This window comes from Acartia tonsa, chromosome 9, assembly GCF_053477335.1.
Source record: "Acartia tonsa isolate MP-2025a chromosome 9, ASM5347733v1, whole genome shotgun sequence".
Classification (NCBI taxonomy): Eukaryota; Metazoa; Arthropoda; class Copepoda; order Calanoida; family Acartiidae; genus Acartia; species Acartia tonsa.
The window spans coordinates 45,616,489-45,748,764 of record NC_137268.1 but is presented as its reverse complement, the minus strand read 5'-3'; the positions used below and the strand labels follow the sequence as shown (position 1 = coordinate 45,748,764).

Genomic DNA, 132,276 nt, shown 5'->3' with positions numbered 1-132,276 from the left:
TCATTTGACAGAATCCTGATCCCTTGTCCCTGTTATAAGTGAACAGAGCTGGATCTTTAAATCGTTTTGATGGTGATCTGAATTGGGGAGATTCAGAGGTGAACCAGAGGTGCGCTGATGGTGCACCACAGCCACTGCTATAAAACATGGTTCTTTGAAAAGATTTTCGGCAAGGTGTTGCTAGATCGCTGGCGACACTCAATAACACATCCATACGTGCCGGTACAATTTATAACTTAAACCGGGTCAGTACGGTGTTTTATATAAAAAATATATATAATTTATCTTAAAAATAACTATAAAAATGTTTTCATGAAAGTTTTGCAATAAAATATTAAACTAATTAAAAAAAAACATTTATTTTTAAATATGATTTGCCCCGATTTGGCGCGGCACTGCCACTAGTTGAGTACCATTGCCGCGCCGATACCGCGCAACTGACCGCACATCTGACTGAATCGCCCATGCCATTTTGATTTAAAGATTGGTATTATTAATCTGATGGTGCGCTGAAATGGATCGCCCCGGTTCAGCGCACCTATAAACGATTTAAAGATCAAGCTCAGGTAAAACCTAGTAAATGTTCCTTTGTTAAAACGACTTGTTTCTAAATATAGGTAAGAGTCACATGATCTTTTCTTTGAAAAATTATTCCTGGTTTTATGAGTTGATTAAAATTAACTAAGTCTTAAACTTAGCATTTTCATTTTACCAGGTACTATGGATCACTAATGGACACACAGAAGACTTTAATAACATTCTTGATGCGGGTGTTGATGGTGACAGTGGGAGTTGTAGTGACTTGGTATATGATTTTGCACCACATTCCAACTTTTTTTCAAGAACAGGTAGAAACAACAATACGTAACTTTGTAATTTAGTACATATACAAATATTGTCAAAAAAAAAGCAAAGCGACACCAGGCTTATTAACAGTAAAATAAAGAAGGAAATTGTAATACAATGTGTATATAAAATCTTTTATTGAATTTAGTGATTTTCAGACAATAATAGTATTATGGACCCATAATATATTCATTAGATTCTGTAAAAATCTGTATTTGATTTTAATTTCTTATTTTTTTAGGAGGCTTACTGGTACCAAAAGCAGCCACAGATTGCATGTTCAGTCCTATCAACTCTTTTACCATCTATTACTTTCCTAACAACTCTTTTCTGTATCTTATGTGTCAAGGTAATACAAAATTTATCTTTAAAATTGTTTCTCGTATTCATTCAAATCCGGTGGTGGATAAGAACCGGTTATCATCCATACAAAAAAACTATGTCTAGAATCGTATTATATCCAGCTTTCTACAAATATAAAAAGATTAAAACCAGTATTTTAGCCTGTGCCTTGGCATCTCAAGGCTGAAAAAACTGATTTTAATCTTATAATTGTTCCTTCTATATCTGCAGAAAGCTGTTCATAATACGATGCAAGAAATAACTATTATCAGATCTTACAACTCTTAACACAAGTTGGGACTTGTAGACAATTATTGTATATTATTCTTTTAATCAAATGTTAACTTACTTCACCTATTTAGATACTATACATTTAATCTTTAGGTACTTTTACTGACTATATTCTCTATTGTATTTTTGTTAAAAAAATGCTAAAAATCTTTAATAGAAATTTAATTTTAGGGTTATATGATGACAAATCCAATGGAGTATTTAAGTCTGGATCATGACTGGCTATCCAAAATTGCCTTATTTTTAATTGTAACCTCAATAACAACTGAAGTTACCACTTTGTTTCTAGTTTATGGAACTCTTTGTACTAAAGTGAGGTAAGTCTGAAAAACGAGATATTAAACATTACTTTTCAGCAAAATCTTCAAGAGAAATTAAAGTAAAAATAATTTTAAGAAAATTTTGATCCTTGTCACCTGATGTCAAGAAAATTAAACATAAAAATTTATCCACTTTTTTTTGAATATATGAACAAGACCATTTGATTTCTTGACATGGTTGTGTCAAAATCTACACTGAACTAAAAGTCCCATCACAATAGTTTCAAACTCATTTACCATGAAGGAGTGAGCAGTGCTACAAAAAATTTTTGATTCCAATCTATAAAACATATTCTCTTTTAGATTGGAAGCGATTAAGTCAGAGGGAGTTTTTGAAATATCTGATACTATGACAAACACTCCACCAATAGTTACAATCCATCTTCTCTTACTTTTGATTCCTGAAATATTTTTCAAGATCTTTGCTTTAGCCAAATCAAGAAAGCAAGCAAGGTACCTAACATCATATAATTCTATTAATAAGGTAACAGGGTTTGTGTGTGTCTTTCTGTGTGTACTGAAGGATCTTGCTAACAACTGGACAGAATTGCTATTCCTTTATAGGGTAGCTCCTCATAGGACCTGGGAAGGTTTATTACTATTTTGGGGGAGGGGTACCACCACCCTCCCAGAAGGAAATTGCCCAAGAGGCCCATAGGGGCATAACTGTTAGTATATACTTTTGTAGTAATTAAGATGCAAAAACAGTCTTATTTAGACAAAACATGTAGTTTTTTCTTTTAGTAGGTATACATTTCTATTACTAAAGGATATCTAGAAATTATTCAGAAATTGTCTTTAAAATCTTATCTTAATTTAAATTATTGTTAAAATAATTTCAAAGCTGGTTATTGTAAGAATTATATTTCTAGGATAGAACCAATGCCTTTGACCAATGTTCTTGTTGTAAACCAAAACAATGCATCTGAAATAAATAAACCAAGGATTGATGTTCAACCACCTAGTCCTCACACAGAAACTTTTTCTGATTCCCAAAAAGAAAATTGTGAAATTGAAACAAATAATGTGAAAGAAATGTCTCACCCTCTAAATTTGTCAGAAATAAGAGAACATGAGCTAAAATCAAAAACAAATCATCTTACTAAAATTGAGCCAAATGCTGAATCAAGTATTCCATCCAATTCCAAAAATACTTTACTGGATAAGAATAAACAACCTTCTAATACTGTAGATAAATTGAAGTTAGACAATATATCAAATGGTATAAGTAGTTCAACCACTGCCAAAGATACAAAAAATTCTACTCCTCTCCAAATCTCCTCCCAAAAGCTGGTTGCCAGAAAAACAAATCTTGTTGTTAGATTTTCATTTTTAATAGGTAAGTTAATTTAAAATCAACTTAATAAGAACAAGATAAAAATTATCTGAGCAATACAAAATTATTAATTTATTAAATGTTTATCTTGTTAGGTGTTCTGGCTTTGATATTATTAGCATCAAATGCACAGGTAAAGCCTTATAATTTATTTGTTATGTAGGTACTCAAAATTGATTTTTTTAACCAGTGCAGTGTTATAATTATAGCACTTCAAGTCATTTTTTTACCCTATCTTAAACTCAAATAATCTATAATACAAAATGGCTTGATGTCTGTCCGTCCGTCCGTCCGTCCGTCTGTCTGTCCGTCTGTCCGTCCGTCTGTCCTTCTGTCTGTCTGAAGCTTAAGTCTTGGTAACCACTGAACCGATTGGATTCTACTCTTCAGGGTATATACCTATTGGTCCTGTAGTGGTTTTAAGCTTTTTTCTTAGGGGTGGGATACCCCAAACCCCCCCAAAAATGAAAATTTCCCCCCCCAAAAAAAAATTTTTTATTTTTTTTTCTAATTATAATGTTTTTTTAAAGTTTTTATATAATTTTATATATGTTTAAAATTTTTTTTCTTCTTTTTAAATTTCTTTTCTTCTTTTCAACTTTGTTTTTTTAAAGTTTTTATATAATTTTATATATGTTTTAAATTTTTTTTCTTCTTTTTAAATTTCTTTTCTTCTTTTCAACTTTGTTTTTTTTCAAATTTAAAAAGATTGTGAAACATTCCTTCTCCTGTAAGGGCGAAGCCCAAAAAAGGCTAATGGCAAAGAAATTTTTAAAAACATTAAAAAAGAGAAAAAATTTGAAGAGTTTGTAAAATATAAATTGATATAAATAAATATAACAGTTATAAAATGTTATAAAGAGTTATAAAAAGTTTTAAAAATACAGAAAATATCTAAAAAAATGTAAAAAAAATTTAAAAATTTTCCCCTGAACCTTTAGGGAAAAAGCCCCTAGAGGCAAGGGGCGAAGCCGCTAGTGGTCAATATTTTGAAGGGGTAGATTTAATCAACATAATTTTTACAAGAGTTAAGGATGGTATTAACTTTCCCATTTAAAGGGACTGTGAATGTAAATTTTTCTCATCTTAATATCAAATCTTTTGTTTGCTGAAAAAATGGCTTTTTCCGACGATTTTTATAAGGTAAAGGGAAAGGAAGAAATTTTCAGTATTATATAAAATGTGCATCAAATTGCTTTTTTCTCCCATTATAGCTAAAATTAAACTTTTTCACATAGTTCTTGATTTTTCCTAACAGTTAAGCAGACTTTTAACATAATCCTTGCTTTAAACCAATGTATAGTTACTTAGAAATTGATAAAATAATCAATATTTTTTATTGAAAACCAAATACAACAACAAAGCTAGAAACAGGTTTTTTCATTAGTATCCAATTAACTTTAGATGGCCCATCTCTCACCCACCTTTAATTACAAATTTGTAAATAATAAAGATGCAATATTTCTTCTAAACAGTCTGATAAAAGTGTAAACTAATTCTCCAAAGTGGGTTATTTATTGTCCAACACAATAAAAAAGGATATTATTATTTTAAATAACCTATGAGATTCAACTCTTTGTAGACAGTGAGGTATTTTTTTGTCAATAATACGAATTTAAAATATTACTACGTTATAAAAAAACTAATTGGCAATTTTATATCATAAAATAAATCCTTAACAGTAAGTAAATTGTTTCAACTATATAAATAAAGGTACTAAGAAAAAGAGGGAATGTCTGATTGAGCCAATAGGAGAATCGCATCGGTACATACATTTAATTTCATTGGTTGAAATTTTGTACACATCTTGTTACGAATGCATGTTTTTTTTCATTTCATACATAGATAAAAGTCAGCTGTAAGCAGTATATTTTCTTAGTAGTAAGCTTTGCGGAATCAGAATTAATTGCCCAAAAATTTTGTTTTAATTTGAAAACTTAGTAACCAGGTGGATTCTTAAAAAAAAAGTTAGGCTGGCTACTCGCTGGTGAGGCAAAATTATTTTTGTGAAAAATCCTCCAAAATCAAAAAAAAAATTTACAAAAATTAAATAAAATCTTAAAAGGGTTATTACATATTATTTTGTTTAATTTTTGTAAATTTTTAATGTGCTTTTGGATGATTTTTCACAAATATAATTTTGCCTCACTATCGAGTAGCAAGTCTATAATTTCTTAAGAATCCACATCAGCTTGAGTCGAAAGTAAACAATACTTTTGTCTGCCAGAAATGTTCCTTCTTAGATTTAACGAAAAAAGGGTTCAGAATATGCTTCTATTCTTCTATTTCTATTACTATACATGACAAGTTAAATATCCCTACAAACATTATAAGAAACAAAAATGTTCAGATTTTCCCTGTTTTTTCCTTTTTCCCTCCCAAAATACCATAAAATCAAGGCATTATTCCTGGATATTTTTGGTAATAGGACGTTTTTGGTTGATCAGTGTAGTGTAATGTGCTAAGAAAATGTTAAGATTTGATAATCAGATGAGAAATTTTTACGTTCACACTCCCTTTAAACTGTGTTGCTTCATATTTTTGGAAATGAAACTAAAGTTCCCAGGTGAAATGAGTATTACCAACCTAATGCATAAAATAAAATTTTAAGTTAAAAGAAGTTCTGAACAAGATATTGCAGATTCTCGGAAAAGTAGCTGTTTTAATGATGCCACATGCATGGATACTCAGGAAAAGATACTGAAATCTTAATTATATTGAAATAGATTAAAAACATTGTATTTCTGATTTGTTTTTTTTCAAAGCTTAGAATAATTTTTTTCTTTCAATTGGTATTAGGTGTCTTGCATGAAGCTGCATGCACAGGATGTAGGTGGGTCTTACCAAATTCTATTTTAAAGAGGTTGTTAACCCCACCCCCCCTCTCCTTACCTCAATGCACTTCTTATGTACACTTATGCGTTGATGTGATTATCTCTCTGTAGAAACATAAATATTTGATAAAAATTACTCTGTTAAATCTTGCTTTTCCTCTTGAAATAAAAATTTTGTTTTGCTAGAATATTTAAAATACCCTGGGTATAGTGTTCTTTTGCTACACCTTGCCATGCTTTGTAAACATTGATGGTCTGAAATATTGCAATAAGGTTTAAAAGGTCTGACAAAAAGATGTTTTTTTTAGTTTCGAATTACTAATTTTAGTAACTTTAATTTATTAGATCTCAAGAGATAACCAACTATGTTGAGAGAAAAATCAAGGCTTTCTGTCAAAAATATATTAAATTGTAAATGTTTTGTGCTTTGTAAATAATTATGAAATATTAATTTTTAATTGTATGTTAATTATAAGATTAAAACCAGTTTTGTTAGCCCCGAGGGGCCAAAATCCCTGGCTAACAATTTTTTTTTGTAGAGGTGATTCACTATAATAAATTTTTTATCTCTACTTTCTATCTCATTTTCTGTGTGTGAATGATAGAAGGCTAAAACTTTTAAAAACTTTTTAAAGATGGGTATGATACATAACTGAGGGATGGATTTTTTTTTTGAATATCTTCATTCTGGCGGGCACAGAATGCCAGCAACCCTGGCAGGGTCATCCAGGTAAAAAGCAACAATATCTTTTGGACTTAAACAAAACAAGGTTAATAAAATCTACTGAACCCAGAGATTGTTAAAAGCAAATATAGATCAAATTTTTAAAGCAGTATTTAGAAGTTATCTTTGTACTTTGAGAACTTAGTTATTTTGGTCTGTTTTATGTCTGCCATTGAAAATAATAAACGATATCTTATTAAAGAAAAATTATTTTAGTATGGATGAGAGCCAGTTCTAATCAGGGAAAAGGGAATGATATTCTGACAAACAACTCTAAGACTCCCACTCTTCTTCAGTTACATGACAAAAATAAAATATACCACCGGATACTTAATAAGTTTTCGTGATTTTTTGTAGAATTGTTGGTTAGAATAGCTACCCCTGAGTTGTAATCCACCGTACATTTTATAAAATGAATCTGTTATGAGGAAATTTATTCAAAACATTTATTTAAAATTATAAAATAAATGTATTAAATATTTTTGTAGAAACTTGTAAAAAAAATGAAATGGAAATGTTTGGTCCTTCCTATTGGTACTTTTATAGTGGTGTCAACAGGTTCCATTACATTCAATTAACTTGCAATTGACAGGATATTTTTCTGTCTCTGTGTTTGTAAGATCTTGCTAACCGCTGAACCGATTAGGGTTCTCCTTCACATAAAGCTTCTCATAGGTCCACGTAAGGCTTGTAATTACTATGGGCTTGTAATTACTTTTTAGCGAATATATCCAGTGGATTTTCTAAAGTAGTGCAAATCTCAATAATTAAAAAATTTATTTCCTTCAAACAGAAACCTTGGTTACCTTTTTCATTTTAACTAAAAAATTTTATCATGTCTTTTACTTATATACAAAATTTGTTTTGTAAATTTGTTACTGTGAATCTTATTAAGATTATTTTCCTTGTTTTAGAATTACCATTTGTACCTCTAGTGTACACAGTCATAGTGGATGTAATTACTCTTAGTCTTTCCCTGACAAGCACAATTTTTGTATACAGGTACAAATTTACTAAATCTAAACATCATAACAATAACATGTTTAAAAATAGTTTGTATTAGTCCAGAGCAGTAATTAAGAAAATTACTGTTCCTGTTGTAAATGAACAGGTAAAACTCAGAAAATGTTCCTTTGTTAAAACGACTTGTTTCTAAATATAGGTAAGAGTCAAATGATCTTTTCTTTGAAAAATTATTAATGGTTTTTTGAGTTGATTAAAATTAACTAAGTCTTAAACTTATCATTTTCATTTTAACAGGTACTATGGATCACTAATGGACACACAGAAGACTTTAATAACATTCTTGATGCGGGTGTTGATGGTGACAATGGGAGTTGTAGTGACTTGGTATATGATTTTGCACCACATTCCAACTTTTTTTCAAGAACAGGTAGAAACAACAATATGTAACTTTGTAATTTAGTACATATACAAATATTGTCAAATAGAAGCAAAGCGACACCAGGCTTATTAACAGTAAAATTAAGAAGGAAATTGTAATACAATGTGTATATAAAATCTTTTATTGAATTTAGTGATTTTCAGACAATAATAGTATTATGGACCCATAATATATTCATTAGATTCTGTAAAAATCTGTATTTGATTTTAATTTCTTATTTTTTTAGGAGGCTTACTGGTACCAAAAGCAGCCACAGATTGCATGTTCAGTCCTATCAACTCTTTTACCATCTATTACTTTTCTAACAACTCTTTTCTGTATCTTATGTGTCAAGGTAATCTATAATTTATCTTTAAAATTGTTTCTTGTATTCATTCGAATCCAGTGGATAGGAACCGGTTCTCATCCATACGAAAAAACTATGTCTAGCATCATATTATATCCAGTTTTCTACGAATATAGAAATGTACAATTATAAGATTAAAACCAGTTTTTTTAGCCAGTGCCTCCGGCACCTCGGAGCTAAAAAAACTAGTTTTAATCTTATAATTGTACATCCTATATCCGCGGAAAGCCGTTTATAATACAATACGAGAAATAACTATTCTCGTATTCATTCAAATCCGGTGGTGGATAAGAACCAGTTATCATCCATACGAAAAAACTATGTATAGCATCGTATTATATCCAGCTTTCTACAAATATAAAAATGTATAATTATAAGATTAAAACCAGTATTTTGGCCTGTGCCTTAGGCACCTCAAGGCTGAAAAAACTGATTTTAATCTTATAATTGTTCCTTCTATATCCACGGAAAGCTGTTTATAATACGATGCAAGAAATAACTATTATCAGATCTTACAACTCTTAACACAAGTTGGGACTTGTAGACAATGATTGTATATCATTCTTTTAATCAAATGTTATCTTACTCCACCTATTTAGATACTATACATTTAATCTTTAGATACTTTTACTGACTATTGTATTTTTGTTATAAAAATGTTAAAAATCTTTAATAGAAATTTAATTTTAGGGTTATATGATGACAAATCCAATGGAGTATTTAAGTCTGGATCATGACAGGCTATCCAAAATTGCCTTATTTTTAATTGTAACCTCAATAACAACTGAAGTTACCACTTTGTTTCTAGTTTATGGAACTCTTTGTACTAAAGTGAGGTAAGTCTGAAAAACAAGATATTAAACATTACTTTTCAGCAAAATCTTCAAGAGAAATTAAAGTAAAAATAATTTTAAGAAAATTTTAATCCTTGTAACCTGATGTCAAGAAAATTAAACATAAAAATTTATCCACTTTATTTTGAATATATGAACAAGACCATTTTATTTCTTGACATGGTTGTGTCAAAATCTACACTGAACTAAAAGTCCCATCAAAATAGTTTCAAACTCATTTACCATGAAGGAGTGAGCAGTGCTACAAAAAATTTTTGATTCCAATCTATAAAACATATTCTCTTTTAGATTGGAAGCGATTAAGTCAGAAGGAGTTTTTGAAATATCTGATACAATGACAAACACTCCACCAATAACTACAATTCATCTTCTCTTACTTTTGATTCCTGAAATATTTTTCAAGATCTTTGCTTTAGCCAAATCCAGAAAGCAAGCAAGGTAACATCTTATAATCCTATTAATAAGCTAACAGGGTTTGTGTGTGTCTTTCTGTGTGTACTGAAGGATCTTGCTAACAACTGGACCGAATTGCTAACAACTGGACAGAATTGCTATTCCTTTATAGGCTAGCTTCTCATAGGACCTGGGAAGGTTTTTTACTATTTTGGGGAAGGGGTACCACCACCCTCCCAGAAGAAATTGCCCAAGAGGGCCATAGGGGCATAACTGTTAGTATATACTTTTGTAGTAATTAAGATGCAAAAACAGTCTTATTTAGACAGAACATGTAGTTTTTTCTTTTAGTAGGTATTCATTTCTATTACTAAAGGATATCTAGAAATTATTCAGAAATTCAGAAACTCTTATTTTAATTTAAATTGTTGTTTAAATAATTTCAAAGCTGGTTATTGTAAGAATTATATTTCTAGGATAGAACCAATGCCTTTGACCAATGTTCTTGTTGTAAACCAAAACAAAGCATCTGAAATAAATAAACCAAGGATTGATGTTCAACCACCTAGTCCACACACAGAAACTTTTTCTGATTCCAAAAAAGAACATTGGGAAATTGAAACAAATAATGTGAAAGAAATGTCTCACCCTCTAAATTTGTCAGAAATAAGAGAATATGAGATAAAATCAAAAACAAATCATCTTACTAAAATTGAGCCAAATGCTGAATCAAGTATTCCATCCAATTCCAACAATACTTTACTGGTTAAAAATAAACAACCTTCTAATACTGTAGATAAATTGAAGTTAGACAATATATCAAATGATATAAGTAGTTCAACTACTGCCAAAGATACAAAAAAATTTTCTCCTCTCCAAATCTCCTCCCAAAAGCTGGTTGCCAGAAAAACAAATCTTGTTGTCGGATGTTCATTTTTAATAGGTAAGTTAATTTAAAATCAACTTAATAAGAACAAAATAAAATTTGTCTGAGCAATACAAAATTATAAAATGTTTATCTTGTTAGGTGTTCTGGCTTTGATATTATTAGCATCAGATGCACAGGTAAAGCCTTATAATTTATTTGTTATGTAGGTGTCAATTTTGATTTTTTAACCATGTTAAGGCATTAGAATTTTAGCACTTAAAGTCATTTTTTTATTCTATCTTAAACTCAAATAATGGTCAATATTTTGAAGGGGTAGATTAAATCAACATAATTTTTACAAGAGTTTAGGATTGTATTAACTTTCCCATTTAAACTGTGCTTTCATATTTTTGAAAATGAAACTAAAGTTTCCAGGTGAAATGAGTATTACCAACCTAATGCATAAAATCAAATTTTAAGTTAAAAGATGTTCTGATCAAGATATATCAGATTCTTGCAAAAGTAGCTGTTTTAATGATACCACATGCATGGATACTCAGGAAAAGATACTGAAATCTTAATGTTATTGAAATAGATCAAAAACATTGTATTTCTGATTTGGGTTTTTTTCAAAGCTTAGAATATTTTTTTTCTTTCAATTGGTATTAGGTGTCTTGCATGAAGCTGCATGCACAGGATGTAGGTGGGTCTTACCAAATTCTATTTAAAAGAGGTTGTTTACCCCCCCCCCTCCCCCCTCCTCCCCTCAATGCACTTCTTATGTACACTTATGCTTTGATGTGATTATCTCTCCATAGAAACATAAATATTTGATAAAAATTACTCTGTTAAATCTCGCTTTTCCTCTTAAAATAAAAACTTTCTTTTGCTAGAATATTTAAAATACCCTGGGTATAGTGTTATTTTGCTACACCTTGCCATGCTTTGTAAACATTGATGGTCTGAAATATTGTAATAAGGTTTAAAAGGTCTGAAAAAAGATGATTTTTTGTGTTTTGAATTACTAATTTTAGTAACTTTAATTTATTAGATCTCAAGAGATAACCAACTATGTTGAGAGAAAAATCAAGGCTTTCTGTCAAAAATATATTAAATTGTAAATGTTTTGTGCTTTGTAAATAATTATGAAATATTAATTTTTAATTGTATGTTATTTATAAGATTAAAACCAGTTTTGTTAGCCCCGAGGGGCCAATATCCCGGGCTAACAAATTTTTTTTGTAGAGGTGATTCACTATAATAAATTTTTTATCTCTACTTTCTATCTCATTTTCTGTGTGTGAATGATAGAAGGCTAAAACTTTTTAAAACTTTTTAAAGATGGGTATGATACATAACTCAGAGATGGATTTTTTTTTGAATAACTTCATTCTGGCGGGCACAGAATGGCAGCAACCCTGGCAGGGTCATCCAGGTAAAAAACAACGATATTTTCTGGATTAAACAAAGCAAGGGGCACGACTGTTAAGGGTTAATAAAATCTACTGAACCCAGAGATTGTTAAAAGCAAATATAGATCAAATTTTTAAAGCAGTATTTAAAAGTTATCTTTGTACTTTGAGAACTTAGTTATTTTGGTCTGTTTTATGTCTGCCATTGAAAATAATAAACGATATCTTATTAAAGAAAAATTATTTTAGTATGGATGAGAGCCAGTTCTAATCAGGGAAAAGGAAATGATATTCTGACAAACAACTCTAAGACTCCCACCCTTCTTCAGTTACTTGACAAAAATAAAATATATCACCAGATACTTAATAAGTTTTAGTGATTTTTTGTAGAATTGTTGGTTAGAATAGCTACCCCTGGGTTGTAATCCACCGAATATTAATTGGTTTCGAATTAATGCAAGAAATAATTATTTTGTAAGCACAGATTGTAATGATTTCGTCTGAAACTTTTTGATCACAACTGTTCAATTGCTTTTACATTTAAAATAAAATCAATATTATGTATTAAGTTTAGTTATGTGTTACATTTTATTTACAGTAATTATGGTTTTTGATAAAATTTTATAAAATGATTCTGTTATGAGGAAATTTATTCAAAACATTTATTTAAAATTATAAAAATAAATGTATTAAATATTTTTGTAGAAACTTGTAAAAAAAATGAAACGGATATGTTTGGTCCTTCCTATTGGTACTTTTATAGTGGTGTCAACAGGTTTCATTACATTCAATTAACTTGCAATTGACAGGATATTTTTCTGTCTCTGTGTTTGTAAGATCTTGCTAACTGCTGGACCGATTAGGGTTCTCCTTCACATAAAGCTTCTCATAGGTCCACGTAAGGCTTGTAATTACTATGGGCTTGTAATTACTTTTTAGCGAATATACCCAGTGGATTTTCTAAAGTAGTGCAAATCTCAATAATTAAAAAAATTATTTCCTTCAAACAGAAACCTTGGTTACCTTTTTCATTTTAACTAAAAAATTTTATCATGTCTTTTACTTACATACAAAATTTGTTTTGTGAATTTGTTACTGTGAATATTATTAAGATTATTTTCCTTGTTTTAGAATTACCATTTGTACCTCTGGTGTACACAGTCATAGTGGATGTATTTACTCTTAGTCTTTCCCTGACAAGCACAATTTTTGTATACAGGTACAAATTTACTAAATCTAAACATCATAACAATAACATGTTTAAAAATAGTTTGTATTAGTCCAGAGCAGTAATTAAGAAAATTACTGTTCCTGTTGTAAATGAACAGGTAAAACTCAGAAAATGTTCCTTTGTTAAAACGACTTGTTTCTAAATATAGGTAAGAGTCACATGATCTTTTCTTTGAAAAATTATTCCTGGTTTTTTGAGTTGATTTAAATTAACTAAGTCTTCAAACTTATCATTTTCATTTTACCAGGTACTATGGATCACTAATGGACACACAAAAGACTTTAATAACATTCTTGATGCGGATGTTGATGGTGACAATGGGAGTCATAGTGACCTGGTATATGATTTTGCACCACATTCCAACTTTTTTTCAAGAACAGGTAGAAACAACAATATGTAACTTTGTAATTTAGTACATATACAAATATTGTCAAATAGAAGCAAAGCGACACCAGGCTTATTAACAGTAAAATAAAGAAGGAAATTGTAATACAATGTGTATATAAAATCTTTTATTGAATTTAGTGATTTCAGACAATAATAGTATTATGGACCCATAATATATTCATTAGATTCTGTAAAAATCTGTATTTGATTTTAATTTCTTATTTTTTTAGGAGGCTTACTGGTACCAAAAGCAGCCACAGATTGCATGTTCAGTCCTATCAACTCTTTTACCATCTATTACTTTTCTAACAACTCTTTTCTGTATCTTATGTGTCAAGGTAAACTATAATTTATCTTTAAAATTGTTTCTCGTATTCATTCGAATCCGGTGGATAGGAACCGGTTCTCATCCATACAAAAAAACTATGTCTAGCATCGTATTATATCCAGTTTTCTACGAATATAGAAATGTACAATTATAAGATTAAAACCAGTTTTTTAGCGGTGCCTCCGGCACCTCGGGGCTAAAAAAACTAGTTTTAATCTTATAATTGTACATCCTATATCCGCGGAAAGCCGTTTATAATACGATACAAGAAATAACTATTCTCGTATTCATTCAAATCCGGTGGTGGAAAAGAACCAGTTATTATCCATAAGAAAAGACTATGTATAGCATCGTATTATATCCAGCTTTCTACAAATATAAAAATGTATAATTATAAGATTAAAACCAGTATTTTGGCCTGTGCCTTAGGCACCTCAAGGCTGAAAAAACTGATTTTAATCTTATAATTGTTCCTTCTATATCCACGGAAAGCTGTTTATAATACGATGCAAGAAATAACTATTATCAAATCTTACAACTCTTAACACAAGTTGGGACTTGTAGACAATGATTGTATATCATTCTTTTAATCAAATGTTAACTTACTCAACCTATTTAGATACTATACATTTAATCTTTAGATACTTTTACTGACTATATTCTCTATTGTATTTTTGTTATAAAAATGTTAAAAATCTTTAATAGAAATTTAATTTTAGGGTTATATGATGACAAATCCAATGGAGTATTTAAGTCTGGATCATGACAGGCTATCCAAAATTGCCTTATTTTTAATTGTAACCTCAATAACAACTGAAGTTACCACTTTGTTTCTAGTTTATGGAACTCTTTGTACTAAAGTGAGGTAAGTCTGAAAAACGAGATATTAAACATTACTTTTCAGCAAAATCTTCAAGAGAAATTAAAGTAAAATAATTTTAAGAAAATTTTGATCCTTGTCACCTGATGTCAAGAAAATTAAACATGAAAATTTATCCACTTTATTTTGAATATATGAACAAGACCATTTGATTTCTTGACATGGTTGTGTCAAAATCTACACTGAACTAAAAGTCCTATCACAATAGTTTCAAACTCATTTACCATGAAGGAGTGAGCAGTGCTACAAAAATTTTTTGATTCCAATCTATAAAACATATTCTCTTTTAGATTGGAAGCGATTAAGTCAGAAGGAGTTTTTGAAATATCTGATACAATGACAAACACTCCACCAATAACTACAATTCATCTTCTCTTACTTTTGATTCCTGAAATATTTTTCAAGATCTTTGCTTTAGCCAAATCCAGAAAGCAAGCAAGGTAATATCTTATAATCCTATTAATAAGGTAACAGGGTTTGTGTGTGTCTTTCTGTGTGTACTGAAGGATCTTGCTAACAACTGGACCGAATTGGTATTCCTTTATAGGCTAGCTTCTCATAGGACCTGGAAAGGTTTATTACTATTTTGGGGGAGGGGTACCACCACCCTCCCAGAAGAAATTGCCCAAGAGGGCCATAGGGGCATAACTGTTAGTATATACTTTTGTAGTAATTAAGATGCAAAAACAGTCTTATTTAGACAGAACATGTAGTTTTTTCTTTTAGTAGGTATACATTTCTATTACTAAAGGATATCTAGAAATTATTCAGAAATTCAGAAACTCTTATTTTAATTTAAATTGTTGTTTAAATAATTTCAAAGCTGGTTATTGTAAGAATTATATTTCTAGGATAGAGCCAATGCCTTTGACCAATGTTCTTGTTGTAAACCAAAACAAAGCATCTGAAATAAATAAACCAAGGATTGATGTTCAACCACCTAGTCCTCACACAGAAACTTTTTCTGATTCCAAAAAAGAAAATTGTGAAATTGAAACAAATAATGTGAAAGAAATGTCTCACCCTCTAAATTTGTCAGAAATAAGAGAATATGAGCTAAAATCAAAAACAAATCATCTTACTAAAATTGAGCCAAATGCTGAATCAAGTATTCCATCCAATTCCAACAATACTTTACTGGTTAAGAATAAACAACCTTCTAATACTGTAGATAAATTAAAGGTAGACAATATATCAAATGATATAAGTAGTTCAACTACTGCCAAAGATACAAAAAATTCTACTCCTCTCCAAATCTCCTCCCAAAAGCTGGTTGCCAGAAAAACAAATCTTGTTGTCGGATTTTCATTTCTAATAGGTAAGGTAATTTAAAATCATCTTAATAAGAACAAAATAAAAATTATCTGAGCAATACAAAATTATTAAATGTTTATCTTGTTTATCTTGTTAGGTGTTCTGGCTTTGATATTATTAGCATCAGATGCACAGGTAAAGCCTTATAATTAATTTGCTATGTAGGTACTCAATTTTGATTTTTTAACCATTGCATTGTTAAGGCATTAGAATTTTAGCAATTGAAGTCATTTTTTTTACCCTATCTTAAACTCAAATAATGGTCAATATTTTGAAGGGGTAGATTAAATCAACATAATTTTTACAAGAGTTTAGGATTGTATTAACTTTCCCATTTAAACTGTGCTTTCATATTTTTGAAAATGAAACTAAAGTTTCCAGGTGAAATGAGTATTACCAACCTAATGCATAAAATCAAATTTTAACCCTTAACGGTCGGGGGGGGGGCGTTGAACGCCCCCCCATCCGGTTTTTTCTATCTCATTTTCTGTGTGTGAAAGATGAAGAGCCCAAACTGCTTGACTTTTTAAGTATGGGTATGACACATAACTGAGAGTTGGCATTTTTTGAATATCTCCATCCTGGCGGGCACAGGATGCCAGCAAACCTGGCAGGGTCATCCAGGTAAAGAGCAAAAATATTTTTTTGACTAAAACAAAGCATTTTATCATACCAAAATACTAAAAAATCCTCTAGTAGTACATCCTTATATGAAATACAGTTGTTCAAGTCACTTTCAGGTTCCAGGTATGATCCTGCAGGTCCTGATCCTCCAGGTCTCCAGAAATCTTTAAAAGGCTCCTGTGGCCGCAATTTTTGACTTAGAGACTTCAAATTTTAAACTTAAGCTTTTCTTACATGTCTACATAACGTATTAAAATTTCATGAAGATCCGCCGCCGTTTTCCCGCCGACCGCCGACTGCGGCGGCTGGCAGCTGCCAAGTACAGCTGCGGCCGCTGAAATTTATATTTTGATATTTCTAATGTAAAATTTACATAAAAATAAACATTTTCTGGGAAAAAAATTTTCTTCTAGCTTCAAAAATAAGAAAATTACAGCCGTTTGAAATTTTTAAATAAAAAAAGACCTAAAAACAAAGGTTGTTAAATAAAAGGGTGAAGGAAGCGAAAATTGACTTAGACTTATAAAAGGTCGGAAATTCATTATCAAACAGGGGACTTGCACAAAAAAATTTAGCCCTCTAGCTCTAATAGGAACTGAGATAATTAGGGGGGGCGTTGAACGCCCCCCCCCCCGACCGATTAAGGTGCGGCAAGGGGCCCGACTGTAAAGGGTTAAGTTGAAAGATGTTCTGATCAAGATATATCAGATTCTTGCAAAAGTAGCTGTTTTAATGATACCACATGCATGGATACTCAGGAAAAGATACTGAAATCTTAATTATATTGAAATAGATCAAAAACATTGTATTTCTGATTTTTTTTTTCAAAGCTTAGAATAATTTTTTCTTTCAATTGGTATTAGGTGTCTTGCATGAATCTGCATGTGTGGTAGGGTGAAGCGTTTCAACCCTACAACGCGAGTTTGATTCAAAAGAGCCCCTAGCCTTTAAGGATTCTATCAATAAGGAACTACAAGTAGTTACTGTTTAAGAGATATATTTGAACTGAATGCATAGACAACAAAGTTACTAGTTTATATACAAAATAGATTATAAATGGGTTAGGTAGAGAAGGGTGTGGGGGAGATGGGGAGAAGCCCCATTCAGGTGAGCAGTAGAGTGGTAGGCTCCCGTAGGGGGTAAGGTAGACGTCTCCCGGAAAAGGGTAGGTTGCTGGAGGAATGAAGGGGAGAGGGGCAGCGCCCCTCCCATTATCAGCGGTGTCCAAGTTGACCACCGTCTCTGATGTGTAGACAATGACCAGAAAGGGGCTGGGCAGAATTGTGATAAGCTGGGATTAGCGTTGGGGTGTTATTTGGTAAACACGGAGCATCGCATACTCTGGAAAAGGCTTGTCCGTATGCCGCCTACCACAACCTCCCCTTCAAGGGCTGTGGGACCATCGGGACATCAGGCCTTGAACCATGGTGGGCGGCAGACTCTCCCTGGGGCACAGCACGGTGTAGGACAGCTCGGGCCACACAGGCCCCTCGGGAAACTCGTTGCTCGGTCTGGCTGTGGTTGGTGATCAGCATGGTCAATTCTCGGTTGGCTCGTGCTGAGGGTTGGTGACATTTAAGCCTCGGCGCTGGAAGTTAGGCCTCGTCTGGAGAACTATTTCTGTCTCAGCCGGCAGCTTGACATGGAGGCCCAGGCTCACTCTAGAGGCCCCTAGCGGGGGAACGGCAATGGTAGTAGGCACGTAGAGTTCCATGGGGGCGCCCGCCTTGTCCAGGTTACTGGGGGCCTTGGCCCCAACTCTGATGGGTATAGCTGTCATCTGGAGGGGGCACATCGCTTCGGCTTCATCCTCGGGGGCTGCCACTTCCATCTCGGTGGCAGCTTCTCGTCCTGGGGGTTCGCTGCTGGCGGGCAGAGGCTCCATGTCTGCATCTGGGTTCCATATCATATCAGCGGGTGGCGCTGGAGCCGCTGGCACCGGTAGTTGCTCGCTGGGCTGACTTGGCAGGTTCTCTTCTACAGGGTCGCGGTCGCGGATGGGCAGTGGTGCGTCTGTGGACTCGGCAGCTGGCTGGTACACGGGGAAGCGGCCTGGCCCGCTGGGAGGCACATCTGTGGCTCCGGCCGGCAGCTCGGTGGCGTCCTCGTTGCCGTCTAAATCATCCTGAATATCCTCTGGGATCTGCTGGGCGGTGACATCTCCAGTGTATTTGCGCAGTCGGCCAATATGGGCAGTGACTTCCGAGATCTTAACTGTTGGAGAGGCTGGACAGATGAGGTAGTGGACGTCTGTCGCCTTGCGTACTATCTTCCAGGGGCCGGTCCACCTCTTTGTAATCTTGGCTGCTTTCCCAGGCACCAGGCGGGGGGCCAGGTACCAAACCAGGTCTCCAACCTCGTACTTGGCCATTCCTTTGTAGGCCGCTGCGCTCCGGTGGATGGCCCCGTCTTCCCGCTGTTGGATTGTGTCGAATACCGCATGGTAACGCTGTAGGATGGCCTGGACATTGGCTGGGACTGAGGTGTACTCAGAGCATGTAGCACCAGGTCCATTGGAAGCTTGGCCTCTCTCCCAAAGTAGGCCAGGAAGGGGGTCACGCCTGTAGTCTTACAGGTTTTTGTGTTGTAGGCTAAGGCAATGGCGGGCAGGTGCGGCTCCCAGTTGTTGTCGTCTCGGTCCAGGAACAGCTGCATGTCCAGTGAAACCTCTCGACTCAGTTGGAATGTGGATTGTAGGGTGGCAGATGTGTCAGGCCAATCTCTAGCTGGGCGGCCAGTTCCTTGAATACTTGGCCGGTGAACTCCATCCCATTGTCGGAATGGATCTTCAAAGGGCATCCAAACGTGGCTATGTGGCGGTGTAGTAGGGTCTTGGCCACAGTGATGGTGCGCTTGTTGGGAATGGCGTAGAGGCTGACAAACCGGCTGAATCCATCCTGGCAGGTGAGAATGTAGCGGTTCCCGGCTGGTGTCTCAGGTAGGGGCCCCACAAGGTCAATAAACAGCACTTGCTGTGGATACCCCTGCCGGGAGGGCACATGTATCCCAGCTTTCAATCACTCCTTGGTGATCTTCTGCACACACTCTGGACAGGTCTGGACCATCAGGCGGATGTCGCGGTGCAAGGTAGGCCACCAGAAGTGCATGGCGACGCGAGCTATGGTGGCTTCCATCCCATGGTGTCCAGCCATGGGGGCTCCATGGGCCAAGAAATATGCGTCATGATGGAGGGCCGGGGGCAGCAGGTAGCGGGTCCTCTCGCCTGTCAACGTCTTGGCAGTGATGGTGAGGCAGCCATGTTCGTTGAGTCCAAGTGCTGCAAACCGGCTGGCATACTGCTGTTCATCTCTAGACTTGCCTCGGAGCTCAGCCTTAGGTTGGGGCTTCCCGTCAGCCACCCACTGGCGGACCCGGAGCAGGAGGGGATCCTGGGTCTGGGCTTCTAAAACTCATTCTGGATCCAGGCGTACTGCGGTGGGTCTGACTGGCGCAGCTGGTGCAGGCTCCCCTAGCTGGCAAAGGTGGTGGAGATACTCAGCCTGCTTGGCTACTTCCTCAGCGGAGGGGGCAGGCATGTTGTCATCCTCCCGGCGGCTGAGAGTGTCTGCATTTGGCAGACGTTGAAATCAAAGGCGGCCAGCTCCTCTTGCCAGCGGGCTACCATTCCTGTGGAAACGTTGAGTGACTTCTTTGCAGCAGGGCAGAGGAGTCGGTGTTGATCTGGAAGCTGCGGTAGGATAGGATCCCGTGGAATTTCCGGATCTTGTACATGATGGCGGCCATCTCTCTCTTCCAGGACGGGTACCAGGTCTCAGGGTCGGTGGTCTTGCGTCCCACGGCGGCGATGAGCCTCTCCTTGCCGTCCTGGCACTGGCTGAGGATGGCGGAAAAGGCCCGGCTGCTGTAGTTGGTGGTGAGCTGGAACACGGCTGGCAGGTTGAACCTCGGCAGTGCTCGGATCAGAGCATGGCGAAACTTATCCTTGAGCTGCGTCAGCTGGGCATCCATCTCGGCGGTCCATGTCAGTGCCTTGGCCGTCTTCTGCTGATTCATCTCGTAGGTGAGGTCGGCGTACTCTGGGATGAACAGCCGGTAGTACCCGAAAAACCCCAGTTGAGCCAGCAGGTCCTTGGGTGTGCTGGGGGCTGGCCAGTCTAGGATGCGGTCAATGTAGTCCTCCTGCATGGCTATGCCTTCGCGGCTGAGGGTGTGTCCCAGATAGTCGACCTTGGCTCGGAACAGCTTGGTCTTGGATGGCTTGAGGCGGATTCCTCCCTGACGGTGGGCTTCCAAAACCTCTCGGAGTCTAGCCAGGTGGGCCCAGGTATCGTGGAAGGACAGGACATTGTCCAGGTAGGACTGGAGGTTGGCCGTGCCCAGGGGGTTGAGGACCCCGGCAATGAACCTGGAGTAGACAAAGGGGGGGGTGGCCAGGCCGAAGGGCATCCTCTTCCACTGGTACAAGCCCCTAGGGGTGGTGAAAGCCGTGCAGGGCCTGCTATCCTCAGACACTTGGATGGTGTAATAAGCGGATACCGCATCTAAGGCACTGTAGACGCGGTGTCCGCCAGCTCGCTCTACCAGTTGCTGGATCTTGGGTATAGGGTAGCTGTCTAACTCTAGACACTTGTTGAGGGCCTGGTAGTTAACGGCCCAACGGGTGCTCCCGTCCTTCTTCTTGATGGGCACCAGGGGGCTGCTCCAGGCTGAGTCAGAGGGCTCTATCACTCCTTCCTGCAGCTAGGTCTCCAGCTGGCTTTCCAGCTCAGCCTCCTGTCGCGGATTGGCTGGGTCCCAGGCTTCAATCGGAGCTGCAGCTCTACTATGTCTGTGCAGCCTGGGGTAGAGTTAGAGAATATGTCTCTGTACTTTGATATCATGGTCCAAACCTCCTTTTTGAGCAGGGGGTCCTTGCGTAGGAACTCGTTCTCCTCTAGCTCAAGGTCTGTCCACAGCTGCTGCATGTCTGGGGGTTCAGAGGGTTCTTGGATGGAGTGTAGACTAGGGGGAGGCTCATCGGAGACCTCTAGGATGTCGGGTTTCACCAGCTCCCCTGCCACGGGGAGGCTGGCATCCAGCAGGAGAGGCAGCTCCCCCTCATTGACCACCAGCACTCGGAACACACTGGCGGAGCCGGGCCGATGCGCATACAGGCCTTCTGGAATGACAAGGTGCTCCCCAAACCTCTGTTCTGGGGCAGACAGCTGGATGGCGTCCTTGCGTTGTCCCACCAATTTAATGGGCACGGCCACTATGCTGCGCCCAGGCAAGGCCACTCATTTGGTCGTCCGGAGCTGGGTGGCTGGCGGTTGGTTGGGTTGACGGCATTCAGCTTGTAAGTGGCCGCCTGTGACTGGCCAGGCTTGGCTCCGGGGGCGTCCGGCCGCAACTTGACGGGCTCGGCCCGGGAGTGGCTGAATTCTGTGGGTGGAGTGCGGCTCCAAGTGCATCAGGCCACGACTTGACGGGCCTGGTCCCGGACATTGCTGACCATGACTCAACGGGTTCGATCCCGGGGTGGCTGGACTCCGCGGACCGAGCGTGGCTCCGGGGGCATCAGGCCACGACTTGACGGGCCTGGTCCCAGACTTAGCTAACCGCGGCTTGACTAGTTTGGCCTCTTGGGACCCCAGGTGTATGTGGCCAAGTGGACAAGGCTGTCCGTTGATGAACGTGTATGTGGAGAAGATGGCCTCTGGAGGGCTGGAAATCTCTGGAAACGTCGTTGGCAATTCCTCCGGGGGTACTGGGGGCACTGCCATGGCTAACAAGTTGGTCCCCTTGTGGGCATTCAGAGCCGTATCTACCCAGTGGGTCCCTCTCTCAACTACTCGCGGCTGCTCAGGCAGAGGCCCTGGCAGCGGCCCCCGTAGCTTAACTCTCTCTCGGCGGTCTCACGGTCCACAGGGACACCACGGAGGGGGATGAACTCCCCACGCACCCACAGGGGGTTTGCATGTCGAAACAAAGCCTAGTTCCGAATTCACGCAAGAAGTACCCCCCTAAGTTCAGTGGATGCGAGAGATTCCTGACCACGGTCACATGATACAGGTGAAGTATGAGTGTATGGCTGACTGCCATATACAACTCATGTAGTTTCCCAATTACCTGGAGGGGCTGTCCTTCCTCATTAGCGGTCAGGATATGGGTGCTGTCCGGGATTAACATCCTCTGCACGCCCATTGCGTGCATGAGGGCCTCGGAAATGACAGCGGACCCTGGTACACGGTTGCCAGAATCTACCATGGCATCAACCTGTACGTGCTGGGCAGGGTCATGAGTGGGGAACCGCACCCTGATATGGCAAGAGAAATGCAAATCCTGGCCATTAGACAGGGGGTTCTCCTGTTCCGCCGGTGTTGGGCGGAATCTCGGCGGCAGCTGGGCCGCAGCTATGGTGCCCTCTCCTACCATGATGGGGCACAGATCTCCAGACGCTGATCTGGGAGCGGTTTTCATTTGAGCTTCTAATCACTTAAACTTTTAATCACTACACCAACAATCAATAATTTATCACTTGGTTGATAGTTGGGAACACTTATATATATTTATCACACAGAGCTCTAGAAGCTGATTCTTGAAGCGGTGGCGGCAGGGAATACCCGTCCTGCAAGCGCCGTTAGCTTGTGTCCTGGGCTGGTCCCAGCAACATAGGTGGGTCTAGAAGCAGTGGCGGCAGGGAACACCCGTCCTGCAAGCGCCATGGGTTCGTATCTGGAAGCAGTGGCGGCAGGGAACACCCGTCCTGCAAGCGCCGTGGGTTCGTATCTGGAGCGGTGGCGGCAGGGAATACCCGTCCTGCAAGCGCCGTGAGTTCGTATCTCGAGCGGTGGCGGCAGGGAATACCCGTCCTGCAAGTGCCGTGGGTTCGAATCCTGCTGTCCGTCGCAGGTGGTAGGCCTTACTTGTGTGCTGGAGCTTCCCAGCCACACATTGCCCCTCAGGGGGACCAGCTGCGCAGCTGTCCGTCTCGTAGGTTTAGCCTTGGTGTCCTGGGGCTTGTCTCAGCTACACATGCCAAATTAGACTTGATTCTGTAGCCGTCCGGGCTAATTTATCCATTAACCATGATCGCGCCCCTAGCGCAGCTACCAAGCGGTGTGGAAAACGCTGTTCAAACTGGCGCATTTAGCAGGCCAAAGCTGCCTGCAGCAGGCAAAGTGCCTACGTAGTGCGTTCAAATGATGGAAAAGTGGCCTAAAAAGGCCGTCTCTCGGGTCAGTTGGCTTCTTGAAGGCTGCTGGAATGCCGATAGACTGTCCCCTTGCTTGAAAAGGGTCCAATTTCTCGGCCAGGAACGCTTCTTAGGTTGGCGGCTGACTGTCCCCTTACTTGGGTCCAATCAAAGATAGAATCGGCTAGTTTAGCAGGGCTCGATTGAAACACGCTGACACCAAATTGTGGTAGGGTGAAGCGTTTCAACCCTACAATGCGAGTTCGGTTCAAAAGAGCCCCTAGCCTTTAAGGATTCTATCAATAAGGAACTACAAGTAGTTACTGTTTAAGAGATATATTTGAACTGAATGCATAGACAACAAAGTTACTATTTTATATACAAAATAGATTATAAATGGGTTAGGTAGAGAAGGGTGTGGGGGAGGTGGGGAGAAGCCCCATTCAGGTGAGCAGTAGAGTGGTAGGCTCCCGTAGGGGGTAAGGTAGACGTCTCCCGGAAAAGGGTAGGTTGCTGGAGGCATGAAGGGGAGAGGGGCAGCGCCCCTCCCATTATCAGCGGTGTCCAAGTTGACCGCCGTCTCTGATGTGTAGACAATGACCAGAAAGGGGCTGGGCAGAATTGTGATAAGCTGGGATTAGCGTCGGGGTGTTATTTGGTAAACACGGAGCATCGCATACTCTAGAAAAGGCTTGTCCGTATGCCGCCTACCACACATGCACAGGATGTAGGTGGGTCTTACCAAATTCTATTTTAAAGAGGTTGTTAACCCCATCCCTCCTCCCCTCAATGCACTTCTTATGTACACTTATGCGTTGATGTGATTATCTCTCCATAGATACATAAATATTTGATAAGAATTACTATGTTAAATCGTGCTTTCCCTGTTAAAATAAAAATTTTCTTTTGCTAGAATATTTAAAATACCCTGGGTATAGTATTATTTTGCTACACCTTGCCATGCTTTGTCAAAATTGATGGTCTGAAATATTGCAATAAGGTTTTAAAGGTCTGAAAAAAGATGTTTTTTTTAGTTTCGAATTTCTAATTTTAGTATCTTTAATTTATTAGATCTCAAGAGATAACCAACTATGTTGAGAGAAAAATCAAGGCTTTCTGTCAAAAATATATTAAATTGTAAATGTTTTGTGCTTTGTAAATAATTATGAAATATTAATTTTTAATTGTATGTTAATTATAAGATTAAAACCAGTTTTGTTAGCCCTGAGGGGTAAAAATCCCGGGCTAACAAATTTTTTTTTATAAAGGTGATTCACTATGATAATTTTTTTTATCTCTACTATAAATCAGCAAAAAAGAACTAAAAGAAAATTAACAATTTTGAATATTACCCAAAAACCTGGATAAATAGTCTGATAAGCAATAACAGGACAGGCAAATATTCATTGAACTGTATATCTCACCAATGTTTATTAGAGCCATATAATCGATAATAGTTATTTATCGCATCGTTTCCGCGATATCAAAATAAAAACTGGATTTAATTTTATGATTTTTGTTGTAATATTCGTTGAAAATTGTCTGTAATACGATGTTCTACATAATTTTCATTATGGCTGAGAACCGGTTCTAATTCAGCGGATAGTAATCGGTTTCAAGGCCATACTAGAAAAAAATTGACAATTTTGTAATATAAATGCATCTCGATATCATGTTAGCCACGACCAGTTTAGATTAACCATATTAAATTTGTTTTGCATAATATTTGTCCTCATAACTATCTGTATACAAACATAAATCAATAGCTAATATACATAATGTTTATGTTAACTGCTTTATCATTAAACCAGTGGCTAAGCCCCTAGAGGCCTGTAGGGGCAATTAAAGTGGGGTGGGGGTAAGTCAACATATCTACTTTTAATTTAAATATAAAAAAGAAGTACAGAACATTTTTTTCGGGTGGGGGATTTTCTTATCTTTGGAGGGTGGAGGTATCAACTTCAAAATAGTTCCCTGGACAAATAAGTCCATTCGCTGGAAAGGAAAACCATATCGGTCCATTGGTTAGCTTAACTCTAGGTATAAACACAAAAATAGACATCCTGTTACTTTTACATAAGGACTAGTGATTATGACCCTTGCTTTTAGGAGCTTTCTAAATTTTATATTGGCTGTTGGAAGGAGAGAAAAATTGCTTATAGCAATCCTAAGAATTAAAATTTAGAAATGTAATAGCTAAAAAAACATCCATGGACCTATGTGAAGCTTTTCTAAGCATCGCCATTAGTTACAATATGAAATGATTTTTTCATAAGTAATAGCTATAAAAATTGGAAAGAATTTTAATGAATATAATAGATTTGAAATCTGCATAAAATTTTAAGGAATTTTTATAAAATTCGTTTTTTGTATAATTCTTTATCTATAAGCGCAAATACAAATTAAGTTAAATAATTTTGACATCTGTGATTGGTGGATTGCAAACTATCTGCGCCCTGATTGGAGAAGCTTAAGTGACGTACATCATTCAACCAATTAGAGCGCAGGTATTTTGCAATCCACATATCCTATTGGTCAAAATTTATTAACTTAAATTGGATTTGCGCTTTAAAATAATGAATTATATAAAAACGAATTTTATAAAAAAATCCTTAAAATTTTATGCAGATTTCAAATCTATTATATTCATTAAAATTCTTTCCAATTTTTATAGCTTAATAAGTACATCAAGAAATCAGATATACTTTGCATCAACCACCATAATAGATAATAGCTTAACCCCTAGCTTCTAGGGGCGTGTCAGTGGGTTGGAAAGGCATACTTTGGGCCAAAGTTGCATCACCCTTTAGTAAGATATTTTCTCATTTCAATAAAAAGCTTGTGAAAGTATAATTTAACATTTGATATAGTATTACTTGGATGTTGCACCAGATTTTCATGTACTCACATAAAGTTATACTCGCAGCTTTCTGAAGTAACCCCCTCCTTCAGGATGAACGAACTGACCAATAAATAAGGTCTATATTAGCAACCTTAAGTGACGAAAAATTCTACCTGTCAATATATCCACGCAATCTATTTCCATTTATTTAACCTTTCTGTCTAATATAAAGAAGACCCCAATAGAACCAAATAATCTTATAGATTTATATCTAAGCAAAGATTAAAGGACAATCCAATGTAACAAGTAGCTACGCACATTTAAGAAGCCAAAAAATAGAATTTTATTTGAATAATATTTATTTCATTTCAATTAATATTGGACAAAAAATATGAAAATTTATCATTTAAACATAATTGTTTGTACTGATTCTTTAAATTTAAGCAAAAAAACCTAATTATTGTATAAAAATTTAACTGTCTTAAAAAGACATATTTATTATAATATTTATAAATGTACAGTTTAGGAAAATAATTATATTATTTACATTATTATTATCTACATTTTTAAACTATTTACAAAGTAATATTTGATTCATTTTTGTATGAGATCACAATTTATTTCAATAATGTATATATGAGCAACATTTTATTTTTAAACTTATTTTAAGTTTTTTAAATAATTAAGAAAATATTGATAAACTTAAAATAACTAAATTATTTACTAAGAGGTATCAAAAATATTCGATTAGTGAAATTCGCAAAAAAAACTATTTAAATTTTCTTAAAATATTTATAATTCCAAGAGAAATATTAAAATAAATGCAAATAAGCCACCGTAAAAAATCAAATTTTATTTTTTCTAGGCCAATCCTTAAACGATCAAAATATCTATAATTTATATTTTAACATAAAGAGATATTTTGAAGAATTTTTTTAAGGATTGAATCCAGAAAAATAAAACAAACATGAAATTATTTAAATATTTATGTCCAAAATTTGGCACAAAATTCAATAAAATTATTTAAATTCTTAACAAAATTAAGAATTATTATTTAATTATCTATTGCACCTTTATAAGTACATATCATCATGTATTTTGAGCCCGTTATAACAAGGATGAAATAAATTCATAGGTTTTAAAGAAAAGAATAATTTGACCTCATACTTATTTTGGACATACTCCTATGGAATTTTAGTAATCTTTTGAGTAGCTATGCTGTTAAAAAAAGGGGTCTGATACACTATAATTGATTAGATTTGCAAACATTCCAAGTGTTTCTTCCAAAAAAAAAAATTAAAAATCATCCAAATAATTTTAAAAAATCTATCAAAACTTAATCTTTACCCTTAGAAAATTTTTAGATTATTATTGATTTTTATTAATTTTTTGCTGTGATTAAATATATCAAGAAATGTATTTTTTTTCGCTGTTAATAGTTAAACGAAGAAATGTATTAACACCCAAAGACAAGAAATGTCTGATTAAAATCAGAAAATGTATGTAGCGTACCTAAACCCCTTACCCCCCCCCCCCACTCCAATTTTTAAACCAACCTTGATTATAGATTTACAACGTTTTTGTGATGTTGCAAAAATCTATAAATTTTAGTGTAGGGATAATTCCCTTAAAGAAAATCGACATTGCTGCTAAAAAAAATGAATAAAGCAATTGTAAAAAAGAAAAGAACAACAATCTAAAAAAGCAAAATCCTTTCAAGTTAATATCAGGAATTCATTTTTTCTGCTGAATTTGTTTCGTTGTTTAATAAGAACATCTTTTTATTCAAAGCACGCGCGTTTTCAATTTTTTAATCAATTAGATCAATAATTTAATCATTGATAGCTTCAACGAGAACAATTATTAGATCATCAGAAGTAATACATCACAAAAAATATTTCTAGCATTCATTTTTGTAGGGTATTAAAAATAAAAGTTATAAGATTAAAACCATTTTTGTTAGCCCCGAGAGTCCCGGAAACAAAACTACCATTAATTTTATGTTTTAATGTAAATATATGTGGAAAATTTTCTGTACAATTATGATTTTTCAGTGTAGCTGAGAGCTGGTTTTAATCCAGCAGACATTGATCGGTTTTAAAGATACTAGAAAAGTTTATAAATATTTTAAGCATCAAATTTGAGAGGAAATTTGTGTTTTATTTTTAACCAATCTTAAATCTAATACCTGATATTTTAGTATTTAAAAAAGCAGCAAATAATCTAAATTATCACCCAATTATCTTTTCTAATTCTTTGTTTCATGGAATAAACATCAGAGTATGATAATATGTATGCAAATATCTTATAAGAAAGATCTTGCATTAATCCAATCAAGTTATAGGCATATAGGGTTAGGAGTTTGAAAGAAACAATGAATAGAAAAATATTTAAATTTTAGGCATTATAATATAGGCAGTTGTCCGCTGATAGAAAATAAACAAAATTGGAAAAAATCCTAATGTTTTTTTTCAGTTGGAAACATTTTCAACATTATTGCTCAAAATCGGTTTTAAATCCTCTGTTTCATTTATGATATTTGTATTAGTCTAACAAATAAGCTTTCAAAATCCCAACTTAAAAATAGGGAAATTATTGAGGAAAATTGAAGAGGGAGGGGGGGGGGTCCGAAAAAGATTACTTAGATAACATCGCAAAGTATAAGAAAAAACTTCAAAGAGGGCTTAATACAACATGTAATATATGTACCTATCAGGCTTAATGTATCATAAAAAGGGTTTTATATCACATTTGTGAAAATATTCTATCTAATTTTGGAAGAATTAGGTTCAAAATTTAATTTCTAGAATGCAATTTTCATGCTGTAAAAACAACTGTCTGTCTATATCACACAACATTAACAAAATAATTTAACTGTTAAAAAAACAGTAAGAAAAATAAAACAACTGTCTAAAAGTTGGAATCAGGCGTGCTTGTTTTCTTTTTCGTATCACAGACCAGGTTTATCACAGATTTACTCAGCTACGAGTCTATGGATAGAGATATACTTGTTATCTAATTATTTCACTTTTGATTTTTCAAATTCGCGGATTTGCCTAAAAAAAATTTGAAATTTTTTCTAGACAATAATCTCGCGAATCACCCTTCTGGAGGGGGTGCTGTAGCCCTCGGGGGCGGGAGCCATCATCATGTTGTCCTGTCCATAGGCGGGCCCGCCGTCCATGTTGGTGGTGATGGCTACGCCCTCGGTCTGCGCCCGCAGCTCGGCGCTGATATCATGGGCGTTGTAAGAGGGGTCGTGACCGTGCGATACATCTCCATAAGCTGAGTCTGAAATAGAGAAAAATTATTAAAATCTGTTAATTGATGGGGAGGAAGGGGATATGGGACTTTCATTATACTGTTAAAGCTTTATTTACATGTTATCTCATTCGTTGGCTTCATAACTTTCAATAAACCTTGTGTGGTAGCTTCAGACTTGAAAGGTAATATTAAAACATTTCAAAAGACAAATAAATTTTCTCTTTTTGCCTGCCTTCCCCTTCTTTGCCTTTTAAGGTTACCCCCATGGTGAATCGCTGTATACGCCACTGCTTGCATAATAGTCTAACCGATACAGTAAATGATAGAGTAGACCTTTTTATAGCATATGTTCTATTTAGCATACGCTGGTGGATATAAACCAACCAAACCCAATGAAATATAACAAAATATGTATGATTATGGGTGATATTGGTATAAGGTAGGTAGGGAGGGGATATTGAACTGTAAATTAAACTAGTACCCAATGTACTTCTTTGGGTACTTTTATTCAACCTTGATTTTATCAACTAATTTAACATACAAAAGGGGTAAATTTGTTTATCGTCATTGGGGATTTACATGAATTTATTGTCCATTGTCTTATTTCTTCCCTGTGTGTATTCCTATACTAGAATGATTCCTCTAGGCAAAATACTAGGGTACTAGAAACATGTGCACCTATGCTTTGGAATTTTTAAAGCTTCTTTTTAAAATTGCATGTTTTATTTTTTTCATATATTATTTAAACCATGGTATGCTTAACTCAATGGCTTAATTATAAATTGTAATAAGTTGTGCCTGTTTTTTGGCCGATGCATTCCTTACCATCATGCGTCTAACATAGCATACAAGGTTTGATAATACTATGATACTAAAAAAACTGAATGTAGCCTTAAAAATCCGTGTATATAAAATTACTAGTACATGAAAAACCTCTAGCTATCATAGAAAAGCATTTGCATTCTTTAAACAAGCTTAATAAAGAATTTTTTCTATGTTATGAAAGTTTTGTGTAAATTTTTAAAAATAGCTTAAAACCTAACTTTTTTTAAAAATCACTATCTATAACTATCCATGTTTAAAAGAACTCGGTACAAAATAACCTATTAAAGTTTTATCTTCGGATTGCATGTCCCTCCCCACGCAGTCTACGCTAGCCCTCATTCATTTCAAAGTCTGTCAGCGAACCCCACTAATTTTTATGTCCTAACAAGGACATACTTGTAGTAAAGTGGCCAAGCAAAATTATTCTTATTTATTCTTTATTTTCAGTTAGAGTAAAGTAGTATATGTAACTGTAGTATGTTTTTCTCTTTGATTTTCTTATTAAGATCTCGCAAATGGTTTGAAGTGTATATAAATTTGGATTGGATAGGATACTTTACGCTTCTGCAGTAGGGGGGGGGGGGGGGAGGAATAACCTTGATTATTTAAGTTAAGAGTAAGACAATAAAAGACAGAACTTAGCATGATGTCCAAGCCCTTTATTTCGAGGGGATAATACAATGCATTTTTAAAATTTTTCAGGGTTTTAAGGCAGGGAGTAAGGGAGGGGACAATGGATCGAATATTCAATTTTTAGGAGTCTCAGACTTTGGGGACTGGCTTAAAGGGAATGTGCAAGAATTTAGCAGTTTCTGACTGAGTTTGGGGACTTGCACATAGAATGCCGCTACTCGTTATGAATGTTTTGAATATTGCAGACGGGGAGAAGGGATAAGGGAAGTGGGGGGAGGGGAAATAAACACTCGTTATGTTAGTTTGGAATGTAGCAGACGGGGAGAAGGGAGGTGGGGGCAAGGGGCAAGGGAAATAAACAAAATAAAAAGGGGCAGTCATCTTCTTGCTAGCAGCTGGCCGAGTCCAGTAATCTTTTAATATAAAAATCACACCAAAAAACCTCAATATATTTCATCAAAAACAAGTCGTGATTTCACTTTACATGACGCTATGGAAATCTATTATTCAATTAACAATCCCTTTATAATTTCCTACAAATTTATTGATTAAACTGGATTGCATGCCCTTTCTTTGATAACTCTTATATTGAATTAATTGCCCATTGTCCCCTCCCTTACTCCCTGGTTTTAAGGGGTAAACACTAAACACTCCTTTCGCTCCAGCCCTTGGAAGTCTATTGAGCTTTGCATATGTTATTAACTTCTTAAAACATAAATTAAGAATAGCTTCGCTATTAAAAAATTTAAGCATACACGTACAAAATCTTAGCATAGAACTTTTAGAACTGAAAAAGGATTCTTACCTTTAGAATAGAAAATAAAGAGACCACGATTTTGATTATTTAGATACGTTTTATATGTTTTAATTAGACAATAATAGAATATATAATTAAGATTGTGAACATTAACTTTAGCTAATTTGACATTAAGATTGTTCTAAAAGAATGCTTTAAGGAGTCTGAAAGTATAATAAGTCAGTAATAATTAAATATCATACAATCCTTAAAAGCATAAAGATCACAAAGTTAATTACTAATCACAATTTTTAATAGAAATATATTGCAATTTAGAGCTGGTGTGGGATTGCTGCGAAACTCATAATGTCGTCTTCTTGTGTGGAAATAATATCATAAATCATTAATTTAAACAAATATAATTTTGTTACACTCCCGCAACAAAGATTTCAACACAATAGCGTACATTCCTCATAAACAGTTAGGTTATTTAGTAAAACCCATACTGTTAATAACACCAATTATATATATACTTTTACAGTTAGGTTATCATAAAACCTCTACTGAAAATAAGATTTGTCATAATTATGTTATTTAGTTAGGTTGTAAAAAAAACCTGTACTATAATAACATTAAATAACTCATATTTGCAGTTAGATTTATAATAAAACCTCTACTGACAAATAGATAGAAATACATTTTTATGGTTGTATTGTTTGAAAAACCTTTACCATAATAATAATAGTGTAAATAACTTGGGAGCTTTTCAGTTAGGTATCTAATAATCCCTTTACTGATAAAACTCTCTAAAACTTGTTGAAGTATTCTTTGTATCTATCCTCAGTATTAATAAAAATAGAATTTTTTTTAAATAAGGTAATCCTCACAAAATATTTAATGAAACCTTTAACAAAATAATTGAATATTATTACAATGAAATTAAAATCACAAAATATAAGTTGATAGGTATTGAAATAAAATAGATATTTTTGCAGAATGCAACCAGATGGTGATAAACAAGACGTTAATCATCTTGATTCTTGAAATTTTTCCATAGAAACTCTCTGTCCTACACGAGGTTTAAATCCAGGAATGTATATTTCCAAACCTTTTAGGATTTCAGAGTCTGGTGGTTTTCCATGTGAATTGGTTAGACAAAACAATACAGAATAACATGGTCTTTCAGGATTAATCTTATTCATAGATTTACACCCTTTGCATAATAAAATCTGTGGAACAGATTTTATATTTATACATTTACCACCATGACATGAGAGAGAAGATTGGAGACAAACAGCACAATGTTTATATATGAAATCCTTCCTATGCTTAACTCTTTCCTGTGTTGAAAGATTGAGGAATTTGGAACACTCATTTACACTGTGATTGTGTCCAGAAATAACACAAGGAAATAATCTCCCACCAGCAATTGGCTGCTTTGATATGTTAACAGACTTTATCCTTTTGTGATAGGAGATACATGACTCCTCGTCACAATTGGAATACTTTGAAGCAGAACTATCATGCTTTAAGATTCTATCATGAATTTTGAACTGAAATCTGATTGTATCCAACAGAACATTAAATGCTATTTTACCTTTAACATGAATAGTATCCTCTTTAATCGAATCCATCTGCTTAAAGAATTTTTTCTTAGCATCATGAGGCATGAGCTGTAAGAGTTTATGAAGAAACTCTTGTGAAAAGATACACACCTCAAACTCCTTTGAATGTTCAGAATTAGAAACTAGGTAAGAATTTATTGTTTCAAGAACAGCTTGAAACTTTCTGTAGTATGGAACTGAAACAGCAGGATTGGAATGATTGTCAGGTATTGTTAAATCAATTAAAGGTTGGATAAGATTCATTAAAATAGGTTTAGGATCTCCATATTTATGAATCATGTAAGATTTGATAGCTTCATAATCATGCATGTATCTTGTAACTTCGTCCTGATGAATCTCAACAAGATACTTGGAATACAAAAATTCAGCTCTTTCAGCAGAATAATCAAAATCGATAGTTAAAGCCTCAAATTCATGGAAGAATCTGTAAATGTCAATATTAGGATCTGTAGAAAACTTACTCAAATTACCATATAATTTTTGGCCTTGAGATTTCTTGAAAAGTTCCTTAGAGAGAAAGAGATGTCTAATATCAACAGTCCAATTAATTGCATCCCTAATTACATCAGCAACAGATAAAGCTAACTTAGCATCATGAAATTTGACAGTAATGTAGTCTCTGAGAGAATGTTGAAGTGAAGATATTTGCCTATCTACGACAGGAACATGGCTATTGTGCAAATAGACCAAATTAGAATGAGACAAATCCTTACTGGAAGTAGCAATCAAAAGCTTGGAAAGATAATACATCTCATTATTCAGAACTTTATCAACAATATCAACCTTCTTCCTTTCATTATCCAGAGTTGGATTGATGTTTTCAATATGACTAGAACAAGAACTACTGTGTATAGAGAATGAAGACTGATCCTGAGCTTTAGGTAAAGAGTTGGAAATAGTATTTCTGCAAGGAATAGCAAAATCAAAACTGTCAAACCTAGCATTATTATCATGAAGTTCATGTGAGTTTTGTATGAGATTGGTAGGAATAACATCAACCTCTAAAGAACCAACTTCATAAATGCTATCAATGTCAGCTGAAACATCAAGTTGAGTCTTCTTAGTAAGAGATAGAAAAAGATGATTAGGACAGTTAACTAGCCACTCAAGTTTACTTTCCTCAATCTGAAGAATTAGAGCACAACATTTTTTAATATGTGTAATAGATTTCATATTAAATGCTAATGCTTGAGCAAAATGTAACCTTACATTTAAATGTTCATAGGATAGAAAATGGCTATTCAAGTGAGAAGAATTTGAATATACACTGCCATATATTTCTAGTCTAGAAATCAGTTTTTCAGCATTGGCAAGAAACAAGTCCAATTCAGTAATAGTACAATTATCATTCAAGTCTGGAAGTGAAAGGTCAGAACTTGAAGCACCTGAATTACTCAATGAACATGTGCTGCTATAACCTGATTCAGATTCTTCAGGTATTAAGGGTAAAAAACTCAAATTTTTATATGACAACATGATTCAGTTATGATTATGCTTGAATAGGCAATTATTGAGAATGAAGATTCAGAATTAAATATTCAACAAAAACTGAACGAAGTATTTGATTAGGTAGTACAAGACTCCTTTAACAAAATACTTTGTGCCACAAAATTTCTTGCAAGTTAATTGTAATCTGTACTGATAAAACAAAACTCTCCTTAAAAAGACAAAGAAAACAAGAAAAGAAAGTTTTGTATCTGATACACACAAACTTTAACTCAATACAAAATAGTAAATCATACACACCAGTAGCGTACACTTAAATCGTGATAGTGAATGATTTTAGGATTATATGTAATAACTTGGTAAGAAATATGAGTATGAATGGATTTTTCCTTTCTCAGATATTCTTAATGTCAGAAATTACAATGACAAGGATGACAACATCCATAAGTAGTATGAAAATAAATGTTTAGAGATAAACAATTATAATATTTCATAAAGTTTTTATTACATCAATTAAACTGTGAACTTACAATAATTTGAACATAGCTAATTCTCTAAAACATACAAGTAAGAAAATATTTAAGCGTTTGATTTGGTCACAACAATTGTATAGGGAGTTACTACCCCTTACATAAAGGCTCCGCCCCAAGAAATTAGGTAAATAGACTTGAAGAGCTCCACACTTAGAAATAAAGAGGGAGAAGAAATGCTATCTATGCCTTTTATCTATATTGGGTTGGAGATTTTATGATATAGCCAAACTATTTTGTCCTTGACTAACAAAGCAAATTATAAATAATTTGGGAGGTATGTTAAACCAAGTCTTTCCTTCTGATAAGTAGAAGGGAACAATAAAAATGATTTCAAACTAGTTCATAAAAACCATTAAATCATTTAGAGGGTAGAATTATGAATAATAATTGGGAAAGATATATTTCCCTTATTATATATTCAACACTAGGTTTAAGATAAATCATTAACTATAAACTATAATATAATATTTCCTTGACTCCACCTTTAAGTGAAAAGAAAAGGGGAGGGGAAATTCAGAGAAGTGTGTTACCACAATTAGCTCCACCTATGATGAGGGTAGGAAAATGTGAAAAGGGGTTACAAACCCTTTCTAATGAAATACCTTTTTTTAACAAAGTGGAGGAGTAGTAAACCCCTTTGAGTATGTTACTATGTAACGATGTAACAAAATGGGCACACAGAACCAGATAGCAACATTCTTTATTCCTTTTCCTTGTTAACCTGTTATCAACAATTGAACAGGGAGGAACATACAAGAGAAGAGGTCTAAATAATTGTGAATGATAACTTCTTAGAAGTTTAGAATATTACGAGTGTAATGTTTCCTTTAATATTATCAGAATCAAAGAAAACATACAGTAATATGTGAATGTACAATTAAACAAGAATAGGTATATTAATAATAGGAATGTAGTTTTCCTTAAATATATTCTTATTTTATATTTGTACCCTAGAAAGAATTTTTATCTATGAAGATAAAAGCTTCATAAATTAGGACACAAAAGCCCTGATAAATACTCAACCATAATATACAGTGAAATCACAAATGGTCTACCTTTTGAGAAGTAAAAGGAAGAGGGTTGTATTCTACACTTTATGGGAGAGGGATTTACAAAGATGAATAGTACATATTTGAAGTGTACAAAACCTTTCAATAGATTATTCCTTTTCTATGACACAAAAAGGGGATGAAAGGGAGCAGGAATGGGTTGTAATAAAACCCCTTTCCAAAAGAACTTAACTTCCACCCTGAGAAGGAGGGGGAAGAGGAGAAATGGATTTAGACTAACCCTTTTCTTTGAATTTTAATCCCTAAGTTACTACACTATAATAACTGTAGTAGGGATTAGAGGTACTCTAATGAGCTTTGAAAGTTTGGTGGTTTTATTAACAATGGATATATGTACTATTAACACTAACCTGATATGTTATGTAACAAGTAACATAAGAACTCACCACTGTATAACAACACCAATTAGCAGTACATTTTAATTCACTTGTTGAAAAAATTAAGTTGAAATTAAATGCCTTGCCTTTGAAAGAAAGAATTGAATTAACGTAAAAAACACGCAAACGTTTTTTAATGAAAATCGCTAATAAAATCTTTTAGAACTGAAAAAGGATTCTTACCTTTAGAATAGAAAATATTAAAGAGACCACGATTTTGATTATTTAGATACGTTTTATATATTAATTTAGTTACTTTTTAATAAACATTAAGTAACATTAATTTTACATTAACTTTAGCTAATTTGACATTAAGATTGTTCTAAAAGAATGCTTTAAGGTGTCTGAAAATATTAAAAGTCAGTCATAATGAAATCAAACAATCCTTAAAAGCATAAAAAATCACAAAGTAAATTAATAATCACAATAAGAACAACATATTTATAATCATTACAATTCAGCTATAGACCTTTCACATTGGAACTCAGATGTCAATTGAATGTACGTCAATGTAAACAAAGATCAGCTGATGGAAAAATGTGGTGTGCATACATAAATGTGAAGTCAAATGTCGTCTTTTGTGTTGGAATAACATTATAATAAATTAATAACTTAAACAAATATAATTTTGTTACACAATGTCTACAAAAATAGAGTCATTAAAACCATAATATTTACCCTTTTAAATAATCAAGTATTTTTTTTATGCTTTTTAAGGAAATGTTTAGGTCTACATAATTTTTATTTTGTGTGTGAGTGTGTATTTGCAGGGAGGGAGGGGACATTGAGCTGTTTATTACACTAAAGTTTTATAACAACGTTTTCTTATTCGTTGGCTTAACAAATTTAATTGAGTGTCAGAAGGTTGTACATCCCCGATTATGATTCACAAAATTACCTCTTCTGTAGATTACAATTAGTGGTTGAAACGTTTTGACACCTAATTCAATTAACCAACCATTCAAAATTCATTAAAAGTCCCCAAAGTTGTTAAACCAACAAATAAGGAAACGTTACTATAAAATCTTGGGGACTAGAATAATAAACAGCACAATGTCCCCTCCCTCATCACTGGTCGTTAATAGGAAAGTAAATAATAATTTAAGAACCTACAACTTAAGTCTAACTATCTTTAATACTAGCCAAGATACTTACAATCTGATTCTAGTCTATTTCTTGATTTATTCGGCATAGCGTACTGATCTCCGTTCTGTGATAGGTAAGCTCGATTTCTCTCGTTTATATACTCCTGAAAAATCATTAGAATTAGTTTTTTTATAGTCACATTGTTTCTATTTCATTATTTTTTCTCTACCTTAATTCTGGCTTAATTTTCCCTTTATCAAAGAGAAGCTTTTCTTTAGTTAAGGTCGGTCCGTAATGATTAGCTCTTTTCGTTAATTTAGGCATGTTAGAATTATCCTATCGATTTCAAACTTTGCATGATGATTCCTATAACTGTTTTAACCTTTAGAAACCGTATCAACCATCATTTAAAACATGTTGATTTTGAACCTTTTTAAAAACCTGGATGTTTTTATGTTTTATAACAAGATAAAATGTTATAAGCAACGCATCTCTGAAATAAAGTTCTAAAAATACAAGTTTGTCCTTTGACAGTTTCGATTTTATGGATGTTGTCATCCTTGATTGGCTGCAACAACAGTTGTTTATACCTCTGGATGTGGATAGTGTGTGTACTCTTCATAGTTATACTGTTGCTGTCCATAGTTGTTAGCCACGCCGTACTGGCCCGGATATCCGCCAGGATGACCGTCCACCTGGTCCATACCGCCGTACTGGCCCGCCCCGTAGCCCTCCATGCCGCCGTACTGACCCGCCTGGCCGTAAGCAGCGTTGCCGCCAGCCTGACCGTCCGGGTAGTAGCCGCTGGCCGTCACAAAACCGTTCATTCCAGGGTCAACCGCTGGCATGGGGTGCTTGACGTTCCACAGAGATTCCTAAATAGATTTATGTAAGATTTATCTAAATAATCTAAAAGCAAAAATGCACCTTTATTTAAGTGAGAATGCAACCGTAAATGTAAGATAAATGCTTTCAAACCTTTTGTTGAAATATTATTTTGAATTGAGAATATTTTAACCGGATTTTTAAGCACAAACATTTAAAGACATACCTATAGAACATGTGTTTTTTTATTGTTGTTATTAAAAAAATGATAGGTTGCATTTGTTACAAAAGGTAAAAAGTAGCTAGGTATTTAAAAGAAACATGCATGTTTTAAAAACAAAGGGTCTCTCTTTGTTGAAAAATTCGGCATGAAAAATGGTAGGCCATTAAATTCAATTTGTCATAATATAGAATACAAGTTGCCAAATCATATGTTTAATACCAAAAGTATTAAAAACATGTCCTTTAATAAATAATGTGAAATGAAACACTAATGCATTAGGTTATTATAATGTGAAATGAAACACTAATGCATCAGGTTATAAGTAAATGTTTTTTTTTATTTTGCGGATTTTCCACAAAAAAATCGAAGATTTCTTTTTAGATTTGGCAATTTTAAAAATAGCATTGACATTCAGAGAGCATGCTTTTTTTATATGGACTACTTAAAATAAATCTTAAAAAGTATTAAAGATAAATAGGCCTTCCCCTTTCGGTTAAGTATTATCCCTTTTTATGCGTCTTTGATATTAAAAACAAGACACCAAAACTTTTTATAATACTCAATTCAAATTCACTTATCAGTACATAATTGCTGAAATTCTTATCAACTATCTCAAATATTAGCCATGATATTAAAGGTATTATATTACAAAGAGAGAGGGAACAATGAGCTGTTTATTACACTAGTCCCCTAAGATTTATAATAATATTTTCGTTTTCGTTGGCTTAACAACTTTGTGGACTTTAGTGAATTTCGATTGATTGGTTGATTAAGTTGAGAGTTAAAACGTTTCAACAAATAATTGTAATCTACAGAAAGGCTAAGTAATTTGTGTATCATCATTGGTTAATGGGTATGTACATAAATTTATCGGCCATTGTCTTATCCCTTAAGATCCCTAATAATATTACCTGTGAGTTAACAGAACCGCCATTGTGTGAGTTTGAAGAGCTCTGATCATATCCAGCAGGAACCTGGGCGCCAGGAACATTGTTCGAGAAATTGTACTGCCCATACATCTGAGATTTGATCAAATCCGGGGAATCAGCTGTGTCCTTGGCGCTAACTCCCTTAGAGTCCATGGCGTAATTCTTAAAATTATTTTGAAGTCTGTTATTGGGTCCAGTTATGTCTTCTTTAGACAACTTCATTGGCTTGTTGGGTGTAGAGCAGAAGCAGCATTTAATGACTAATCCGATAGCGGCAATGGCTAGGATGCCGGCGAAGATGACAATCGCAATGACACCCTCCATGGGCAGGGCTCCGTTCGTGTACGGACTCTGGCGAACCTCAACAATTTCAGCAAAACCATACTCGCCGCAGAGTGTGTCATCACTAGTGAGACAAAGCCTGACACGGACGCCAGTAACGGCCGGGTCCTCGATGATCATCTGGCCGAAGGTGCGGTCGTTCATGCCCAGCTTGGCGTGCGGCCGGAAGGATTTGTCCGGGTTCTCTAGCTCGATTTTGGCGACAAGTCCCAGCGGGTAGTTGACAACATTAAATGAAACTTGGCTGGATGAGGTCTCGAAGAAGATATGTTCGGCTTTCGGGATTTTGGCTACATCCACAGCAGTTGTGATAGACAGTTCGCGGGAGTAGGGAGAAAATCCGCGGATATTTACAGCCCGTACCTTAAAACTGTACTTGGTATACTGATTCAGGCCAGATATGTTGCAGGGATTTTTGCGGCGGCAGTCAATATCCTTGGAAAGACCGCCATTATCATCGGTCAGCTGAACATTGTAGGTAGTCTCATTAAATCCTCCGTTAAATCCTTCGCGCCATTTTAACAGTACACTGTCAGGGCGAACATCTTCCGCCTCTGGCGTGTCAGGGCGTTCCGGTTTGCCACGTGGCTGAAGTGTAATCAAAGTTTTTTGGGCACCAAAGTTATTGGAAGCTTTGCAGGCGTACTGGCCGTAGTTGGACTCCTCGACACGAGCAATCTCCAGTCTTCCCTCGTAAATATCATCTTCTTGTTCAACGGTTGATAGCTGTTGGTTGTACCCTTGGCGGTCAATAAGAACATTGTGCTCTTTGGACCATTCAAAACGCGGGGCAGGATACGACTGCATGCGGCAGGGGATGATAGCCTGCTCGTTAAGATCAGCGGCAACCTTATTGTGTTGATGTCGGACCACGGGACTGTGTTGGATGCGCAGGAGCATCGTACTGTTCGCTTGTCCAACCTCATTGTGGAATTTACACATATAGTTGCCCCTATCAGTAGCCATTAGCTTGCGCTTGCCCAAGCGTCCGGGGCCGATAAAGTTGAGTGTTGAGATGACATTAAAAGCATCCTTTTTATCCATCACATTGACGCTAATCTGGAAAAGATCACTTTCTTCGGGGTTGATCTCAACGTCGTCCTTATACCATGTGATTTGTGGCTTGGGTTTGCCCACAGCTGAGCAGGTCACAAGGTAGCCTGTGTCGCCGCTACGCTTCTCAATGGTGCTCAGCAGCTTGTTGTCCATCCTGGGCGGCTGGTAGACGTTTAACACGGTCTCGCCGATGCTTCCGTACCCGGCAATGTTGTTTGGCCGACAGAAATATCTTCCACCTAAAAAAAAAGAAATTATGAATTATAATAACACACAAAGATAAAAGCTTTAAGGTGTACTAAATATACATTTTGTCAAAATAATTTCCTTATTTTTGAAGCCAATTTTGGCAGGTATAATCTCTAAAACTCCTCAAAAACGAAGTATACCTGAATCAAGCCTAGCACCATCAATAGTAAAGCTTTCTCCAGTGGCAAGTACGCTTGTCAGGGACGCTTCTCTGGACCATGTGTAGGTGGGCTGGGGGTAGCCAGGAGGGTTAGCTCCACACTTTAGGGTGATCCTGTCACCCTCCATGACGGTCGGCTTCTCGGGGGTGATGAATGTAGTGCCGGGAGCATGCTTAACTGCGACCTAAAATTATGTAAAAAAAAATTAATTGGAGAATATTGAAATTAAGGGTTATTATACTACATAAAATTCTAATCTCACAAATTATCTGGTCTTTGTAAAATGGTTTATTATATTATACTAGCGGCTGCGTTCCTAGCATCTAGGAGCTGTATATCAAGAAATATTGAAAGATTAAGGTAACCAAGAAAATAGTCTAAAACCATTCAGAGACCTTTAAGAAGCTTCCATAAAATGGAGAACTTAATCGGTTCAGTAGTTATTAAAATCTATAGATACAGATAAAAACACCTTAGTTACTACTTTATTTCAAAGGATAACTAAATTTATTTTTACTTTATAATTTTTTTTAATTCTGAGCCATTTGAATTAATACACAAAACTATACCTGGATGCTGGCACTGCCCTGTCTCTGGACAGGCTGGCGTCCTGTGGCGTGCAGAGTGTTTGTTGCAGTACAGGTGTACACTCCATTGTTGACAGCAGCACCCTCACTTGCAGACAAGCTCAACATTGTTCCCTCCTAAATAGTTACAATTTGTTTAAATTTATAATCACGCAACCTTTTAATATAAAAGTATTCTTTTCATATTAATAAAAGGAATTAATCTTAAAATTACAGAAAGAAACTCAATATAAACTCTTCCCCACAAACCTGATAAAACCATTTGAACATAAGACTTTGTCTTATATTACGTAGTTATCAACTTTTTGAAACATATTTTTGCTTTAAATCATGTGAAATGATACAAAAACAACATTTTTAGATTTCTAGTACCAGCAAATACCGGCTAGAACCGTTTGAAAACATTTGGGAGCAGAAAATAGTATTATGTGGAGATAGGTTTCGTGATGATTTGCATTGGAAATAGCCCAAAAAGTGACTAAACTGCTGAGCCGCCAGCTGTTAGCCGTTATTTTTCCAACTTTTTGTTCGATTTAGGGAAAATAGACCTACCAAGGATTACTCATGCAAAATTTCAGATCGAAATTCGAATTCTAAGTGCCATTTATACATTGATTACGAGATGGTTGCATTAACCCCCCCCCCTTAATTAGGGTTTTTGGAGGGATTTATTTATTTTCTGTTGTCCTATTCTTAAAGTATCTTTTTTTATCAAAAAAATAGTCACCTGTCTGAATTTTTCATCTCCCTCCTTGGTCCAAACTACGGCATGTGCCTTGGGATTCGCGCTGATGTTGCAGTGGACAATCACGTCCTCATTCTCAGAGAACTCCTTCAGCCTGGGTACGGTCACCTCGGGGGCGTACAACACGTCCAGTTCCAACTCTTGCTCAACAACCTGAAAAAAGAAGAAAGGGTAAAAAATCGGTCAGTGATCAATCAATGGTCATTTTTAACTATTTTACCGATGGAAAATGAATCAAAAACAATTCAGGGTAAGATAAATGGAGGATAATTCATTCTTCTATAAAACAAGAAATTATACATCTAGAATTATTGGAATTTTCAAAGAAGCACTTTTTCTGATCTAACTACAGGTTTAATTTTGACATATTTGGTCTTATCCCCACCTCCCCTCCCAAAAATTCTTATAAAGGGGGGGGGCGAAAGTGACACTTTTTGAAACCAAAACTAAAAGTCAAAGGAACTCAACTAAAAAAAGAGTTACAGGTCTGACATTTTGCATGGCAGTTGCTTTATAGGGGTACAATATGGAACTGTGAAGAAACGGCGGCGCAACCGCCGAAAACCGCCGAGAAAAGGCAACAAAAATTACGGCGGGAAACGGCGGTTTTCGGCGGTTGCGCCGCCGTTTCTTCACAGTTCCATATTGTACCCCTATAAAGCAACTGCCATGCAAAATCTCAGACCTGTAACCCTTTTTTTAGTTGAGTTCCTTTGTTGACTCTTAGTTTTGGTTTCAAAAAGTGTCACTTTCGCCCCCCCCCCTTTGTTTGGATGAATTAATAAGGGAAGTTTGCAGAAATAAATTGCTGATAATTAATGTGTATTTATGTTTTGAACTAAATCATATTTTTTTCTTTTGTTGTCATGACCCACACACACACACACACACACACACACACACACACACACACACACACACACACACACACACACACACACACACACACACACACACACACACACACACACACACACACACACACAAATTTGACCTCTCTGCTTTAATTACCTTAAGACCATATAAAGACTTTTAACACGGATTTGAACATTTTTTCTTTTACTTTATTGACAATTACATCCTATACAAGACATTCATCTAAATAAGGCAATAGGATAACAATGGAAGAACAACTAGGCCATGCTATTGGTTGATGTGTATACAGATTTTGGTACAAAAGGCATATTAATGTATTTTCTTTTGTCGGATTATGGGGCCAGTTTGAACATGTAGAATGATATACTATGTCTATTAAAATAAACAAGGATGATATGATCCAATGAAAGCGTAGATAAATATCTTCATAATTTCAAAATAAAGTTAATCATTGAAACAACTATTTTTATGTACGCTTTTTCAGTATCTGGTTTACCCATTCTTTGTGGTCTGTATGTATATAGCTGCCATTGTGAAATGAAAATTAAGCAATTTTTCAGTGGCCCCAAGGTATTGGATATTTCTGCCCTATCTAGCTCGTACAGTTCGATTCTTAAACACGATCCAATAATTTAAAAATAGTATTAATGTTCTATTAAATGATGTTAAAACTAAAACAATTCTTTCAAAACAGAATTTCTATAGGTAGATAAAATACTAAATTACTAAATTTTAGGGAGGTGACAAATAATAAAATTTTTTATTTTTTTTAAGGACCGAACTGTTAATAAACATGGGTTATTAGGTGATTCTTTTGTTTAGAATTTTTTGCTAGAATCTTAAATGAAAGCAAAAACTTAGGGGGAGGGGGGTTGAGGGGGGGGGGATATAGGAACATTAGTAATCGTAAGTATAAAAGACATGAATATCATGGAGAAAAAAAATAATGAGCAGAATTGAGACAAGTTGAATCTATTGCAAAAAGCATGCTGTAATCATGATCAATTTCAGAAAAATGGAGGTAAAATAATTGTTCTTTAGATACTATATTCCTCACGCTAACTATACTTTTAATTCTACGGTCAAAACTTAAATCAAGTTCCTACTAATGTCTTGATTTTTTGTTTTTATTGTGTTGAAAAAAACGTTCGAAATGTGCTTTATATGCCGTACAAAAATATATGCTTTGAAAAATAAATATTCAAAAATATTTTGAAGTTAGAACTTAATGTTTGTATTTCTTCTATAATATTGAACAGAATACCTTTATAACCGCTAATCCAATATGGTTCTCTTTTGTAGTGTAGCTTCTCATGAGTCCTGTAAAGGCTTATAACTATTTTTGGAAGAGTATCATTAATACTATTGGAAGTGGGGGGTCGACTCCCCCCCCCCCCACACTCTAGGCTCCTAGGGACGTAGCCGCTAATCACAAATAAAACTAACACCAATATATACATATATTTGAGTTGCTATCATAACATATTGACAATATTGTATAAACATTGAAAGTAGTTATCATTAGTAATAACAAAGGAACTTTTTTTTTACAAAGTAAGGGGCGGAGTTAGATTTATACTAATAATTCTTAATTTTAAATCAAGGTTAAAGCAAGGGACGGGTATTCTATTATAGTAAGGGTTTTTTGTCTAAAGATTAAGATCTCAATACTTACTGAACCGATTCGTTTTTTTTATATTTTATGCAAGCTTTACATAGGCCCTGTGGTGGTTTTAGGGTTTTTTAATTTCATATTTAAGCCTTAGGATTGTTTAAAGCTATATTTTTATAAGCCATCTTTGCCCTTTCAAAAACAGAGCCCCCAGATGATAGGGGCGTAGTCGCCAGTAATTAAAATGAGAAACTATTTCAAATAGGTCAATGATAGACGGATTATGTTAGCATTGAGGTAAATTAAGGAGAGATCATTATTTTGTTTTTTTAGAAAACTAGTCAAATGTATTATTTTGAATGTTTTAGATTGATGGTCCATAGTGATAAAAGAACAGTTATCTATCTTTTATCTATTTTTGTAGCGAGGCTACTCCTCAACTAGGTTCTATCCGAACGAAAAAGTCTTCATTTTTTGCAGGAAGGATGGGAAGTTTTATGATCAAGTTGATGAAGTTTATGATCAAGATTAGCTTCATAACTTTGGCGAATTTTATTGAATTTTCAATTTGTTGGTTCATTAAGTTGAATGTCCAAACGTTTCAACCATTCAATCAAAAGAAGTGGTATTTTTTTGTATTATCATTGGGATGTATATCAATTTTTTGGCCCTTTAGATCTCTGATATATTCCTGTATCCCCAAATTTTTTAATATCTTAATTACATAATGAAAAATCCTTAAAAGTATCCTTTCTTCATAGTTCTTTCCCCTAATTGCTTAGATGGAAAGCCAACTATGGCTTATTAACAAGGACAACGATGTTTATTTGAAGCGCAGTAAAAACATAAAATTAGATTTTCCGTCGTTTTAATGGATTTTTTTATTCATAGTGTTTTTTTCTTCCATTTTACACATATAATAATTAGGTTAATTTAAGAATAAATCTATCACATAAATTACATAAATCTATGGCTTGTATCTTCATAAAGATTGGAGATACATACTATTGATTGATCTCCTATAATTTTAATTGTAGAACATGACAAACAAACATTTATGTGATAAAACAATTGCAGAGCAGCTGTGCTACTTATAAAAATTGGACAGTAAAGGTTTGGTTGCGCAATTCCCTTGAAAACCATTAGGACAGACGTTCTTGTATTAAAACAAAAAATAATTATTATTTAGACAAAATAAATATTATTTCTGTAAGTATAACTGGCATATTGTTAATTTTCTAAATTGTCTTTCATAAAGCAATCCTTTTTATCCCTGTACGACACAACTTTTAAAAATTTTCTGTGGTTTTGGATGAAGCACTTTTTGGACTATTTCATCAACATTTTTAGTCATTAGCGGATTTTTTTTCTAAACTAAATTAAAGGGCAAACTTTACTTTTCTTTTACAAAGCAAAATTCGGCACGATATTAAAAGCGAGGCTACTCGTTAATTTAGTTTATCCGTCTATATAGGCAAGAAATACTAAATAAGATTTTGCTTCTATGAGAAAAAATGTACTAATAACTATCATGAGATAAACATTGTAAAACAACAAGCAGAAAAAAATACATTTTGTTTCAATGAAAGCTGCTTTAAAAGGAAAAGAAGATTTAATAGTGAAAAAATAAAATGAGCTCAAGTTGACTGACTAAATTGGTGTATCATCAAAATTATATACAATGTCTCAAAAAAAATACGTAGTCCTACAGATCTTAATTATTTGATCATGTATATTGTTTTATGTATTTCTAATCCCAACAAAACACATTTTGTTTTATTAGGGGTGGAGGGGGGGGGGGGGCGGGGTGAACTAGACCCTTAATTAATTCAATGGGAAATTACTAGAAAATGCATGAATGACCCCCCCACCCGAATCCATATTGAGCAACCCCATTTTTTTTTGGCTGGCATGTATGAAAAATAAAACTAATAAGGATTTGTTTCACTCACAGCAGTGTGCCTGGAGAAAGGGATATCGTACCCTGCCAGGGACAAGGATTCTGACAAACTATTCTACGTGAAAATTTCCCATCAATCCACCCCCCCCCCACTATTTTTACCCACTTCCCTTTAGTTACAGAACAAAACAAGTTTTACGTCTAAAAATATCCAAATTTTCAGCTATTTCAAAAGGAATAAATTTGCTGAATCAGAGCCCCTGCACCAAGTAAAATTAATTATTTATTGAGACAAAATGTATTTTTTAATAAAGATTTTAACTAAAGGGTAAAAAGACATCGTAAGTAACTTTTTACTTTATTTTTCTTCATATTTTCTGTGCATTATATGAACTTTCTAAGGCGTTTAAAATACTTTTCTATACACTTCTTGGTTACATCTATCCTTATTTTATTGGAAGCTAAAGCAAAATTCTTATTTTCAAGTAGGACATGATTTTAGCGCAATGGAAAAATGGCAGCCTAGAATTTTGGCGTGACCCATATACATGTGGCGATAGTTAGCAACTTAAAACATTTTCGGACCCAGTTTTTAAAATCATTTGGACTACCATTTAGAAGTTAAATCTATGAGCAGTGTATAAAATACAAGAAATTTAAAAAAATTGTTTTCAGTAATAATATGAAATTATGAAGTTTTTATTTAAAAACTGATCTAAGAAAACGTGGTTCAAAATCATGTTGAGGAGTTTTCATTTTACAGCTAAATTTAAAAAAAGCCATAAAATTAAAATAATAAATGAACAAGTACTACTAATAGGGGAAAAATTTGTATTTTGTATTTTGTCTAACTTGAAAACATTTCATAAAATCCCACTATCAACGTGTGCAACAAAAACTACACTTTTTGTTGCGGTTTTAAGTTGACACCCTGGTTCTAAATTCATGTCAGGACTTAATAATTCACACACTGGACGCACAGGGGGGAGGGTGTAGAATTCTATATGGGGGGAGGTATGGTGGAGGTCAAATATGTAAAATTTTACTTGCTATCTATCTATCAAATACTTGTTAGATACCTTTCTATTTTAGCTATCTATCTTAAGCTTGTTTTCTCAAAATATTTTAGTTTTTCTATGTATTTATTTCTCCCTTCATTAAAAAAAATATTTTAGGGTAAGTCTCACCCCCCATTAAGGGTCCTATACCTTTAATTTTAGTTGCACCTAAATCCACCATGAATAGCCAAAAACCAGGACATAAATAAGCACATTAAAACATACATTTTAGTATAGAATATAGGATTGTTTAAGCTCCGCTGTTAATGCATGTAGTTGACCTTGTTAATTTTATTTAAATATATGACGATACAATAAATCTTTACACGGTTAATGTGCATACATTAATTTTAAGTAGCGAGGCTACTCTATGAATTGAAATTAACCCGGCATTTTATTATAAAGGGAGGAAAGGCCGTAATGCGTTGGAAAACCCATTAGGAAAAGCCTTTCCTGTAGATCTAAAAGTCAATCCATTTCTGGGATCTTAGAACACAAATACATCCTACTACTATATGTTTTATGTATCCTAAATAGCTAGCTAATGCTTAAATAACAGACAAAGTTTTTATTTAAAACACTTTATAATGCTTTGGTATGTTGGCATCCTTGTTAAATATTTGCCTTGAAGAATCTAGCTTGTTAAATTAACCGCTGAGCTAAAAATGTAAGGTGTGAGTTTATAAATATGGAATGCATACGTTTTGGCTGTTTTATTTATGAAAAATAGCGAACGTTAACCTGTTAAAGCAATAAATTTCAAACAAATTAAAAATGAAAGTCAAATTAAAGAGAAACAATTCACAAAATAACCCCTTCTATAGATTACAATTAGTGGTTGATACGATTGGACACACAACTAAATGAACCAACATATCAAATTCAATAAAAGTTCACAAAGTTATCAGGCTAACGAAGAAAAAAAAAACATTATAAAACTTTGGGGACTAGTGTGATAAAGAGCCCAATGTCCCCTCCCTCCCTGGAAATATTTAAAAAATAAAAATATTTTTTGGTAGTTTTCTACGAGCTCCATATAAAATTGTTAACAAGTGTCTGATTTATGTTTGTAAATGTGCATACCGACACCAGTAACACCCCTTTAATCGCACGACCCTTTTCTAACATATCTCCTTTTACCACCCCCCTTCAATCACAAAGACCTTTTCTTTCTAACAGGGCGGAAATAAATATGCTTATAAAATTACGCGGATTTATTACCTACGAATAAAAAAGGCGTTGAAAATGCGGTAGCCATTAGGAGCATGCTTACTTTATTGTTTAATTACGTATACTATATTATATTTTCACTTTTAGCTCAGGCAAAATAGTACAGAATAACTCTAAAATGAAGAGTACAAAAATGTATCATTTTTAATGCATACCTAAATTTTGTTTATTTAAAATTTTAGCACTCCATAAAGAACACAATGTTAGAAAATGTTTTTTAGTGTAGGCCCTAAAAAGCGATCATGACCATTACAAGCATTGTTATTTTAAACATTTTATTCAAAGACCATCTCATTGAACGATTCATAAATGGTTTGTACACTAAATCTGTCTGATTCCCCTGACAAATAAGCATAACTTTATGGTAATATAATTATGGACCTTTACAGTCGATATAATTGTTCTCTAATGACGGAAGAGACAAAAAAATTAATCGTGTGTATTAGTGTAATCTTTTTTGGGTTATCGACAAAATGTACAAAAACTAGCTGCTTACTATTGGTCATCCAAGTATGTTCGACTCTGGTTTAAAAGAGACCCGTCTGACCCACAGCGGCCAAAATTTTGACCCCAACAAAAAGTTTGGTTCTCAGTCAATTCCGCAGAAAAACTTGTTTTCCCTCATTTTAAACATGATGAGGGGAGATTATTGCAGACGTCTCGCAACGGAGGTTTAAAACAAAAGAAAAGTTTTTCGCTAGTCCCCAAAGTTTTATAATGATGTCTTATCCGTTGATTGAACAACTTTGGGGACTTTCATTTACTTTTTATTGGTTGCTTCATTAAGTTTAGCGTTCAAACGTTACAATCTACATTAGGGATAATTTTGTGTATCATGATTGGAAATGTACATCAATTTATAATCCATTTCTTATCGCTTTAAATCCCTGCATAAATTACCTAGGTAATTAAGTTCAATCTCTTTACAAAATCATTTGCTGTTTTATTCGAAAATCATGGTAAAAAAACATACTGGATTTAAGCTTTAAAGCAAAAGTTTATCACAAGACACGCTTTTGAGAAAATAATAGTCATTATTAAGAAAAAATGTATTGTTTTCTGTATATTTCTTGTATAATGCCATGCTGTTATTGTAATCAACCAAGAAAGTACCTATAATAAATTCAAAGAATTTCCAGAGGCAGTATTTTAACTTTCTTTTAATAGTGATATAATGCTTTTTAATGATAGACCAAATAAATTCCAAAATGTAAAAGGGTCCTTATTTTAAAATATTCTTTTACTACAATTTTTTCGGAGATTAGGATATTTATTGTAATGAAAATACATACTAATTATGAATCTTGATGACCATCGTTTTTTTTTGTTAAATTAGGTAAAAATTTCAATTAACCACTGAAACTATTTAGTTCTCCATTTAAGGAATGCTTTATGTAGTCCGTAGGATGGTTTTTGGCTATGAATCTTCACACTGTGTTCCAAAAAAAGAGCCTATAAATGACAGGGAATTAAGCAACAACTAGTACTACAAAATGAAAAATCAGAAAAAATATCCCATTCAATGGTCTTGTGTGTTATTAAATGTGCACGTATAAAATGTAATTAAGCACTGTAGGACATCTGACCCTTAATATCCACTCCACCCCCCCACTCCACCCCCCTTAAATCTTTTTAATCGCAAAATAATTGCATATACTACCCTCCCCCCCGACCCCCCCCCCACACACAATCTACGTATGATTGACATTCATATAAACTTGCATTTTATCATAATAACAAAATTGTGAAATGATACTAGTAGAAGCTAAGTATATGTTCTAGTTTAATGCTATTTTTAGGGTAAGAAATATCAATGAGGAAGAAATCCTTAAAGCAAGGAAACTTTTATTGGCAGTAAAGTAAAGACACCTTTTTTTGAATTAAAAGTATACAATTTTAAACGGCTTCATTTAATATCTCGCATTCTTTTTCTGTGTGTCTTAATTACAAAACATTTATTGCATTAACCTTAAATGAGCTGTACACAATTTACAGGCAAGTATGGATGTAGGGGGAATTTCAAAGACAACTTCCTTTGTTCCTTAGTATTAATGCCATTGCTTAGTATTAGAAAAAAACTTCTTTTTACTTGTAGTTTTCAAAATTAAAATCTATATTCACACTAGTTTATTTCCTTATGTGAAATTTTTGAAACCCCCTCGTGAGATTTGTGTCCCCTCTTAGAACAAAAATAAGGGGGGGGGGGTGTGAGCAATCGGTGGTGTAATACAAATGAGGGGGCTGTGAGCTTTAAGGTGTAAGACAGACATTCAGTAGGGTGTAAAACAGAAAATCCAACCCATATCCTAATTTTGCTAGGGGATGGATACACCCCCTCCCAACTTCTGATATGTAATGTGAGATAGTCGTTTTGATTAAACTTTAAGATAATACTAAATTAAATATATTTGTGATATTAAGCTTTTTCTAACTTTATGAAATTACCTTTTTTTAAACACTAAGAAATCATCAAAATAAAAAGCTTAAATAACCAACAGGCTACTGTTGACATTTAAAATAATTAAAAATGTAATAATTTTTGTTGAATTGCACAAAGACAAAAGGTAAGGGGGGGGGAAGTTCTGACACTTTTGCGTAAACAGTGATTATAGGCTTTGTCTTTGGAGATAATGGATAGGTTATTTGGCAAAAAAGTTTCCTTTTGGGATGTAGTTTTCCTATTTTTAAAAAAATTTTGGATTCGGCCTCCAGGTTCCGGTACTCCAGGCCTCCAGGTGGATTCTGGACAGGTAAAAAAAAAAATTCGAGATAGAACAAAACTTATTTAACAAAAGTTGGTGTTTTATGGATGGTATGAACTAAATTGAAGAAATTTTGAAATCGGGCTCCAGGTTCTGGTACTGCAGGCCTCCAGGTGGATCCTGGACAGGTGAAAATTGAAAATTTTTAATTTTAAAGTTAGAACAAAACTTATTTAACAAAAGTTGGTACTTTATGGATGGTATGAACTAATTTGAAGAAATTTTTGGATTCGGCCTCCAGGTTCTGGTACTCCAGGCCTCCAGGTGGATTCTGGACAGGTAAAAATTGAAAATTCAAGATGGAACAAAACTTATTTAACAAAAGTTTGTACTGTATGGATGGTATGAACTAATTTGAAGAAATTTTTGAAATCGGGCTCCAGGTTCAGGTGCTGCAGGCCTCCAGGTAGATCCTGGACAGGTAAAAATTGAAAATTTTTACTTTAAAAGTTAGAACAAAACTTATTTAACAAAAGTGGCTTCTTTATGGATGGTATGATCTAATTTGAAGAAATTTTTGAAATTTGGCTCCAGGTTCTGGTACTGCAGGCCTCCAGGTGGATCCTGGACAGGTAAAAATTGAAAATTTTTAATTCAAAAGTTAGAACAAAACTTATTTAACAAAAGTGGCTTCTTTATAGATGGTTTGAACTAATTTGAAGAAAATTTTGAAATCGGGCTCCAGGTTCAGGTACTGCAGGCCTCCAGGTGGATCCTGGACAGGTAAAAATTGAATTTTTTTACTTTAAAAGTTAGAACAAAACTTATTTGACAAAAGTGGCTTCTTTATAGATAGTATTAACTAATTTGAAGAAAAATTTTGAAATCGGGCTCCAGGTTTAGGTACTGCAGGCCTTCAGGTGGATCCTGGACAGGTAAAAACTAAAATTTTTACTTTAAAAGTTAAACAAAACTTATTTTACAAAAGTGGCTTCTTTATAGATGGTATTAACTAATCTGAAAAAAATTTTGAAATCGGGCTCCAGGTTCAGGTAAAAATTTCAATTTTTACTTTAAAAGTTAGAACAAAACTTATTTAACAAAAGTGGCTTCTTTATAGATGGTAGGAAGTAATTTGAAGAAAATTTTGAAATTGGGCGCCAGGTTCAGGTACTGCAGGCCTCCAGGTGGATCCTGAACAGGTAAAAATTAAAAATTTTTACTTTAAAAGTTAAAACAAAACTGGCTTCTTTAAAGATGGTAGGAAGTAATTTGAAGAAAATTTTGAAATTTCAAAATTTTCTTCAAATTAGTTAATACCATCCATAAAGTATCAACTTTTGTAAAATAAGTTTTGATCTAACTTTTAAAGTGAAAAAATTCAATTTTTACATGTCCAGGATCTACCTGGAGGCCTGCAGTACCTGAACCTGGAGCCCAATTTCAAATTTTTCTTTTAAGTATTTAATACCATCCATAAAGTATCAACTTTTGTTCAATAAGTTTTGTTCTAACTTTAATAGAAAAAAATTTTAGTTTTTACCTGTCCAGGATCCACCTGGAGGCCTGCAGTACCTGAACCTGGAGCCCGATTTCAAAATTTTCTTCAAATTACTTCCTACCATCCATAAAGAAGCCACTTTTGTCAAATAAGTTTTGTTCTAACTTCTAAAGTAAAGAATTTCAATTTTTACCTGTCCAGGATCTACCTGGAGTCCTGCATTACCTGAACCTGAAGCCCAATTTCAAAATTTTCTTTAAAATAGTTCATACCATCTATAAAGAAGCCACTTTTTTTTAATAAGTTTTTTTCTAACTTTTAAAGTAAAAAATTACTGTTTATCTGTCCAGGATCCACCTGGAGGCCTGCAGTACCTGAACCTGGAGCTCGATTTCAAAATTTTCTTCAGATTAGTTAAAACCATCTATAAAGAAGCCACTTTTGTTAAAATAAGTTTTGTTTTAACTTTTAAAGTAAAAATTTTTTACTTTTACCTGTCCAGGATCCACCTGGAGGCCTGCAGCACCTGAACCTGGAGCCCGATATCAAAATTTTCTTCAGATTAGTTAATACCATCTATAAAGAAGCCACTTTTGTAAAAATAAGTTTTGTTCTAACTTTTAAAGTAAAAATTATCAACTTTTACCTGTCCAGGATCCACCTGGAGACCTGCAGTACGTGAACCTGGAGCCCGATTTCAAAATTTTCTTCAAATTAGTTCATACCATCCATAAAGAAGCCACTTTTGTTAAATAAGTTTTGTTCTAACTTTTAAATTAAAGATTTTCAATTTTTACCTGTCCAGGATCCACTTGGAGGCCTGCAGCACCTGAACCTGGAGCCCGATTTCAAAATTTTCTTCAAATTAGTTCATACCATCCATAAAGAAGCCACTTTTGTTAAATAAGTTTTGTTCTAACTTTTAAAGTAAAAATTTTCAATTTTTACCTGTCCAAATTCCACCTGGAGGCCTGCAGCATCTGAACCTGGAGCCCGATTTCAAAATTTTCTTCAGATTAGTTAATACCATCTATAAAGAAGCCACTTTTGTTAAATAAGTTTTGTTCTAACTTTAAAATTAAAAATTTTTAATTTTTACCTGTCCAGGATCCACCTGGAGGCCTGCAGTACCAGAACCTGGAGCCCGATTTCAAAAATTTCTTCAAATTAGTTCATACCATCCATAAAGTACAAACCTTTGTTAAATAAGTTTTGTTCTATCTTGAATTTTCAATTTTTACCTGTCCAGAATCCACCTGGAGGCCTGGAGTACCGGAACCTGGAGGCCGAATCCAAAATTTTTTTGAAAATAGGAAAACTACATCCCAAAAGGAAACTTTTTTGCCAAATAACCTATCCATTATCTCCAAAGACAAAGCCTATAATCACTGTTTACGCAAAAGTGTCAGAACTTCCCCCCCCCTTGATAATAAAAATAAACTACTTAAAGCCACCAAACACTCCCTACTTTCTTAAGGACACAAACAAGTATGCACAGTTGCATAACAGAAAGGCACTTTCTTTCAGGGAATGGGGGATAAAATTAATGACAAGGATATATCACCTGATATAAAACTCATTGCATTAAACGTTTATTATAGTAGGAATACGCGGATATATTAACAGTAGAAAATTTGTCTTCAATATAGGTTGAAAATATGTCATCATTCATCCAGTTTTGCTTTCCTTATGGCGTGTTCAACTTCGCCAAAATGTGCATATGCAAGTTGTGGCGTGGGTCTTGCACTTTTTGGCGTGGGTCCTTGCAAGTTGTGGCGTGGGTCAGTCTCCCTTACAAGTTTTGGCGTGGGTTAGTCTTTGGATTGGTGTCCTAGGCGTCAGCCTGTAGCAGCTCTTTTTGGGCAAAGCCAATACTTTGAACAGAGTAGCTTAGCTACTTAAAAAAGGTGGCTTGGTATTTTAACTATTTGCATTTAGAAATTGCCCATCATAAATATTTTTTATACAATTTTTTTCTATTACCTGAAAGATACTAAGATATAAAGATAAAAATTTAAATACACCCTGAAAAGAAAACTGCTATTTCTCTTATGGAGGAGGGGGGGGGGGTGTATCTACAACAAACAGCTGTTTCAGAGATATTGCTGAACATAAACACATAAATTACCTCACAAAAAGTAAGAATGTGTTATGTGCGAAAAAAAGAGACTGCCATAAAAAAATGCAGACATGCTAATTTTTTTTTGCAATAAACAATGTCTAGTTTGCTTATGCAAACTTTTGTGTTCATTCATTCCCGCCAATAAGAATGGAATAAGGGAATTGTGTCAGAGAGAGAGGGGACATTGGGCTGCTTATTACACTTGTCCCCAATGTTTTTTGATATCGTTTTGGCTCAACAACTTTAGTGAATTTTGATTGGTATTTTAATTAGGTTAAGTGTTCAAACGTTTAACCCACTTAATTTCATCTACAGAAAGGAGTAATTTTGTGTATCATCATTGGGTATGTATATCAATTTATTGACTATTGTCTTAACCCTTCATATCACTGAATTTGTGTACTGTTGTATTAATTTGCAGTTCTAATGTGACTAATAAAAGAGTTTTTCTAACAAATAATTTTAAATAATATAAAATAGTACCTACCTAATTTCAAAGAAATACTTAAAACACGTAACAATTATATGTTAAAGCGGTAATTTTAAGCAATCTTTAATTTTCTACATTGTTTCAAATTAACTTAAAAACAGACAGATAATAGTTAGAATTATATTCTGACCATTTTTAAAATGTTAATTGTTTTTGTCTGTATATTTGTATTCTTACATAAAAACAAAATAAAAAACTAGGGGCCTTAAGGCATCGAAACCAATTTATATACGCTGGATTATAACCGGTTCTCATCCATACTGAAGACATGTACATATAGCATTGTATTATTGACAATTTTCCACGAATATTCAAATTCCTCGAGCCTTACAAAACTAGGTTTAATCTTTTAATTTCAATATCCGTGGAAATAATGGCAGTAAAACTTACCTTTCCAAGGCTGTTGTCGGCACTACAGATATACGGACCCGCATTTTCCAATCCAGCCCGCTGAATCAGGTGCCGAAAATTGGTGCTGATAAATTTGCCGTTTCGCAGCCATTTCACGTCCTATAAGAAAAAAGTGATGATTTTCTTATGTTTAGTATTTTAGCCTTAGAATCTAATAATGATTCACCTACTTAAAAATATTTTTTTTTAAATCCAGTTAGGAAAGGGATATTTGACTGTAAATCATGCTTGTACCCAAAGTTTTTAATCTTTGTGAAAGTACGTAAATCATTTCCAATGTCTGATCCCTTAAGATCCCTGCAAATATCACAAATACTAATAGACGCTGGCGCGCAGCTTACCTGGACATTAGGTTTAGAATCAACGGTGCATTCCAGTGTTGCGGGTTCTCCACGCTCCACGCGCACAGGATTCTCAGGACCAACACTCACGCGTGGATAGTCTGAAAAAAATCACGGATTTAAAAAATAATAGGTATATATTTCATAGTAACTAACCCCCCCCCCTCCCTTAATTTATAATTTATTTAAAAAATAAGACGTGGGGGGAGGGGTGTTTAAGTGGTCAACCATCTACTGATGGGAAAGCACCTAGTTCTAAGATATTTTGTAAAATCTACTTTTGCTACCTTTATTTTGTGTGTGGCTATTTTAATACAAAAATCACGAAACCTTTTCTTCATAATCACAAAAAGTATGAATACTTACAATTAACGTTAATCTTTGTGGAAACTTGCATTGTCTCTTCCTTGTCGATAGCCTGGTTCCAAACAGTACAGGTGTATTCAGAATTATCATCGTCCTAGAGAAAACAACAAGATTAGTCTTAATGAAAACTTCTGCCTTTTAGAATCGAAGTAAAACCTATTTCTAGCCGTTTCTTTAAATGCAAACTAACTTTTATCTGACGAATAAACGTAAATTATTTTCCATTATGGCTTTGAAACAGATTAATATTAGCTGAATTAGAACTGGTTCCCAGACATACTGAAAAATCATCAATTTTTCCACGAATATTAAAATAAAAATCATAAAATTAATATCAATTTTGTTATCTCGGGACAAAAAGTTAAAAATCAGATGAAAAACGGCTAAAATAAGCAAAATTTCATAGAAAACTCGTATTATTCAAGACTTGTTAAAGTAAAATATAAACTAAACGCTTCAATTCTAACAAATATAACTTGCTTGTTGATTTTTATATAAATACAATACACACTACTTTAAGATGTATATTTTTATCAAATTCTAAATGCACTAAAGATCTTAATGAAAAGAGTGTTTTTATGACTTTTTAATTGCAATTATTTTTCATTAACCTTTTCAATGAAAAAGAAGAAAAAAGGTTTTGATTTAATCAGTTATTATGAATTAGGAAAATAGAGATAGGTCAACGAGAAAAAAATGTGTTCTTAAATTTAAAAATGTCTTGCCCTCAGGGATAAGACAATGGACGACAAATGCGTCGCCATGCCCTTTGACGATGGTCAAAATTAACCCTTCTGAAGATTAAAATCATTGGTTGTTAAGTTAGAACGCTGAAGTTTTTACAATCCAATCAAGATTTAATATAAAGCCAACAAATAGGAGATTATGTTTAAATATTTATAAAACTTTGGGTACCAGTTAAATTTACAGTCAAATATCCCCTCCCTTCCTGTTTGATTCAGAAAATCTAATGAATATTATTTTATATGCCAACCTCCTATCCCTGTAATTCATAGGATAAACTAAGTGTTGTTTAATGTAAAAGCTCTTTAACAGTTGATATACGGTGTCTAAGTTAGTCATTTAGTCAAATAAAGTATCAAAATAAGATCCAAAAGAGCAAAAAGAAGGAGGGGATATAGGACTGTAAATTTTATCAACATAATCTCGTTAGCTTATAAATGTTTTATAAAAATTTAATTGGTTGGTAAAAACTGGCAGTTTCCAAACTTGTCAACCACTATTTTTTCTACTTAAGGGTTTAATTGTTTATAGTAATTGGTTGTTTACTTCATTATCATCTTATCCCCTAAGATCCTGATTTAAATGGCCGACTTAGAACACTTGTGCGTAAAGAAAATTTATTTGATAGCATTATAATTGAATTTTCATAAAGTTTTTATCTGCCTTTATATCTTTAATTGTTGCAGACCCTCTATTACTTTATGCAACCGTATTTTTTTCAACAACGCACTTTCATAGGTAAAGTTAAATAGATTCCTTTAGAATATATGTGGATATGTGAAAATTGTCGTCAATTTAGGTTGCTAGCATGGACATCCTTTATTGGTAAGTTTGTTCATCCAGTAGGTGGGGAGGGGATGGGGGTAAAGGGGGTTAATTTAGACAGTTAGGGAGTTTCACTTTATTAGAAGATATGATAATCTGGTGTAAGATCCAAGTAATAATAAATTTATTATATAAAATCAAATCAAAATTAATATAAATATTAAAATAGGAACCCTTAATTAAATTGGCCAATAAAAACTCCCCAAAAATTTTATTTTTACATAACCACGGTTGCGTTACTTTCAGCTTAATTGTCCTTGTTTTTAAATAATCGCAGTTAGTGTTGCATTTTAAATAGGATTAAAAAGCTATGCTTAAATATTTTTTATAACTATCAGATTAATTCCAAGTAGCTACTTTCATTTTTAATTTTAATATTAGCCATTTTGCAACAAGCAACAAAAAGGTAATATTTTATTTTTAGTAGCGAAGCTACTCTGTTATTGTAAAAGTTCGTTTGTCTGTTAGAAAAGTAGCTATTTATCGGCTGCTGTTAAAGAAAGAGGACTATTTTCAGAGGGAAAAAAATATCTCTAGATAGACTAAGAAATAAACTTACAAATAATGACTTTTTTCGTAAGCCGGTCTATTAGTAATGGCACAAAAGTATGATTTAATAAGCTTTTTCTATAGTATTAAGACAGCAATTTTTTTGTGTGAATAATCTTTCTAATGTTGAGAAACTATCAAATAACTCACACAGTCCGTATATTACTTAATGATATAACTTTTAATGTTCTAGTTAATTTTGTTTGGTAAAAATAGCATTTTTTCCCCACAATTCACCTTCTTTAAAACTTACCTTTTCTGGTATAACAGTAATGACGGAAACTGTGGGGGTATCTCTATCCAGGGCCGGGGTAAACTCGATGGAATCGTCCGATGCAATTTCACCATTCTTCAACCAGGTCATCTCGGGGGGTGGGGAACCACCTGAAAAAAAATAGTAAAATATTAATAGACTGCACTGGTTAGCCTAAGTAAATATAGAGACAGGGAAATTGTGCTCTTATTAAACATGATTATTATTGAAACAAAATGGATATAAACTTAATAATTTGAGAAAATATTTCTTGATCATCCAATGTTCTATCCCTGTATATATCCCTAGAAAGGCGGATCTCAAAATTAAGCTTATCTTTGACAAAATCAATTTTTTTCAACCACTTGAAAAACAAACGACTGTAGTAAACCCAGGGAATCACGGATCAGATCTGAGAATAAAATCCCCCCCCCCCCATTCTATGACATAAAACAGTTAGTCTTTTCCTATAACCAGAGTTTCAGCAATCCATTTTAGTGAAGCCTAACATAGGTCCCGGGATGGTTTTAGGATATTTCATTTATGATTGTTTTTTTTGGGGGGCTATTTTTCAACCCTTTCTCCCCTACAAAGGGACTCAGTTGCTAGTATTTTTTTAAAAGGGAGGATGATCTTTCTTTGTCCTACCTATTTTCTATATAATACAGTTTATAGAGTGGCTGCACATAAAATGCATGGTAAATTAAGATGCAGACTTACGGTAGTAAAAGATCAGACGTATCTATTAACTATGTATACTTTAAATACAATAAAAGTTAGGATTTTCAAAGACTTTTTGATTAAAAAGGACTATTTTATTCAGTATATGGGAAGCTGTCAAATTCACTTTTTGAACTTTTGAAGTAATTTACCTAAAATTGAAAATAAACTATAAAATCTTAAATACATACATCCTACTAACTATATGTTTTATGTCTTTGAAAATCCTAACTATTGGTAAAGTTGTAAATCATCACTCAAGGAAAAGTGAGTAGTCATATTTATTTTCTCAGTAGCTACATAGGATAATTTTACTAAAAGCCATAGAAAGAAGTACCTGTTGGTTCTACTTTTAGGTCATTTAATTTTTTATGCAAAATCAATTAGGTATATTATTTTGCAATTTTGAAAAAAGTAACTACAACCAAATCGATAGTTTTTTGACTTTATTGTAAAAAAAACCTACACTGAAATTAAACTTTTATAAGTAGTATGTAGCATTGAAAAATGAGTTTTGATTTTTTAAATTTGTACAATAAAATCTATGAAACGGCAGGACTGATAAGTCAGGAAATGTCGGAATAGTTTAATTCATAAAATAAAATAGGTAGGTATACTGTATCTTTTTCAATTAGGACTTAATTTTTAGTCATTATCTTAAGAAACAATCAAATAATGACGGTACAAAAATTTTGTATTATAGACATATGTCAGAAAAAGCCTTTTTTGGATAATAGCTCTTTTGTTTTCCTGTCTTAATAATAAATATTACAAATATACTTTCTCTTTCCAGGATAAGGATATTTATTTAGACAAAATATATAATTTCATTAGTAAATAACTGCGGACAAACAAAACTAAGTAAATGGTAGTGAGCATGTTTTTATGCATTGTCAATATTTCATGTCATAATTTGGAGGCAAATTACATCCCGGCCTCATTTTCAGTACTTACATTTCTTTATGAAAATACATCTTTATTTAATTAACATAAAATTGTCCTTACATCCGCTTATATGAAGGTAAATTAATCTCTAAGATTAAGAAGTTGGATTTAAGGATAGTTATTTCTCGCATCGTATTATAAACGGCTTTCCGCGGATATAGAATGTACAATTATAAGATTAAAACCAGTATTTTAGCCCCTAGGTGCCGTAGGCACGGGCTAAAAAAACTGGTTTTAATCTTATGATTGTACATTTTTATATTCGTAGAAAGCTGTATATAATACGATGCTAGACATAGTTTTTTCGTATGGATGAGAACCGGTTCCTATCCACCGGATTCGAATGAATACGAGAAAACTAATTATACATTGATCTTTCCTTGTTTTTTAAAAATCGAGGTTATCCCCCCCCCCTCCTTCCTATTTTAAAAATGTGTATAATTTGAGACACTATGTAAAGACAAATAGTAATTTTCACGTGTGTATTGACCAGTTGTCTGTCGGGGGGGTTTGGAACAAGAATTGCCAAAAAAGTTTTTTTTAGAAAATACATTTCACTTCAAGTAGGGGTTTTATGAAATAAGGGATACTTAAGTGAAAAGTGTCCTCCCCTACCGCAAAAGGGTTTTAGACTTTCCCAGGACATAAAAAACGTTTCAATGTAAAGAAGAACCATATCGGTTCGGCGGTTAGCAAGATCTTAACCTACACACGCATTGATAAAATAGAAAAATCTTCGTATAAAATTCACAACACTTTTTTAAAAGTATCAAAGACAAAACAACAATTCTAAATAAACTACCCAGTTAAAAAAACCTTTTAGAACTCTCCCTTTAGAAGTATTTGAATTATTTTTCGGTATAATTATCCCGTTCTGTGGTTATGACCAATTTTTGTGGGCTATGTCCATTTTTATGGTGAAACATGGGTTTAAACAAGAATGCCAGCGTACACAAGTAGCGTAGCTAAATGAATTAAAAATTAGGATTAGTCTCTATGTCTGTATGTCCGTACTTTTTAGGGGAGCTCTATACCAGGCAGATTATAAGCTTTTTGAAAGCAAATTATAAAAGAAATTGATGAGAAAAATACATATTGTAGTTTGGTTTCGAAACCGATAAATAATCAATCTTAAAATCTTTCATTTTCATATCCTCGGAAAGCTGACTAACTATACTACGGCGATAATAGTTATTTCTCGTATCGTATTATAAACGGCTTTCCGCAGATATAGAATGTACAATTATAAGATTAAAACTAGTTTTTTTAGCCCCGTGGTGCCGAAGGCACCGGATAAAAAAACTAGTTTTAATCTTATGAATGTACATTTCTATATTCGTAGAAAACGGGATATAATACGATGCTAGACATAGTTTTTTCGTATTCATGAGAACCGGTTCCTATCCACCGGATTCAAATGAATACGAGAAAAACAATTCTCCACAAAAAATATTTTCAAAATTTAATTATAGAGATGCTTTGCTACAATAAGGGTTTGTGCGTCTATAATCATACTTATGTAGGTACACCGTACAGACAAATAAGCTTATCAGATCTTTACTGCAAAGATATAATACCAAAAGTAAAAAAAAATACATTTGTAACCAACAAATAAATTGATAAACCATCCTATTTAATAATGCAGTAAGCTTTCTTTGTCTGTAGCGAAGGATCTCTCTAACCGCTGAACCGATATGGTTCTTCTTTACAAAGAAGCTTCTTATAGGTCCTGGGATGGTTTTAGGCTATTTTTCTGCCCTTTCATATTTCTTTGAATACCATAGATACTAGTGACGCAGCCGCTAGTATAATTAAAAATTGAACATTCTAATTTTATCAATATTCTGGCGATATAATTTGAAGTTGGATAACATTTTCAACCCTATTTCCCAAACTGTTAAAGATATTATCCTTGCTGTTTAAAAAGGTTAAAAGGTGAAAAATAATATGTCTTGTAGGGAAATAACAAATTTTAACTTTTTAGACTGACCTTAAAAATAAATACAGTTCAGCCAATGATTTGAAGAAATTTTTTTTTTTAAAACGTACCTAAGCTTTTTAAGTTTAAAAGTCCAAAATCTGTAAAAACGACTTGAAATTCATATTTTATTATTTTTATTACAAGAAAATATGAAAAAAGTATGGGAAAAACGGCCAACAAACGAAAGACTGACATACAACCATCCTATTACTTATTCAAAGACAAATATTTATAATCTATTACTGTTAGCCAATAAATACTAATAAAACCTTACCTACGGACTCGCAAGCCAGCTGGAACGGCTTAGATTCCGTCACGTTGGGCAGCAGGGGGGTCAACACTGGGCGCCCAGGCTCAAACAGGATGACAAGGTTGGTGGTAGAGTTGTGGATGTACTCCCGAGACTCCTTGGCCACGTTGCGACACTCGAACACTCCGTTGTCCCGTTCGTAGCTCGTCCCAGCAATGTTCAGGTCGTAGATTCCCGCGTTTTTGTCGTAGTTGACCCTAAAAATAAAACATTTTATTACTTAAACAGTGAGAGAAGCGAAGCTTTAAATAAAAGCTAAACTGATTTAATCTAAAAATAAATGAAATTATCAGGGATCTAAAGGGATAAGACAATGGCCGATAAATTGATGTACATCCCCAATGATATTACACAAATATAACCCTTCTATAGGTTAATATTGATGGTTGAAACGTTTGGACACTCCCCTTAATGAACAAACCAACTTTGGGGACTTGTGCAATAAATAGCCTTACAAATAATTGAAATTATGAAATATCTAAGAAAGTATTATTTTTAAAAAACTCTGTTAAATATTTATTTTTGACAATTCAATATATTGTTCTTAAACCACAATATTAAATTTCTTAAGATTTAAAAAAAAAATAATAATTAAGGTATTGTTTTAAAAGAGGTATATATCACAAGAAAAAAACTATTTTGTCCAAAACAATTGCCGTCAGTAAACCTTTTATATCTACGTTTGGTTTTAGGCTATTTACTTCCTAGGAGCGCAGCCGCTAATTGGTATTTAAACCATTTTACTGTTATTTTATAAGTAAGAGTTTTTCATTCCAATAAGATGAAAATGAAGTTATTTTGTTTCTGAGGGGTTGTGAGGAAACCCTTTTGGTATTTCTCTAAACCTCTTTCACATATATCCATTTTTATGACTAGGCAGAAAGTTTGAAAATTGAAAACATATTAATCAGTTGTAAATGAAAAAGAGTTAGGTATTATCATTATATTTTATAAAAATATTAAACAAATTATTTTTTCCACGCTTCATTAGCCAATTTTATAAAAATTCTCATACAATAATAACAGTCCTTTGGTTTTAGGAAAATTTATCACATATATTTTATCCTATGGCGAGCGAAGCTACTCTTTATATGTGTCTATGTAAGTACGTCTAGTCTGTCTGGAGAGGATAGTTAGAGTAGTTTCCATTCCAATTTTTAAAATTATTGCTCCGTTTTTTGAGTGAATTGTCCTTGTTTTTTCCCTTCAAGTGATTATTTGAAGACCACAAAATAAATGACATTTATATTTGGCCCTTGATAGCAATTATTTCAAAGGCTTGGGTGTCGAAACAAAACCGCCAACTTCCGTGTTAAACCAAGAGTCATTTCTACTGTTTTTCTTCGTCAATTTTAGAGCATTATTATGATCAAAGACTTATTGTTAAAAGCCCTTAATTTTTTTTGCTAAAATGTAAAAACATTAAAAAGTTTCGAAGGTTTTCGGTGTAAAATATATTTTTTTTTGCAGAAATATTTTTCCCACGAAGAGCAATTTTTCAACATTCGGTTGGACGTTATTAATTACATAGGAACATTTTTGCTAGAGACTTTTTCTTAATTTTTAGGGATAAGGGATAGTGGATAATATGTTAATACCCCCCTCAACCCCCAACTTTTGTTTTTGGTAGCCAGTAAAAATAAGGGAAAAGAAAAGTTTTGTAGATTTATCTGATTTTCATTGACCATTCCCTCCCTGTAGGCGAAAAATATTATTTAATTCTACATGGTCCTATCCCTAATTTCCTGTAGAGTGCAAGGTTCTCTAGAAAATTATAAATGGCAGCATCAAAAAGCTAAGAACATTTGGCTTCCGAAAATTAATCTTTTTAATGAGAAAAGACATTTTCCAGAATTTAATAAGATTTTGTAATTTAGATTTTAATTGATTTGAATCATATTATGTTTTTGTAAAAATTAACATGTTTTCCCCTAAACTACAAGATTAGATACTCCGACAGACAGACATCAAGTTACTTTTATGCAAGGATTACAAAATTCAAATAGCTAAACTGTAGGTAGATAATATACTCTTTTAAATAATACTAAAGTACATATAAATAAAGTATAGATTTGCTATGCTACTTTTAGAACAACTGTTTTTATCTTTGATAATTGTCATTTCTTTGAAAACAATTTATTTCCACTAAAATTAAGAGAATCAAATAAAATAACTGTCTTTCAAGAATTTTGAATAACTGTAGCTTCATGTTTTTATGTTTAAATAATGTAAACAATCAATTTTGACAAAAAATCATGCATAGATCAATAGAATATGAACAATTTAAATTATTAGAAGAATTTTAAATATAAAATTTGGAGGATTTATTTATCTTCATTTCATCCCAATATTTTTCAGCTACTAAGACAGAATTTTGTAATCTATAACATAAAAGTTCCAAAAAAATATGCTATTTAAAACAAAAGATTATCTGTTTTTCGGTTACACTTTTTATGTTGCATTTGAATTAAGGAAGTATCTTGAAATCAAATTCAAGACATCAAGCATGGGATAAAACTCCTCAGAAACAAAGTGATGGTTTCATTATGATGATTTTTTTGAAAATATTGAGAAATTTTATGATATGTTTATGTTTTTGTCCTTCTACGCAAATAATTCTATGACTAACTTTTTTTATTTACCTAGAAATAAAACCTTTAAAGTACTTTAAAACACTTTTTTTGTGTTTTGTTTCTTTATCTAAAATCATTTTTAAAGCATTCTGAAGAAGTCAAGTTAGCATGTTTGTGTGTTATGACTGAAAAATTTAAATTAATTTGAAGAAAGGTATTAAAAGTAAAAACAGAATAATTCAATTTTGTTTTAATTTAATTTTTTATATTTCTTAGCTACATTAACTTTAACTGAACATAGAAAAACATCGTAATGGGTATAATAAAAGAAACATATTTTTTTGTTAATAGACTTTTATAAACAAAGGCAAAATACTTCATTTTCGGATAAAAACACCCTGATTTTAACAAAAATATGAAGTATTCTTCTAATTTATGTAAATTAAATATTTAGGCCTAAATTCAACTTATACGATGAAAATATTTTGCTTATTTCATCTACCTAATAATATGTTGATTTTTAATATGTTCCGTTTATATTTTTGATATATACTTATATCATAGTTTATAGTAGCAAACCTGCTATAAATGCCTTCTTGTAGATCTGTTCGAATCTGTTTGCTATACAACAAGGATGACAACATCCATAAAAGCGAAGCACTGAAAAGGTAGGACAAACGGACATTAACACTAATATATTGTCAGAACTAAATAATCAGAATATAAATATATAAGACTCGAAGCAAAATTCTAAGTAAACTTGTTGAAAAACTGCTTTATACATAATAATGTTTGTGGACATACCTACATTTTTAGGACTTGATTATAGAGTTGCTTCGCTTATAACATTATACTTTGTTCTCCCAGGAACCAAAAAAAAGTTTTTAAAGTTACAAAAATCAACATGTTTAAAACGGACGTACGGACATTTTGTTAATGATTATAGAGTTGCTACGCTTTCAAAATCGTACCTAACTATTAAAGGAATCACCATGCAAAATTTGAAATCGATAGGACAATTCTAACATGCCTAAATTAACGAAAAAAGCTATCCGTTACGGACGTACGGACGGACCGACCCTAATTATAGAAAAGCTTCGCTTTTAAAAACTATGCGTCATAGAATCAACAGAATGTGTATTTCAATGATTTAGTGTTTATTTATGTGTTAACAATATCATACTAGTAAAGGAATTGATAAATGAACTAAAAAGGATTTTCATGAAATTAATTGAACCTTTTGGTAAATGAACCTCAAGATGTATAGTTGTTGTTTTCAAATAAATTTCAAGTCTTTTTGTACAAGAGAGTTCAATAATGATATTTACTGCTGCTATGTGAGACCGGTGAATTATTTGAGTACAGAATAAATGTATAAGTTTAGATGTTAAACCCAGCCAACTGCAAGGCCCAAGTGGTTGGGACCTTTTTCGTCTGCTAGCAATTTTCTTTCGGTTATTTTGAGATATTGTAACGACATGGCTGTGCTTATATTTCCGACGCTATTGGTTAATATTAAACTATAAAATTGAAAGTCAGCACAGGGCCCCCACCCTGTTGATAAAGTTACTTAAAGCTAGTACCCCCTCTTTTCTTTTACTTTATTGAGTATGGGAAATGTATTGGTTCATGGTTGTCCACATACTTCTAGAAATTGGGTTTTAGTTTTTAAGATTTAGGTAATAAAACAGGTCATATTAATTTTCAACTCAAATATGAGCCATTCATACGATATAGTCCATTTTGAAACTTTTGTATGAGTTTAATTAACCCTTTGCGCGCGAGAATAAAAATGCGCAACACTTCCTAGTGTCTATATATGGAGCTGAGCAAAAGGAGTAAATTCAATTGCATCATTAGCAATGTATGTTTTCAACCAGGCATTTAGGGACATGACGAACATTTTTTCAGGCTATCAAAGAATGGATTTTATTAGGAAGAAGTCTAATTTATTGTCGATTGACCTATCCCTAGTTGTGATAAGTATAGAAATAAAATTAATTTGGAGTTAATAGAAATACTAACGCTACTGAATTACTTTCAAATGATCTTCAATTTTCAATTCTAATAAAAAAAATTAAGTATTTTTATTTTATTTTCGATTTCATTAAATTCACTTAAAGCTAGGGCAAAATAATCGTACATTGATCAAATATCTATCAATAATAAAAAAAATATATTTTTGTTTTGATATTTTTAATAATCAAAACACTCGTAAATAGATCATAATGGCGTATTAGAACTTCCTTAAGTTTGTATTTTTACAATGTAAATTATTTTTTGGCTTTTCCTTATTTTTTAATTTTAGGAAACAATTAAAAACCAAGAAACACATGATACCGCCTGGAATTTTTGAGGCAAACTAGTTTTTTTTTCACCTACTGAAGTGTTTTTTTATTGGTGGTTTTACATGGCATACCTATTGATCTAAATGTATGACATTGCTTAAGTCTAATCAAGACAACTATTCAATGTAGGACACTCGTGTTAGACGTGTATACATTCCAGCAGAAATTATATTTTAATACACTTAGGAACTTGAAGGGATAAGACAATGGCCGTTAAATTAAAGTACATTCCCAATAATGATACACAAATTATCCCTCCTTTAGATTACAGTTAGTGGTTGAGACGATTGGACACTCAACTTGATATACCAATCAAAATTGAATAACAGTCCCCAAAGTTGTTCAGTCAAAGAATAAGAAACCGTTCATATAAAACTTTGGGGACTAGTACAATAAACAGCCGAATGTCCTCTCCCTACTTGAGTTTAAATTAATAATGATCTCGTTCGTAAGGAGGTTAAATAACTTTGCTACTTTGATATTTAACTTAAAAAGAAGAACTCTTTTATACAGTGTTGAAGAAAAAAAGGCCTTTTAGACAAATCATGCCACAGTTTAGATTAAGATTATTTTTATTAGTTAAGCTACTCAATAAATAAGATACGTTAGTATGTCCGTAACGGATATCCAATATAAGTAGAAACTGGGCATGTTAGAATCGTTCTATTACTATGAAACTTTCCATATATTTATTTTGTGAAAACAGTGTCAATTTAGAGTTTTTTCAGCTTCGCTAGTATGTATTTTATCATCCTTGTTTATTAGATGCAATGACAAATAGCATCATTAGATCTGCTTTTGGGGGGCTGCTATTTTTCCTGTTGGTATATGATTCATCAAAATACTCCCCCCATCCCCCCCACCTCTCAATTACAATGTATAAATTCTGTATTTGGTTGCTTGTAAATGATTAAGGGAATCTTAATTTAGTAATAGAATCAAAATTTAAGAAGCTGAGAAAATAAGGGGGAAATGTGACCTTTTTTTCCTTTTGACATATTTAGTGTAGCAACCCCGCTGTTTTAAAACTATTTAAAACAACCCTTCACAGACACTTTCAAGGGTCCCTGAACGCGTATTAAAACGTCATAAAAAAAACAAGGACAATTATGTTTATAAAGATGGTAGCGCAGCAATAACAAGGTAATTACATTTTAAAACCTTCTGAACAACGATGGGAGATGAATATTTAAGGCTTAGTTAGCAAATAAACTAATTTTTACTCTCATAGATACGGACGTACCGAGTTATTGAGAAGCTGCGCTCTTTAAAATTAAAATTATTTTCTCCCTCTCAGACAAAACAAAGCAAAATATGTTAAAATTGGATCGACGAAGGTCATTTTTAATTACAATTCAAATCAACATGGTACGCGGCAATTAAAATCACATTGAATTGTGTTTTTTTTTTAAACTTTTTTTTTTGATATAATATTACATGTTTAAATTTGATTTTAGAAATAACTAGGGGGATAGGGAAATGGAATATGAAAACATAAAAGTTTTGAGGTTTTCTGGCAATGTTTAAGAAATATTTATAAAGTCACAAATCCTATTATATAAAGTAGTAAGCGTTTTATGTCTGTCCCGAAGGATCTCGCTAACCACTGAACCGATATTGTTCTCCTTTACAGTGAAGCTTCTTATAGGTCCTGGGAAGGTTTTAAACTATTTTTGGGGAGGGTGTCTTCACACCCTCCCCCCCCCCGAAAAATACTTTTTTTACTAGTGCACCTAGAGGCTTCTAGGGGCGTAGCCGCTAGTATTTATATTAATATACTTAGCCTGAAACTGGAGGCAAAATGTTTTTTCTACAGATATAACATCCCCACCCGCCTGATTATAGGGACAAACGGGCGTTGGTACATTTTCTTTCGGAAATAAAAATACAGAAAAATATAGGTTAGAACGACACAAGAAAAAAGGGTGTAAAACATTTTTTTGGCTCACATGTAGAGAAAAAAAAAAAAGAGTTCATAATTTGAGGGGAGGAGTGGGTGATTCTAAAATGCTGTTATTTTTTTTATTTAGCCAATTTCTAGTTTTATATTAAAAGATAAGCATTGAATTTAATAGGCTATGCTTTGTTTAGTTAGATTATGATAATGCTTTCGTATTTTGGTTAGGTTGGCTATTGAAAGGTTTAAGCCCCCAACAGGGGATCGACTTTTATCTGTAAATATTTATTTTTTAGATTAAAATATATAAGACTCTAATGACTGCATTTTATTACTAAAAGCAACTTGGTAACAGACTAAACAGAATCTAGATTTTTTGACAAAATAAGATAATTTTTGTGGGTTCGTAGAACAACCCTCTGGGGGGCATAGGATGAGAAAATGGACTTAAGGTGAGGGGGGGGGGGTATTAGAAACAATAACGGACAGGAAAAGGCAAGGAAAACATAAATCTTTAGAAAAAAAGAACAAAACCATGAGAAAACAAGTTTTTAAAAAACAGTTAAAATTAATAAAAAAAAGTAGCAAACTAAATCTAAAAGTTTAAAACAAATTAAAAATAATACCTACCTAATTGAAAAGCAGCTTGAAATATCTTTGTAAACTCTTTATTTTTTGGCTATTTAAAAAACATACAATTTGGTTTAAATGAATAAACACACCTATGAGAAAATTGCAAGCAGGTTTTCTATATGTATTATATGTTCCAAATGTAGTTTTTTTTAATCCTAGTTTTAAAAAGCCTTAAAAACATTATGTACTTTATACTTCGTTTTGGTCCATCTACTAGATTAGTTTTAACTAGGTATTTAGTAAATTTTTTTAATGATTTAAAAAAATATATATGTGTCCATTCTAAAACTTGTCTATGTTTTATTGTGCATTACTTTTATGCATTTCTTGTCTCCAGACTTGCAGACAGACAGACAGACGGACAGACAGAGAGACTTAAAAACCAGTTACCATATAAACAGACATGAAGACAAAATTCGACCATTTATCTTAATATTTTAAGCAGTGCAGCTAACCATAATTTCTACTTCAATAAAGTTCATTGATTTTAAAATTTTATTAATTCTGCTTATGGACAATCAAATTCTTGTTAAATTAGAAATTTATGTGTAATTAATTAGAAATAATAAATGTTCTAAATCCATCCTAAAATCAGTGGGCACATAGCCACTGGTGACAAATATAGTTTAATTGATAAAATGGTTTAATTTGAAAAGTCTACAAAAATGAAATATGGTCTCATTCAATCTTTCAACTAGAAATCTAAAAGGAGAGTATCTTTATATTTTTTTTTAAAAATCAGTGTCACCCCTTACTAAAAATAGCCAAGATCCTACCTCAGAGAAACCCCTTACTTTTTAAAAATATTTTATTTATCTAAATTCTAAAGAAATGTTTTATATGATTAAACTTTTGGTTTACTTTATTTATTACACTAAAAATACTAGAAAATTATCTAAATTGACAGTCTTTACTTCAAAAAAAAAATGTTATTGATTTGATTTAAGAAAGGGGGCAGAAATTTAGTTTATCAATCAAGCAAATTTGACAAGTGTGAGCGTGTCCATCCAAGGGGAAGAAAGGGGAAAATTAGTTCCAAGTGATTATTTACAGTTCTGGTAAAAAATGTTATACTTTCTAAAGAAAAATTACAACAAAGACAATTAAATTCATAATTATAGTAGCAATAACAGTTTAAAGAGTAACAAGATAATAAAAATATGAAATCTTACCTATATCCAGAAATAAGAACCTCATCTCCAAAGGCCACAGTATCATATTTACCGCCGGGCTTTGTCCGGGTCCAGTACCATTTGCTCTCAACGGGAGATGGCGGGAATTTGCACTCTAAGACGACATTCTCGCTTTCGCGCGCAGTTTTAGTCGTGACCGCGGCATTGTCGCACAAACCTGAAATAATAAGAAACATTTATTGATTGATTGATTTATTAGGGTTTTGATATTTTTAATGTAATCAAAATTAATTACAGCTAATGACAGCTTATATACATTGTAAGGTCTGTTTTAATAATCATTCATGTTACCTTTAATTTAAGATTTGATCTGGAATGACTTATTGTGTATGCAAAAAAATGACCAGCGCAAATACAAACAAACAACAAAGAATACAAAAAACTGCAAGTTCATATTTTGAGTTTAGATCCCAGAGATAGAATCCCTTATTTTTCCAATGAACCCCCCCCCCCCCCCACCTCAATTTTTATATAATGTGAACTATAAATTGCCCATGGATAGCAGCAATTTAGGGTATGTTTTGGTAGCTATCTTCTAAGCTAGGGGGTACATGGCAGCCCCTAGTAAACCTTAACAACTGTAAATAATAATATTTTTTCTAGAGCCAGCGAAATTAGGGGGGGAGGGTTATATAGTCAACTGTAAAATTGGAGATTTAACCAGGCCAGAGTTTGGTGTAATCAGTGGGTTGTATCTTGGTCAAAGCAGTGATTACCTAAAAATGATGACTTTTCATAACAAAGTAAACCTAGGTGCTTTATGGGGCGTTTTTAACACTGGTGAAGCAGGGGGGAGGGCTTGGTTGATATTTGAAAAAAATAATATTGAAAAGGGTAGATAAAATAAAAGGAAACAATATAGGTTATTTAAACTTTTTCACCAGTAAGAAAAGTTAGATATTGAGAGTGACTTTTCTTCATTTTATTATTTTTATCTGGAAAATTTTATTAGTTAAGGTGCAATATCCCTCCACATATACCCAAAAATTTTATGATAATGGTTATTAGATATCTATTATGTTTTAATTTTAAACATTAATATGAACAATGATTTGTATTGCCTAACTAGTTTAATCTCCCATTACCAGACAAAATAATTCTAAATGAACAAGAATGAAAATATTCATGAAAGAAAAGCTTAACAAACCAACCAGCGCTTTTAGTTTTGCTTCATATGCAGAAATCTTCATTAGGATGATATACATTTTGTGATTTTAGTTTGTTCCCAATTGTCTTAGAATTCCTCAGTATACCTACTTTGGGGGATTTATTATACCTTATTATTACAGGAACCCTGATACAAAATACGACTTTCCTGGCATATTTAGTTAGAAATTGTACAGATTTACAAAACAGACTTCAAATGTAGAAAAGCTTCAACAATACTCCCCATGACCCAACAGAAAAAAGTTGCAAATGTAAGCCCTAAAATTATCTTATCTCATATTAATTCAAACAAAGACTGATTTAAGCAGGGAGAGAGATTTTGAAACCGAAAGAAAAATTATTATGCCTCCAACTTGTCTATGACAAAAATTGTGATAAACATGACACAGAAAAGCAATACATTTTGTCAAAATTATGATTCTTTTTGGCTCTTAAAAGACAATAAAGTTATTTTTAAATAAATATCCATGTCAATGCAAATTACTAGAAGCAGTAGCATGTTTTACCACAGCTAGCAGCTAGGGAAGGGTCATATAAATTGAAGAGGGGGGAAGGGTCACATAAATTAAAAAGGGGGGAAGGGTAGAAGTTGGCAAAAAAATTCTCCAGTCATTTCCATTGTTAAAAAACAAGCCCTAGCAATAGATATCTTGAGGGGCCAATTTTCGACAATTAATGTTCAATACATTTTGCATTAAATAAGAGCTTCTAGATTATAGGCTGCCAATCTGACATTTAAATCTAAACAGAAATAATGGTATAATGGGAGAAAAAGAATGAAGTGCTTGAAATTCATTTTGCTTTTATATTTTTCCACGTTATTTTTTCTTTATTGTATTGTAAAGGACCCTAAAAAAGTGGCTAGGAAGCATCCAAACCAGTTTCTCGTTAAATCAAACATTACCTAAGTAATTTCATTACATATAAAATTGTCAAAGATAATGAAAAATGTTCCCCTAACTTTCTCAAAAGCAAGTTGTTGTTACAATGTCAAAATAAAGAGGGTGTGGTGTTTTAGTTGAGACAATAATTTGAGCTTTTTATAGATACCAACATCCTGTCTTTTAAGAACTTAATCTGGACAACTTTTTATTCAATGAGGGCTGTGCACTCACCTCAGCATAAAATTACATTATCAAATCATATAAACCGCATTACAGTTACAAAAAGACTGCCTCTACCCTCACTTTAACTTGTTTATAAAAAGAAAACCTCTATTGATGGATGTTGAATACACTATTTTGGTATTATGAAAATAAGTATGTGGATAGGGGTTATTGTTATTTCAACCAGCTACGAGTTTCATCTTATTAAAGTAAATAATAATCTTGTGAGAGATCCAAGTTATAATGAATCCATTCTTCTACTTTTGTGATTAATTTGTCTTTTGACACAATACGACTGCGATTGCACACCTTTTTATTCAACTTTTTTTGTAGGGATTAATTCAAATGTTTTCTCCATCTAGTTTTATCTTGGAGGATTATTCACTAGAAGAAAATTATTCTATGTATTTCATTTGATAGTACGACCATTGTCTTCAAGTTCTAGCTATGCATGGTAATGAGCTGCGGCTGTTATAAGCCTATATACATATTAATGGCAAGTCATTAATATTCCTATTTCTTGATTATTTAATGATTTATGTATCTTTGAGATCAAATCATTAAGCTTTTAATTTAACACCCCAAGCCAGCAGTGCAGCAGTTGGACAAAACATAAGACCAATCAAATACTTGCAATCATTGTAGTTAATGAAATGCATCAATGAATGGTCCGAAGTATCACATTTCAAAAGTGACTTTATTGGTTATTGTCCTATTGTTTCAAGATTTCTTTTCATTACAAAATTACAAAGACTTATAATAAATATAGAAAGTCTAGATGATTAATTCACTAATTGGACCAAGTCCAAATAAAAGTCCAAGAGGGACACAAAAAGGAATATTCCGACTTTTTTTCGAAAGTTAAGTCAGTTATTTTTTTTTAAAAACATTCATTTAATAAAACTAGATTATTGTGCCTGATTGACCATCTAAAATAATCAATCTATTACTGATTAAAAGAAAGCAGAGAAAAGGTGCTAAAGTACTTGAGATTCGACAAAAGGTAAGGAATCAAAAACAAGTATAAGAATATCTATTAGTAGCAAAGCTAAACAATTTTTTTTTAGCTAGACCAAGAAAAAAAGTTTGAGAGCTTATAAATCTTCATAGAAAATTCCAAAGGATTATCTTATATAGCAGCTAAATTATGCAATACAATTTCCACAGCTTAAAATCCATTAGACATGAGGACCAAGTAATCTACACAGTAGCTACTCTACTTAAAATAACCTAAATCATTTAATCCACCCCACCCAAGTCTGAGGGATTAAATGACTTCCAAGAATAGAAGTGTGGATTAAACATCCCATTTGAAAAAAAAGATTACAATAACAACAAGTAGACAGATTACTCCAACTACCCCTTTTCAATAAAGAGCACAAAATTGTATTTTAAAGGGGGACGGGCATTAGTCTTTAAAAAATATACAACCCAAAACAGGGGTGGGATGATTTCTATATGAAAGACAAATTCTTTTTAGCTTACTAATAATATTGAACTAGATCGATACGAGATTAGTTATGATTAATAAACCTTACACCAGATTTTCATGTACGCCAATAAAGTAAAACTTGTGGCTGGCTAAAGTAACGATCTCCTTGATCCACCACCTTCACCCCCACCCCTCCTACTGGATGAAGGAAATGATTAATAAGTGATGTCAATGGTAGCAACCTTAATTGACATTTTTTTCCTGTCATAATATTCACATATATTCTATTATCAATTCCCTTCCTATTCTCTCTTCCAATAAAGAAATCAATTTCTTTATGAGCTACTTGATTAGAGCTTGATTAAGAGCTTCAGAATGATGCACGGTAAAAGAGCAAAAAGTGAGCGTTAAAAATGTGTTTAGGTGGTTGCTGTCCACACAAAAACAGCATTTCAAAAGTTGTCCCAAAAAGTTTCTAATCTGTTTTTATCTCTTAATTAAATTACCTACCTACTTTTCTCTTTTTTTTTTAAATATAAAATAACAATTTTTAACAAAAAATAAACTTCTGAGATAAGACAATAGACGATAATTTGATGTATATCTCCAATCATTATTAGCAAAATTATCCCTTCTGTCGATTATAAGTACAAAAGATTTGATGTAAAGTATCTCAAGTTTTAAAGACAGCAATTGCAATAATATCTTATAAATATCTAAGCTAAAATATTGGTTTGAAAGTATCAGCAACATTGCAGGCACACACACACAAACACTCATAGATAGGTAGGCATTGGAGCCAAAACTAATATGCTGCACAGCGGTATATAATATCAGTAAGCATTCAATTACGCAAAATGTCAATTTCACAAAATGTTTCACATTTCCAAACAATAGCAATGGATGTAGAATATACGTAGAAAATTGTCAATTATCAATTTAGCTTGATAACATAGAACTCGTTTAAAGAGGATAGGGTAAAGGAGGTGAGAAAGGGGGAATCGTTATTTTAGTTAGCTGCAAGTTTCATTTAATTGGAGAACATGAAAATCTGGTGTAAGATCCTAGTAATAATATATCCATTACAATAGCATATAAATTCAAAGGGATGTTTACTAGATAAAGGGAAGTTTGCGCTGTAGAAATAATGTGCGATTCTGATGACTTACCAGTTTTATACACATGCGGCTGTGAATGCACAACTACGATATCACCTCTCACAGCCGAATAGAGAGGAGAAAATTTTAAACATTTCAGACTCATTTCTTAATACGGCGAGGGTAAATATAATAATCCAAAAGAAATTTTTCCATTTAAAAACTTAATTTTAAAAGACGTTATACTGTAAGATATTGATTAAAAAGAAGCTAAATTGTTCTTTGTTGTAACAAGAATCATCATAAAAAGTTGATCCAACGAATTTAAGATGCTTAAATTAAAACTTAAAGCCATTTCGCCTTTAAACCACTACAAAATATATATATTTTATTGGAGGAAGGGGAGGGGGGGGGGGATTTATCCCTGTAGAAATTAGCAGTTTTTGAACCGGAGAAATTTGATAGTAAAAAGTCTTGGTATTAAGACAGGTTTATAGAATAGAAATAGGAGAGTAGAAGAATATTCTGAACCCTTTATTCGTCAAATCTAAGAGAGAACATTCCTAGCAGACAAAAGTATTGTTTACTTTCGACTCAAGCTGATGTGGATTCTTAAAAAATGATAGACTCGCTATTCGATAGTGAGGCAAAATTATTTTTGTGAAAAATCATCCAAAAGCACATTAAAAATCTACAAAAATTAAACAAAATCATATGTTAATAACCCTCTTAAGATTTTATTTCATTTTTGTAAATTTTTTTATTCGATTTTGGAGGATTTTTCACAAAAATAATTTTGCCTCACCAGCGAGTTGCCAGCCTAACTTTTTTTTTAAGAATCCAACTTTGTTTCAAGCTTTCAAATTGTAAACGAAATTTTTGGGCAATTAATTCTGATTCCGCAAAGCTTTCTACTAAGAAAATATACTGTTAACAGCTGACTTTTATGTATGTATGAAATGAAAAAAAACATGCCTTCGTAGGAAAATGTGTACATAATTTCAACCAATGAGATCCAATGTAAATTCCGATGCGATTCTCCTATTGGCTCAATCAGACATTCCCTCTCTTTCTTAGTACCTTTATTGTTTATAGGTAGCTTCAGTTTTTTGGGGAGTGTGGAAATTAATTAACCAATCATGATATTCAAAAAATTGTTTGTTTGACATCTAAGTATACATGAGGTTAATGATAGTGTAACAGTTAGGACTAATAAATGTTTTCTCAATAAAAATGTCTTAATTACGTAGGTATTTAAGTTTATTGTTCTTTTTTAGTTGTTAGACGGCCACAACTTGGTTAGCTTCCATATTGTGTTTGATTGAATGGTCTGATGTATTTAATACACATTTTAATTTAAATTACCCTTCACAAGAAAAACTGCTTTAGTTTAGGCAGCCAAAACACTGCAAAAAAACCAAGAGGGGTTCTTGCAGGGAGGGAGGGGACATTGGACTGTAAATTATACTCGTACCCAAAGTTTAATAAACACATTCTCTCATTTGTTAAAATCAAGCAAGTAAAAAGGTTAAAAAGGGCTTTAACCCCCTAATCTTAAAAAAAATAAAATCATGTACATTATAATCTAAACATGACGAGGGTAAAAAAATAGTTGAAGCTAATTTAAAACACCAAATTATCACGAAAAATGGTTACTGATCACGTACATGTATGAAAAGAATGCTTTAGAAGGGAGGTTAAAAAACAGAACGGTTTTGTCCATAATTAACAAAGCAATTACAAGCCTTGAACAGTTGAAATTATTATTATTCTATGATAAAACTTTGAAAAAGTGGCTACAATATATGTTTAAAAAGTACAAAAGATGCCTTAGTTGTAGAATAGCTGGCCTACTAAAAATATTACTCAATAAAAACATGACATTTTTAGGACCCGTTTTTGTTTTAACATTCTTTTAAAATTCATTGCTTTTTTACATCCTTTATAAAACATCAACTTATCAAATTACAAAAAGAGGGCTTTTCGTATTTTTTTTATTAATCTATAAAAGATTTTATAATCTTTTTCCGTAGGTTTGAAAATATGTCCATTTTTATTGCATCTACTTAAAGAATAAAACAGATTAACAGATTTTTGTTATTTTAATAGAATAAAAATAGTTTAAGTATAGATAAAAAAAACAACAAGGATCATAAGGAAAGACAAAATTGATATAGACCCTCAATCATAATTAACATAATTACCCCATCTGTAGAATAAAACTATTGATGGAAAAGTTTAGACACTGCTATTTTAATATTTGATAATAATTCCAGCAGTTTTAAGCTAATTTGGGTACTAGTAGGTATAATATAAGTCCAATGACCTATCCCACCCTGCATCTGTGAAACTTACAACTTTGCTGTTTTTTAAAAGCGAAGCTTTTCTATAATTAGGGTCCGTCCGTCCGTACGTCCGTCCGTCCGTCCGTCCGAGATAGATAGCTTTTATTCATTAATTTAGGCATGTTAGAATTGTCCTATCGATTTCAAACTTTGCATGATGATTCCTGTAGTAGTTGGGTACGATTTAGAAAGCGTAGCAACTCTATAATCATTACCAGAATGTCCGTACGTCCATTTTAAACATGTTGATTTTTCTACTTTTTTAACAACAAATTTTCAAGTGTTTTAATTATCAGTTTGATCTGATTTTTGGTATATTGATTCCTGGGACAAAAAAGAACAATATTATAAGCGAAGCAACTCTATAATCAAGTCCAAAAATGTAAGTATGTCCATAAACATTATCCTGTTTTTAAGCAGTTTTTTAACAAATTTACCTACAAATTTGATACGACATTTTTACATTTATGTTCCGATTTTTCAGTTCAGATACTATACAAGTGTTAATGTCCGTTTGTCCTACCGTTTCAGTGCTTCGCTTTTATGGATGTTGTCAACCTTGTTATATAGTTGCTTCGCTGCTAAAAAGGTGAATAGAAAGAAGATCAGCTACTAAATGAACTGCTATTGAAAAAGTACTAAAAAAATGTGCCCTAGTCATCCATTCGTGCGTGGTGTGCATTGAATTCCGCGAATTAGAAAACAGCATAGTGTGATTTTTCACAATAGCAACAAGGCATTAAGTTAATGTATAAGAATAGAGGAGGTATGAACTCTGCCCACATGGCGGGGACCCTGCCCCGATATTGTACACGGTCATTGAAATCAGGTAATAGCGTCGGAAATATGAACGCAGCCAAGTCCCTACAAAATAACAAAAAGCAATTTGAAAGTAGACAAAAAGAGTCTCCACCATTTAAGCCAAGTAGTTGTCAGATTTATAAATCTATAATTATAGATCTATTATAAAAGCAAAGGTAAAGGGACAGTTAATGATGTAGCGATAATACGCGATCCTAATAATATGACAATGAGATACATGCGTGGAACTGAAAGGACACCGTCGTGTTTATATTGTAAGAGTCAAAACTCCTAATTTGGAGAGTATTTAAACTAGATTTTTCTACATACTCATCCTGATCGAAAAGGACATGGTAAAAGATAATGAAAATCAAATTTAAAATGTATAATCCAGCCAACTACCTACCTAACCCAAGTGCTGGAGATCCTTTTCGTAAATTTCTTTTTGTTCTTTTGTAGATGCTCGACTGTGTTTACATTTCAAAGACCCAATACAAAATCTGGACAGGGTCCCCGCCCTGTGGACCCAACTACATATAGCTCATGTCTCCTCTTTTATATTACTTAATGACGTATAAAAAATGGTCTTGGCTGACAGAGGTCATGATTTGACAAGACAACGTTTAATCAAAGAAAATTACAATATCTTTTATTGATTGATTTTCCTAATAAAAACCTCTATCCCCAAGTTTTAAAACTAGGCTATTATTTTTAACCAACTCATCCTTACTATTAAAACGTCTAGACTGAAATGCTACTCTATAATGAAGTCAGTCCTCCGTTAGTTCTTGATTTTTAATATTTAATTGAGACGTTACAATATTAGGTACACATTTTCTTTCTAATATTTAATCTATTTATATAAATAACAAATCTGCTTAAATCTCAACAGTTAACCTACTCATTATTCCATCAAAAGAGCCTTTTCTGTATTTTTGTAAAAACAAGGCATGCTATTATTATTATTAGCACGAAAAATAGAGTAATATTAACAGATCTATAATTTAGATGAATATACAGACAAATACCTCCCTTTCTTTTTCAAAGACCTCTTTCATCTGCTTCTAAATTATTTTCTGCTTCTTGGCTGTGCTAATATAAGCGACACAATTGGTTGATTTTCAATGACCCAATAGAAGGGTTGCACACACATGGGGGTTGCGATGGGGAGATACAGTTATTTAACCCTTCCTCCCTCTAGTGTTTTACTCTAATGTAATATTACTTGTTTATCAGCTATTTAAATGAATAAATAAAGGCATTTACACAAAAACAGACAGACACACACACAGACAGAGCTATTAATAAGCCAGTAGATATTAATGACCTTCAATGCATATTATTAATTTCTAGGACAGAGAAATGTATTATGATAACAATATAGGAACCTTAGATTAGAAGTAATTGGTGGAAACGTTTAGTCACTATTAGTTATACAATTTTATTTAATATTTAGTAATAAATCCCTTCAACTCTTAAAGCTTGCAAATATTATAACAAGTTTAAATGCTTTGGGGGTCAGAATAATTTACAGTCCAATGTCCTCTCCCTCCCTGCATATTCTTTGTGTAACTATGTATCTCGGTAACAGCTCTAGTAAGACATTTTAAAGGGGATTTTGTGAACTATTTGTAGCAAATATATTCTTTAGTTCAGAATATCTATTCCTACCCCGTATAAATACAGGCAAATATGCCTAGCCATAATTATCACACACAACTAAATAACGTTTCGTTCAGTCAGCCAAGAATCACGCGACTTTAGCGTTAAGGGTCACGCGTTTGACATACTATAGACGTTGAAAATCGTACCTTCTGCTGCTATGTGTGTTGCGTGATAAGATTAGTGAATATTTAAGCCTAATAAGCAAGAGATATTTGCAAGTTTCTTCATGTATTAGAGTAAAACACTATAGGGAGAAAGGATTAAATAGCTGTATTTCCCTATCGCAATCACCTTATGCCGACTCTCAATTGTGTCTTTGAAAATCAACCAATATGGTAACAGGAATATTAACACAGCCAAGTAGCAGAAAAAAAAAATTTGCTAGCAGACGAAAAAGGTTATTGAAAAAAAAAGGGGGGGTAGTAATCTGTATTTACATGTATACAAAAGATCTGTTCTTCGTGTGCTATTTTCATATACATATATCTCATTTTTTGTGACATTTATAGAACACTTATTATACACACCCTTATTTCTAGCGACCCTTACCGCGTGGACGCGTCCCCGCAGGGGAAGTGGGAAGTTAGGTAATTAATGTAAAATTTCGTGATTCATAGATAGATAGATAGATACCTTGTGGATAGACAGATTTTGTTTCATGTCTTTAAATATTTTTGGAGGGTAAAAATGTAAAACCGTTCATTTAAGGAAAATTAACCATGCGGAAATGGGCATGTAATTTATACTGGTACCCAAAGTTATAATAAATATGTCCTATCATTAAAACGTTAGGAACTTTTAATGATTGGTTACTAAAAACTAGCAATGTTTATTGGTACATTTTATGCTGTTTTAAATGAATGCAATTTTTGATACGCTGATTAAACTTAAAATTCTAACGTTCAAGGAGAACTTTAATGTATATTTATTTCAATTATTAATACCTAACAAAATTATGACTTATTTTTAGTAAAATTCTAATCAAGTGAATTAATTTCAATAAAAAATAAAAACAAATAAAGATTCAAGTCAATTTAAGTATGTTATTAGGCAAATTACATTAAAACGTAAAAAACAAATTAATTAAACCAAAATAAAGTGTATACCAACTAAAAATAACACAAACATTATATGATTAAAATCTCTATGAATATCCCCCCCCCCCCTATCCCTTAGGGTAAATTTACCAAGGAGGGGTAGTGGGGGGGGGATATAATACCATCTCACGATTTTCTCATAAAATTTGAACAAGGGTAGCCGCAATATACAAAGTGTCCAACCCCCTCCACAAAATCCAACAGAATAGCAAATTTATTACTACAGCATCAAAACCCAGGGACCTAGATGGATAAGACAATGGCCACTAAATTGATGTACATCCCCAATGATTATACTCAAAACTACCCCTTCTGTAGGTTAAAATTAGTGGTCGAAACGTCTGAACCCTCATCTTAATGAATCAACCAATCAAAATTCATTCAAATCTCCAAAGTTCCTAAAAGCTATTTGGAGACTAATTTAAAAAACGCCCCATTGTCCCCTCTCTCCCACTCTAATGACCAACCCTTTGCTAGATTACAAACATAGGATTTAAAAATGATTAACTTGAATAATTTAACTTGTAGAAATGATTGAACACTAAGTAATATTACCTATCCAAGGTATTCACACACAAAAATAGCAATTACAGCATGCTATAGTATATAAGATGCCAATAAAACAACATTTTGTTTGAGTAATGATCATTTTTGCCAACATAAAATTAAGTGTCAACTGAGTTTTTTATAAGATTATAAATACTCTTGTTTTTAAAAGAAGAACTTTTGGTTGTTTGATGGAAACGCCCTACCTAACCTAAACCCACTTATTACTATTGATATATTTTAAGTGGCATTGGTTCTCAGTGGGAGGGGAGGGGGGATTACTTACTACTTACATTAAACTATGAGCCAAGTAAGAGGACGTGGGGTGATCAGGGGGTGGGGGGGGGGGGGGGGTCCTTAAAATATTTGCGAAATTTTTCCTTAATGCCCCTAGCATGAAATAATTATATATATTAAATAATATATCATTAAAATATATTAATATTAATCCTAAGTAGGTCGAAACAAGGATTGTTTTGGCTATAATGGATATGCTATTTTTTTCAAATAGTCCGCCCATCAATTGGGTAGATAGTTTATGAATCTTTAAAATCAGTCAATAAATATGAAAATTGGTTTCAACTGAGGTGGTTTCTTTTTAATCTTACCTAAAATAAAATACAAAATATCAAAATATGAAGAAAAAAACACAGTAAACTTTAGAACAGAATTTATATCATGAAAATGTAATCTACTGAATGTGTATATAGTGTATCCTATTATATAAAGTAGTAAGCATTTTTTGTCTGTCCCGAAGGATTTCGCTGACCGCTAAACCGATATTGTTCTCCTTTAAGGTGAAGCTTCTTATAAGTCATGGGAATGTTTTAAACTATTTTTAGGGATGGTGTCTTCCATCACCTCCCCCTCCAAAAAAATTCAAAATGGGATAAGGTCGACTTTTCCCTCTCCTACCTTAAGTGCCCCTAGAGGCTTCTAGGGGCGTAGCCGCTAGTAAACTTAATAAAGTAACAGATAGACAAACAGACAGACCCTAGTTACAATTTTTTTTTCTAACATTGTTTTATAATATTCAAATAAGTTCTAAGTTTTTATAATGGGGTAATAGGAGCCTTAGAAAGCGTAATAAAAATGGCAACGTAAAAAAACCTTAAACAATGTTGATACAAAACTGGCAATTTTAAGCATTATAAAATTAATGTATATTCAAAAGTAAAATATTGTAAATATTGTTCAGGTCACTCAAAAAGAATATTGAATTTAGTACCTATTATACCTAAGGTTTAAGGAAACGATTAGTTACATAATAAAACCACTTTTTAAAAAACCATGTAGTTTTGTTAAGCTTTTTTGAAGGCACGCCTATAAAGATAAAGAAGCATTAAGTAGTCTAATATTAGTGACGATAAAACGCTCTATGGGAGATTTTTACATTTTGTTTTAGGGCTTTTTCGAATGCAGGGATAGTTATTCTGAAAAAAAAACAGTAGAGCATCACAAGTTCGAATCTAGTCCAAACCGTATCATACTAAAGAAGTTAACAATGGTACTGCTGCTATAATTGGCACGTAACACTAATAGTGGGAGTAAGGGAATGCCTTGGCCCTTAAACATTATTACTATTATAAAAACGCGCAACCCATTACCATGTACAGTTTGGAAAAAGTATGATTGTTAATTCAGAAATCTTCACTTAAATTACAGAAGCATATCTTAAATATAAGCCGAGAAAATTATATTTTACAAAAAAAACACCCTAACGTACTTGAGAATAATTTTCTCTATCTTATAAGATGAATTACAAAAGCTTTTTAGGGCCTCTAAGGCTTAAGAAGCTTAAAAGAGCATAGATTCTCTATGATTCAATCTGTAGGTATGTTTACAGAAAAAGATACAATTTTCTACCTTTTTAAAATGTTAAAAGGTGTTACTTTTAAAAAGCTAAAATCGTAGATGCAATATAGATTTATGTTTTCTTGTGGGTTATCTTATGGATGTTGTCATCCCTGTTTTATTAGAAATATAAAGAGATTATAGTTTATATTATGGCCAGTAGTTGAGCAGGATCAAATAAAATATATCATTCAAACCAATAGTGAATGGATATACAATACGTGGAAATTGTGACATGGGAATTTTATGTTGCTAATATAGTCCTCAGATATCATTGGTAGTCAGGGAAGGGGATATGGTAGTCATAAGGGGGAGGAGTGGGGGTAGTGTTGATTATTTGATATATTAGCCAGCTCACTGTTGCGTGGCCAGATGAAAAAAGTTTATTTTAGTGTTAGGGAAAATTGACTTTGCAATTGTATCAGTAAGTAGGTCTAATAACACCCTTTGCTAATTTTAAAATCCAACTAAATCTAAATTTTGAGAAAATTGCTCAAAAATTAGATTTAGTTGGATTTTGAATTTAGCAAAGGGTGTTATTAGACCTTCTTAGTGATACAATTGCAAAGTCATTTGTGCCTAGCACTAAAATAAACTTTTTTCATCTGGCCACGCAACAGTGAGCTGAAAGAAACATTTTATCAGGGTATGAGAGAATATCTCACAATATAACATATTCTTATATCCATTCCTATAGTGTGGCCACTGTGCCAATGTAATACTAACTTTTATGGCCTTTATGACAGGGGTCTTACATAGTAAGACAATGGACGATAAATTGATGTATATCCCCATTTTTAAAAAAAAATTAAACCTTTAGTAGGAAAAAATATATTTATGCAAAAATACCCAATCAAGCATTAATAAAAGTCTCCAAAGTTATCAAACCAAAAAATGAGGGAAAAGGTATAAAATTATCGCCATGCCTTTAGAGGTAAAAAATCGTGTGTAAAATTATGTCTTAAGTGATGAAGCTCGAAAATATTGGGGAAAGATACAGGTGAAGATTAATTTAAGGGTCATTGGACAATCCCTCCCTTACTTTGCATATTGAAACACAGAAATTTTGAAAGCATGTATCAGTCCCGATAGGGGGGCTGTTGTACAACCCCCTACTTTCCATGGAAAATAAAGATTAGGGGGGGGGGGGAGAATGTTTCACCCCAGGGGGCAGCTTCCTATTGTTTCTGAAACAGACAGCTTGAAAGAAAAGGGGGTTATGTTGGAAAAAGGGGTTGGGATACATTTAGTAGTAGGAGGGTCAATTACATTTTTGAAATAGGAAAAGAAACAAGTATTAGGTTAAATCTAACAGTGTCCAAACTTTTGTGCCTATAGTATGGGTAACTGTGTCTTGTCATAAGTAATGAGGTACACCAATTTATTATTCTTTGTCTTAGCCCTTTAGATTGCTGAAGGAAATAACCTTACTAATTTTCAAAGGGAATAAACTGTAGAGATGCTTCGATTATTGAAATTAAATATGCATCAAAAATCGAAAGTTATATGAATATTTCATGGAAAAAGTATCTTATTTTTTTTCCAAAAACTTTTCTAACGTAATATTTGCCTTGATGATAACATTTCAGCATGCACTTACACCTTAAAATCTTAAAAAATACATTCTGTCAAATAATGACATCTCTAATCCGTGATATGAAATAACTTCTTGAATATGTCTATCATACCCCTATCATGGATATGACCCCCCAAAAGCATGATATACAGTTTAAGATAATGGGTGATTAATTCATTTTATATTACATACCTAATAAAAGGACAAAATATTGTTTTTTTAAAAAGATTAATTCCATAAAATTATTGTTTCACATTGCATTGGAGATATCTTTTATTATACTATCCCTTTGATCCACAATAAAAATCCTATAGAGAAAATAGCATGATACTTTTCTCAAAATCTTTCATTCTTAAGTAATAGGATATAAATCAAATATTTTCTTAATAAGAAACACATTAGGACTTCCAGACAAGGCTAATTCTATCAAAGGGCTATTTGTCTTTTTAAAATAAATCAAAATACAGACAGACAGACAGATGGACTGTCATAATTTAAAAGGAGCTTTGCTATTAATGAAATCGTGAAAATACTTATTATGTAAAATAGGTTAGGTAAAATATGGGAAGGTTTAAATCAGGATGGAAGGGGAGGGGTATGGATTACGTAGCCCGCAAGGGGATCAAATACTAAACGCAGTATGGAGCATATTAGTTAACTATTTAGAATTATCCATTGTTTTAATATTGCTTTCCAAATACGAAGGATAAAATAGTTGTTTGTGTCTTATAATCTCTAAAAACGGATTTACCAATACGTCTAGCATTTTAGGTAAAGCTTTGCATTAGTCCTATCGGCCATAAAAATATTAGAAATCTTAGGACAAAGATTTTTTTTTGAAGTGCCAAAAGTTTATAAGCAAAAGCATAAAGGAATAGGTTTATAAAACTTTGGGTACCAGTATGATTTACGGTCCAATGTCCCCTTCCTACCCCACCCCTTAAAATGTCCATAAGTGGTCAATTTTAGTCAAATTGTCTCTTCCCTCCCCCCCCCCCTCTACCACTATATTATGGTCATATTTAGCACGACAATAATAAATTATGACAATAGTGTTTGTTACCAATTTTTCTTTCTAAATTCAGATTAAATCTTTAGAACCAGGTGGCTGCTCCATTGTTCATAGCAATGTTCATGTATAGCAGCCAAAATATTAACACAGCAAAGAAAATATGTTCAGAAAAACTTCCGAATATTTTTAATAATACAAAAAGATTCATGTTGATATTTGACAGGGGAAAAATTGTCGTCAATTGAGGTTGCTAACTTAAACATCAATTATTGGTCAGTTCGTTCATATAGTAGGAGGGGAGTGGATGGGATAGGGGCGTTGATGGGGGTAGAGCGTTATTTTCGCCATCTACAAGTTTTACTTTTTTAGAGTACATATTAATCTGGTGTAAGATCCAAGAAATAATAAATCTATGGTTAAGGCAAAATGTTTATTGTGATATACCTACTGATCCTAAGATTTTCAAAAAAAAATTGGTTTCGCTATCTTCAAAAATGACTGCAATATAAAAACACCGTAGGTATATTTATATGTAACAATGTCACTGCGTGAAATACAGATAAATATTCAAAACAAAATATTCTAATTATTTTCAAAAATGTATAGCTGAAAATATAGAGGGGGATATAGCAATTGAGACAAAAGATAATCTTTGTCTATCTTTTCAGAGAGTGAGGGGACATTGTTTATTACACTAGGCCCCAAAGTTCTAAAATGACTTTTTCTCATTCGTTGGCTCAAAAACTTTGGGAACTTTTATTGAATTTTGATTGGTCGGTTAATTAAGTTTGGTGTCCAAACGTTTAAACCACTAATTTATCGATCTTTCGTCTTATCCCTTTAGATCTCTGCTGCCTAGTTCAATAAAATAATAAATCAGTCCATATGTAAGATATTATCAGCTATAAGATCAATCTTTTTTATTATGGTATTTACATATTTTTTTTATAAAAATATAAAAAAAACAACGACCATTATGTTCATAAGTAGCGCAGCAATAACAAGATTTCCGTGGATATTAGAATTAAAAATTCTAAGATTAAAACCAGTTTTTTTAGTCCTAAGGGGTCGAAGGCCTGGGCTAACAAAAATAAATTTAATAGTCGTCAAATATTGCCCGTAATTCTATTCTATACATGATATTTCAGTAAGGCAGAGAAACGGTTATATCGAAGCCAAATAATACAGTAATATGAGTATGTGTATAGTGAAATTTTTGTAGTCTCGTGACGGACAGACGGACGGACAAAGCATAATCATAAAGTAGCTACGCTAAGTACTGAAAATAATCATTAATCATGTATGAAAAATAACAAGTATTGCAATCTATGAATAAAATTAAGTTTTTGTAAAACTTCTTACGTGTAAAAAAAATTAAATGTATGCCTGTTTATTAGGATCTTACATACCGATTTATAAAGAAAGCTGTAAGATTTACAAAAAGAAACTTTTATTTCCAAGAATGGAGGTAGAACAGTTTTCTATGGATAAAATATTGCTAGGAAGTTATTATTTGTTGTGTAAAAAGAAACACAAACAAACAATGTTGCTCCAAAATGACACTTAAGTTACTTTTGCTCTTAATTAGAGTAATTTTCAAAACAGCAAACATTATAAAATAGCATGAAAAGTAAAATTTTGTTAAATCTAGTATTTTAGCATCCTATAAATAAAAGTAGCCTGCTCAATGTTTTTGGCTGTTTATATTAAATTAATAGGTATAACTTTTGAAAATCCTATTTGCTATATTTTACGATTTTTTAGCGATATTATCAAAACACTTGTATGGCCCTAATGAGTGTTTTGAAACGTCTGATAACAATCTGTAGAACCAACCAGGACAATTATGTCCGTAAGTGGCGCAGCAAGCAATAGTGGGCCAACTAAAGGTAACAGTAAGATATTATGCAGTAAAAATAGAAGAAAATTTTGGGCACTCAGAAAAGTTTGCCTTTTTTTGGAGGTATTAACGATAAATCATTATATACTATGTTAATACTTTTCAATGGACGTAAATTATTTGTAGAGTAGCTTCGCTACTAAAAAAGATTCTTATAAAACATATTTACAATAGAAATACAGTTATGGGTAACGTAAATCTCTGTTGTCATAGATCTGTTGTGTAAGACTTTAGGAATGACGTCTATGGCAGGTTAATGAACTACAGTAGTAATGATATTAGGGTTTTTAAAGCTATTTTAACTTTTTCTTTAGGTCCTAAAAAACTAAAGGTTTTTAACTTTTTACATCATTGTGAATGATATTTTTTTTCAACAAAACGTATTTGACAACATATTATGTTAAAAAAAAACTTCTTTGGATAAAAATAAAATATTCCTATTGTTTTGAAACTGTTCTTTATTATAAGGAAAGCACATAAGAAATAAGGGCTGGTACAAAGTAGTTTTGGTATAGCTCAAATACAGCAAAAATAATTTCTACAGTCAAAATATGATCATTATTAAGACAAAATATATTATATTTATTTATGCTTATTAGAATGAAAACTTATATATAGTAGGATTTTAGGGTCAATTGACCGCGGATACACATATGATTAATCCTAAGATTCCTATTTGCGTTGCCATAAAAATGCTAATTTCTACTATTTCTTCTGCTGTTTTGTATCAACATAGAAAATATACCTACTGCTTTAGTTTAGAAAAATAAAGTACCCGCAGAAATATACAAATCAACCACTTCGGGTCTTTTTATCAAATGGATTCCTTGGGATTTAATATGAAATGTTTACAGGGAAAGAAAGAGGGGACATTTGACTGTAATTTACACTGGTACGCATTCGTTAGCCCAAAAAGTTGGATAATTTAATGAAATCTAGATTAATTGGTAAAATTTTTCAGTGTCAAAACTTTCAAACCAATAATTTTAGGGGTTATTAATTTTTTTATCATTGGGGGAAGTACATCAAATTATTGTCCATGGTCTTATAAAACTAACGAGGTACTAAAAATATAGAACACATAAGTTTAAAATTGATTAAAATCGCTAGATATGGAAACCCTACGATACCGTGTTATGCACAAATGGGATCCTTTTTAAAAACCAACGTACGGACCTTATGTGTTGTTTATGTTGGTCTAATTGAATATATTACATAGATTTTTATCAACAAAATATAGTCAATGTTTTCACACTTCTGCAAAAAGAATATTTCTTTTCTTTATTTATGACAGTTAAAGAAAGCTTTTTTTTACAAAAGAATCAGAAATCAATGAATACTGTCTAAATAAAGAAAAGCCGAATTCAAGCTGCCTAAACAGCGATTCATATTTTAACCAATAAAAAACTATTTTGCATACAACTATACCTAAACAGATTCAATGATTAATTATATGTATAAGACTTTAAATGTTAGATTTGCTGTATTTCTACTTTTATTTTAGCTTTTTGTATGGTACACTTTAAATCGTTATTTTCAGTTTTAAAAATTCGTTGGGATAATTTTAATATCATTTGCATATACCCCAAAATATATAGATAAAGTTGTTTAATTACATAGAAAAGAAGAAGGGGGGGGGGGGGGTGTTTAACTTGTCGACTTGTACTTTATTGTAAAGTTGGTGAAAATTGTCTGTTTCAACTTTAAGTACTTTAATCATCACTGTTCTAATAAAAGGCTTTTATTGGGTACAATTCTTTTAGAAAATCAGCAATAAAAGCATATGATTTCTAAAGCCTAATATGTACCTATATACTAATATAAAATAATGTGTAAGCTAAACACTTATATAGGCTTGTAATGTATTATCATAGACCATCACAAATTAGTCATACTTTTAGAAACACAAAATTTTCATAAATCGATCATGGATTTTTAAATAAAACTAATAATTCCATTAATGACCTTAAGATTTATCAGGGATCTAAAGTGATAAGACAATGACCGAGATTTATGTACATTTCAAGCGATAATTGACAAAATTACCCCAACTCTGTAGATTTAAATTGGTAGTTGAAACATTTGAACACTCAACTTAATGAGCCACCCAATCAATATTCACTAAAGATCCCAAAGTTTTTATTATAAAAGTTTGGGGACTAGTGTAATAAATAACCCATTGTCCCACCGCCTTCTCTATGGGATTTAAATCATAAATCCACCATTCAAGACAAGACCTTGCATCAAAAATTTTCGTCTAATGTGTACTAATAGTGGCCTTAAGATTCTGAGAATTTTTGTTATGACTTTCCGATGCATGACTAATTCACAAAGGGGATTAGGGCCCTAGAATGGTATCCCGATTCTTAAAATATAGACATTCCATTAAATGTGTCAGGTAAAAAATAACCCTAAAAAAGTAATTAAGAACATTAATGTCCTAAAAAATTGAAAACTTAAAATTATGTCATAAAATCACGAAACCTTGCATACCCCATGAATTGTCATAAACAAAAATGGACTAATTTAAGAATCAGTCTTAAAATCGGTTTCACTTATTCAATATAAAATAAATCTATATTCAAAACCATTCTGGTAAGAAGTTCTACATACTTAATGCCACTTGAAGGCCGTTTATAGGGTATTAAGCTATACAAATTGTGAATTATAATTGGAAGAACATAGACGTCTAAAATTAACGTTAAGGTTCTTGATTCCGAGAAAGAAAAAACAGGACATACCTAAAAAAAAAACAGATAAATATTAAAATATTATACGCAAAATATATGATTAAAATAGATTGAAGTTTACCAATGAAAATAGCTTAGTTCTTATTGGATGTATCAAGAACATAAATTCATTATTATCCTTTTATATAAGTAGAAAGTTATTTTTGATCGTTAAGATTTCGCTAACCACTGAACCGATTATTTAAGATTTCATGCCCTGGAATACAGTGGACGCAGCCGCTAGCATAAATAAACAATCCTTAGGTAAGGCTAACAACTAACAAGGCCTTATTACTATGCATGAGGCGAAGCAAACATATCGTAAACTAAAAGCCAAATAACAACACGTAAACCAAGAACCATTGTGCCCCACCCCTTAATATTAAACTCAAGTACTATTGGGGTTGGGATAAATATTCTATAAAAAAAACTTAACAATAATAACTAATATTTCCCCAATTTTCTAATTATTTTTTAGCATGTAAAGTGGGCAGTGGACTACAAAGTACAAAGGTACCCAAAGTTTTATAAACACTACCATCTCTAACTCATTTACTTAAACCTTTGGTTACTTTTATCAAATACTGATATTGTACAACAAATTTCACTGATAATTTTTATCTACAAAAGGGGTAATTTTGATTTTTGTAAATGGGGTGTACATCATTTTATCCACCATTGATTTGTCCCTTAAGATCTCGGAATTTTGTAGAATCAATTCTACAAAGTACCAATCCCCCACTCTCTCGAAAAACCATGTAAAACACCCAAAAACATATCAAAACAACAACTTAACCCCCCCTCCGTAAACCCCACGTTATTGTTTCCTGTACTTAAATAAATTCATGAAAACACCCCCACCCCATATGTAGTTTCCTTCTTAAAGGCGTTTTTTCATTGTAGAGAATGTTAATATTTGCAGCTAGCTTTTTTGTCTTACTTTTTTAATTTTACTTTAATTCTCATAAGAAAAATATAATAACTACCTACCTATATATATAAAAAGTTTTCATATTAATTTTTCTCGCTTAACTATTATCGTTTTAATCTAAAACTTATCTTTTTTGAGGAAACGTCTTTTTGTTTATTACTTATGGTGTTTAAAGGCATATGATTACTATAATACATAAAACCTATATCCTTTAATCCCACCCTTATAAAATATGTGGAAAAACATAAGCACCCCGTAGATTTTAATCGTTTTGAACCATGTAATGTTTTTGTATATTAATAAAGATACTGCAGACCTTAAAATGTGGAAATCAGGTTGAAAATATAAATAAACACGCATGGGCTATACTTTAAATCGACTAAAATTGTAGGATGGTTAAAATAAGGTGATGATCAAAAAAATATATTTTAAATCCTAGTTTGTCCTGTATTCTTAATGAAATGAACTATAGATAAAAAAATTTCTAAAGTTAACATAAATTACTGTTCTATTACTGTTTTGAACTTAAAACACACAACCTTTACGGATTTTACCCGCAATCTACCTTTCATTTTTTTATGGAGGGTAAAACAGTTAAGTTCTAATTTCTTGGGAAACCCAATAAATTGCCATGAAAATTTGTCCAAAACTTGATCATAAATCAAATTAAGAACTTTATATTCAGGGAAGGAGAGACAGCACCTAAATTTTAAATTTTTTCCGTAATTCATAAAATTATTATTAGGAACTGAGCCAAGAGGCTCTATTTTCAGCATGTTAATTGGAATTATTTGTTGTAATTGTTATTAACAAATAAATATAACAAAATATTTGTTTGGACTGTAATATGTTGGTTTTTTTTTATGGGGGAGGGTGTCATTTCCCCCCCTCCCTGGCTGTAATCAACCATAAATCAAGAAGAGGACTCTAAATCAACCCCACCTCTTCCCAAAACCATTTCCCAAACAAACACCCCCCTCTTATTTAAAGGGATAGTACCTACAACTTGAGTTTTTTTTGTGGATTTTATAATAGATCAGGACAGAGAAACTACCTAAAAGTTTTCGAATAAAATTGCTAATCTGAAATGGTTGTAATATCAAGTACCTAAGCTTTCTAAATATATTTGGGTGGTTCTTAGCTATTTTACAGACCTACCCAGCACTCTCCTAGGGTATTTTTATTGATACCAACAAATGAATTTTAAAATATGCTATAAAAAATCAATATAGGTAGGTATGTATACATAATAAAAACAATTTTAAAAATCTTCCAACACATTTTGAATTAATGAGCGAGGGTCCTTTTAATCTTGAAGACAATGGGATGGGTCATTAAGTATTGGGGCTTAACAAAAATTGTATGTTAATATAAAACAGTTAAAAACTTTGTTAAATAGCAAGTTTGCATCTGATTTTCTATTCTCATTTTATCACAAATAATAGGTACAAACAGACAGAAAAACAATACAATGTGTTTTAATAATGATTGTTTTAAGTTGGAGACATTTAGGTCTTATTCAGACAAAACATAGTAATCTATGACACCCAACGAAAATATTTATAAACATCTTAATACTTTATAAGTTTAAGGCTAGCGGTTACACCTTTACCATCAAAGGGCTCTGTATTCGAAGGGCAAATAAAAAAAATAGCCTAAATACATCCCAAGACTTAATATAAAAATCAAACAACTAAAAATCATGCCGGGACTGATGTGAAACTTCACTCAAATGGAGAACTTAATCGGTTCATTAGTCTTAAAGACAAAAAGATAAAAAATTGATTGAAACGTATGAACACTTAGAACCTATTTGTGTGTAATGACATGGGATTTGAGATTGATCGTTCTTTTAATAAGAATTAAACAGGAGGGGGGCTTCATATCCCCCATCCCCCTTCTTATGAAGGGGGAAGGGGCTCGAACTCTAGGTCATTGCAACCTACTGGACATTCTCACCACGGCAGGGTGGTTCTTTATACGATGAAGGGATATTTTAACTCAAGAATGATAATTTTTAAGACAAAATATTTTAATACTTTCGTGAAAAATATATAAATGTTTAACTTTAAAAAGTAAAATGGTTCTTTTTAGAAGTTTTTTTTCTAAATAAAATAATAATATCATATGGTCAAGCATGACCATACCTATCAACTAAGACATTATTTCATAAATAATAGATATAAAAAATGTCTGATTTCATTTTGTATTTTCTATAGGTAAATCTAGAGGTGGTTTTAGGCTCTTTTGAAAACTGTTACCAAATCTAAAGAAGCCCTTAGAGGCTAGGGGCAAAGCCGGTAGTTTCAACTTTTTAAGTAATGCAAAATCTTAAACTCTTGTACACATTTAATAGTAACAGACATATAGATGGACATATTGAAATATTTGGGCTTTAAAAATGATTAACATTAAGATATCATGTAAGGTGGGTTTTTAATACATTTTTATACTTTCATTAAAAATAACATGGATTTACATAGCAATCATAAGAAACATTTTTTTTACTGATGATTATCGCCTGTTCATGGGCCAAGGAATTTCTTAGACTCTTACAATAAATGTAACGCACTTGACATAACAGCAATGAAATTGCAATTTTTATAGTCTCTTGGATATTGCGGTATTGCCTGGACTTATTTTATGTTTTAAAAACTGGGCTCCTAAAAGTTAAAACAGACCTAGCCGTAGACAATGGGCAATTGAAAATGATAAACGGATGCTATGTCAGACGCGAATACAATCAAACAAATTGTGGAACAACAGGACAGACAACGATTTTTATTAAAATTAACTGGAAGCGACAAACTTACTTTTTGGCGACAGATATTTATTAGGGAAAGATCATTTGAAGATTAAATCGTATTATAGTATTATAGATTCAATGCTACGTTCTGCATTTGTTCTCTAATGGGAAATTATAGTGAGAAGTTTATTTTATCTTCCATTTAACTATCATATCTATATTCTATTTTAAGTATTTATAACCTTAACAATGATTTAAATACCTACAAAGAATACTTTTACTCAATTTGAAACATATTTTACAAAAATATTATACGGGGAAAAATCACGCAACCTCTCACGTAAATATTTATTTTGATAGAAAGTACCTATTAAGTTTTGTCTAAAGCTAAAGATCTCGAAAATAATGGTTTGAATTGGTTGTACTATTCAGGAATGTTTAATAAATGTATTAAGGAGTTTTGGGCAACTTTTTACCCCTTTTAGTTGCTAGGGACAAAGTAACTATTTCTATTATTAAAAGTACTAAGGTTTTTAGTCTGAACCTTAAAATTAAAAAAAAAATAACTGATTTATTTCTCCATTGGGATGTTAAACATATGTCCAGGAATGGTTTTAGTCTATTTAATTTTTAAACTTAATCCTCTAGGTAGGCTAATGATAGTTTTAGGCAGGGTGTCGGAGCCGTATAATTTTGATGCGGCTCCGGCTCCAGCTCCTACCTTAAAATTAATATATCAATTTTTTTTCATTATTGAATTTGATAAAATAAAATAAAGAATATAAAATATTTTGCTTTTATTTGATTAAAGCTATAGGTATAAAAGTAGAAGGATGTGTGTCTATTTGTTAAGTAACAATAGTTTTTCAGTTTATTATATGGAAATAGACCGTTGCCAAATTATAATATTACTTTAAAAAATCATTTTTAGCTAATCCGGAGCCGTTTTTAACGAAAAATACGGCTCCGGATCCGGCTCCACCAAAAATGTTGCTGCTCCTGGCTCCGGCTCCGGAACACTGGTTTTAGGCGTCTGACATATTACTACACATTTTAAATACAAATCCCCTTAAATTCTAGGGGCGCAGTTGGCAGTATGATAAAATTAGTAAGAGAATTTGGATCTCCTCTGTAAGATCTCACTAACGAATGAATCTATTTAGATTTCAATTACAGTAAAACTGCACACTAAATAGCTATAATTTTGTTCAAAATTCACAGCAATAAAAATTATCATCATTAGGCCGTAAATCAAATCGTCCTCCAATGTCTTTTCCCCTAATATTCATATGGAAAATTATTGCCTCTAATAAAAAAAAAATACTAGTAACTTGGAACATAAAAGTAATCCTAGTAACTTGAACATAAATTAATCCAAGAATTTGGAACTTTAAATTGATCCTAGTAACTTGGAACATAAAAGTAATCCTAGTAATTTGGTACATAAAAGCAATCCCAGTTACTTGAAACATAAAAGTAATCCTAGTAACATGAAACATAAAAGTAATCCTAGTAACTTGAAAAATAAAAGTAATCCTAGTAACTTGGAGCATAAAAGTAATCCCAGTAACTTGAAACAAAAAAGTAATTCTAATAACTTGGAACATATAAGTAATCCTAGTAACTTGGAACATTTTGTGTAAGATGAATATTTATATAAATTTTATGCTTAGATTGTCTTTTAGATAATTAAATATAGACCAAAAATGAAAAAAGTAGTAAGATATTTGTTTGTCTGTTAAAATCTCGCTAACCACATGTCCAAAAAGTGAGTTTGATTCAGTCCATGTGATAGTTTTAGACTATTTTACTCTTAAATTTAGGACTTTGTTGGTTTTAGGCTATGTTTTCTGTTCTTACGTATACAGAGCCACTAGATGCAAGGTGGCGCAGCCGATAGACATTTAAATCAACGATTTCTAAATAACAATTAAAAATTTATATAAAACGTACCTTGCGATATTAAAAATATAACAAATGAACTAACAAAAATCATTTTCTCACTAATACGAAATTTTTGAAAATTATACATTTTTCTTCTATCTATGTTTTATATTGTTATTTTCACTCTATTTCTCATTATCTTGAAAATTCACGTTTTTAGTAAGATAGCGAAGCTTCTCTTTAATTCACTCCTTAATAAATATTCACGTATTTTTAACTAGTTTTGGACATTTTAGGTTTTTAACTCAAAAAGTACACTTTATATAAATAAGAAATTAAATTCACTTTTAAATGTTATAATACATTTTAAACTAAAGCGCGAAGCGCTAATGAATAATCACAAAAATGTGCGCTCAGTTCTTGACATCAAACACGGCCACTACCTGTTTCAAACTAAACTCTACACAGCCGCCGTAGAAAAGGGGTGGTGGGGTAGCGAGGGAAAGGTAGAGAAGAGACGGGGGTCGCCGGACTTTACTCGGCGCGTGTAAAGGGGGCAAGGATTAGTGGTTTCATAGGGGAAGGGGGAGACACGATAGTGGTATGAGTAGGTCTGAAAGGACGGTCCGCGTTTTTTCTTGTATCGCTCGATGTTTGACACTTGCGGGGGCGATGGAACGCGAAAAGTTGGCAGTTTTTGCGCAAATATGTGACTCTTTAATTATAGAGCAAAATTTTGATAAAAATGTTTACAAAACTTACAAAATAACTTACAAATCAATGTTTTAGCTTTATTGGAGCTTGTTAAATAAAAGAGGTGGAACGTCCTTTTAAACCTAAAAGAGATAAGTCTGACAAGGGGGAAGGGACAACTGACAAACTAGTAATAAGGGGAGTTTCGGCGAAACTTAAAATTATGGGGATTGGAACAAGGAGAGGGAGAAAGATTTTTAGGTGTTTGGTGCTCATACGAAAAAGACAAAATTTATTTTGACATATATTTGACCACATTTTCTAACTAGAAAAAAATTACAATTTTATCTCTGGCTTTTAGAAGATGTTTTTAAAATAAATTATTTAGAATAATTATATTTCGCTAAAACGTAAAATAAAACTTTTAGGCTTCATTTGGGGGACACCCAGGCGTTCAAATGGTTGTAAGATTTGGGAGATGGGGGGAATTTAGGGAAGGGTTTGGTTGGTACACAGGTGAACCAAAATGGAAGTACAGGCTCAGCTATAAGACTAATTTGAAATGATGCATATTGGACACTATTTACCGGGTCACTCATTTTATCCGTCCAATTTGAAAATATCTTCCAACTTCTTTTTATGCTAAGTAAAATCATAGATAAACAGCCTTATATAATACATCATTTAATCTATAAGCATTTTACATAAATAAGGAAAATCCACAAAATATGTTTTATATTTATTCATTGCAACTGTTTTATATGATTTTTTTACATTTCTTATACTCTACAAAGATTTTCAAAATTATGATTGGAAATACTTACTTATAAAGAAATTTAAGCTGTGAAATCAGATTACTTTACCAAAATAGCCTTTTTATAGATTTGTAAAGTATTAAAAAAAAATTTATTTGGACACCCTGTATATAAAGAGAGAATGGGGAAGAAATCATGAAAAATTATGATCTACTACTTGGTTAGACTAGAGCCGGTTTAGGGGTTAAAATTAACAGGGAGGGAAAATACACTGGTATTTAAATTATTATTTTATATCTAGTTTTTATCCTAATTTTGTATTTTCTAGTAAAACAAGAGTTTAACACATAAGAATTTAATATTGAAATAGTGTTCAAATTGTCAAAACAATCTAAGTTTCACTGGTTTTTGGCAGGGAGAAAAGGGGAGGGGACATTGGGCAGTTTATTACACTTGTCCCCAAAGTTTATAATAACGTTTCCTGATTTGTTATCTCAATAACTTTGGGGACTTTTGAATTTCAATTGGTTGAGTGTCCAAACATTTCAAACACTAATTGTAATCTACCGAAAGATTTTTCTGTGGATCATCATTGGAGATGTACATACATCAATTTATTGGCCATTGACGTATCCCATTAGATCACTTGGGTTTTAGGCTGCCTTAAATTGTTTGTTAATGTTATGCATTGGTTTAGTTAGCTAAAGAATCTTATTATCTAAAGCTAAGTTTTTCTAAAATCAGGTCGGTCCGTTCGTCAGTCCGTCAGCAACGAAAAGTTTTGTCGTTAATTATGGCATGTGAGAATTGTTCTATGATTTTCAAAATTTGCGTGATGATCCTTACTCATGTAGTTAGTTAGTAAGTGAGGAAATAAGACAAGACATGTTTGTACTGTTCTAATATATCCTTATATAAAAGTAACATAATCTCTGCCTGTGTGTGTCTGTCTGTCTGTACTTCGGAGAATCTCGCTAACTGCTGAACCTATACGGTTCTCCTTTACAATGTAGCTTCTAATAGGTCCTGGGCAGGTTAATAATTATTTTTTTGGGAGGGTACCACTAACCTCCCAAGGAAAATCGCCAAAAATCGAATAAATTTAATTAGCGCTACCTAGATATTTTTGCCGTGCCGCTAGAGGCCTCTAGGCGCGTATCAGCTAGTTTGTTTACAAAATACTTACTCTTGTAGTTAGTAAGTTAGGCAGGAAAGAAATGGGCTAAGGAGGCGAATGGTTTCTACAGGGAGTAAGGGAGAGTTAAATAGGGGGTATGACAATAAAAATGGCCGAACCAAAGAAAGAAGCAAAGAATAAATTCAAGCATGACTCAGAAAGCTAGATTAGAACCGGTTATCAGTCATCCAAAAACACCATATATCCACAAATATTAAAATAAAATCTTAAAAGTAATACGAGCTTTGTTACCCAGGGCCTCTGACACTTTGGGCCAACAAATCATGTTTTGAATTTTCATTTTGATATCCGCAGAAAATTGTCTATAATAGGATGCGAAAAATTACTATTTTAAGATGTTTGATATTATTAATTTTGGTTGATGTTATCATATAACTTTAAATCCACATTTAATGAACAATTCATATGATTTAAAACCCCCCAATTTCGGTTCTCACAGACTAAACAGATAGACTTCCTCTTACTTTTTTAACGAAAGCTCTACATTTTTTTCCCCTTATAAAGATATTTACTTGTCCGTGTATCCGTGAAATTGAACAATTTCAAATGATTTAAAACCCCCCAAATTTCGGTACTCACAGACAGTTAGACACCCTCTTACTTTTATATAACTATTACGAAAGCTTTACTTTATCTCCCCTTTAATTTTACTTGTCCGTGTATCCGTGAAATTGTGGGAACTGAAGCTTTCCAGAGGAAGTTAAATAGACTACATACACTTACTCATTAATTGTAGCGAAGCTACACTATACCAAAGTTTGATCTGTACTTCATGCAGCATTCATATTGCCTTTAAATGCAGGGAGGTAGGGAGGAAGGAGCATTTATAACTTTAGTTTAGTTTTATAAAAACATTATCTTTTTTGTTGACTAAGAGATTTTGAATTTAAAGAATTTTGATTGATTGTTCAAAATTTGTAGTGGCAAAACTGTTTAACAAATAATCCTATTCTACAAAAGGGGTAATTTTGTGTATCATCATCAATTCATCGTCCATTGCCTTTTCCTTTAAGATACCTGAGTCTAAAGGCGACATAAACACAAATTAACTTTCTCAACACGTAATTTGACCAAGTAAACTAGCTTCGCTACTTATGGATGTTTATCATTACTGTAATACACTCAAATGGCTTTTTCCTACCATCAAAAAGAGGATGGGTAAAAAATGAGTATCGAACGCAAAAAAAGAGGCAAAACATAATGTTTATCTTTTTTACAATTGGTACACATTAACTAGAGTTTTGTTAACCGCAAAAACAGTTGAAATCTATAGAAATTAGGTACCTTTAACTATGAAATATGAAACAAGGATGATAACATCCAATAGAACCAAAACTATTTTCATGGATTTATAATTAGTTACTTGTATCTTACACTAGATTATTATGTACTCTAATAAATTAAAACGTGTAGCTGGCTAAAATAACGACCTCTTTCCCCCTATCACCCATTTATCACATAACTTACAATCCTTCTTGATGAACGAACTGACCAATAAGTGATGTCCATGTTAGCAACCTAAATTGACGACAATTTTTCCCCTGTCATAATATTCACGTATATTCTATACCCATTGTTTTTTCATTAAAAAAAGTTTTAACTATGTTTTTTTGTAGAGACGTTGTGTAACTTGTTATACAAACTACAAAGATTGTAATTGTCTTTGCATTTCCCTTCACCTTTGCCACTAGTCAAGATACTAGTGAAGGGAAGGGAGAAAAGGGAAATCGATAAAGAAGGAAAAGGAAAAGAGAGAATAAAAGTAATCAATTTAGAGACAAATCAGCAAACAAAACAAACATACCGACAAGAATGACTTTTAGAGAAGACATGCTCTTAAAATATTAGGTACCTTTAACTACTATATCATTTGTAGTCTTAACAATAACAAGAATGATATTATACATAGGAAGCTAAATAAATTAAATTTAATGCTGTTAAAATAAGAGAATGTCTTAAATATGTGTAAAGTAAACAAGGATGACAACATCCATAAAAGCGAAGCACTGAAACGGTTGGACAAACGGACATTAACATTTGTATAGTGTTAGAACTGAATAATCAGAATATAAATGTATAAGAGTCGAACCAAAATTGTAAGTAAATTTGTTAAAAAAACTGCTGGATACAGGATAATGTTTATGGACATACTTACATTTTTAGGACTTAATTATAGAGTTGCTCCGCTTATAACATTATACTTTGTAGTCCCAGGAATTAATATACCAAAAATCAGATCAATCGGATTATTAGATCACACGAAAAAAAGTTAAATGGACATAGGTACATTCTGGTAATGATTATAGAGTTGCTACGCTTTCTAAATCGTACCTAACTACTAAAGAAATCACCATTATAAGTTTTAAATCGATAGGACAATTCTAACATGCCTAAATTAACGAAAAAAGCTATCCGTAACGGACGGACGAACGAACCCACCCTAATTATAGAAATTAGACAGCTAGGACTTTGAAATAAGGATCATACAATCAAAAGGTTTGTTGTTTGATTACTGTATTTTTTTACTTTTATAAAATAAATATTGAGGAATTTATTTGTCGATTAAGATCTCATTAACCTCTCAAGGATTGAGTTGTATATAACAGGGAAGCCTCATCTAGGTTCTTGGGATTTCATTTTTAAAATTTAATTTTTCTTCGTCCTTTCTTGAAATATAGATCCCCAAGACGCTAGGGGCGTAAGTTTCTTTATTTACCTAGTTTATTTTATGCAACTAATATTTAGTGTGTGTTAATGGATGTAATAACCTTTCAATATCGTTATAGAGTAGCTTTGCACTATTAGAAAGCATAGATTACATACATACCCCTTTCTTACTCTATTCTCTCTCATAACTTATGAGTACATGATTATGGTTTGCTCTCACCCCTTCCCCCCCATTTTTTTTGAGAAAGCATTAGCCTTACACAAAAATGGTAAGTTTTAAAACATTTTTGAGCATTAATTCGCAGTTTTATCTATTGAATTTTTATAAAACTTTCTTACCCGTCTACAGTACATAAATCTTCATATAAATTTGTTGAACCAATCTATAATGATAATCTATTTTAGACCACTCTACCTAGAATCTATTTTAACCTCCTAACTTACATTTTGAGCCTGTCTAGAGTACCTAAATCTCAATCAAAACATCTTGCATTGTAGAAATGACAAACTTTGAGCCAGTCTACTGTACCTAAATCTCAATCAAAACATTCTGTATGTAGTAATGACAAATTTTGAACCAGTCTACTGTACCTAAATCTCAATCAAAACATCCTGTATTGTAGTAATGACAAATTGACTCATAGTTAACTGCAAGCACTACAAGACCTAGCTCTAAAGGAGCCAATAATGAGACAATCCTTTGTATGGGGTTAAATCAATCTTTCCTCCCCCTCCCCCTCTTCATAATATATGTTTGCTACCAAATACAAAATTTTTCACTTGATGCATGGTACTAATAATTATATAACCTTAAATATTGAATTTTGTATTATTGCATTTAATTCAATGTTTTTCTAATACAGAAAAAAATCATTATTTTGACCTGCAGAGGGTAAGAACCCTTAGAAGATCTTCTAAACTCTGCAAATCCTAACCTAATAAGAGTGAATATAGAATATACGTGGATATCATAACAGTGGAAAAATTTAGGTTTCTAACGTGGACATCATTAATTGGTCAGTTCATAATTCTAGTTAGAGGGGAGGGGGATGGAGTAAAGGGGGAATCATTATTTCAGCTAGCTAAAAGTCTCACTTTCTCAAAGTACATGATAATCTGGTGTAAGATCCAAGTAATATTAGATCCATTCTTACAAGTGTAAATTCACTCAAAATTGCATGATTCAAAAAATTGGGTATATCCAATGAAAACGCATTTACCAGTAAGACTTCTAGTGCTTCTAATGTCAAAGGGGGAAGAAATAAAGCTCGTTATTAGAGCACATAACTTTTTGTATGGATTTGCTTCAAAGCATACTTTCGAATCAGCAGATAACCCTTTGATAGCACGACCTTAGTCTTGACAAGTTATGCTGTTTCTATGCTAAGGCATTTCTTCTACTATTACTAATATTTCCATTTCTAAAAAGATCATTTAAAAGCAATTTTTAAATCTTTAACATTATATACTGTTTATAGGCCAAGGCATTTGGGTGGGAGGGGACAAAAGTCTCCAGGGTTTTATTAACACGTTGTCTTATACGTTGGCTTTAAAAATTTGGGGAAGTATTAAACCATGATTAGCATGTACAATCTGTAGTGTCCTTACTTTTCAATTAAAAACTTAAGATTAGTGCATTTACCTCTTTTGTAGATTAAAATTATTTGTGGAAAAGTTTGGACACTGCTAGTTTATACCAACCAATCGAAATGTTTAAAACGTCCCCAAAGTTTAAAAGACAAGAATTATGAATAAAAGAATGTGTTTGTAAAACTTATGATCAAAATAAATGTACAGATCAATATAACAACAATATATAGACTTGGTAACATTCAAGATAATTGGGTGTTTTGTAAAAACGTTACCCGACAAAACTAAGAGAAAGCCATTTAAAGAAGAAAAAGTATTCGACCCAATAAAAAACTGTAGTAAACTTCATAATTGTTAAAACTACGATATATAATAATCCTGTAATATAAAGTAGTATGGTTTTCTTTGTTTATTGATTAAGATATTAATAACTACTGAACCGATTAAGTTCTCCATTTTAAATAGGTTTTGCATAGGTCCTGGGATGGGAATAAACTAATCTAATTAAGGTTATTCCTGGGGTGGTCTTTGTTTGTTTGACCGTTCAGATCTAGTTAACTTCAAGACTCATAAAAATATCCACTGAAAAAATCTTTATATTAGGCTTTATTATTTCTGATGTCTGACATTTGCGAAAGTATTAGGTTATTTTTGCCCCCTTTCCCCTTAATTTCAGCGACAATAGTTTAATTAAATAGCAATTTTTGTTTGAATTGTTTTTGAAAATAGTTTTACATGAGATAAAATTTACAGTATTCCTATCTTGTTTAATACCCTTTTTTAAAATATTTTTTCTATTTATTGAACTTCATTAAAAATATTAATATGCTTAGGTTTTTAGAACTTTTTATTACTAATTCAACAAAGACTATATACTGAATGAAGCAGATATAAAAATAAAATAAAAGCTCTAATATACATTTTAAGTAACCCATTTTATCTAAAATCTTGAAACCAATTCTGACCCTTTTTCCAAAGATGTAAATAAAAAGAGTTTTAAAACATGCAAAGAAGCTATTTCTAATTTTAGAAGCTTTACTTTTAGCTAAGCAGTAGCAAAAACGAGCGATGGAATTTTTAAAACTACTTACATAAAGTACCAAAAAGCTATATTTGACATGCATGTTTTAAAAATGGTTTATAGCAATGTTTAGGATAATATTATAGGTTTAACGGTAAATTTAAACTACTAGTGTATAATTCCCTAGCATCAAGGAGCTCTGAAATCAAAGGCGTGGAAAAGCTAAAAATAGTCTAAAACCATCCCAGAACCTACTTGAATTTTCCCTTAATTGGAGAACCCAATCAGTTGAACAGTTAACAAAATCTTAAGCTACAGACAAAAAAACCAACTACATTATATAATAGGATTATAGACAACGCACCCTATGATTGTACGACCGTTGTCTAGAAGTCCTACCTAATTATGGTAATGAGTTGCGCCTGTTTTGGGCTAAGGCATTCGTCCATCTATTATGTCGTACATTGCTTAACGTCTTGAGTTAGAACGTTGATGCATTATGTTTTTGTTTTATTTTGCAGAAATGAATTTATTATTACTTGAATTTTACACCAGATTATCATGTACACTAATAAAGTAAAACTTATAGCTGGCTAAATTAACGATCCTCCCCTCTCCATCCCCTCCAACTCCTACTAAATGAAGGAACTGACGAATAAATTATGTCCATGTTAGCAACCTAAATCAAGGACGATTTTCCCCCTGTCATAATATCCACGTATATTCTATATCCATTTTTGCAGGTTCTACTACATACAAGCATGCATGTAACTACATACTGTTTTAAACCGTGTAAAAGCCTGTATTACAAAACTGAGTTATCATTTAAAACAGCCAAAAAGGCCAGAAGTTAAAATTTTTAGAAATATAGAAACAGAAAGGGCAAATGTTAAGAAATGTTAACTTATAAATGTGTAAAAATTAATTGATTTCGTAACCTTTAGAAAGATGATTAATTAACCTCCATTGACTAATCTCTTGAGTAAATCCAATCATATGTTATATAAGGTTTTTTTGTTTGTCTGCTAAGGTCCTGCTAACCACTAAACCGATTTAGATCTTCATTTTAGGGAAGCTTCATCTAGGTCCAGTGATGTGCAATGTAGTTGAATGGTTTTAAGCTATTTTCGCCCTCCATTTCCTTCATGAACAGAGCCCAAGGATGCATTTTAGTATATTAGAATGCTACAAAAATAATTGTACGTGGTTTTTAAATCTGCTAAAACTACGTATTGGTTAGGTTGTAAGGAGCCCCGCTAAACCTAAACTAAACCCTTGAGTAGTTGCCTAAGGGAGGGACAGAGTAATAAAATTCTAGATTCTAGATGACCTTTATTTAGAACATAACTAGGGGCCCATTCCATAGACGCAACAACAATAGATTCGATATACACATTCTTTGACTAAAATTTAACTTTAAATCAAATGATATAAAGCGTATTTTGATAAAAATGTTGGCGTAACCTCTCAATTTTGAAAATTTTAGTACCCCCCCCCCCCTCCCCCTCAACAACCAACTATTTTAGGTTAGGTTAGGTTTTAGGCTAGGGAGCCGAGCGCTGCGGCTAGGCAGGCAAGTGGGCCGAGCGCTGCGGCTAGGCAGGCTAGGGAGCCGAGCGCTGCGGCCAGAGTTCATAGTTCGCTGTCAAGGGGGGGGGGGGGGGGGTACTTAAATTTTCAAAATTGAAAAAAAAATTTCTTAGAGGATAATACCAAAATGTTAATTTGATTTATTAACTATAACAAAAATTATAAATGTTGATATTAGTTTTAAAAAAGACTTTGGATTACTATACATATAGAGATATAGGAAGATTATTTTGATTAAAATTTGATATTCTTAATTTGCCAGGGAGGGAGGAGACATTGGACTTAAAATTATCCCAATCATTTCTTGGGAGCCTTGATAAAATCTTGATTGATTGGTTCAATGGTTCAGTTTCCAAACTTTTCTTTTGAAGATTTTAATCTAAAGAAGGGATAAATAAAGTTATTTATAATCATTGGTATGTATGTACAGGAATTTATAGTAAAATGTCATATTTCTCAAAATCACTGAAGATTATTTTCTTAGACTTTTATGAATCGCCGATCTGTAATAATGTATTGTCATAATTTGTCTATGGTTTTGACCTGAATCATGGGTGCTAATGGTTCAACTCAAGACTAAGGTCTATAAAATAATACAATTTATCATCACATTTGAATATTAGCCAATAACTTTGCTGTTATTTTCTGTATTATTGGTTTTAGAAACAGCTTTGTGTTTTAAAATAGCCCCATGCCCTTTCCCAATTCTGAACCTTCCCCTTTATTAATAATCTCCCCTTTGCTGTAGTACCCCCAAAGTCTACTAAGCGTCTTGCAAGATAGCCTGATATCTAGTTGCCGAAAGTGTACGCAGTTTCCTGGGTGTTTCCTCATCCTCGCTCAATATTTACTACTAGCTACAAATCTTCAGACTTCCCTTAAAAAAATCAAAATTTGAATGTGTAAACGATTTATACAATATACATTATAAATTTGAATTTTTAAAATTTTTTTTTTTTTTTTTTGAAGTTTGAAGCTTTTTTAGCTAGTAGTAAATATTGAGCTAGGATGAGGAAACACTCAGGAAACTGCGTACACATTCGGCAACTAGATATCAGGCTATCTCTTGCAAAGTATACATTGGAAAACCGCCAAAATAAAATATTAGTAACTTAATTAGCAAATTATTGTATTTTAGAAGCGTAGTTTCTCTGTATTTAAGACATTTCCTTAACTTTATCAAGGAAAATAAAATCTAGGCTAATTTGAAGCATTTAAACAAGCTAGTAACGAAATTGTCATCAAACAGACAGACTAACAGAAAACATGTAACTTTCTTATAAGGATTTATGCAAATTTTTTTGCTGAACTGAAAAAACACCGCCGATTTTGCCAAGTGCTGTTTTATTGATTTTTTGCCGACACGCAAATTTGTGCCCAACCCGACCATTAAAATCTTGACGCCTTATTAGGTGGGTGATATGATGATTTCCTATCGTTACAGGAAGCATTGTGTCGACAGCAATACAGTTTACATATTGACAAAACAAAACAAGCGGTTTCGGTTCTAGCATCTGGAATAAGGCCGCAGAATAGTTATTTATAATACAGCGTTCCGCAGATATTAAAAGTAAAAACTACAAAACTGGTATTAATTTCATTCTTTTTATTTTTATATTCGTGAAAATTGTCTGTAATACAATGCTTTTCATGATTTTTCAGTATGAATGATTTAAGACTTTACTATTAGAAATAAAATAGTCTAAAACTATCCAGGCCCAAGCTTTCCTAAATTGTGGATCTGAAGCTTCAGACAGACGGACGGAAAGATAACGTTCTAATTTGTATGATAGATTTAATTTTATTTTTCGTATTCATTCGAATCCGGTGGATAGGAACCAGTTCTCATCCATACGAAAAAACTATGTCTAGCACCGAATTATATCCAGCTTTCTACGAATATAAAAATGTACAATCATAAGATTAAAACCAGTTTTTTAGCCGGTGCCAAAAAACTAGTTTTAATCTTATAATTATACATTCTATATCCGCGAAAAGCCATTTATAATACGATGCGAGAAATAACTATTAATCTCTATTAGAGTTTGCTGCTTTATTACTTCCTATTACTGCTTTACTTTGCATTTAATTTACGCTACTTTTCTACACCTCCGTTTAAATCTCTGATTTTCCCCAATATTCTATCACAATTCCCTATACTTGACAGCTGCTTGTTTCACCACTTTGCAGCAGTAACCAAAGCCGTTTGTGTACTTGTAACAAATCTTTTTCGTATTCATTCGAATCCGGTGGATAGGAACCGGTTCTCATCCATACGAAAAAACTATGTCTAGCATCGTTTTATATCCAGCTTTCTACGAATATAGAAATGTACAATCAAGATTAAAACCAGTTTTTTAGCCCGTGCCTTCGGCATCTCAGGTCTAAAAAACTGGTTTTAATCTTATAATTGTACATTCTATATCCGCAGAAAGCTGTTTATAATACGATGCGAGAAATAACTATTAACAAATCCTCAGCTCCAGGCTTACCAATGCGTTCTAGCGAGACAATCTGCAGTCACAGAGCTGTTAAAATTGTTTTAAAAATTATGAATTCTTTTTAATAATATTTTTTTTACATCCAATTAATTAAATAAGGTACAATAAATTGTACAAAAAGAAGTAAAAATATTGAAATATACATAATATTTTAAAACATTATAAAACATATTTAAATATAAATGGCTTTACTAATTAAAGGACGCCTGCAATAAATACCACGCTTTGACTGCTAAAAGACTGCCACAAGTAGGCCCAATACCCCAAATTTAAAGCCTTCAGCTTCAATAACAAAAAAGTTCTAGGCATTTCAAAATAGCATTTTATGTACAATGAGATTTTTGAAAGATTTCCATTGCTTATAAAAGAAAAAAACAATATTTAATTACACAAAATTATAACCTTATCTTTGTCAGAAATTTAGATTGCCGGTAACTTTATTGGAAATTGGTCAAAAGTTTTTAAAGATTGTTAAAATAATGTGCATTTAATATACAAATATCTAAATAATATCTTTAATATAGAAAAAGAACATAAAAGATATAGAATATACGTGGGTTTTATACAGGGGAAAATTGTCGTCAATTTTTGTTGCTAACATGGAATCATTTACTGGTCAGTTCGTTCACCCAATAGGAGGGTAGGGGCTGGATCGTTATATTAGCCAGCTACAAGTTTCCACTTGTTAGAGCACATGACAATATGGTGTAAGATCCAAGTTATAATAAATCCATTTCTCGTATTTATTCGAATCCGGTGGATAGAAACCGGTTCTTATCCATACGAAAAAACTATGTCTAGCATCGAATTATATCCAGCTTTCTACGAATATAAAAATGTACAATCATGAGATTAAAACCAGTTTTTTTAGCCCCGAGGTCCCGCGGAAAGCTGTTTATAATACGATGCGAGAAATAACTATTATTGTTGATTTGTTAATGCAATTTTTGAAAATTATTGAGAATCTTTGTTTCTTTTCTGCAAAATACAAATATCTTTAGAAGAAAAAATGTGGATGGGCAAATAATAAAACTGTAAAAATGTCCTCCCTCTCAGTTTAACATTCAGATAAAAATATTTAAGGATATCATAGCTCCTCTTAAATCATAGTTATTTTTAAAAGCGAAGTAACGGATAGCTTTTTTCGTTAATTTAGGCATGTTAGAATTTTCCTATCGATTTCAAACTTTGCATGGTGATTCCTCTAGTAGTTTAGGTACGATTTAAAAAGCGCAGCAACTCTATAATCATCACCAAAATGTCCGTGCGTCCATTTTAAACATATTAATTTTTTTAACTTTTTACGTGATCTAATTATCCGATTGATCTGATTTTTAGTATACTGATTCCTTGGACAATAAAGTACAATATTATAAACGAAGCAACTCTATAATTAAGTCCTAAAAATGTAAGTTTGCCCATAAACACTATTCTGTATCAAGCAGTTTTTCAACAAATTTACTTACAATTTCGCATCGACTCTTATACATTTATATTCTGATTATTCAGTTCTGAAACTATACAAGTGTTAATGTCTGTTTGTCCTACCGTTTCAGCGCTTCGCTTTTATGGATGTTGTCATCCTTGTTTATAATCTTTTCTACGACTGTCCGTCCGTAATGGATAGCTCTTGGTGGTTAAAAAACAAGGATGACAACATCCATAAAAGCGATGCACTAAAACGGTAGGACAAACGGACATTAACACTTATATAGTGTCAGAACTGAATAATCAGAATAAAAATATATAAGAGTCGAAGCAAAATTGTAAACAAATTTGATGAAATACTGCTTGATACAAGATAATGTTTATGGACATACTTACATTTTTATAACTTGATTATAGAGTTGCTTCGCTTATAACACTATACTTTGTTGTCCCAGGAATTGAAATACCAAAATCAGATCAATCGGATGATTAGATCACATAAAAATTTGTTGTTTCAAAAGTAAAAAATCAACATGTTTAAAATGGACGTACGGACATTTTGGTAATGATTATAGAGTTGCTACGCTTTCTAAATCGTACCTTACTACTAAAGGAATCACCATGCAAAGTTTGAAATCGATAGGACAATTCTAAAATGCTTAAATTAACGAAAAAAGCTATTCGTTACGGACGTACGGACGGACCGACCCTAATTATTGAAAATCTTCGCTTTTAAAAACATGTTAAAATTGGATAAAGGATGATAAATTCAAAATTACCCCTTCTGAAGATCAAAATTATTTGATGGAAAGCTTGGACAATGCTTATATGGACGCATTGAATCAAAGTTCAAAGTCTCCAAAAATTTTGAGCCAACGAATATGATGACTTTTGGTACCAATATGATTTAAAGCAGAAAACATAGTAAATTTTAATAATAAGATTTTTTTATGAATATTATTTTACTTGTTTTATAGATATTTAAAGATAAAAGATTTATTTTTATTATCCTTTCTTACAATTTGTTAAATACTAAAGAATTGCATTACAAAGAAACATTTTTTTGTGAAAATTTTATTGTGACTTTCAGGGAGGGAGGGGACATTTGGCTGTAAATTATACTGGTACCGAAATTGTATTAACCCACTTTCTCTTACATATATTAACTCTTGATTGATTGATTCAAAGTAAAGAATCCAAACTTTTCTACCAAAATGATTATAATCTAAAATAGGAGTAATTTTGTTAGTCATCATTGGAATGTATATCAATTCATCACCCATTGTCTTATACCTTAACAATTAATTTGAAAATACTTTTATATATTTAAATAACCGATGAAATGACCAAAAACCAAAAATGGGGAGGTGATCATTTTAGAGAAATCGTAAACCAAGGTTTTTTTGCAATACTTTTAAAGATTATTTTCAGTATAGGTTAGGTAAAGTAAGAGTTAAGGGAGCTCTACTACAGGGGAATCAATCGGCAGGGTTTGTGCCCTCCTTAGGGGCTAAAAATATGCTTTCAAATATGTAAAAATATTCCTTCCCCAACAAATAAAACTACGTTATTTTGCGGATTTTTCTTTGCTGCGCTTCTCACATACATAACTGTGCTTGTTTTTAAAAACTTGCATTTATATTTATCTTAATCTAAAATGATTTAAATCTTTGCCCTCATGAATTTATGATCTAAAATATAAATAAATGCCCATTGTATGAAATAAGGGCGCAATTCGAATTTTTAACCAAAGTTAGTTTGATAATTTTCACACAAACTTGCAAAATAAGGACGTAAAAATCCCATAGAACGACTATAAATGAAAAAAAGTAAATAAAGGATCCCAAAAAACAACGCCTTTAGCATAGACGTCCAAAGGGGGGGGGGATAATGGGTTGGTTACGGGGGTAAATTTTTTGGGGGGGGGTAAACTAAATTTACCCCTGCAAACAGATTTCAGGGGGGGGGTAATTACCCCCCCCCCCCAAGCAAATACTACCCCCGGGGTAAAAATTTTGGGAGGGGGTAAAAAAATTCCGGCGCCACTTTACCCCCCCCCCTTAAAATTTTTTTTACCCCGCCCAAAAAAAACTTGGACGCCCCTGGCCTTTAGATTTAAATTTGAATAGTTTTAGAAGGAAACATTTTGCAAACCGAATGTAAAACTGCAATGTTGATCAACAGAATAGCCCCTTAATGTAGATTAAAATTTTTGGTTGTAAAGTTTTGGATCAACTTATTTATATCAAAATGAAACCTCACCGAATCAGCTTAAATTAGCGCCTATTAAAGAATAACGTCATAGTCATACAATACAAAAAACCAATGATATTTCTGTAAATTTTAATACTGCTCATTGTATTGTATAACGTCATTTTTATAGGCACTATAAGCTGCTTAACCTTAGCATATAATAACCTTAATATTTTTCTAAAAAACAACCCCCTCCCCCTGTTCACACGACTAATATGCAGAATGTATTAGTCTGGGGCGGCTTTTAATGCCCTATAATGCTCATGCAAAGAAATTTCTGTTTGTGCATCTTTTTTAACTCTTAACGTGCGGGGATGTTTGTGCAACAAATACAGGGGGGGGGGGGCGTCATTCTAACGTTCACCCTGTTTCTTTTAGTCGCTTGTTTTAATTAGTTGTAAGATTTAGACAATAAATCTGTATGTATAGATTCATAATTCAGTCAACAACCTGGCCCAAGCGGTGGAGACCATTTTCGTCTGCTAGTATGTACGGACTAGACTGTGTTTATATTTCTGACCCTATTAGCTGATTTTAAAGATCCAATAGGGTCCCTGCATTGTGGGCAGAGTTACACATAGCCCATGACCCTCTATTCTTTTACTTAAATTCTTAACAATATTTCAACCCTACCACCCCCTTCACCTAAAAACCGTGTCCCTGCAGAATATAGTTAATAAAGATTGTATATAATTCTCGCTGTGCATTAGAAACGTGTCATATTATGCTTAAAACAACTTGCACATTTATGTTGCGTAGCATCTCTTCACTTGCCTACTTTCATCTTTACGCCCCTAGAGTCCTCTAGGGGCATTTAAGGAGGGGGAAATTCATTCTAGTTTCAATTTTAGTTCTAAAAATGTAAAAAAAAATAAGGGGGGGGGGAGATTGCATTTTTTTCTAGCGTGAATCTTGAGAGGTTGGTGGTACCCTCCCTCCACCTCATCATGTTACTTTTATATAAAAATTATTTATTTGTCACCCCTTTACTAACTTAATATTTTATCCTCCCCCCCCCCTTCCCCTATAAAATTTACTCTATTCTCTCCCTTTTTACACATCATAATTGATGGGCATTTGTTAATACATATGTTCTTGTATAAGTTATATTCGAAATTGTCCCTTAAGCCATAAGGATTATTCAAATGATTTCTATACAAATTAGCAACAAAAAACTCACAACAGCAAAACTTTGATAAAATTAGCTTTTTGATTCATATAATACAGTAGTCTATAATACAAAGTAGAACGATGTCTGTCTGTTTGTTTGTATGTCTGTTTGTCTGTTTGTTTTTGGCCAAGGATCTCGCTAACCGCTGAACCGATCGGGTTCTCCTTTACAGGGTAGCTTCTCATAGGTCCCGGGAAGGTTTTTAACTATTTTCTTGGGGGGTGGGACACCCCTAATCCCCCCCAAAAATGAAAAATGCCTCCCCCCCAAAAAAAAAAAATTCCCCCCCCCAATTTTTTTTTAAAATTTTTCTTTTAAATCTAAAATACGAAAAATTGGTTTTATTAAACCTCTTGGGGCAAAGCCCCTAGAGGCTATGGGAGAAGCCGCTAGTATTATATAAAGTAGTAAGGTTTTTTGTGTGCAGCAAAGAATCTTGCTAACTAATGGACTGATATGGTTCTTCTTTACAATGTAGGTCCTCTACGTTTTCTTTCGGGGAGGGTACCACCACCCTCCCAATAGGAACCACCCCAAGAAAAAAGGGCATCCCAAAATTTTTTATGAGTTTTTAGAAATTTTGCTGTTTTTTTCGCACATTTCAAATGATAAGTGTAAGCATAAAAGAATGGATAGATAAAGTTGTTTTTATGACTTTTACTGTCTATGGTTCAGCCCAAAAAATGCAATGTTCGATGTTTTTTTGTTTTTGTTTTAAAGCATAACTTCTCTATAATTATAACGTTTTTTCCCAGTATGAAATAAAAACCGAATTTCACTGATACTGAAAAATCATGTAAAGCATCGTCTTAGAGACAATTTTCCACAAAAATGAAAATAAAATTCATAGAATTTACACTAGTTTTATCAGCCCGGTCTTCAGCTTCTTGAAGCGTACAATAATGGTTTTAATCTAATAATTTTTTAATTTTAATATCGGCATAAAGCTGTCTACACCGGTATTTGCAATATATAAATGTATAATAAAAAAAAAAATTTATAGTATAGATGTATAACCAGAGAACTACCTGCCTCCCCTGTTAAGGACATTTTTCGTCTGCTAGCAAATTACTTTCTGCTCTTTTACAGCGACTTGGCAGTGTTTATATTTCCGACGCTATTGGTTGATTTTCAAAAACCCAATCGAAAGTCCTCGGGTCCTCGGGAAGGGGATATATACAGTTGTTTAACCCCTTCCCCCTCTATCGTTTTACTCTAATATTAAAAAGTAGAATATCTGTTTTCGTTTGTGAGTATAGCATGTATAAAGCTATAATACTTGGGTAAATGTGTTAGCTATAATTGAGAATAGGGTATAAACTCTAAAAGTTTGACTATGTTATGGCAATTTTTATAGATAGCAAAAATTTACTTATAAAAGTGAAACATTAAAAATATTTATTTCAAAGCAATTATTAAAAAAACAAGGATGACAACATCCATAAAAGCGAAGCACTGAAACGGTAGGACAAACAGACATGAACACTTATATAGTGTCAGAACTGAATAATCAGAATATAAATGTATAAGAGTTGAAGCAAAATTGTAAGTAAACTTGTTGAAAAATTGCTTTATACAGGATAATGTTTATGGACATACTTACATATTTAGGACTTGATTATAGAGTTGCTTCGCTTATAATATTATACTTTGTTGTCCCAGGAATCAAAATACCAAAAATCAGATCAATAGATCACATAAATTTGTTGTTAAAAAAGTAAAAAAAACAACATGGTTAAAATGGACGTATGAACTCTCTGGTAATGATTATAGAGTTGCTACGCTTTCTAAATCGTACCTAACTACTAAAGGTATCACCATGCAAAATTTGAAATCGATAGGACAATTCTAACATGCCTAAATTTACGAAAAAAGCTATCCGTTTGTGACGGACGGACGGACGGACGTACGGACGGACCGACCCTAATTATAGAAAAGCTTCGCTTTTAAAAACAGCTGTAGTGTTTTGTCAATTCCTCTTATTGCATTATCCGAAAAGAAGGACAGTTTTCGCTGTAGTAATAATTTATGATTCTGATGTTATTAATTATTAGCTGATAAACAAAACTATCCCTACTTTAAAACAATCAAAGACCCCCAATGATGTTAAGCCAACGATTAAGAGAACATTTTTAGAGGGAGGTATAATTTACAATCAAGTGTCCTCTCCCTACCAAGCTCAGTACTTAAAACTAGTAACTAGCTTTATAGTCTAAAATTGTTCTTGATACTTGATACAAGCAAAAGCCTTAGCAGAATTTTAGCTGTTTTCAAAAAACACTATTCTTAAAATGAAGGAAAAAGTGGGTATGTGAGAAAAGTGTATATGTGTTATAGTTAATTGTTATTAGCATTTAACATGACAAAAAAATATTACATTTTGACATGGGAGGGAGAGGATAAGTGCTGTTAGATTAATCTACTTCCCAATCTTACCCAAGATATTCTGGAAGCAGATATATCATGATCCGGGAAAAAGACAGTAAGACAGTAGACGAAAAATAGATGTACATACCCAATGTTTTAAAACAAAATTATTCTCCAAGTAGATCCAAACTATTGGATGAAAAGATTGAACCATCTTTCAAAATTTAATACCTAAAGTTTTCAATGCAACGAATGAGAGAGAGTGTCTATTAAATTTTGGGTACCAGTATAATTTAAAGGCCAATGTCCTCTACCTCCCTGCTAAAAATGCTTACTGAAATCAAATTGGACAAAAGGATTTATCATATTTCAAGTATGTATCAAAAATTGTAAGGATAAAAAACAATGATTGATATTTTCAACCCTTAAAATAGCATTGACAACTTGTTTTTCGATGTTCATCAAAAGCTGCATGTGTTAAAAAGTATTGTAGCTGATTTGTGTAAGACTGACGGAAGTTTTTTTTTTTTTTTGGGGGTGGGTGACTTACCCCCTTTCCAAAGTGCCTACAACTTAGAACAATGGAAAACTTCCCTAAAAATTGTGTAACGAAATTAATGGACAATCACACAAACAGATAGACGAACATCATGTTACTTTAGTAATGATGAGAAATACCATCAATCTTTGATTGTAGAGAATACTTTGAACCAGGAATATAGGGTAAGACATTTGGCTTTTAATTCAATTTAGTTCAATATCTTCACAACAAGATTTATCTAGAAAAAAAAAATATAGTTGCATAGATTCTAGTACCTAAAGTCCCGGACAGCCAGAATAATTAATTTTCTCGTATTCATTCGAATCCGGTGGATAGAAACCGGTTCTCATCAATACGAAAAAACTATGTCTAGCATCGTATTATATCCAGCTTTCTACAAATATAAAAATGTACAATCATAAGATTAATAATTGTACATTCTATATCCGCGGAAAGCGGTTTATAATACGATGAAAGAAATAACTATTAAATCCCTTGTCCCTGACTTTGAACTGTTCTAAATAAATGGGCAAGAATTATTGAAATATCGAACATAGTAGTCATATAATCATGTTTCAGATACTGTAGCGTGAAATGTATCACATCTACTTGTCGTCGGGGGAGGTAAAGGGTAGAATTATAGAAGCCGTCACTGTATCATATAAATTCCATGTTAGAACCTACTGCTGCTATGTCAGGTGAATAATACTTTTCTAAAATGTTTGAAATAAATATCATCATACAAATTTTAGATCTACAGGCAAAAGTCGTGCAATTAAAAAGTATTTCTTCTACATTAACCAGGTGAATAGTAGTTAAGGCCTATTCTAAGGCATATTGAATCCTATTATATCAAGTAGTAAGGGTTTTTGTTTATTAAGTATGATCTATGATTGAAGCTTAAAAAGGTCTACGGATAGTTTTAGGCTATTTAACTGATCTTTCTTCCATGATGTTAGGGACGCAGCTGCTAGTCGTCAATAAAGGATTAATTTTTAGCTTGAATTGGTCTTTGTCATTTTGTATCTAATTATTTTTGTACTTATTTTGTACCGAAAAACTAGTAAATATACTTTGATAGCTAGGTGCTGGTTATAGGCTTTTTGACAGAAAGCTGGGTTTAGGCCAACCCTCAATGAAAAATATTGATATTCCCCACCAACTGCAAGCATTATATCCTATGATATAAAGCAGTAATCGTTTTGCCTGGATCATGCAAAACTGCTGAACCTACATGGTTCTCCTTTACTGTGAAGATTTTTTTTATTAGTTTAGAGAATGTTTATAAATATTTTGAGGTATGGTTTCTCCAAGAGCAATCACACCCATAGAAAAATCATTTGCTTTTACTTTAGTAAATTGTATGTATATGCTAGTTGTGAAAATTGTCTTCCATGTTTTTTTCTTCTATTTATTTACAAAAAAAAAACTAGAATCTCGAATGTCCCCTTACTGTTGACATATGACAATTTAAACCTATTTATATAAAAGGACAATTTTTGTCAGAGATAAAAATAAAATTAAAAACCTTTTCACACTTTCTCGATTTCTGGACAAATGGACGATAAATTCGATCACGTAAACGACGATAAACAAAATTGCATCTTCTGTAGATTAAAATTATACTGAACAATTAAGATTTAATCCAACAAAAGAGAGAATGTGTTTATAAAACTTTGGGTACCAGTATTTTCTACAGTCCACAATCACTCCTCCCTGCACTAAACCATTTTGTATTATTTTTTACTAGAGGTACCGATTTATGCATTTTAAAATGTTCTCTTCAAATATTAATGGTAAATTTTTAAAAGCAAAGCTTTTCTATAACTAGAGTCGGTCCGTCCGAGATAGATAGCTTTTATTCGTTAATTTAGGCATTTTAGAATTGTCCTATCGATTTTAAACTTTGCATGGTGATTCCTGTAGTAGTTAGTTACGATTTAGAAAGCGTAGCAACTCTATAATCATTACCAGAATGTCCGTACGTCCACTTTTAACATGTTGATTTTTCTGCCTTTTTAACAACAAATTTTTATGTGATCTAATTATCCGTTTGATCTGATTTTTGGTATATTGATTCCTGGGACAACAAAGAACAATATTATATGTATGTCCATAAACATTATCCTGTATGAAGCAGTTTTTCAACAAATTTACTTACAATTTTGCTTTGACTCTTATACTTTTATTTTCTGATTATTCAGTTCAGACAATAAAGAAATGTTATTGTCCGTTTGTCCTACAGTTTCAGTGCTTCGCTTTTATGGATGTTGTCATCCTTGTTGTAGTAACGTATAAATAAGCTAACTGAAATTTTATTTCGAAGCTTTATTCCACTCCCTATATCCCTAATAATTTAACTTTTCCAAGTGGATTAACTTAAAAACCTATTAATCTTTCTATTTTCAAGAAAACAAGGAAAATTATGTCAATAAGATACGCAACAGTATCAAGATAGTAGCATTGAAACTTATACCTTCTTGAAAATCAGGTTAGGTTAGGTTATATTGAATACTGATGAGCCCCTGAGGGGAAAAACTAACTCCCCCTAAGTTTCAATTTATGTGAAAATGGGGGGGGGGGAGTAATTCTTTGATAGGCAATTTTAGGACAAGTTTCCTTATTTTGATAAGTGTAAAGAAACGGCTTGTTAATTAAATGTAAATAGTGAAACAATAGTAAAATATATAGAATTTCTCTATAGCAAGCGTGTTGCTGTGTAGATTTGTTTTGAGTTGTATGTTAATTATTTAGTGCGGCGACAGATTTATGGACGTGCTCTAAGGAAAGAGTAGCTGCGCTACTAAAATACCAAACACACTTTGAACGCGAGACCATGAGGATGTTAAAAAGTAAAATAAATAAAAAATATAATCTAACTGTCTTAACCTCTTTTCGAGGAAGCTTTGTGTTTATCAAGTTCAAAATTAATTCCTTACCATTAATCCTAAAACTAAGCGCAAATGTCGTCTTTTTTGACTTTCCCTTCATAAAGTGACGCAGCATGGATTGTTTATATGCGCCCACGTTTTCACTTTTGAATGAGACATGAGTGTGTGAAGATTTCGGAGAACAAAATTGGGCCTATCATTGGTCTCATTGTGTGTGAACGACCCTAGTATATCAGGGATTTGAAACCATAAGAGCTTCAGGTAGAATTTGTTAATTTGATTAAGAAGTATGGTGTATAGGACGATTATATGTAGTTTTAAAAAGGCTTTAGCCAGCTAAGCATGAAACTTAATTATGATTAATATATGTTTTAGTAATTTTTACGTGCCTTATTGTTGCATTTAACTATGATTTATTAAACCAAATAATTTTCCTTTAAAGCCAAAGTTTCCAAAGATTCTTTAACCATAAGAAAAGAAAAAGATTTTTTTTTAGTGCTCAAAGTTTTAATATAACGAATAATATTTTATTCTGTTTATTAATTGATCTTGTAATTTCAGGTCTTTTGAAATAATTTCATCAATAAATCTATATTCAAACCTGCTGTTGAAACTTGATGGTTCCTGGTATTGGGGGTTTGTATGTTCGCCAACTGATCTCGTGAACTTCCCGCTAATTCGGAAGTCAAGCTCAACCAAAGTGTCATGGTTGAGACAATTTCAAAGTATCTGATGAATAGGCGTTAGCATTCATCAAGAGATCAATAGCATCTAGATTATTGATGCAAAAAAGAAAGAGCTGCACAAGCAATTTCAAATGAATGGAGTTTGAAGGAGCTGCACAAGCAATTTCAAATAACCTGATGGTTGAAAAACATTGACAATTTTTCTGTGAAATAATTACCTAGTGAATCAATATGGTGCTCACTAAAAAGCAGAAAATTGAGCGAGCTATCGCTATTGGCAATGAAAGGCTAGAGGTGTTTGACGAACAGATAAAAGTGTTTTATGAAAATCTAAAAGCCTGCCAAAGTTTTAGTTCATGTGAAAATGTGAATTTAAAATCAATTCGTGACATTTTTAGTGAGGTCAAGGACCAATCTGACCTAATAAAAAGTCTAAAACCTGCCGTGGATACTAGTGAGCTGCGCGAGTTCAAGCGTGATTTGGATGAAGCTAGTGAGCAGAAAACTGTTGCAGATAAAGTTTATGCGTCGTTGGAGCAGTGTACAAAAATTCTGTACTGGCTTGACAATGATTCAGACGACGCGAGGTCAAGCACTGTCGCCAGGAACCTCGACGTCATTGAGAAGGTGAAGATGGACATGGGAGTGCTTAAAATTTCCATGGAGTTGCGCCAAGAAGTACGTGATATGTACCGAAGGCTTAGAGAGATGGAACGTCGTTCATCTAATTTGGATGAGAGTGGGACACCTGCCATTCTCTCCAGAAGTATGTCTGCCGTGGATATTCGGAGTTCCAACCCGCAGTATGGGCGCTGGGACAACAGTTTGTTGCCGTCGTTCGACGGTACTGACACGGATTACCCAAACTTTAAACAGGTCTTTAAGGATCTATGCTCTGGTTATGGATTTGCTGACCAGAGGTTAAGTCTGATGTTGTGTATGGAGAAGGTGATAACCAACCCGGAACTACGCAAGCAAGTGTCAGCGATTAGAGATCATAATGAACAATGGGCGTTTCTTGATCAGATGTTTTTATCAAACACTCGCCGGTTCATGAGGATTTTAACTAAGTTGAACAAGATGAAACCTGTGGATAAACCTGTGGACGTGGTTAGCGCAATTGCTACCTTCAAGAGCATGATGCAGGAGGTAGAAGCCATCGTTGGTTCTGCAGCTAAGGATTACAATCACCTAACTCTTATTCATATTTTTAAAGACAAGTGCCCTGAAAATTTGAGAGACAAAATTATGATGGAGCTAGGTAGCATGAACCAACCAAACATCCAGAAGATTGTAGAACTGCTGGAGAGGACCAGGGGTGCCATGTTGGCCGGTGATATGTCCTATGACAATGGCGCCGGCAAGAGAAATCGTGATAGAGCTGCCGCCGCGCAAGTGTCTGGCCGCAGTGACAATGAGAATGGAAAGGCTGGAAAGGACAAGGCTTCCAAGTGGAACAGTGCATGTCCTGTTGAAAATTGCGAGGATAAACATCCTATTTTCCGTTGTCCCACATTTAAGAAGATGGATGTTGTTGACCGAAAAAAAGTTGTCCAGCAGAATAAGTTGTGTGAACTCTGCTTGTGTGATGGTCATGCTGCTGACAATTGTAATAAATCGGATAAGCTTGGTGTCTGTGGCACCAATAATTGCGACGGTTATCATAGTCGTATGTTGCATGAGGCTATTGCTAGTGTGAATACAGTCTACAAATCAAGTTCTGAGCCTAGCACATGTACCTTCCTGCTGCAAATAGTTCCAGTTGTAGCACCTGGCGGCGGCGCCTGCCATGCCGCCGTCATGTTTGATTCGGGTTCGAGTCTACCACTTATATCTGAGAAGATGTCCCACAAGTTGGAGCTGAAATCTACCGGCAGATATACAAACATTTCTGTTGCTGACGGTAGTGAATCATCCTGCCGCAATGTGATGTTCTATCTGAAGGACAGGGATGGTAACTTGAGAGAATTTGAGGCAGCTGTTATGCCTAACCTCGGAGGTGGCAACGAGATGCGCTCGGTCCATCCGGAAACCGCCGCCAAGATATTTAAGATGCCGCCAGAAAGATTTACATATATTAGTGGAGGCTTAGATATCATCATTGGAAATACACATCCTGACGTGTTTCCATCAACCTACCAGAAAGTGGGCCAGTCTATGTTGTGGCGAACCATTTTTGGTAGTGGTTTTATCTGTACAAGTGCTGACTATGGAGCTGGTCAGCAGAAATCTGCATATAAAGCTGCCGTAGCGGTGGATAATGAACCGGTTGGTACTGCCGTAGCTGTTGATAATGAGCCGGTTGGTACTGCCGTAGCTGTTGATAATGAGCCGGTTGGTACTGCCGTAGCTGTTGATAATGAGCCGGTTGGGTCTGCCGTAGCTGTTATTGATAATGATGTTAGTTGTGCTGCAGTTATTCCTGATGGTATTGGTAACGATACTGTAGCCGTTGAGAATATTGTTACGGCGGGTATTGAGCCGCTGAATGATTCGGTTCCAGCCGGACAAGAGCCGACGGGAGTTTCGGTTCCGGCTGGACAAGAGCCGATCAGAGTTTTGGTTCCAGCTGGACAAGAGCCGACGGGAGTTTCGGTTCCAGCTGGGCAAGAGCCAATAAGAAATTCGGTTCTGGCCGGACAAGAGCCGACGGGAGTTTCGGTTCCGGCCGGACAAAAGCCGGTAGATGATTCTAAGTTTTATGACAGTCACACTTTTATTACTTGCCCTGGTGCTGTCATGAATCAAGAATCGACTTGGCTGCTGCCAACCTTACCGCCCGACACAGGGTAAGAGGCCTGCAAATGGCGGGTGGAAATATGGCGGGTGTTGCCGCCAGAAAGTCATTGAAAAATTTCAAACCACACATATCTAATCTACAACATAAACTATTTATGTGAAAATGATCTTCAAAGAAAAAATATTACAAGTTATATATTAAGCTTGTGAAGGGAACCTAAAAAGGTTCTGCAAAGAATAAGTATTCATTATTCAACTAATTTTATTGTTCATATTTAAGCACAAAAATTCTACAAAATTGTTTAGACTTTTAAAGCAGATTTTAAAAGATTTTGTTTCTTTAAGTATGATTTTGAAAAGCAAAAGTTTGTGTGTATCAACTACCAAATGATTTTGCAGATTTTTTTAGATTGAGAAAAATAGATTTTTTAAAGTATTTTTCGAGGTATTTTTTTCATGGTTCACGGTTGCTTAAATATGTTATTTCTCAGATTCTCGTATGAGATAATGCATTAAAGTAAAGAACACAACATGTAAAATTATTATGATAATGTTTAAAATATTTCTTATTATTATTTTAAAAAAGATTATCGCAAAAAATCAAGATATTTGTTTTAATTTGTAAGCAAATAAAGTTTTTTCTTTCACTCCGGAGGCAAGGATTCCTAATAATCCACGCGTAAAGATTTTTCTTCATTCCGAGAGCAGAGATTCGTAGTAATATATGTACCTAGCGATTTCGGACAGGGCAATTTTAAACCTTGAGAAAGTATTTTATAGCAATTATTTCCTAGGTACATATATTTTCGTTCATGTTTAAAAATGTAAACTCTATTTTCTATGAGATAAGCATTTATAATAATGAGCACGATGTATGATATTATTAAAATATTGATTATTATTTATATGAATATCACAGAATTAATTTAAGATAAACTATGCATATTTTAAATTAACCTTTCCTTCATTTTTATCGCAGATATTAAAATAGAAGCGGTTAAAAAATTATGATTAATAATTGATTCTTATTTTATGAAAACTAAGAACATTTTTTTTAGTAAAAAGCTACATTTTCATATGCCTATTTTATGCCTAAAATAAGAATCAAATGAAATGCGATTAAAGTTTATTCTATTTCATATGCTCAAATTTAATTTTATTGAGTTTAATTTCTTTTCAAAAGTACAATTCATTATAAAACTTACCTGAAAAGTTTACCAAAAAGGAATAAATGTGTCGAGGTTGCGTGATTCGATATTTATTCTAAGAAAAAAATCAAGTATTTTTTTAGCAGATTTTTTTTAAATTATATATGAATTTCAATCAAGTAAAACATTTTTATTCAGATCAAGGAATGATTGAAAATTCATATTTAAAGTCTCATATTTTTTACAAAGAAAAATTGGTATTTTTTTTATAATTCCGATGAAAATTTCTAACGAAGATATTATTATTTTGCTATTCTTTAAGTATTAAAAAGTTTTATTGTTGATTAAGATATTACAGTTCTTATTCATTAGGTTTGAAAAACTTTCTGCCCAAGGATTTTGAAAATTTTTTTCTTACTACTCTTTTTGATGCTTAACAAATTTAGTTTTAAGTACCTATAAATCTTAATTTTCTTGTCTAAGATTTATTTCGTTTTAATTACCATTATTTGTTTACATTTACATTTCAACCTGATTTCGTAGGTACTTATTGATTTATTAATAATGATTTATTACCTATTGATTATGAAATGATTATTATTTAGTATAAGTTGTTATATTTACAACATCATGATTAATAGGATTATCCATTTTAGGATTTGTGTATGTGATCTTGTGATTGTCATGTGCATGGAATGTTGTATGGTACAAACCAATCCCCATCCTTCTATCCTAAAATGTGAGGTATTATGAGTCCTAGTGAGGAGTATAATATTGTGTATGCATTTCACGGGGTTTCATTTAGTTAGGAGCAGAAATTGTCATGTTTTTCGGGATGTGGCTATTCTCATGTGATTATGGTGAGTTGAGTTTAGTGAGAAATGTTGCTAGTGCTCAGCGCAAAAAAACCTTGAATCTCGTTAAGGAAGTTAATTTGACTTTCAAACGGGGGGTGTGTCTTAACCTCTTTTCGAGGAAGCTTTGTGTTTATCAAGTTCAAAATTAATTCCTTACCATTAATCCTAAAACTAAGCGCAAATGTCGTCTTTTTTGACTTTCCCTTCATAAAGTGACGCAGCATGGATTGTTTATATGCGCCCACGTTTTCACTTTTGAATGAGACATGAGTGTGTGAAGATTTCGGAGAACAAAATTGGGCCTATCATTGGTCTCATTGTGTGTGAACGACCCTAGTATATCAGGGATTTGAAACCATAAGAGCTTCAGGTAGAATTTGTTAATTTGATTAAGAAGTATGGTGTATAGGACGATTATATGTAGTTTTAAAAAGGCTTTAGCCAGCTAAGCATGAAACTTAATTATGATTAATATATGTTTTAGTAATTTTTACGTGCCTTATTGTTGCATTTAACTATGATTTATTAAACCAAATAATTTTCCTTTAAAGCCAAAGTTTCCAAAGATTCTTTAACCATAAGAAAAGAAAAAGATTTTTTTTTAGTGCTCAAAGTTTTAATATAACGAATAATATTTTATTCTGTTTATTAATTGATCTTGTAATTTCAGGTCTTTTGAAATAATTTCATCAATAAATCTATATTCAAACCTGCTGTTGAAACTTGATGGTTCCTGGTATTGGGGGTTTGTATGTTCGCCAACTGATCTCGTGAACTTCCCGCTAATTCGGAAGTCAAGCTCAACCAAAGTGTCATGGTTGAGACACTAACAATATCCTATTTACTTAAGTAGTTGGATGTATGTTTGTCTGTCTGTTTGTATGTCTGTCTGTCTGTTTGTACGTATGGCCTTCTGTTTGTTTGTATGTGTCTGTCTGTCTGTATGTATTTGTGTCTGTATGTATGTTACTTAAGATCTCCAAAATGATTAGAAGCTGTGTATTAGACAGGTTTAGTGCTATTTTAATTTGTAGGATATAGAATCGAATTATTTATATATTGGGCTGAAAATAAGATAATATTTACACTCATAGACTAAATATAGCACAATAAAGAGTATCTGCGATTTAAAGTTTAAATCAATATTGTTTTTTGGTCTCAAATTGTATTTTTTAATCCTTGAATCAATTTTATTTTTCTAAACCCTTTATTGATAAGTAGTCAACACTCCCCACCCCCCCCATTCCCACCTAGACAACCTCCCCCCCCCCCCCCCCCCACAAAATTGACAATCGCTTACCATAGATTTTAATATCTGTCTGCTTGTTTGTGTTTTAATGTGTTTGTGTGTGTGTGTGTGTATGTGTGTGAGTGTGTTATAACATAGATTCCCTACAATACTGACAATATTACAAATAGCACAAAATTAGCTGACAGAGATAGGTCGATGGACGTCAAATCAATCTCCTCTCAAAATTGTCCTATATATCCGAGCAAATACTATTTTGCCTCTCTTCTTTCCCCCAGACAACCAACTTATTAATAACAATTGCAATGGTATGTTGTATATTTAAGTAGAAATAATAGTTTAATTTACAACCCCTTTAACTCGCTAAAATCATCATATAAAAAGCAATATTGTTCCTGACACTGAGAAGAAGAACACAAACAATACAAATTGTCCACTACCTACCTGAGCATTATCCTTTAGTTTCTGCTATTCTCTTGAGTTTACGGTATTAGAATGACACCTGGCGTATTGGTAAAAGAAAAGTTGAGAATATTTTGCTCTGGGCAGAATGCCTAAAGACCAAGGCAGAGCCCCAAGCAACTACTGGTCCCCCCTCCCTCCCTCCTACTCCCCCCCTTTAATAATTTCCCCCAACCAACACATATTCCCCCCCACCCCCTCTCCTTCCCCTTCACATGTGTATCCTTTTACTATAAGTCTGCTGACCACAAGAAAGATAGTGGGATAAGACCATGGACGAGAAATTAATCTTCCCCCCAAAAAATTGGAACTGTTGGATCATGCGTTTGGTAACTGGTTATTATTAGAGGGAAGAAATGGAAATAGATTAGTTTATTATCATAATGGCTATTTTATGGTCCAATTATGTACAATCAATATTTTGTGTTTTTCTCGATTTTTTTACAAATATGTGGCTAAAAAAACAAAGAGATCTCTGAAAACATATAGTATACAAACGTTTATAAGTTCAGTGATTATTTGATGTTGTACTTCCAAACTTATGTACAATCTCGTCATATTGGTTTGTCTGTCACCCAGTTATGTATGTCTATGACTATAAACAGACTTAACACTGCAAACTATGAAAAACTTGAAGTTAAAATAGAAAAAAATAAATCTAAATAGAATTTGCAGTGTATAATAATCGTGTTTTTAAATTTAACAAGAACAATCTACTCAAAAAGAAGAAGAAATAATGCATAATGGGATGGGGCATTCTGCTATAAATTACTACAGATACCCAAAGTTTATAAAGCGTTCTCTCTCTAGTTGGCCTAAAAACGTTGAAGACATTTATCAAATCTTAATTGGCAAATCTTAGGCTGTCTTATCCCTTAAGATCCTTGGTATTGTATTCTATAGTCAAAATTAGGGTTGGGCCGGATATTCGGTCTGGCCGGTTATCCGGCGGGATTTTCGGTCACTTTCAATATTCGGCCGAATACCGGATGTTAAAACTATCTGGTTACATGATATCCAGCTGATTTTTGACGTCGGATATCCGGTAAATTGCCGGATATCAAACGTTGGCCATATATCCGGCCAGAACCGTATATCCGACATTAGAAATCTGCCGGATATCTGGTATCCGGTATCCGGCCCAACCCTAGTCAAAATATAGTACATCTCATTTACACATATTTTGCTAAATTCACAAGATTTTCTTTATTCTAGCTGTATATCAGTATATTGTACTGTTTTATCCGCACACTCCCTCCCCAATGCCATTATTGATTTTTGATCAGATTATCAAATGTTCAAAGCGTTCTAGGCCTTTTCCCGATATTCGCTTGTCAAGATATGTAGCCCCCCCCCCCTCACTCCATCCTCAACTTACTTTTATATCAAATATTACAGTGAACACAGTATTTAGGTAGTAGAAAAAAAACTCTGCATTAAACCTTTTGAAAAATAGCTTAAAACCTACCCAATAACAAGATAATTTAGTAGGCTAAATGTTCAAGTGGTATCCAAGATCTTAATGGATATACAACCATATATTCAGCTACTTCAGTATAAAGTTTTAATGGGGCGGGTACAACTTCTACAATATTTTTTAAGGAAAAATTTGTATCAGATTATCAATGTTCAAAGCTTTTATTGCCCTTATCAGGATCTACTTAACAGAAGCATCGCCAACCGCAAATTGCTGCATTAGTGTAGTGTGCTATCGGGGAGGTGTCGGGTTCTAGTCTGGTGACACTAATAGTGAGAGTAAGGGGAAATGCCTGGGTTCAAAGCAGGCGCAATGAACAGTTAGGACTACCAGACAAAGGACGTGTAATCAAAGAGTTGGTTGTCAAATGGGTGTTATTTAACCTAATTTCAGGGAAGTTTGAACAGAAAAGGAGAGATACGGCTCCGCTTAGTTATTCTGGGTTGTTGGACCTGACGTTAAAGTGTCATAGACAGCAGAATCGCCCGTCTTTACAGAAGTACCGCTTATCGCAGCAAATACAGAATGTAGAAAAGGACACACGAAGATTACAAAAGGATTTTCCAGTTTTGAACGATTAAAATCTGTTTTGTAGATTCGAACCGGTTTTCAGCCATACTGAAAATCATGTATAGCTTTGAAAAACAGAAAATTTTCAATGAATATTAAAATAAAGATTTGGAAATTAATACCAGTTTTAATCTTACAATTTTTCCATTTAATATTCACAGAAAATCTGTCTATAATACGATTGCATAATTAACTAATGTAAAATTTATACAAGAAGAGGAAAAGGGCAGTATAACAGTATAACAGACCCCCCCCCCCCCCCTCCCTCATAAAAATCTTCTGGGGTCATGGAGAGAGGGGACATTGGACTCTAAATTAAAGTAGTCCTTAAAATTAAAAACTTTGGGGACTATTTTGGAGTAGTACAAATCTTTAACAGTGACATAACTTTTCCGATTATAACTACAGAAGATGTAATTTTGTGAATAGTAATCGGGGGTATTTATAATATGTCAAAAGTAAGCATTTAAAAACATTTCAATATATTTTGTTATAATATTTGTTGCCTTAAGCTAAACAGATTTTATTCGCAAGAAAATTGGAATTTGATATTTGCAACTGACAGTCCCTTTGGAAATCTCTTTAAAGATCTTTTGTCCTGTTTTTTTCTTCCTCTATCATTCCAAGAGTATTCGGATGGTATGCCTTCATTTCCACTTAAATGTTTGGATAGAAGAAATTTGAAAGTTACTAGCAGTACTAACAAATAATAGGAATAGCCAATTATCAGTTATGCACAGTTATCTCAAACACTTGTGGAAAAATAATTAAATCATAAAAATTCTACAAAATAAGATGAGTCTTTAAAATTGTAATTGTTTGAATCATTGTAATATAAACCTAATTACCAATAACATAATAAATTTTAATTAATTATTAACTTAATAAGCATAATTTAGTTGTAATTTAGGAAGCGTAGCAACTCTATACACATAAATAATTAAGTCCATTATAACTTTTTATTAATTTCAATCGATGTATAATTGGATGTTGCACAAAATTTTATGTATCTATAAAGTGATACTAAACTTGCTAAAGTAACGTAACACCCCATCCTCCCCCATTGCCCCATACCCTCCCCTCCTACTAAATAAACGAACTGACCAATAAATAATATCCAAAATAGCAACCTAAATTTACAACAAATTTTAACCTGTCAATATATCATCGAATTATGTGTATGTATAATGTATATCCATTTTAATAGCTAACTTGATATTTTAAAATTATCCTATTGTTTTGATAATTTCTAGGACGTTTAGACACAATGTTATAAGTTACTACGACGTAAAATATAAGTAAGTCTAAATTAAGTATCATGATTTTACATAAATTGAACAACAATATTTTATAATATTCAATAATTATATTTGTTTCTTGTTCATTGCCATCAATTAATTGTAAAACGATCTTAATGTTTATCTTAAAAACGCAAGATAACACTTTATTAATTATCTAGATGACTAATATTTTGAAAAAATGAATTTATTAGGAAAATGGATTTATTATTACTTGGATCTTATACCAGAT

General features: G+C 33.1%; 3 protein-coding genes across 4 annotated transcripts in view; 2 read left to right on the top strand and 1 right to left on the bottom strand.

The window, feature by feature from the left end:
• The window catches only part of LOC145327575 (uncharacterized), a 6,099-nt gene extending 260 nt beyond the window's left edge, over nt 1-5,839 (top strand). The window contains exons 2-8 of the mRNA XM_080171114.1: nt 716-848; nt 1,088-1,195; nt 1,651-1,796; nt 2,103-2,252; nt 2,672-3,138; nt 3,231-3,268; nt 5,747-5,839. Of these exons, the coding sequence (XP_080027240.1) occupies nt 732-848; nt 1,088-1,195; nt 1,651-1,796; nt 2,103-2,252; nt 2,672-3,138; nt 3,231-3,268; nt 5,747-5,839 (1,119 nt within the window). The 5' untranslated portion in view covers nt 716-731. The remainder of the gene's footprint in view (nt 1-715; nt 849-1,087; nt 1,196-1,650; nt 1,797-2,102; nt 2,253-2,671; nt 3,139-3,230; nt 3,269-5,746) is intronic.
• Nucleotides 5,840-10,702: 4,863 nt separating this feature from the next.
• Nucleotides 10,703-14,776, top strand: LOC145327573 (uncharacterized). The gene is made up of 4 exons (XM_080171113.1): nt 10,703-10,756; nt 13,450-13,582; nt 13,820-13,927; nt 14,637-14,776. Exons 1-4 carry the CDS (start codon nt 10,703-10,705, stop codon nt 14,681-14,683), a joined length of 342 nt encoding a protein of 113 aa, XP_080027239.1. The 3' UTR covers nt 14,684-14,776.
• Nucleotides 14,777-27,053: 12,277 nt separating this feature from the next.
• LOC145329057 (cell adhesion molecule DSCAM-like) lies at nt 27,054-99,358 on the bottom strand. Of its 2 annotated transcripts, XR_013882760.1 has the most exons (15): nt 98,962-99,358; nt 72,984-73,161; nt 64,325-64,557; nt 60,405-60,535; nt 58,034-58,127; nt 57,668-57,768; nt 57,306-57,425; nt 43,407-43,577; nt 42,662-42,796; nt 42,072-42,276; nt 40,267-41,921; nt 38,898-39,182; nt 38,377-38,470; nt 29,422-30,003; nt 27,054-27,783 (listed from the first exon to the last, which is right to left on the bottom strand). XR_013882760.1 is itself a non-coding variant. In XM_080173077.1 (14 exons), exons 1-14 carry the CDS (start codon nt 99,038-99,040, stop codon nt 29,792-29,794), a joined length of 3,693 nt encoding a protein of 1,230 aa, XP_080029203.1. In that variant the 5' UTR covers nt 99,041-99,358; the 3' UTR covers nt 27,054-29,791. The 2 variants fall into 2 exon arrangements, 1 of the variants encoding a protein (XP_080029203.1); XM_080173077.1 differs by having other exon boundaries at nt 27,054-30,003.
• Between the last annotated feature and the right edge of the window lie 32,918 nt (nt 99,359-132,276).

Coding starts and splice junctions, on each gene's coding strand:
- LOC145327573 (XM_080171113.1), top strand. CDS start 10,703: ATGTTTATCTTGTTAGGTGTTCTGGCTTTGATATTATTAGCATCAGAT. Junction 10,757..13,449: donor TATTAGCATCAGATGCACAG/GTAAAGCCTTAT, acceptor TCATTTTACCAG/GTACTATGGATCACTAATGG. Junction 13,928..14,636: donor TCTGTATCTTATGTGTCAAG/GTAAACTATAAT, acceptor ATTTAATTTTAG/GGTTATATGATGACAAATCC.
- LOC145329057 (XM_080173077.1), bottom strand. CDS start 99,040: ATGTATAATTTTCAAAAATTTCGTATTAGTGAGAAAATGATTTTTGTT. Junction 41,922..42,071: donor TGGTGCTAGGCTTGATTCAG/GTATACTTCGTT, acceptor CTTTTTTTTTAG/GTGGAAGATATTTCTGTCGG. Junction 38,471..38,897: donor CACACTATCCACATCCAGAG/GTATAAACAACT, acceptor ATGATTTTTCAG/GAGTATATAAACGAGAGAAA.